At 31.2% G+C, this 144,179-nt stretch overlaps 2 protein-coding genes across 8 annotated transcripts; one reads left to right on the top strand and one right to left on the bottom strand.

Annotated features, from left to right (window-relative positions):
• The first annotated feature begins 23,865 nt into the window (after positions 1–23,865).
• LOC132757852 (putative nuclease HARBI1) lies at positions 23,866–24,906 on the top strand. The gene has a single exon (XM_060749299.1). The coding sequence runs from the start codon at positions 23,866–23,868 to the stop codon at positions 24,904–24,906; it is 1,041 nt and encodes a 346-aa protein (XP_060605282.1).
• Positions 24,907–28,410: 3,504 nt separating this feature from the next.
• On the bottom strand, positions 28,411–106,382 carry LOC132757782 (uncharacterized). Of its 7 annotated transcripts, none has more exons than XM_060749209.1 (32): positions 105,963–106,382; positions 75,656–75,974; positions 63,893–64,006; positions 60,218–60,379; positions 57,276–58,163; positions 55,738–56,889; positions 55,381–55,440; positions 54,563–54,632; positions 54,236–54,327; positions 53,625–53,876; positions 51,841–52,055; positions 51,336–51,531; positions 49,623–50,612; positions 49,107–49,296; positions 48,708–48,782; positions 46,409–46,571; positions 45,582–45,669; positions 44,899–44,988; positions 44,172–44,255; positions 43,771–43,875; positions 42,540–42,629; positions 41,979–42,061; positions 41,338–41,622; positions 40,862–40,994; positions 40,207–40,400; positions 37,572–37,680; positions 37,166–37,282; positions 36,464–36,736; positions 35,485–35,609; positions 33,627–33,791; positions 29,237–33,192; positions 28,411–29,195 (listed from the first exon to the last, which is right to left on the bottom strand). In XM_060749209.1, exons 2-31 carry the CDS (start codon positions 75,888–75,890, stop codon positions 32,995–32,997), a joined length of 6,993 nt encoding a protein of 2,330 aa, XP_060605192.1. In that variant the 5' UTR covers positions 75,891–75,974; positions 105,963–106,382; the 3' UTR covers positions 28,411–29,195; positions 29,237–32,994. The 7 variants fall into 7 exon arrangements, with proteins under 7 accessions (XP_060605192.1, XP_060605209.1, XP_060605200.1 ...); XM_060749226.1 differs by having other exon boundaries at positions 49,107–49,266; positions 54,563–54,635; XM_060749217.1 differs by having other exon boundaries at positions 49,107–49,290; positions 54,563–54,635.
• Between the last annotated feature and the right edge of the window lie 37,797 nt (positions 106,383–144,179).

Below are 144,179 nucleotides of genomic sequence, written 5' to 3' on the forward strand. Positions count from 1 at the left end.
TCCGTGAATAATTTAGGCAATTTTAAGCATTGATATCATTGTATACACACCGGTCTCAAATAACCTTTGCGTTTATCGACTTAATTATTTTACGCCCAAATGAGTAAAATTTTGCCGACATGAAAGAAGACCTTTAAACTCGTGATATAGCAATGCACTGATATATTAATAAGCTATTATCCGAGCTACAAAAATATATAGACACTCAAGTTATGTTTCTATCCTTACGGTCAACATTGCTAGACGCGGAAAAAGTAGATGCGGACCCTAGAACTTCTGACATTTGAAGACATGACATGCTGTTGTTGGATTTTACGTCACACCAACACTGTATCACTGTAGAAGTCATATTGCGACTTTCCAGCAGTATTGGTGGAGGAAGACCTCTGGTGCCCTCTCGTGCGGTATTTCAGGCACGAACGGGCGCCTGAGTTAAACAACCGACGTTCCTTATTTTTTTTCTCAAAAGACATGTTGTTTAAACATGTGTGTGTATCTAATTTACGAAAAAGTAGCTGCAAACAATTTCTGCAAAACTAGTTCATCGCGAGTGAATTTGTTCGGGTTTTAAAATTATTTGACGATTATCTATTCACTCACTTGGAAATAGTATGATACGTAAATTTAACTAACAAGCGTACATTTTGGTGAAAGTTGAGGATTGGGTAGCAAATACAAGAAACATCTCAGAAGAATGAAGTAAAGGCAACAGTACTCTTAACAAAATCAAAAATCCTGTGTGCAATTTTGCTGTTGCTTTTATAAAAGCACAGTAAGCCTCAGAAATCCCTTTTTTTAATTCTTATAAATGTCAAACATGTGTTTGATAATGTTTTGATGATGGATTGAGAACATGTTAGATATTCAACAACTGACAATAAATAGGCTGAACATACAGTGGTGTGTTGTTAAGGTAGCAAAATGTTAACAAAGTTGTATTTTGACCTCCATACAAATTACTAATTCACTTAATATACCATTTGCAAACATAGCAAAATAAGCAAAATATAGTTTACGGATATGACAAATGAGTTTTTTATTTAAACTGTAACAAAATACCAAAGATAGAAAGTTTTTGAGAAATAAAAATTATGGCATTTCAATTAGGCTTTTAAATGTTATCTACGACATAAATTTGGTATCCTTCAAACTGACTCAATCCCGAAATTTTTGAAGGCCTGGCATTTTGGATCAACATTAACAAAGACACGTTACCTTCTCTTGTGTTATTTTCCTGTAAGCGTTTGTTTGATGAATTTTACCTTATTATCAAGGTGGGCAATGTAAATGTGTACAGAAATATGTTTTTCTCAGTCCCAACTTGATTGTGAATGACCATAATATCAAGATATTTCAGCCATTAACTTAGCAAATTCCGTCATTTTCCGTATTATTTCGGTAACCTCGTCACTTTCCGTATTATTTCGGAAAACATCGCCACTTTCCGTATCAGTTAGGCAAAAAAGGAAAACACTCGTAAGTCTGCATGAAATATAACATAATTGTACTCCAAGTTACTTTTTAAAAGCAGCATGGGGACATCATTTATTTTACTTTATCAACATGCAAAATTCCAAAATAAATCATTCTGCAGTGCTGAAATGAACCAAATGAAATTGCTTTTTATGACGTTCGTTACGTATGTAATATTATGACGTCAAATAACTCAGTCATTCCTGGATACGACGTCAGAACACAAAGAACAACATACAAATGAAATAGAGCAAGCGTTATTCAAAGATTTTCAAAGATGTAAAAGGAGCAAAGCTAGATTTAGGTAAGTAATTTCTTCTATATATTGAAATGTAGGTAAACATTAAATTTATGCGCAGCATTGGGGACAGTATGGTGCAATAGAAGCAGATTTTGTAACATTTACATGATTCATGATTGGTGCTTAAACAATAGACCAGTGCATGTCTTTGGGTTGATGTTAGGTCTATTTTTCATTTTTTATTTTTATTCTTTCTTTTTTAGTTAACTTCATCTTTAGAATTTTCGCTTTACAACATAACAATAAGCTAAATCGCTTAAATTATCAAGTAGCAGAAATAAATTTTATCGACATGCCTATTCAAAATATTATTTGTATAATTTTATATTTTTAAACATTTTCAGATATACCAAACCTCATTTTACTTTGATATTTGCTCATTTTTTTAATGTCTACTCTATTTTTAGTCATGCCGTTTCTGATAGTGTTAGGAAAGAATCGATATCTCCACTGTACGCAGCTGTTTAATGTACTTAATTTGTTTTAATTATCCAGTAATAAAAGATGTCGGGAGAGGAAAAAAAAACAAGAAAAAAAAAAAGTTTATATTTAGGGTTTAAAGTGTATTTATATCGGACGCCGACAGAATCGCCCAGTAGTTTTAAAACAAGTTGTGTGGTGACATGTTCGTGAAGTTGGCAACCTAGCAGCCTGAATTTGGCAGCCTGAAGTTGGCAGCCTAGCAGCCTGGCAGCCTAACAGCCTCAAGAAAAGTAAGAATAGTACAAACATGAAAAACGTCGGAAATTCATTAGTAGCACTTCTTTAGATCATTCCACGCCTTTTTTTAAATATCGTGATCTTTATTTTTTAAGATGTTGAACTTAATCTTAACATAATGTTTTCATTCTGACGCTTCGCAATTTTTGGAATTTAGCAGCCTAGCAGGATAGTACAAACATGAAAACCGTCTGAAATGAATCGGTAGCACAGTTGTTATCACGATATTGAAAAAGGTGTGGAATGATCTAAAGAAATGCTTCTAATGTATTTCCGACGGTTTTCATGTTTGTACTATTCTTAGTTTTCTTTAGGCTGTTAGGCTGCTAGGCTGCCAACTTCAGGCTGCTAGGCTGCCAACTTCAGGCTGTTAGGTTGCTAGGCTGCCAACTTCACGAACATGTTGTATTGTGTGACTTGAACAAACCCTAGAAGATACAATAACAGATATTGTGGATATTGTATGATTGATACAAGTCTAAGACATTCATTTGACAGGTACTTTAACGTTTCCAAAGTTCATTGTGACAACTATTGTGAAATCTTAACGCTCTAACTATTTTATTCCTTATTAGGAAAAAAGATTTGTTCCTGTGACTGTCTTGTGTATTCATTTTGAGGACATTTACGGTTTAATGTTTCTTGAAAGCACAAATATACATTTGACCATATCACTCAAGTGTGCTCAAGAATTTGCTAGTTTTAATTTTCTATAGTGAGCATTGTCCTTGACCTTAAAGTTGAACAATGATCTTGACCTTGAACTGGGAATCTGGGCATGGGTTTTGCACTTTGTCTCGTTGAGCTAAAAAATGACCCAAACATCATCAATATCCCCCAAGGTTTCCAAATTAACAAAATAAAATCCCCGTTACACAATTTTCTCCAGCAGAAATTTAACATCAAATAAAGGTTCTTTTTTTCATATTCTGAATAACCTCAAATGTTGACGATTTTCTCTGTTTAGTTATATAGTTAATTTAAATCGTGGGAAAGAAAGTTAATATATTCAGTTTAAAAAACCACACAAAAAAAGCATTAAAGGCATTTTGCGGTGTAATTTTATTGCGGTAAAACATTCGCTGTATAGAGGATATTGAATGAGTGTAAGTTCAATACTGAATTTATTGCACGAGTTGAATAAGATTATACATGTATTATGCGAGCCTCTGGCGAGCATAATATTATTTTATTCAACGAGTGCAATAAATTCAGTAATGAACTTACACGAATTTAATATTCTATTTATCACAATCCCAAAATAAAGACCATTTAAAGTGAAATAAGAGTCATTTTTCATTGACGCGCCTATAGTATAACGCTAACATTTAGCGCGTCTTTACACTATGTTTGTATAACGCTAATGACGTCACGTCAAAATATATGCACGGCCGTGCAATACCATATTTACGGAGTCGCAAAATCGGCACGGGTGTGTGATAAATCAAATTATACATTTTTGCATCCTCGTTGTATACATATAGACATGTAAAATAACAATACGAATTTTGAAAAAGAAAGAAAAGAAAGAAAGAAAAAAAAAACAAGAAAGAAAAAGAACGTACAAAATAGATAAATACAGAATCCCTAAAGAAAGCCCAACACGGCAAAATTGAAAATGTTGCAGGCTCGGTTTGATTGAGCCTGTTCATGGACGGTACTGGAAAGTGCAAGTTACCGTCCACGCCCCCTAGCACCGGCTTAAGCAGAATTCAACATTTAAACATGCAATAGTAAAATTTTGAATTTAGAAACATCCGCAGATGTGTTCATACGGCGGTTATCATGGAACCTTCAATGTGACACTTCCGTGCCATTCCATGAAAAGCGGCGTATGGTCCCCAAGTAATAAAAAGCGTGTGCCCTAAACGAGAAAACAATGGGCGGAACTAAATAAAATGGAATTTTGAAAGGGGAATGTAATGGGCTTCATAATGGGTTTTTCTTTCTTGTTTTTTTTCTTTCTTTCTTTTCTTTCTTTTTCAAAATTCGTATTGTTATTTTACATGTCTATATGTATACAACGAGAATGCAAAAAATGTATAATTTGATTTATCACACACCCGTGCCGATTTTGCGACTCCGTAAATATGGTATTGCACGGCCGTGCATATATTTTGACGTGAGGTCATTAGCGTTATAGCGTTATAGTTCACAAAGTTATTTGAAAAGACCGAAAATTCAAACATGCTAAATCAAATTTTTCTTGTACACGATAAAGGAGTTATGTGATAAATACCACGAACTTGCAATTTATTTTATAGTTCAATGCAATATTACACGTATATAACACTCAACTATCATTACAAAACGCATATATAACATTTAATTATCATTTATGAAAACAATTTTATGCATGCATAACACCCAACTCTAATTATTTAAATATATGTATAGCATTTAAGTATCATAAATAAAATGCATAATTGTATGTAAATTCCAAGTATCATTATTTAAAAACACACATCCAAGTATTACAATCTGAAAGATATATGTGTGTGACATTCAAAGCATTCAAGCATCTTTGATTAAAATGCACGTCTAACATTCAAGAATTATTAATTGTAATGCAAATGTAACAATTCAAGCATCCTTGATTAAAACGCATGTAAAGGGTTTAAGTATCATAAATTGAAGTCCATATATGCATTCAATTATTACATAAATATTATAATAATTATCCAAATAACATTATTTAAAACGCACGTCTAACATTTGAGCCGCGACATGACAAAACCAACATAATGGGTTTGCGACCAGCATGGATCCAGACCAGCCTGCGCATCCGCGCAGTCTGATCAAGATCCATGTTGTTCGCTTACCAACTCTATTACAAGTGGAGAAACTGATAGCGAACAGCATGGATCCTGATCAGACTGGGCAGTGCGCGGATGCGCAGGCTGGTCTGGATCCATGCTGGTCGCAAATCCATTATGTTGGTTTTGTCATGACGCGGCTCATTTATGTATCATTGGTTAAAACGCATATTATGTCACATTCCAGTTTTATTGATATAATAAAACATATGCAATATCCAACTGTCATCATCTAAATCAACCAAATGTCTTTATCACACAACATGTATGACATATTAGTCTTAAACGAAATGAAATAAGAACACATATGCTTTTATTTTTTTATGGAAATTTGTTGGTAGATAAATATGGTATGGTCAAACTGCAATGGTTGACGAAAGATTTCTGACTTTCTTATGAGGCATCCTCAGAGTCATACACATCTTACTTGTACTCAACTAAATTGTATGTCTCCAGTAATAATAATAATAATAATAATAATAATAATAATAATAATAAACAAATTACATTTTTGTCGAAAAGCAACAAAGGGAGACAAGTCTGTATCGGGCGGTATCCGGAGGGCGCAGAGGACTTTCGTTGTGATTGCTCATGAAATCATTTCTACGGTCATTCGAACTTTACCTGTGCTCTGACTTGTATAGAAGTTATCAGTTCCTTGTGAAAGTCAAGGCAACTAGTAAACGGCTTGACAGCTTACCCATTAACGATGCAGCGGCTGAACTGTGCTCTGGTAAATCCACTGAGGTTCCCTATCGTAAGGGAGTAGTATACTACTAACACCAACACCTGAGTTATATATCTTCAAAATCAAAGTAAAAAGTTTGCCGTAGTTATCTTCATTAAATGAAGATTCGTTGTCAGAAAATATCACACCTGGAAATAAGATAAGACGAACTTGATTAACATTTTGACGTTACTTTGACGTCACTTCCGTATTTAACGTTGATACCGTAACGTCGTTCCAATGACACTAAGTCAGCTCACTGTTCCAGCAGCAAAAGCAAAAAAAGAGATATTCAGTTAATACGGAGAGAAATTTGAAAGGATATTCATTATTTAAATTTAAATCAGGTAAAAAATACCGATAGGATTCGAAATAGTTATATTTTTTGGGAAAAACTCAATTTTATTTATTTTGTAAACGGATTTTTATTATATTTGGGGCGGAGGTGGGGGAATCTTGTACGATTACAATCTTAATTAAACTGATATTAGACATTTGCCTAAGAAATCATTCAATATACACATTCCTTCAGGTTAGGCTATTATAAATAAAAATAAAAAAGGATGCAGATCTATATCTAAAATTATAAAAAAAGGAAGAACATCCAAAATTCCAAAAAAAAAACCAAACCAACCATTTTATCTATTAATGATTATATTTGCATATCAATAGTGTATCTATTTAGTTAAAGTGACATTATGCCCATCCAAAGGTAATTAGTGTGAAACCTGTGAAAGTCGAAATAACTTTGCATTTGCCATTATTCATTTCAGTTTTCAGTATATTCCGCAATAACAATAAACAACTCGTATGGCTCAAGAATTTTTTTTGTAAATATCCATCGGAAATAACCTTCAATTTAATAAAGTAATGGGACAGTCTTTATATTTTAGGCAGATATATTTTTCATCCAAATCTTTTTCTTTTATCAACTGTTGTCAAGCACCATTATTATTGTCAATCTTGAAATTTATAGTCAATAAAACTTAACTTGACATTGAAATTTTTTTATACATGATGATATATGCCATGGAATATAAATGTAAGGTACAATAGGGGATGGTTATCCGACCCCACTGCACCAATTACTGGGAAATAAATGGGCAACCTATGTTTATGATTTTAAAAAAATAATCTTAATTAAACTGATAATTATATTGAATATTTCACATATTTCTCATAAATTGCAGAAGCTAAAGTAAACTAAAATAATTAATAAAATAAATTAATAAAATAGCGCCCACCCATTTATGTTTGGTTCCCCGTCTGTATATTTTACTTAAAAAAAGGAAATGCGAGGGTTGGTCAATATGTAATGCAATATGGTCAGTAACTTTAACAAAAGAGCAAGTGAATATTTCACATTTTTTTAATATTTAACCCTTCGAAATAATCTTATACTAAGAAATGCAAAGTTTCAGACGTTAGATTCAATTTTTAAATGCATCATAACAATGTCTACATTAGGTATACCTTTCAATAACTCAAAAATGGCCGACTGAAGTCTATTCCTACTTTTGAAGCGATGACCTTCAAGGTGATTTTTTCAGTCTAGGAAAGAGGAAAAAAGTGTCACAGGGTACCAAGTCTGGAGAATACGGTGGATGTTTAAGGACAGTAACTGGTTTCATTGAAAAATAATCCATTACAGTTACCGTAGCTCCTTTGTGAGCAGGAGCGATACAGTCTTTTTATAGTTGGATTTTGAATGAGTATTGAAAAAACCCCAAAAAGACGACAAAACAACAACAACATCATCAACAAAAAAGCACACACGCTCGGCAATGCATGGTCGATGAATATTTCTGAAGGCCCAAGAAAAAACTGCCAATGTAATATTAATGAAACATTTTAAGCATTTTTTAACGCATTTTACTCGCTCCTTTTTCTGGTCACGTGAGGTATCAAACTGGCAGTTATTCATCAAACTTTCTTCTTAATCTTATGAGTTGATTATTTTGATAACCCTGCAATTTTGGCTATCTGGGTAAATGAAAGTCCAACAGAAAAGCATGACTTTATGAATGTTTTTGTCAGGAACTATGGAGCGTTTTCTACCAGACTTACATGCATCTTTAATTAACTGGTGCCCATTTCTTTATTTAGGCATCCATATCGAAACAGTTGCATAAGATACCTCCTATTTGTTATAGACATTACAAATATCATAATAAACATCTATTACAGTTTTCCCTAGTTTTGGTCGAGTTTTTATGTAAGCCCGTATTCCAGCACTTATAAACTGAACTTTTACTACCCATATTTTACATAAGGTATTTTCAAATGTAAATAAATTTATTAATCGGTTGATTAACTTCATTTTGCATTACATATTGACCCATCCTCGTTGTTACATTGTATCTATAAATATCTCTGCAAATAACACGCAGTAATTAATTGTTCAGAATAATACAGAAAATTATATTTTATTATGCGAATATAGAGTACATTAATTAATTCTCACAAAACCAAACAAACTAGTATGATTTATTTTGGTTCTTTGTCATTAGGTTGCTATGTTGTTAAACATGTTTGTACATGTGCTCTTCTTAAACCTCTTTAATATTAATACATAATACCTTTTTATCTGACTGTGAAACCACTGCGGTATACCGTACCCCGGATATTGCTCGATATTATGAGGACTTTCATCCCATTTCGCGACTTTGAACGAGGAAAGAAGGTATGTTTAGTGACGATATTTAGTTATTTTGAATTGGTTTGATATAAATTTTGTAGAAAAAACAAATACTACGATAATTTCTCTAGTTACTGAAACTCCAAAAATGTTGAGAAATAGCTTTGAAATATAATTCGTCTCTTTGCTCACGTGATAAATGAGCTCAGATCAGTCAAATTTGATGTTTTTGTGCATATACTTCCTTAAAAGAAAAACTTGAATCGAGTGAAATGTGATAATGATGATAATGTTTATGTTGTAAATGTTCAATCAACAATAGAACCTCAGATGACAGTGCATTTTGAGAATAAATACACATGTCAGTGTACCGAGTATTGCGTTGGAGTTGCCCGCCGGTGTCACGAGTATTGCTTTTAGTGTAACGAGTATTGGTTATCAATGAAGAGTAAATGCAAGTAGTAAACACAAAGTATTTACCACATTTAATTTTAAATATTTCTTACTGTGTATACTTATTTACACTATATGTGCAGAAAATGCAGAATTCGGAGGTACTTTACTGAAAACATCTGCGAATAATCCAGATTTACATTCCTGCTCGTGAAAAATCTCAGCCGAACGAACTCAGCAATTTTCTGTGTTTAAAATGTTCTCGTTGCTATCGAAGGATCAACCTTTCCAGAATTTGTTAATAATTATTGCATATCTTACTTTAAATAGTAAAAAAATGCATCCAAAGTGCATTAATACTGCCTCAATATTGTTAATATTAGACGGTATTGAGCAAGTGTGCCAATATCTAATATCAACCGACTTCCTTCTATGCCAAAAATACATATAAAGGTAACTTTCAGGCATTTTGTACCTGCACTCTAGCAACGGCAGACCGTCTGCACGTGAAATTTTGTAACGACATTAGCAATGAGTTACCGTATGACTGCCGAGCGGGTACAGCTAAAAAAAACGAATAATAGATTTTGATAAGATTATGATAAAGTGCAGCAGATGCAATAAAAAGGTTATGTTCCTTATAACCTTTTACCTCATAAAGTTTTGTTTTGAAGGCTTTACATACCCCCACCCCTTTTGAGGCCTCAAATAGTGTAAAACATGCGCTATTTAGGCCCCAAACACGTTTTTTCGTTTGAGAAATGTTGTTCAAAAGAGTGATCACTTTTTTGGCGCCACCCCATTAAAAAGGTACATCAAGGGGGTTACGCAGGGGGGATGTGCCCCCTTCTCTTTGGGGGTTGGAAGTGGGGCAGCAGCCCCTCTAATCGCCGAGAAGACTTGGGACTTGTGGGGGGCTAAATGGCCTCAGGTCTATTTAAAGGTACCGTGTAAGAAACGCCGAAAACCTAAGACTTTGTCTCAATCAATTGAGAAGTTGGTGCACCTTGAAATCAGTTTTGATGGGAAAAAACAACGCAAAATAGAGGTTTTTGGCAATTTTGAGACGCCCCCTACCCAGTTGCCATGATAATTGGAAATTTAAAATTGAGCATGCTATTCCACAGGCTATGGTCCAGCTAACATTTGTGCCCTGTTTGATCAGTATTGAAGCATTTTTTTTTATAGTTTCATAGCAGTTTGAACTTGTAACAAGAGGCTTAATTATAATTTAATGAAAACAGCCATTTTTCGCATTATGCTCATGCAGTAAAAGCTTAAGACGATACCGGCATGCTTGGACGGCATAAGCCCTCAGGCCAATATTTTATTAAGTGCGTCGATATGTTTCTTAAGGCAAACTTGCCCTGTAAAAACCTATTATCAATGTCATCTAAATATTTTTTTTATTCTTGTCCATTTCAGAGATGGGTCTCCTTGATCAAAGTGTCTTGAGACATGTATCTAAAGTTTTTTATCGTCAATTTTGATGGTTACCTGCACATACTTAATTTCATCCATACTGTGATTTTCAACCAAATTGGAAATTAAATCTCTGTATTTGCCCGTAGGAAAAGAACAGTAATAACACTGAAAATGCACTGTTGAATCTGAAATATTTGAATAAATATCATATAAACAGTACATTATCAGAAAAATGAAATTGAATCGATAAACAGACGTGAAAATTACACAAAAATATCGAGTTTCCATACTAATGTGCTCATTCTGTTTTGCAATACTCTGTACACTAAAGTTGGGCTATTTTGCAATACTCTGTACACTTAAAATCAATACTCGGTACACTGTCTTGTATCTTTTTTGGCCTGTATCTTTTTGTACTTTCACACTTTTTGCCTGAAATTTGGACAAGGCATACTTGGATTGTGAATAAAAAAATTGCTCGATTCAATTTTTTTTTATATTGGTAATATAATAATTTCTAACGATTCTACAGTATCGCGGTCAGTATTTTCTAGTGAGCAGCGGATCGTTTAGGGGTAGTTTAATCAATTTTACAAATACCTGTAATACTTTTACGTCTTTTAGAGCTACAAAAAAAACCTCTAGATATATAAAACCCGTTTAGATAAATGAAATAGCCATTAGTTTGGAAAATATCGTCGCTGAACTTACCTTCGTTCCCCGTTCAAAGTCGCGAAATGGGATGAAAGTCCTCATAATATCGAGCAATATCCGGGGTACGGTATACCGCAGTGGAAACGAACACTGGCAGCCAAGATAACGATAATCTGACATTTGCGTTATTTTGACAATAGACAAACAGCTTTGCAATGTTCTGACAATAAAATAAACAGGCAGCTTTGCATTATTCTGAAAATATGTGAGCAGCTTTGCATCATTCCTAAAATAGACAAGCAACTTTGCATCACTCTCAAAATTTCGAGCAGCTTTGATTATTTTGACAATATCTCGGATCTTTGCATTATTATTACATAATACGAGCAGGCATTGCAAGAATTCTGAAACGACGAGAGCTTTTGATTATTCTGAAAATATGCGAGCAGCTTTGCATTTATTTTAATAGAATCAAGGCTTTTGCACTATTCTGATTAGACGAGCAGTTTTTGCGCTATAAAAGTAAATTGTGCATCTAGAAAAAAATGGACTTTAAACTATATAAAATATTGCAAACATTTGCTTTTTTATTATCTTTGTGAAATTGTGAACCCATCTTTGATTTTTTTCCAGAGACATATTGATTTTTGGTTAGAACCTGGCATTTTGCGTTTGGGGCTAAATGTCATACCTGTACCTACTTACGTGAATTTTATTTTTTTATTCTAAACCCTCTAAATATTAAACTATTTTGACTTTAATAGCAGAAAAAAAATTTCTTATATGTTTAACTGTTTATCTCTTTTTAGATTAAATGTGAAGAACCTACATTGCAAAAGATATTGCGTGAGAAATACAACATTGACGACAGACTCCTTGCTGAGGGAAAGATTTGTTGGGTTGATCGTGAGATCACGGTTTACTAACTTACTCTGCCCTGGGCTCGAGGGATCAGGTTGCCTTGCAATAGCAACGAGTGGTTCTCAGTGGTGACGTCATAGATTACGAGTATTGTCTCTCCTACCTGGCTTATATACTCTCCTTATCTTACCAGAACTTAGCACAAAAAATAAAGGTAAGCAAATATGTACCGGTCCTTCAACATTGTTGGCATATAACGGTTTGACTTAAGATTCTTGTGCCTGAAGTTTTGGAATGGTAATAAATAGAAACAAGTAAGTATGACTAAAGCACTGTCAAGAATAAAGGCGATTGGCACAATAATATTTTTCCTATCTCGAAATTTCACGCACTCTTGGTTTTAAAAATTTAACCCCAAACATGTTCCTTTGTTTTCCTTTTTTATAGGTTGATTGATTTATTGATTTTTTTTTAGACCTGGCCCGGGCAAGGATAACATAGAAAGTGCCCAAACACTTTTTCCGTGGGTCCTTTTCCTAACAGACTTAAAAGACAGCTAATTTTATACAAATTTACCCGGGGAACCCTCCCTAGGGCTTATTTAAAGACCCCCTTTGGTTTTTTTCCATGCCCCGTGTAAAACATGGGTACATTTCGAGAATTAACCCGGGTTTTCTTTCCCTTTAAAAACTAGGTGGTGGGAAAAAAATTTTTAAAAAACCCCCAAAGGGGGTTTTGGGGCCCTTCACACAGTGGGGCCTTTTGGTCCCGTTTGAGTCAAAGCCCCTACGACCGAAAAAAGCGAAAAAAACGGGTTACTATCCTCAATGATATGGAATTCCATCATTGTTATGAACCGGTCGTATATGTTTTCGTAACAGAGTCCTATGATCGGGAAATGGGCCGGAGGTGGTCGCGCCCAGCACTGTCCCGACAGTTTAGAGTGCGTCCCTAACCCATTCGGAAACTCAAGCCGATTTTTTTCTAGTCGTTTACAATCGGTGACTATGTTCGTGACAGATTCTGCTTGTCCTTATCGGATCAAAACCGTAAACAATGTCCTGTGTTGTCTTGGTCAGTGTCTTTGGAACGGGTGGTTGATCTGGAGAAATTTTGCATTGCCGTTTCTTGCCGATTGGAGGGCCAGGGTTGCGGTCCAGATTCTTGCCGAATTGCAACCGTCTTTGCCGAATTCCGTTTTCCGGAAACAGTTCGTAATTAATACGAAATTTTGGCAAATAATACCCACGTTCAGAAGTCACGGCAAATTACAAAACACGATACGACTGTTCAAGGACAAAGGCGTAGTGCAATGCAGTACACAGACGTATAGGATTGGGTTCCGACAGTGTCGCCGAATTCAGCTTCCGATGTGGCGAGAAGTTGTAGGATTCCAGATGCGTGGATTTCCAGATTCGGCTGAGCTGGAGTAATAACTTGCGGCCTGTGTGTGTGTGTGTACATGCATTTGACAGTACTATGACCGGTCCACGCATGATGCTGCTCTAGACAGAGACTTCTGCAGGCAGGTTCTCTCATGGAAATGAAAGAAGAAGACCTTCTGTTTGGGCCAATTATTATTGAACAGAAGGGCTACTGCGACCTTGTAGAAATAGAAAAAGATACTGGGTCAAGCCCTGGATATACAAAGGGAGCAGCTTCGGCCAGTTATGACACATTGATGATGGGAGCTGAGAGAAGAAGATCCAGAAGCTTCCATCAAAAACATGAGGCTTGCCCATGGAACTTATTACGATGAAGTCCGGGCTCGGATTCCATCCCGCATCACCAAACAAAGAGCCTGGTGGTGGAGGCAAATACCCTTGATCCAGAACTGAAGTGGTGAATCCGCGCCGTCGACGATTCTTTATAGGACGGGACCTACGGGCTTACATGAAACGTTTTAAAGGTGTCTTCCGTCGAGTCGGGTTATTGTCTGGTCAACGGTCTGATGCTTCTGTGGATTCGCATTCGGGAGAATCGGGACCGCTTGCCGGGACAGATTCGGTCGTTTTTTCCATTTAACAAAAATACAAATCGGATTCAATCGGATTGAGAACGGGATAACGGGCAACCCGAATTCTGTAGAAAACGGTGGATCGGGACGCCTCCTGAACAAATATTCTGAATTTTTTCGTGATTAGATAAATGTTTTACAAAAATTTTGATGAAAATTTGAATTTCCAGCCACGAATACAGGACTTTGAATCAGACTTTTGACAAAAAATTTTATCGGGTGTCCTTATCAAGGAACGGCAGTAATTTCACTGAATGTTGGACTTAGCATTACCCAGGATTAACCCCGGAACCTAAGGATCGACATCAGGTCTTTACCAACTGAGCTATCGCGCCACCCACTAGGAAAATAAGAGTGCTGAATTACCTTGTCTTTAATTTACAACATGACAAACGAACCAGCTTTTTGCAATAATTTTTTTTAAAAATCTTTTTTAAAATTATTAAACCAAAAAATTTTAACGCAAAGGGAACTAGTTTTTATCAAGCATCATTTTAATTTTCTTAGTTTTGGGGGCTTTTTTGTTGACGAGGTATTATTTCTGGGTAGAAGGAGGGGGTTGTGGGAAGAGGTATTGGGGTGGGGGATTGGAAGGGTCAATTTAAAAAAATTTTTTAGGACAAACTGTTCATGTTTGCGCAACATAAAAAAAACCTATCGAAATTTGTTTTCCCTTTTTTTCGAAAAGCTTGCGCATTTCCCCCATTTCGAAAATTTTCCTTCCAAACCCGAAATATCATTAAATTTCTTTTTCCCGTAAATTTTTTTCCCGCTAAATTTTCACAAGGGTTTTAAAACTTTTTTTAATAAAAAGTCAAATTTAAAACCAATCAAGTTTCAATTTTTGTACAAGGGCGAACCCAAACCCAAAATTGGGGCAACTTTACCTCCCCATACGCCAATTTTTTAATGCCAGAACGAGGGGGAAACGGGTCAGGGCCCCTTTTCAAACCCCCACCTAAATTCAGATTTTTTAGAACCCTCCCATAATATTTCCGTTCAGCCCCAATTCAAAAAAATTTTATAAATTTTCCTTACTTCGGGTTTTACTCCCGGTTATTTAGAAAGAAACGTTCCTTTTCCTGCAAAAAAACCATGCGGAGCAGACGACCCAAAAATTTATGTTAAAGTGCTAGATTTAAAAGTCAAAGCATGATCCAAATTTTAAAAATTCAGTTTTAACGACGCAAGGCGCAGCTTCAAAGCGGAATAGTAAACTTTCTTTTACTTGTCCTTTCGCAACGCATTCACACTCTTAACGTATTTCGAACATTGTTGAAGTCCGGAATCTCGGAAATAAAGATATTGATTTTTATCGGGGTACAGGACAGAAACGAAGTCGGCCGAGCTGTGGTTTATTCAAAAGGGATTTTTTTTTTACGAATTCGAAGCGTTAAATTAATATTTTTGCTTCATGTCAACGTAGTACGTTTTTAATTACGCATCTTTTGTGAACACTATATTAGCGTTTGGTTTTTCATTTATTTTGATTCTTTTTGGTCTTTACTTGGGAGTGAAAGTGCTCCGTTTGAATCACAGGCCAACGAGTATCGGACCTGGGAAAAAAATCGCCCCATTTTATTTAAAAAACCTCTGTTTAATTTTAAAATGTCAAAAACCCAAAAAAAAAAAAAAAAATATACGTAATTAAGAAGGGCCGGGGAAATCTAGATGCGAGCCTGAAAGGGTTTTATTTCCCCGGGCCCTTGTGAAAAAATTGTCCAAATTTAAAACAAAATTTTTTATCACCCATTTTCCGTTTGATTAAAACTTCCAAATGAGACCGACCTCAAGGGCTCTTTGCCTTTCCCCTTCGTGAAAATTTTTCAGTAAAAGAGGGGCATTCGTGTAAACTCCCAAATAGAATAAAAAGGGGACAACGATTCGGGGTTTCATGAATATTAAAATGTTTGTCAAACCCAGGTTTCAGGTCAAAATCAATTTTTTTTTACAAATTTAAAAATTTTAAAACTTAAAAAGGGGCTATTTAAACCGTCAGTAGCATCTTACACGCGGGAATTTTGTAACCTGCACTATTATTCTGCAAACATTATAGTGGTATACACCTGAAACTGATGCGTGTCCCTTAAAATTGGATCTTGGTCACCTGAACTGCATAAATTGTGTCGGCTCTGAACGCATTTTAATCCACCTGAACCTGCTGTTGGTGTCACCTTATTGATGTTTTATCCCTGAAATTTCATGTTGTTCACACCGAACTATATGTATCACCCAAACTTACATACTGTATCACATGAATTCGAATGTTGTATTTCCCGAACTCATGTTTGTTCACCTGTTGAATGCATTTTGTGTCGCTGAAACTACATGATTGCAATAGCTTGAACCACATTTTTATCGTTTAATACAGGATGCATTGCTTGAAACCACATGTTTTATCCCGCTTTAAATAAATGATGCATAGTTGAACCCCACTTTTATTTGGGTTTTAAAATTTCATGATGCATAGCTTTTAAACCCCAAAGGGTTTTTTCACTTTAACTTTTCCCCTTTTTTGCATAAAAAATGCCCCAAAAGATTATCGATTTAACTTTCGTGTATCAATGACTGAACCACTGTTTTTTCGCCTTTTATACTACACTTCTACATGTTGTTTTAAACCCGAAACCCTATTATTTCGGGGAATATCGAGGCATTTTTTTCCACATAAATGAGCAGACTTTCCAATTTGGTATTAAATTTTTACAAATATTTCAAAATGAAAATGGGAAAAGTAAACAATTTTTCATTGAAAGAGTATGATCTATTTTTTGTATAGGGCCCGAGGGTTTAAAATTTAAGAGAGGTCATGGGAAATTTGGGCTTTTTTATAACACAGTTTAAAAAGAATTTAAAATTTTCAAGAGGACTGTTAAGTGCAGGATTCTGATCATGGGTGAAGTCAGTGTAAAACATTTTTGGGTTTTGAAGGATGATCATATATGTTTGTTTATTGATACTTACACCAAGGTAATCAGTTTATTATTTAATAATCACGAAATTGGCCGGTTTTATGTGTTTTACTATTACCCAGCGGTACATGTTCCTCCTTTTATTTTGTGTCATAACAGTAGAGTTAATACAACACAGAAATTCGATGATAAATGTCTGGGCAAGATCCAAGACGTCTTATTGTCTAAGAAATAGAAATTATGATATAATTCAAAAAGATTAACCCAGAATGCTTCAAATACCGCTTTATATAGAAAACAATTGTAGAAACGTCTTATAATTAGAATGACACAAAGTTGGACAAAAAACGGAATGATAAAATGTCTGGGAGAGCCAAACCATCTTTATTGATCTACAAAAAGATTATGATATAATCAAAAGATTAACCAGAATCTTCAAATACGCTTTCATATAGAAAAACAATTTAGCAAACGTTTTATAACAGATGACACAAAGTTGGACAACAAAAACCAGAAAATTTTAATAGATCGACACAAAGTTGACAAACAAAAACCAGCCTAAAAAATTAGATGAATAAAGGTTTGGACAACAAAAACCGCCCACACATAGAATAATAAATATATTGTATAATAAAATATAAAACTGTTCATAAAAATTTCTCAAATCGTGGTCGACTCGGCCCAGGAAAAAACGATTAGTAAAATGAAAACCTGTTGCCCTTTATCTTGTGTCTAGTACCACTTATTGGGCTCATCCCCTTTGAAAATATTTTACAACCTTTTTAACTTTCAATTTAGTTAGGGCTGTAATTTATGGCAAAAATTTTAAATAAAACAAAAACAAAAGGAAAATTTTAACAGGTAAAAGTCCCAATAGTGATTAAATAGGACACAAAAACTATTATTTTTAAAATACAAAATATCCAAGTTAATGGAAGTTTTTTTCTCACCCTTCTAGTTTCCGGTGGGTGGAGGGGGTAAGGGGAAGAAAAAAAGAATAAAATTATTATAAATTATTAGTGCAGATATTTAACTAACAAATGGTTATTTCCATTTCAAAGAAAAAATGGTTACGTATAGAATTGTCAATAGCGCGCATTTCAAAGAAGAAAGGGTTTTGCGGGTGATTATTACAACGTTAGTCTCCTTCCATTTGAAAGTTACAATTTCGCACCTCCTGCCTGTTATTGTGCGTCTAAGATCAAAGAATATACAGTTGAAATTCCAGACATTAAAATGGAACATATTAATTTAACAGACCAAGGTATAGGTTGAAATACAATTTCTTAAAGAAATTGGTGAATGGTTACTAAAAAACTAAACGAATTTATATGCAAATAAATTCGATTTTTATGTCTTTTAACTATTACCCCGGGTTTAATTATTCCCCTTGGGTTATTTTGTGTTCTAATCAGTAGATTAATACAAAACAACAGAAATTCGATTGATAATGTCTGGCAGAACCAGACGTCTTTTTGTCTAAAATTTTAATTATGATATAATTCAAAAGATTTAACCATAATCTTCAAATTACGTTTCATTTTCAGATTCAAAAATGCTGCTAAATAATAGCAGACTTATAATAAATGATAAACAAAAAATAAATATGTTTCATATAATATATATCAAAATATATAGAAGAAGGGAAACATTGTCTCTTAAAGTATATGCCCTTTGGGCCAAAAAAAAAAAAGTTAACAGAAGCTTAATTCCCGGAAAACTTTTAGCTCTTATTCAAACCCAATGCTAATTAAAATAATGCATTTTGTTGAATTGGTTACCTCTCATATATGATAATATATTAATAATACCGGGAATACGTACATCAACAACATTTAATAGGTAAGAGAATCAGCGTATGTCTTCCTATTCACAAAAAAAAAAAAAAAAACGCAAATACAATTTGCAAATAATGACCAATGCAAAATAATTTAGCTTAAAATCAATACCGGATGTTAATTAATGCCGGATTATGAGAAAATGACAAGTTGTTTAATGTATGCATTCAGTAATCATTAAAAGGAGGGATTATCTCCGAATATAAGCACAGATTATTTGCTTAATGGTCAAAATTCTAAATGAAAGATTTTAGTTGGCTTTTCAAAACTTCTGCTAAAATTATGTAGACTTACATTTAATTATATAAAAAAATTAGAAAAATTTATTGTAGGAGACATACCATCTGTTTCCTAAAGAATATGCAAACAATAGTCTTTTGCAAATATGACCAAAGCCAGCTTTTATTGAATGCTTTAATAATATTGTTGATTTGAAACTTTCTTTAATGATAAAGAGCGATAACATAATAGTAAGAGAATTAGTAGGTATCCTAATCCAAAATGTGTAAATATAATTTGTAATTATGACCAATTTGCTAAAATAGATATTTTAAAATTCGTAAGTCAATATATGTTGTTTTTTTTAGTATGCGTGTCCTGTTGCAATTTAAGGCTTAAATTAATTTCCTCTGAGAAATTTTGACACAGAGTTTAATTGGTTCAAATTTTCTAAATTTATTATAATACAAGTATACTCAATCAAATAGTAATTTATCTGTTTTCATTAACGGAAAAATTTACTTGCAAAATCAATGAAGTTAGATATATTGTTATAAGAACATTTTAATTCTAAACAGTGTTACCTCAACATAATTCTAATCGTGAATGTATGATCAAGTAATTTGGAAATTAAAGAAGTTCAGATCCGGGGGTTGTCTGGAGAATTCGCCATCATTTCAGCTATCATCGATGTTTGATTTGTCTGTATACATTGAACGATCATATCTATATATAAATCCAACCAGGAATAATCTTTCGGCATCTAGTAATCCATTTATCTTCTAATTTTGTTTTAAAGATTTATTCTGTTTTTTTTTTTTATACAGAGTAGATCCAAACGTTAATGTTGAACAATGTAAAATGAGTATTTAAAAGTTCGAAAGTTAATTGGATATTTCATAAATGATCAGTGATGGCTGCGTGTATGTGTTTATAATACTGCACGATAATCAAAATTCCTATAAAATGTCAGTAAAATTTACATAACGATATATATCCACTTTTGCACTTTCAGTTTAAAGAAAAAAAAATATAAAATTTTAAAATTTTTGCATATTTAAAATAAAAGTTTTTCCATTTCAAAGAAAAAAGGTACTGTTAGAATTTTCAATAGCGCCATTTCAAGAATGAAAAGGGTTTTTCGTGATTTTACAACTTAGTTTTCACTTCCCATGTGAAAGTGTACAATTTTCGCACCTCCCGCTGTTATTGTGCAGTCATAAGATCAAAGAAATATACAGTTGTAAATTCCAGACATATGGAACAGATTAATTAACGTTACAGTATAGGCTTGAAATACATATCTTAAAGAAATTGGTGATGGTTACTAATAAAACATAAACGAATTTATATGCGATATAAATTACGATTTTTTGAAAAATTAGAACATAACATTCGAAAGTATCAGGAGCATGGTAAAGTGTCAATTATTGGAGATACAAATGCTAGATGTGGTGAAAGCTCGGACATTTTACAAAATGTATGCGATTATAGCAAGTATATTCCATCATTAGAAACTGATGAACACGATAATTTTAATTATGATTTACCTGAACGGTTTAGCATGGATAAAACTGTTAATTCTTCTGGTAACAAATTGCTTGATTTATGCTTATGTTCGAATTTAAGCATTGTAAATGGGCGCATTGATGATGACGCTAGTGTCGGTAGCTTTACATATATGTCATCGAACGGAAATAGTCTTATTGATTATGTACTTATGCCATATGATTTTTTCAAATATATAACGGATTTTATTGTTCACGATTTATATACATGTTCTCATCATGCACCTATTTAAATTAATCTAAGTGTTAACAGTATGGTACCCGATACGACCGTGGATGATAAATTCATAGCTAAGCTCTTCTGGAGTAATGATAAAAGTTATGAATATAAAACACTAATTGACTCACAAATTATTAATTTAGAAAATATAGTCGATAATATTGTACTTTCCAATATTGATTTGAATACAGGTATAGATCAATTTGCTAATGTGTTATATACAAATGCTTATACTATTTTTGGCAGGTCAGTAAATGTGTCGAACCCCAAAAGTAAAGATCAAAAATGCATGGTTTAATCATGAATGTGCAGGGGCTTAACGTGAATTTCGTTCAGAGGAAAAATAAATCCAGTTATAACAGAAACATTTTATTAGAAAAGCGTCGAATGTACCGTTCAGTGAAGCGTAAAGCTCTCGCATGTTTTAAGGTCAAACAAAAAAAATCATTTACATAACCTAGCTTCGTCACAGCCCCAGCAGTTTTGGCAAGAGTTACGTAAGCTTAAATCTAAGAAGCCTCAAAATAGTAGCATAAGCTCGGAAGAATTTTTTAGTCATTTTAAACATGTTTTTTTCTGGTGATAATAATTTCTGTAATGCAAATGTTGAGAATGATTTGTCAAATAATAATAATATTAATAATGTAGAACAACTTAGTTTGACATTTTGTTTACTGTTGAAGAAGTTTTACAAGCTATTTCAGAGTTAAAACGAAGAAAAAACGCAGGTATTGACTGCCTTATTCCAGAAATGTTTATTGAATGCAACGATATACTTGCACCGTTATTGTGTAAACTTTTTAACCATATGTATATTAATTGTATTAACCTAGAAAGCTGGACTAAAGGTGTAATTATCCCAGTTCCTAAAAAGGGAGATCAAAATAATGTGAATAATTATAGAGGAATTACTCTTACTTACATTTTTTCTAAGATGTTTTCTACACTTTTAAATACACGTCTTCGTAAATGGGCCGAATCAAATGAATTGTTGTCCGATTTCCAATTTGGTTTTAGGAAGAACAAAAGCACGATCGACTGTATATTTCTTTTAACATCCATAATAGAAAAGAGTTATCTCCCATGAGAAGAAAAAACTTTATTGTGCTTTCGTAGATTTTCGTAAAGCGTTTGATATGGTTTACAGGAATGGTATATGGTTTAAATTGTTACAGTGTGGTGCTTCCTCTAGATTAGTCAAGATGTTACAAAAGATATATGAACAAGTAAAATGTTGTGTTCGTGTTAATGGTCATTATACTGAAAATTTTGATAGTATAAAGGGAGTTAAGCAAGGCGAACCTTTATCGCCCTTGCGTTTCTTATTTTTTATTAATGATATGCAACATTGTATATATGATAATACCAAAGATTCTTTTTGTATTGATGAAATTAGAATGTATTTATTGTTATTTGCAGATGACACTGTTTTAATGTCGTATTCTAGAGATGGTCTTCATAATATTTTAAATAACTTACATGCATATTATACAGATTGGGGGATAAGTGTTAATATAGATAAAACAGTTGTTATGGTTTTTAAAAAGGGCAACAGACCAGAAAATATAGATTTATTCTATGATAATTGTAAACTTAATATTGTCACAAAATTTACATATCTTGGAGTTACATTATCTTCCAATGGTTGTTTTTTACAGGCTCAAAAATCTTTATCGCAACAGGCAATGAAACTGAAAGCCATGTTTTCTCTTGCTTCATTATTTGATATTGTATCGGGTTGACTGTATCGGAAAGAATTAAGTTGTTGATTCCATGATTGCTTCTATTATATGAACTATGGGTGTGAAAATATGGGGTTTCATAAGGCCACGGATATAGAACGGCTGCATATGAAATTCATGAAACAAATATTGCAAGTAAGACAACAAACACCCCAATGCTACAATATACGGGAAATTAGGTAGATTCCCTATGATTATTATACGTAAGATAAGAATTATCCGATACTGGTATAAAATTAATCGAAAAATCAAAGATTCAATTATGTACAATTTATTTAATATGCGTGATAGACATGGCAATCATATATGTATGTGGTCGAAAAATGTTTAAAAAAAAAATTAGATGATACTGGATTTACATATCTATGGAATTATATTTCTTTGTCTAATGTGCAAAATATTCAAAATGTAATACAACGCATATATGACCAATATTTACAACAATGGTTTTTCTGATCTTAGAACTCAACCTAAACTTGAAAACGTATTGTTTACTGAAAACAGATTTTTGAACCAGAAAGATAATTTCTTGTGTTATGCGCGTTCAACACAGTGCCGATTACGACTCCGTTTGAGATCAGACAACGCTACGACACGAAAGTAAAAAAAGTCGGATTACTATCCTCAATGATCTGGAATGTCCTATCATTGTCTGAACGCGGTCGTATATATGTTTGTAACAGAGTCCTACGGATCGGGACTGCTCCGGAGAGGTCGCCAGCACTCCCGACAGTTAGGTGCGTCCCGTAACATTCGGGAAACTCAGCCGATTTTGTCTAGTCGGGATTACAATCGTGACTATGTCGTGACAGATTCTGCTGTATTGGATCAAAATCGTAACAATGTCATGTGGTTGTCTGGTCAGTGTCCTGTGGAACGGGCATGATCTTGAGAAAATTTTGGCATTCTCGTTTCTTGCGATTGAGTCCAGATTGCGTCCAGATCTTGCCGAATGCGAACCGTCTTTGCCCGAATCCGCTCCGGAACAGTTCAGTAATTAATACGAAATTCGGCAATAATACCCACGTCAGAGTCACGACAATTAAAGAACACGATAACGACTGAGTCCAGAAAAATGCGTGTGCAATGCGGTACAGCAGACTGTAATAGGACTGCGTTCGGCAGTGTTCCCGATCATCCGAAATATCGGCGAACAGTTGTAGGATATTCCAGATGCGTTGATTACCAGATTCGGCTGAGCTGCTCACGTTATGGAGTATATATATTATATCGTGTGTTTGTGTGTGTGTGTGTGTCATTTCATTGACAGTACTTTGACCGGTCCACCATGAATGCTGGCTCGTAAACGGGAGACTTCTGCAGTAGGTTGCTCTCATGGAAATGGAAGAAGAGAAAGAAGACCTTCTGTTTGCCAATTATTATTTGAACAGAAGGGCACTGCAACCCGGTAGAAATAGAAGATACTGGGTCAAGCCCTGGATGTACAGAAGGGAGCAGCTCGGCCAGTATGAAACATTGATGAGGGAGCTGAGAGAAGAAGATCCAGAAGCTTTCATCAACTACACGAGGCTGCCCATGGAACTATACGATGAAGTCCTGACTCGGATCACACCCCGCATCACCAAACAAGATACCTGGTGGAGGCAAGCCATTGATCCAGGTCTGAAGTTTGCCTGTACCATGAGGCATCTGGCATCCGGCGACAGTTACAGCAGCATAAAGTGGGAATTCAGGGTTCCCAGTAACACCATGTCGATGTTTGTCCCTGAAGTCTGCCAAGCTATCATTGATGAGTACGCTGCAGAGGTAATCGCCTGCCCCACTACCCCAGCGGAGTGGAAAGAAATCGCAAATGAATTTCTCCGCAGATGGAACTTCCCACATGTGTGCGGTGCATTAAACGGAAAGCACGCTGCGTGCAAGTGCCCACCAAATACCGGATCTACCTACCATAACTACGAGGGCTTCTTCTCCATAGTCTTGATGGCCCTCATAGATGCGGACTATAAATTTATTTGGCTTGATGTTGGGCCAGATGGAGCAGCTTCAGACGCACATATATATAACGATTGTGAGCTGAAAGAAGTCCAGCAGAACAAAACCATTGGCTTTCCTGATCCTGAGCCACTTCCTAGAGATGACAGAAATATGCCATACTTCTTTGTTGCTGACAATGCCTTTCAACTGAGAACTGATATGATGAAGCCTTTCCCTTTCCGTAACATGACAGTAGAAGAAAGGATCTTTAACTACAGGCTGTCAAGAGCACGCAGAGTTGTGTTTGGCATCTTGGCTCAGAGATTTCAAATACTGTTGTCAACCATGCAACACACTCCTTACAATGCGAGAATCATCGTACAGGCTTGTGTCTGTCTCCACAACTTAATGAGAATACGCTACCTAAACATGAACATCAAGTGAAGATGTCGAGGACACAAGGATCGTACCGAAGAATAGAGATTTGGCCGAGACATGCTTGACGTTGTCAATGTTCAGGGTGCTAACCGTGCAACAATACAGGGCAAGAAGCAGAGACAATATCTCAAACATTATCTTAACTCTGCCGCTGTATCTGTACCTTGGCAGATGAGGATTGTCAACCCTCGCCGTGAATGAAGACCATATGATAAAATGACAGAACACTTTGCTATTATGTGTCACATCTTGTATGTATCATTGTCTTTTAAATATAACAGCGGAGTTTAACTTGTGACATTACTTATTGTGTAGCAAAGTAAAATATTGTTTAATGTTTATGAAATATTTATTTTATTTATGAATGGGTTAACTCCTAGTTTGGACTACTTTATAATTAAAGGCCACTTGTTTGGCAAAAAGTTAAAGTTAAAATTTAATAGGTTTAATAAAGTTTTAAAGTTAAAATTTCATACAATAATAAACAAGAAAACACAATATATTTTTTATCTTGAACAATGTTCATGTCTGATCAATATGTTATCACATTCAATAATAAGAGGTAACATTTTTTCTGTAATATCAATTCAGATTATTTCAAATCTTACAAGTGTTCTGCAATAATTATACAGATTATAGAGATTACTTTTGAATTATACAAGTTTGCTGTAATATAAATAAAGCATATCAGCAAGCAGTTTAAAATTAAATTTATAATTAAAATGCGACAAGTTGAAATTCCTTATAGGACGGGACCCATCACGGGACTATCACGATGAAACGGTTTACTAACGATGTCTTCCGTCAGAGTCAGTTCATTGTCTCGTCACTGTCTGATCTCTGTCGGATCGCATTCGGGAGATTTGGACGCTGTCGGGACAGATTTGGTCGTTTTTTACCATTACAAAGATACAAATCGGATCAAAGAAATGGATTAAGAACGGGTAAATCGGGCGAAACTCTGCTGGAAACGTCCTGCTGGATCGGGACGCCCTTCTGAACAATATCTGATTGTTGTCTTGATTAAATAAAGTTTTTACAAATTTTGATAAAAGTTTGAATTCCAGTCACGAATCACAGGATCTTGATCAGACTTTTGACAATTTTAATCGGGAATGGTCCTATCAAGGACGGCAGTAAAAATCCTGAATTGTGACTTTAAGGCATTAAGAACGAAAAATCAAAAATTATTTGACCCGATTTGATGCTCTGCCATTTAACTTACTTATGAAAAAGGAAAACATAGAAAATAAAAAAAACCTTTAAATGTGTCCAAAAAGTAAATGAAGTCATTGAAAACGATATCACTTCCTGTTAGTTTGTCCGTTTTAAAGAGAATTACGTATCAAATGTTTGCCAAATTATTATTTTCATTGGCCTAATTTATTCAAGTTTAAAAATCTTCTTAACAGTTCTCAAAGCAGTCCTATTATTAAGCTAGCTAAATATATATACCAATCATTTTCTTTAAGAGGATGATTATAAATAATTTATGTATTGTGCAACCTGTGTTATAATGTCGTAAATAATTTATATGTTTTTATGTTCAAAGTATATAATTGTTATTACCATGCTTTTCTCATGTTCAAAATATGTATTGTTTTGTATTGTGCCCCAGAATACTATATGTATTGGCGATAAACATTGTATATATGTTAAAGCCAAATAAACATTGAATTGAATTGAATTACCATTACACAAATCTATTCATGAAACTTAATGTGACAAGGCGAAGAGACAAAATTGCACACATTAAGAGTGACTTACTTATGCCAGTGACTGTGCGAAAAGGACAAACTAACATCATTTTATAGTGCAGGGACAGGGGACATATTCGAATTCAAATTTTATTAAAAGCACAGACATAGTGTTTTGAAGGTACTGAAGACTTTTGATATGTTTCTGTCATTGTAATTCTTTCTTGTTTGTGTGTAGGAAATTAGCAGTATTTTTGGGTTTTTACTCGAAACTTATTATTTTGGTAGCTTTGTATGTAATTGTGACTCTCCGAATGGAGGTGAAAAAGTTAAAAATCAAACAGTTGGCACCAAACAAGTAAGAAACATTGGATAAATTTTGTGAAAACTCTAAATGTATGACAGACAGTTAATTGGACACTTTTGAAAATTCCATTAATTGCACTGTGTGTTAGTGATATTTTTAAGGAATCGGGCTCATACTGGAGTATCCATGAAGATGGCCTGTATACGTATATTTCAGGTATGACTATTGTTGGGTGTGGGTAAATATAAATTGCTGTCAGACATAATCTTTAGGAGCAATGCATGCAAACTATTATTTTCTTCAATGTATGTCATATATCCTTGAACAATGCTGTGCAACTGGTTATCTGCCTGTGTAACAGAATTTGAAATATTTGCAATTGTGTTTCTGGCCACTACCCCCTTATCTTGTTCTTGTTTGTGTGTAGGAAATTAGCAGTATTTTTGGGTTTTTACTCGAAACTTATTATTTTGGTAGCTTTGTATGTAATTGTGACTCTCCGAATGGAGGTGAAAAAGTTAAAAATCAAACAGTTGGCACCAAACAAGTAAGAAACATTGGATAAATTTTGTGAAAACTCTAAATGTATGACAGACAGTTAATTGGACACTTTTGAAAATTCCATTAATTGCACTGTGTGTTAGTGATATTTTTAAGGAATCGGGCTCATACTGGAGTATCCATGAAGATGGCCTGTATACGTATATTTCAGGTATGACTATTGTTGGGTGTGGGTAAATATAAATTGCTGTCAGACATAATCTTTAGGAGCAATGCATGCAAACTATTATTTTCTTCAATGTATGTCATATATCCTTGAACAATGCTGTGCAACTGGTTATCTGCCTGTGTAACAGAATTTGAAATATTTGCAATTGTGTTTCTGGCCACTACCCCCTTAATTATGCAATGAAGTTTTACATATGACGGGCAAAAAATAGCTCACTGATGCCATAAAGTTTAACTAATGTCTTGATATACTTTGTAGTTTATAACAGTTATAACATGCAGTTTTACATTTGACTGGCCGAAAAGAAAAAAATAACACAACTTTAGAGTGGTTCGCTATTAAAGCGAAAAAACAAAGTATTATAATTCTATTGTGACTCATTTATGTCGTGTTGATTTACATGCTGGCTGAGTGAAAAAGTTTACACGAATCAGCTAATGATTTGGTAGACACTCATTAAAAGATGTTTCATGCCAAATATCTAATCTCAAGCTCTTTTGGCTTTTTAAAAGAAGATATTTTAAGTTTTTTCTTTTGGTTGCCACTTGTGACAGGTGAGCTAAAAATAGAACAAAAGCGGAATTCAAAACGGTAAAATTGAAAATGTTTCAGTTTCGGTTTGATAAGCAAGTTACCAGCCAAGCCCCCCCCCCCCTTAGCACCGGCTAAAGCGAATTCAACATTAAACACGAAACTGGTGCAATTTCGAATATTAAATCGAGGCATTTGAAGGACTAAATACATTCACACCAAAAAAATAAAGACTATTTAAAAGCTATTTTAGAAACTTTATTCAAAAGTTTCGTTATTATTCATCACATAACAATCTTTAAAATCACGTAACAATATTATCATAAATGTATGAACACTATCAACAAATGCTATTTTTTCTTCTTCAAAAAGTATGAGAAATAAAAAGATGAGAAAAAAATGTAAAAATGATAGTTTGCTAATCAAATTTGATAACATATAAGCACTTATAGCGATACTAAAACATATAGTGCATGGTAAGTAAAATTTGTATAGCATTAAAGCCGTAAAATAAACATAAAAGAAATAACAAACATAAAATATACAGAAAAAAAATAAAAGAAAACAATCAAACCAACAATAAAGCACATAATCATTTATATCACATTCATATCAATGTAGTAAATAATACATGTGCATGCAAACAAAAAAATTAAAACATAAATACTGACAAAACGTTCGATTAAACAAATTAAACTATACTACTAAAGACGTTTCTATTTCATTTTCAGATAAAATAAAAATATTTATTTTCATGACAAAGGAGATACTACTAATAACGTTTCAGATGAAAAAAATATATTGACATGACAAAAAAGCAACATAAAATGTCCATCTTTAATGTTAACAGTTAAAGTAATGAGTTATAATGACCTAGCACTTTTAAGTAAATGGAAAGAAAGAACGCTAAGAGTACAAATATCCTTTTCGCTTTTAACAGTTTTATTTCACTCCTTTATTAAAAGTGACATTATGCCCATCCAAGGGTAAATAGTGAGTGAACAGGTAAAAGTCAAAATAAGTTTACATTCTGTCATAATTCCTTTCAATTAAAAATTTTTCTTCGCAGACGTGTCATAATTCCTTTCAATTAAAAATTTTTCTTCGCAGAAACAATAAATTACTCACGTGGCACAAGAAAATTCTGTAAATATCCATGGGAAGTTACATGTAGGTTCAATTTATAAATAGAATAGGTCAGTCTTTTTTATATATGAGCCGCGTCATGACAAAACCAACATAATGGGTTTGCGACCAGCATGGATCCAGACCAGCCTGCGCATCCGCGCAGTCTGATCAGGATCCATGCTGTTCGCTATCAGTTTCTCGTCTTGTTATATGGTTCGTAAGCGAACAGCGTGGATCCTGATCAGACTGCGCGGATGCGCAGGCTGGTCTGGATTCATGCTGGTCGCAAACCCATTATGTTGGTTTTGTCGTGACGCTGCATTTTGGCAGCTTTATATTCTTTCCTGATCACTTCCCAGTATCAAGTGTTGGTCCATCACCATTATAACAGTTAATCTTTTGAAATATATAGTCAATACAGCTTATCTTGCCTATGAAAAAATGAGAAATAATGACACTTTAAACGAACAGAATGTGAACAAATATAAACCAGTATCAATCACTCTCATGTATCTAGTACAAGAATAAAAACAATGTCACCTCGAATTATCATAATTTTTTAATATGGTTTCATTCATATATGTAACGGAAAACATAGAAGACATTGTAGATCTATCATCTCGCAGTCTCATACATTCCATACCTATATTTTTTCAATAAAAAAGATAAGAGAAAAATCCTTATATTTCTTTTTTTTTCAATAAAACTTGATTCAAAATGGTATTGTTTTTTTTATTGTTGAAAAAAAGTGATAAAAACATTCAAAAAACACATACACAGAAAACCCACAATGAAAGATTAAATTTTTTTTTTACTTTCAGTAATAGTTTCTAAAATTTTAAACGTGTTAAATTGGTAAACATGCATTCTTTTAAATGATGTGGTAACAGATTTATTAAAGTTTTCTTTACAAAATCTGAAATCATACATCTTGAAAATGATTATTTTTCTTTCTACGTAATACAGATCCCAAACAATCACCCAAACAAACGGTCATACACCTAGCACACAAAGTAAGGCACATGTTTTTGTTTTACATACAAACAGCATATTTTCCTTTTCAACATTCATGTACATGAAATACCTATGTATAAAACTCGCGAAATATGATTACATTTCAGAGTTTATAATCAAGAGAAAGATTTGTACATTTTACGAATATTGTCGATTTCGAAAACGCTTTTTAACATTAATTTCTTAAATGTAACAAGTTTATTTATAAATATTTTTTGTAAAAAGAATAGAAGATTTTCTTTAAAGGCACATTACGCCTCAGAAACAAATAAGTATTTCCGCATAAAAGGCAGACATGAGTTTTATAATGTTCAAATAATGGTTTAAGGGTATGTCACATGCTTATCACTTGAAGAAAGACGTGCTGAATATAAAACTATTTGTTATAAAAGTAACATAATGTTAACAAAGAAGTATTTAGACTTCTAAACAAATTAATAAATCGATATTACTTAAATTGCTAAAAAGCCACAGAAGGATTAAATGGCTCAGGTAATTGGCCAATATAGTTACTTTTTGGAGACTGTAACAGGACACGTTAAATTAAAAGCTTTTGAGAACATAAAATAAAAGTATTTCTGAGGCATAATTGGCCTTTAAGCAATAATGTTATTCATAAAACTAAAAAGTTTATATTAGATTGCTTTCTTGCAAAATAAATTGTAGACTTAAAATGAGACATAAACTATTAAAAAGGACATTTTTAAAAAAGCAACACCGCCTTTTTATATACTGAATGGCATATAAATGAAAATGAACACATACTAACTGTGTGTTTTTTAAAACTACCCATGGGAGTGTAAATGTGAGTGGGAAGGTCTTCGACTACAAATAAATGTTAATGGGTTATTATGCAGAGTGGCCTCCCTTGCTTCAAAACTTTACAAAATGAAATATTCGTAACGTTTATGGAACATATTTTCTACTGTGATAAAAATAAATACAAGTGATATATATACATGTTTAACATAACATTATGCATGACTGATTAATAAATGTAATGATTATGAAGATATGAAGCGAAAAGAAACTATATTAAAGACCACCCTTGCAAAAGCAAAACCTTTGCGTCTGTGAAAAAGAATTTTGAATTCACATGTGGAAATTCAACATTTGCGTTTAACATACAAATACAAATGACCTCAAAGGACAGATGATTTCAATGTACAAGTGGTCGTAAATAACTGGTTCTATGCTGACATATACAAATTGCTAGCTTAAAATGAAACAATTTAACATATATTTTGTATTCTTTAAAGAAATACTTGCAAAAACATATTGAGACGTATAAAGTAACACAAACACAAATATTGGAATGAACACAGTCAAGAAAAGAACTTTATGACAACGAGAGAAAACATTTAGAATAAATCCAATACAAATGTGAAAACATGAAAAAGTCACGTGACAGAAAATACTTTTTATAATATAATTCAAACAACGAAAAATACAAGTTATTGTCATTGACTTTTACTAAATTGTCATTACTGTAAATTAAACGTTTAAGTCAAAATAATACCTAAATGATATAGAATATCCATTAAAAGGGATCATGTTAATGTAAATATAATACAACATGCACATCACGTGACATCACTACAGTGCCTGCAGTCTAACCAGACATTACTGTTGACTTCTCAATTTGGTGTTAACATCCTAAATATATTAAATGGACTTGTCAATCTTTAAATCTGGACAAACCATTCATCATAAACAGGGAGATTTTCTATAAAATACATACTGACAGAATAGCGAACATTGCAGACCATAATCAGACGATACTGCGCATGCGTAAAATCAGTTGCCGCAAGTGGGCTATAGCTTAATTAAAATTCTATTAAAATTTGGTCTGTAATGTCATACAAAATAAAAATTTCTTAAATACCTTTATTTAATCATCAAATAATTAAATTATCAAAATTAATCTTTCATTAATCAGCTGTATTTTCACAATGTTAAATCACGTTTTAATATTGCAATAAGTTTAACAAGTTTGGAAATCGCACTGGATTTCTTTTATAATGTTGAAAACATTTGCCTTTTACAAATCTATAAACACAGAAAATATAAAACTGCTAGGGAAGAGAAAGGATGAAAGACTTGGAATTCACAGAATATGAATTTGACCTTTGAGATCTACTATTTACACTTATTTACATTTTACAAACTCTATATAATCATGATATTCATCCTCAACTTTCTATTTACATTTATTACACAAAAACAATTACCATTGAAACAAAACAATTGGAAAATATCAAATTAGCCTTGAAACATATCTATTTATAAATTTCTATATTTAGAAGAGCAATTTATGGCAAACATGTAAAAATAATCATCAAAGATCAAAGACCGGTTAACAACAAACTTATTAGCCGGTTTCTAAAATCATGTAATACAAATTTTAGCACTGTACAAACAGGTCAAGATATTCACCCAAATATTAAGCATGTAAGCATATATTACACATGTACATGTATGTGTTTATACAATCTTTTTTAATTGCAGATGCTCATGTACTGGCTCTGCCACTTGGTCTGGCCATACCCTTAAGTTCTCGTGTTTTTTTTTTCATATCACTTGCTAGATTCTGAACACACTTTTACACTAGCGTTCCATGCCGTCTGCAATTTGCGCGCAGTCATTGCGTGTAATTAAGTAACTGTGTCACCCAAATCATTTGTATCTCAAACAACCCCAGGTTCAAACTTAATATGACCTATCGTTGGCTCGTATGAACCTGCGAGATAATATACGTCATCGGTGTCCTCGTGAGAAATGACGTCAATTCGGCGTCTGTATTCCGCATAGGAAATGACTTCACATTTATGAGAAATGGTTTGTACATCATTTTCGTCTTCGTGGTCAGACCGGAAGAGTGCTCCCTGTAAGAACAGAACAGGTCAGCATAAGTAAACACGGACTGCTTAGACTAAGATAAATTTTGTTTTAAATAAATATGTTATTGTTGGATGATATATAGAACTACTGTAGAGAACAAAAAGTGTTTACTAGGCCTATTTAGGTTAGCATTTACTAGAAGATCTATTAATAGTTCTATATACAATGGCATGCCCCGTTGGCGCAAGGGTTCCGCTTGTTTCATTAAAGAATTCATCAAATTATTCTGCTCTATGACTTCAAGCTGTTTTGTGATAAAAAACAAAAAAAATTAAGAATCAAGTAACTCTTAAAATAGACATTCAGTATAACTCGCTTAGTTTAGAAATAGGAGTTTTAACAAGTCTAATGTATATTCAACTTGGTGGTTTTGTCATTTCTTTTCTCTCTCACGCAAAAACATTAGAATATAAATTACCTTCATATTTTGCAGTCGTTTACCTCCCTTGGTCTCTTCTGGGTGATAGAACCATTTGACCTTAACCACCATCTGACCGCCCCATCCTTCCCAGAAACTTTCAATACGTCCAACGTACGGCAAATTTGGCCGCCCTGTAGAGAGAAACACGGCGCACTCCCCCACCTACAAAACAAGGTAGATAACTTTTCTCATAACATGTAACATTAGCTCCCTTCAAATGAAGATACGTTATCAACCAAATCGTTTGATAGCCAAATTAAAAACACGCAAAACCTTAAAACGTGTTTTCGGGAACTTCATCTGACTTCTAAAATAACCTCGGGAACTTCATCTGAATTCTAAACTCTGATAATATGATCCTTATCATTTGCTGCAGACATTATTTTAATACAAGAATTTCACTAATACAAGTTGCCTAGATGTAAAATTACCATATTCACGTAACATAACTATATGTCGCAGTTTTTAATTATAATGGTTTTAGCTGGATTAACGTGAAATGGATTAATGACTGATGGTGCATGATAAATGAATGGTAACAAAATTGATAACAAGAACATTCGTAACGAAAAACATTGTCAGACGAGCACAGATTTGTAGAGAAAATATCTTTATCAAATAATTTATTAGTCTAACTTCGTATTGCCACCTTTTTTCTCTTGGTTAAAAACTTTACTCATGTACGTAAAGGAGTATTTTTGCCTATCATTTTCAGAAAAAAATGACCCTGTATCCAAGTCTTGCTTGTATCATAAAGCAGAGAGCCGGGCCAAAGAAATGACGTAAAGCAAAGGCGTAGTTCTTTACAATAAACAAATTGCAAAACAACAACTTAAGAAAAAGAAAACTGGCATGAAAAATGAAAACATGATAGCAGATGAAAATGAATGACAACATGAAACAATGAGATGCATATCATGGAAAAAAACGAAAATGTGGCGTAATGAGATTTAAATGAACGGCACATTTCAGTTCAGTCCATGATTAATGAAATAAATGACAATGAATAAAGCAGAAATGAAGTATATTTGCCATCATGTTGGCATTTCAATAGGCTTAATAAAAGACTGTGATGAAAAAGTGAGAGGATTTTCGGAAATGATTTTTTTTGAAAAACCTTTCTGAAAATACAGTATAGTTTACCATCACAATTCAGTTCTTGCTCCTCTTGGTTTTGTACCTGTTTTTGTATACTTTTATAATTATTTTAACAAATGTACGTGAATTTATACAAACAACAATTCAAATGAAAACATAGATCCAATAAAATAAGTAAGTTGTATATTTTGGCATTTTTATGACGAGTATCTAAACAAACGCTTTTAAAATACGTTTACAATAAGGTCCGTGTAAAAAGTTGTCAAGACATTTTACCGTCAGCTGCTCAATTTTATTTGAATGTTAAAATACCTTAAAACTTCTATCGACGTATACCAAATATTGATATTGCTGTTGGGTTTAAAGTGATACTGACACTCTGGTGGGCATATGACGATTTCCAGCTTTACTCACGGAGGAAGACCTCAAGTGCCACTGCACGAGCGGGCACCCGAGTAGACTATAACAATTTCAAAGCATAAAAAGTACATTTTTGGTACAAAAAATTTAGAATTAAATGTAGAGTATTGGTCAATTAGTAAAATTATACACCATTACAGAATGTCGTTATGGGCATGCTGCATGTATATTAAATGAGGAGCATGATTCCGGTTTTTGACAGTATGGTATATGAATCATAGGTTAATTATGGTATATGAATGTTAGAGTATGGTATATGAATGAAAGAGTATGGTAAATGAATGTTAAAATGATATGATAAGTCACCTTTTATTGACTTTATGACTCTTATACATACCGATAAACTTTCTCTAGCACGTACAACTGTTTTATAATATTCTTTCTTTGCCTTTCCTTTCATACCGGGACGTTTTGTGCAACTTCCGGACCACTCCCATAGACCACGTGGTCGGAAAAGTGTAACTAAAAATAACACCTATGATTAGCTTCTAAATCTATCGCCTTATTTTCGACTATTCAATTCATTGCAAAAGTATTCAAAGTATACGCCTATACAAGAAATATGTACATAGAACAAATGCAGTTATTTTCATTTACAGTCAATGCTAGTTCAGCGAATCAACAGGAAAAATACGTGTTTTTGGAAAAGACATAATTTGAAATGGTCTTAGTTTTTATTAATTATCAATGTTATCATTTACTACTTCATAGCAATGGTAAGAAATTATTGGGTATATATTTATATTGATTTCATCCATAATTCAATAATTAATCAGCAAATTGTATATAGGGAAAAAATAACAAAAAAGTAAATTAAAGAATAGTAGCTAAAATATAAATACAAACGCGGGCCAAATTCATCAATGCCAGGCATTATAACGATTCTGTCCGATTATGATTATTAATACAAACAGAATTCTGTGACTGACAATCACAATAAAATATGTGCAGACATTTAATACACTTGATGAATATGGCCCGGGTAGCTTTAAACATACATTGTACACGTGCAACTGTTACTAAACTGTTGCATGCATTTGCTCAAAACTGAAAAAAAGCTTTGATGACTAACTATAAAAAGACAGGTGAAACTTGTAAAGAATATTACAAAAATTATTTCAGGAAGAACACAATATCAACATGGCTTCATTATCATAGAACAAAACAACATAGCTTTCAATGAAAATAAATTATTTCTTTCTACAAATGAACACAGCAAGCATTCAGTTTCTTCATAAGCAAACAAAAATATTTGGTTTTCAAATAAAAAAAGAAGCTTATTATAACATTTCATAATTACTAAATACCATTCTTACCTTGGCCTTTCTTTTCATCTGAACCATTCTTATTTCCTGATTTGTTCTTTTTGTCATGATCTTTTTGTGTATCGCTAATGAATACATCTTCGTCACCCATAGATTCATTGGACATCAAACGTTCAGCCTTAGGCGGTCTTCCCGGTCCGCGTTTTATCTTTGGGTCTTTACTTGACTCAGATACTGATTTCTTCGGTTCGGTGCTAACACTTTCTGATGTCGACATGGTTCTCCGCCGTGCCGTGAGCAACAAGAGTGGGTTTGGGTCATATTCTTTTAAAACAGTTAATGGAATATTAGTACAAGGTCTTTTCAATAAGGATGATTTTTATTGTTTGAATATTTAAATATACAATAATATCAAAGCCATCGGCGTTCAATAAAATTTTATTGAACTAAGAGATTAATATTTTATCATTTTCAGGACAGCTTTTAAACGATTGTGAATAATCAGCTCTTAGCTCTTTTTAAGGGATAAATTGTCTTTTTATACATTGATACGATCGGAAAACCAAACAAATCGTTGACGATTTCCTAATGGAACATTTATACAAAAATGTGTTGAGAAATAAATGACTGAAGTGAAAAAAAACAACAACAGTAAAAAACATAATTTCTTTTACAAAAAGACATGGACTGACTTTATATATCGTGTGCAAACAAATTATGTCCATATAAAAATATATTGCCTGTGAAACTTACCAACATGGGGAAAATCTTGCGGAATGATTCGGATGTGGTCTAGCGGAATTTTCCCTGTATCACCGTCGTCAAACTCAACATTATATAAACTTCTGTCTGTAATTGGATTTGGGGTCCCTAGCAACGCAGAACAAAAGTGATATGTAAATCTATTGTTACAGTAATGAACGAAAATATTCTAATGACATTGTGATGTATTGTACTAATAAAGTGCGACAACGAATTATTTTTACTTAACTACATGCACATTTAAATCTATTGCATAGACAAGTAAAACATAACGACGGCATATGGAAAATTTCGTCCTGATATTCACTATGTATAAACATAAACTACTGACAAATTAAGAATAAATCGAAAAATGAAAAATTAAGAATAAATCGAAAGAAATCACTTATACGTGTACCTCTTGAAATAGTTCCAGGGTACAGGCAACTAAATTGCTGGCTCCAGTAAGCACATATCCTGGTTCCTTCTTTCAGCTGGTCCCCACTTAACGGTTTCGTGTCTTTTATCTGTAAAAAAAATGAATATTTTCATTTCCAAGTTTTATTTAACTTCAGTACTTCAGTATTAACTAATAAATGTATCATTTCTCCATTTTTCATAATCAACAGTAATCTTTTCCTTGTTAAACAGTAAAACGTATTTTACAGTAAAACGTATCTTTTATGGCTCATTTATGAAGAATGTTATGTCCGAACTCATATCTGTTTATATCATAGCTTAATAGTATGATACATGTATATACTGTCCTAGGATGATAACTTGAGCCTTTGTTTACATAACAAAAACCAATAACAATGCGAAAAATAGGTTAGGCAGATCAATGCCACAACCTATAAAATGAAAATAAAATTTCATAGTACCATATGACTTGTTAGGGCAGTAGGTAGAGCAACCGTGTCAGTAATGTGTTTTACCCGTACAGGCAGAAGTTCGACTACTGGTAACACACATTTATTTTTACCTCAGAACAGCCAATTGTTCAGAAAACAAGTTTGACCGGTTTTTTCATATACATACATAAATATGATATCGAATATTTTATTACACTGCGATCAAAAATACAAAAAGAAAACAGAATGGAAATAAAAAAAAATATATATACTTTAAAATATATATTATAAGAAGAAAACAAAAAGGAAAACGAAAAATAAATAAAGAATAATGATAAAAAACAGAGTTGGAGAAAAAAGTGTGGTTATGACACTTAATGGGGTTCGAACCTATGAGTACAAAGCACTAATAGTTACAATTACTCCGACTTACCGACAGAGCCATAACGTTAATACACAAACGATTCTGTAAGAATAATGCTATATAGTATATTTTACGATATCGGATAATAATCCAGATAACCCCGTTTTTCGACTTTCCCATGTACCGTTAAGACCAAATTATCATCTTAGGACAGATACGTTATATCCTTGCAGGAAATGATATTAAATCTTGTGTAAAACGAAGTATATCAACATGTTAATGTCAACACTCGTACATTTGAGCGACAAAACCAACATAATGGGTTTGCGACCAGCATGGATCCAGACCAGCATGCGCATCCGCGCAGTCTGATCAGGATCCATGCTGTTCGCTTACAAATCCTATTACAAGTCGAGAAACTGATAGCGAACAGCATGGATCCTGATCAGACTGCGCGGATGCGCAGGCTGGTCTGGGTCCATGCTGGTCGCAAACGCACTATGTTGGTTTTGTCGTGACACGGCTCATTTAAATAAACACGATGTCTGAAAGGCGAATTTTTTTACATGGTATGGTGAAGCAATACAGACATGAGCGAAAGCTTTTTAATGTATATTATGTCACGAGACTGACTTCGCCGTAAACTTTGCTTTATAATATGAAACTCTCCAAAACGAATTTATGCTTCCGTGTTGAAGAGCCCCTGCACTACATGATTTTTTTCTCAAAAGCATAACATGATTTCTGTATCGTATATGAATAAGTACACACACGCAAGCTCTCAAAGACACATGCTATATCATTTTCATTGTAGCATTAGTTTTCGCTCCATTACTTTCCCTATGACAATTTTATCCTGCAGTGTACCTTTAATAGGTGACTTTAATTTAATATATTTACAATAAACTTGTATTTCTATAATAAACAGGATATATATTGGCTTGATGTAACTTTATAAGACAGACATGCCATTCTAGAAATCATACACACATGGATTTCTAGACAAGTTTATGATTCCATTATGTTTCTTATTCATAATAAGTTGGTCATCATAAGTACCATATCACGGTTATAATGTATGTCTAAGTGCATTAAACATTTCGAAATGCGAGTATTTGAAACAAGAAAAAAGTAATTATCCGAAGAATATGTAAGTAATTAAATTTGTGGTTATTTTATCTAGTTTAATTATTACACTTAAATATCATGGGTAAAGACCGCATATGTGTGCGGAGGTAAGTCAGTATATCCTACAGATTGAGGACATTCTTTGTTTAGGAAGGTCTTCTGTAATTACGTAAGACATATTTGCCACTGCCAGTTACATAAGCTTAATCGAACGTATCACGAAAAAAGACTACTTATGTCAATGTGTGATATGACATATCTCATTTAAAACACGGAAAGTCAGTAGAACAAGTGTGCATTGAACGTGTTAAAACTTACCAAATCTTAAAGTGTAAATCAACAACAACTCCTTTAAAGTAGAACTTAATTACTTCTTTAAATCTTAAGTATAATTATACCGTTTGTAATTGACAACTTCTGTTAGTAGAAGTTACTACTTTTTTAAACTGAAAGTCTACTTTTACCGTTTAAAATTATTGATTTTTTAGTCTAAAAATTAAAACTTCAAGATGTTTTAATTCAAGTCTATTCTTAACGCTTCTTTAAGGATACACTTATCACTTCCTTTTTCAACACTTAACCCTCCCAGAGGTCTCTTACCGCTTCCTTACTTTTTAAGTTACTGCTTCTCAAAATTAATTTAACACGTCTTCCTATATTTACCGCTTCATTTGCTTCTAAAATAAATGCTTCTCCAAGTTTAAACTTACCGCTTCTTTAAGTATTTCTTCTTGTGAGTAATAATGTGGGCGTGTCTTTCTCTCATTGTCTAGTATAGCTCCATATATATCAGGTGGGCGAATAGCCTTTAGTTCCCCCTCGTGAAACAGACCGTCCATAAACACGAGTATTCTGATACCGTCACACAAGTCGTCTGCTGTTAACGTGCAAAGTGGCAGTTCAACTGAAAATTACGAATAACTCATGAACAAGTTTTATTTTGATAAGACACGTTTGTAACGACACATTTCATTGGATAATCATAACCTTGATATAATGTACACGGTTGCAGCCAATATATGGCCATATACCACGTGAGAGATCTTTATAACTAATAATATATAATGTTATGAATAGAAACCGCATAGCAATTAAATTTCACACTTTGTAAAATAAATGGCATGAACAATTTGCCCAAGTAATTCGATACTTTCGAATTTTAAAAGGACCTGTAGAAAACTATCTTGCAAAATCAGCTTATATAAAATCTAAAACTCAATAAACACAGATAAAGACGATTGAAAAGTTACGTTTTATATCAAAGGTCACGTCTTCTAAGAATTCTTGGAAAATAATTTCAGAAATTCATTTAGAATTGTAACAACTAGAAAGCACGGAACTGTGCAGTATGTTTCATTTTTGTACCTTTAACTTTGGGCTTAGGTTTGAATAAACTGAGTGGAATATCGTCACTGTCGCTGTCGTCATCATTACATACTGATGTCTTCAGCATCATCTTCTTCTCTTGACGTTTCTGGGTCAAACGATCACGTGTTGCCTAGCAACAAAAATGCATAATGATGTGTTCAGTACATTTAAGTATCGACTAGCCACAACGTTAAACGCAATTATTTTTTTTTTAAATATTATGCAAATTAAATAAATTGATATTCTTAAGGAAGTAAAAACATATATTGAAAAAGTATTTATCAATTGTGGCTAAGACTATCATATCAGTATCAATAAATCGAATCCAAACATTACACAAATTTAGTCGAAAAATACATGTATGTATTCGCATGAATTATCCTTTTTTTAGTAAAAAAATCTTTTTTTTTAAAAACCTTTTACACACAACTTTCAACTAAGTAATTACACAATTTAGTAAAAACTTGTGGTACCTTAAGTAATTCTGTAGTTTTCTCCCTTGCTCTATGTTGACTAAATCCTGTCGAGTATTTCTTTTTCACTTTTTGCGACATACTAAGTGACTGGGATTTCTTTTGCTTCTCTTGTTTTGGTTTCCTGTCTTTTTCTTGTTTCTTCACTTCCGGTTTGGCTTTAACGCCAGGTGAAATGGCGTTTGGACTAGTTTGTGGACTAGGGTCGCTCAGGAATATTCGCTCGCTCCTCCTAACGTTCCATTCATCAAGGTAAAGGGGTTTGAGGGGAGTTTTACCTTCCAGCTGAAAAATTTAGTTTAAGAAATTATCATTATTATCCAGTACACTTCAGGTTCAGGGTTGTTATCTTTTGATAACAAAAATAAAATTTTGCACTTCATAAAATTTGATTTTAACAACTGTCCGAAATCAACCAACTAACAGGAGACGTTTTGACAAAACAAAATTACAAAACAAGTAAGTGACAAAACATCCGGTTGACTCTTGGCATAAAAGATTGTTTAAATATCAGCAGCGTCAACAAATCAACAACTACTAGTGTTAAACATAAAAAAGGTTAAAATATTCAACTTATATCTGCATAATTATGTAATAAAAAGACAGGACATCATCATACAACTGAGGCTCACAATACTTACGCTTATTTTTCTTTCTTGTTTTGTGTCGTCTGCTTGCCATCGGAAGAAATCCATGTGTTTAGACTGCTTCGCAACAATCGTCTCTGAAGATAAAAATATTAATATCATATATTGTATGGAATAGAATTTGTTTTTCTGAGTTCATAGCATTTTTGCAGAGAACGTCACAAAATATGTGCGTGTCTCAGATGTCCGTGGCAAACTACTACTTTCTTTTTTTGGGAGACTTTCATTAAAATGCCTACGTAATGATGATGTGAAACCATGGAAAAAATATAAGTTGCTATATAAAGAATCTGTTCATATGTATATCAAAGTTAAAGGCAGTTGCAGAAAGCTTAAATGTTAAAAGTAAATGTCAAAAATACTTAGAGTGACATTCTTTTTCAAATGAGAAACTAAAACATTTAGAGAGGTTTTAATTGAGTTTGATACTAGTGGTATATAAGTGTATCAAATTGTTAAATTAAATGTCAAAGAAAATCAGAAGTCACATGACCTAGACACTATTATATCTGGGTATATTTGTGATTTGATTTGTGTATATCAAAATTGTGTTACCTGTAACGCCCGGTCGTACTACGTCGCATTTCTTTGGCCTTCCCGGCTTCCTCTTTTTGTTTGGTGATTCCGGCGACAAATTGGTGGACCCTTAAAATATGACACAATTCATGTAAATACATCTCCATTTAAATAACTAAACAGTTTTTGGGTAATTAAGAAGAGCTTTTTTAAAGATACATCTACACTGGTAAAATCTTTTTTGTGACTGTCCAGCTTTACAAGTGAAAGATATCCCTGAAGTGTCCCTTTGTTAATGATCGTGGACTTCTGTAAGTTAGCTGAATAGTTTCCTTAGATGACAAAAATCAGAAGTGATAAGTCGTGAATTTTGTACAAACATTATGAGCCGCGTCACGACAAAACCAACATAGTGCGTTTGCGACCAGCATGGATCCAGACCAGCCTGCGCATCCGCGCAGTCTGATCAGGATCCATGTTGTTTGCTATCATTTCTCTACTTGTAATAGGGTTGGTAAGCGAACAGCATGGATCATGATCAGACTGCGCGGATGCGCAGGCTGGTCTGGATCCTTGCTGGTCGCAAACCCATTATGTTGGTTTTGTCATGATGCGGCTCATATATTCAGAGCATCGATTCTACATTTATAACGAAAATGGTAGTTTTCTGTAAATGGAAGTACAATGAATATGGCCATATACCTAATAGTCATTAGTGATATATTATAGTTACTCCATGTTTGACCATCAAATATGTATCATTTAATTAAAATCGAATGGCGCACAAATTAGCTAATCGTTAAACATAGAAACAAACAAAAACGCGTCTTCAATTAAAAGTTCTTTCATATGATTTTACTTTTAAAGCTGCATGCATCCAGATGAGCCAAAATATTTCAAGAAAATGACATCAAACGCGAGAATAAAGACCTAAGGTTTTAAGAAAAGTGAAAAGATTTAACATTCAAGTAATAATTTACATATTATGTGCGATAAATGACCGATTTTGCAGTATTTATCTTCGTATTTTACTGCGTGACTATCGTAGTAAGGGTTATTGTTTGCATATTTTGAACTCTTTTTGGTAATTAAAGTAGATAGAAAGTGCCGCTTACAATGTGTAAACTACTTTTTTTGTTCACTCCACAATATTTTACTTTAAAATTCATTTTCAAACTATTCATGAAATTTTGCTTGAATCTGAAGGTGTGCTGCTTTAATCCTAAACAACGGAATGACGCTATGTGACGGGACATGGAAAGTTTCTTACCATTAGTTTCCTCGACTTTTCGCTTCTTTTTCTGTAAATCTGTCGATGATTTAGCTGCATATTCTGCCAACAAGTTAAGACCGCTTTTAGCAGAATATTCTTTCGCTAAAATATAATCATTTGAGATTTGATTTTATTTGGTTTTATTTGAAAATGTGGACAACAACTATGCCATAATGGCCCATCTTCAGCTGTATTGATATATTAAATGTTGGTATTAATTAAATAAATGTACACAGAAGTAGATTTGCATGACATGAATAATTTTGAACAAGAAATGTGCTCACCGTTATTGCTTCCTTTCGTTAGTTAAAAAGTAACTTTTTTCGAAATGAAATAATTATTTCGAATAATAAAGCCGGACGGAAACATTAAATGAATAAAAATGTCAAAATAATTACCGTGCTCTTTCTTTCGTTTTTTCAACTTTATCTCTTTATGTAAAGAATGTTTCCGGTCGCTACCATATTTTCTATGCCACAAACCTAAATCAAAAGCGTATAATATTTTAAAAAGTAATTTGAAAACAGTTCGGAAAATAACAAATCAATTAAACTAATTGATAAATATATACATGTTAAACAAGTGTTTATACTCGATTCATCGTGATAAAAAATTAGATGTTAAACCATTAATAAAAATATGTGATTGTAAAAACAATACTGATACTCATTTGCAAATGAGTGATATCTAAATTGAGGACAATAATGTCTATGCAAGTTTTTTTCCTTTTTTTTTGCATTTTGTGCGATTTGTTTTGTTCCGTTGTTTATAGGGGTCATGCCTCGTAAATAAATGATAATTAAATTAAGTATTTTTATAAAAAAAGTATATTTTATTACCCATTTATATGACATTAATGACGACAAACTTAAGCCTTAATCGCAAAAAATCATTGGATGTTATGAATCATGAAAATACTATCATGACTACGAAAATCCTTATTTGAAACATTCTTACAAAAATGATTTCCACTAAGTTCGATTAATATTTTATTCTTGAATTCTATTTTTTTTCTCTAACCAAGAAACAAACGCATCCGCTCAATCTACAATATATGTGAGCTATCTCTGTTTTTACGTAACATCCAGAGTGGTACTTGATTATGTAAATAAAGCTGCGACTTACCTCCAACGAAGCCCGTTTCTTTGCCATTGATTTGTGAAAGACGCGAGCGTTTTATCAGTTTTCCAAAGTCCATTGACTTGTTATGACGAGCTGAAAAATATTGATAAACAAAGGTAAAAAATAAAACTCACAGGCATCCGGATGGTAAATATTGAATGAGGCACGTTTCGTTTTCATTTCTACAATTTCATTGTCAAGCTGTTGTTTTGAGTAGTCCATGTCAAAGCCTGATTCTGTAGACATGATTATATTTGCAATACATTCTAAAATCATTTCCATTTTTTTACATATTCGTATACTAATAATGACATAGTTCAAATAAATCTAAAAGACGGTTGAATTTTTGGCGTGATAAATTAATAATCAAAATGCTTTCAATAATTTCTCGGTGAATTTTGTAATAGTACTCACTTTCAAAAACGTTAATCTAAAACTATCCAAAATAAATAGCATAAACTCTGAATACTGCTGAACATTTCTCCACATTGAAATTCAAAGCATGTTTGTAAAAGAATTAGTTTATGACTTAAGATATCTTGCAGAAAACTGTGAATACTTTCATATTGTCGATGGCTCCTATAATTTGTTAGTCCGATTATGCTTATTGACATAGCATCTAGCCAATTGCGTATTCAAAATGGCGGAGTTACGTGACAATTTGTTTAGAAATGATGTGCACATACCATGTTCAGTTCTATCCATTGCCTGTGAACCGCCGGGGAACTCGATCCTGGCTGGCGCTATCAGGTTCATCTTTTTACTTAATGGTATCTAAACAGGCAAGATGGGTGATATAATATATCTTCATTACCTCACTAACTCGTCACAAGAGAACAAAATAATGTAACCGATATATATTATTATGAAAGTATATTCTGAAAAAAGAGCATTTTTTTCTGCCTTGCCTTGAAATATTTTTGTTAAGTTAAGACAAGAATTTTCTTTAAGGGAATACGGAGCCATAAAATTCTTGGTTGAATATGAAAAATATAAAACGTTTGGGCTTTCTGCTATTTATTTGCTCTTTTCGCATTAAAGAATAGATGTTTCCGTTATTCAAAAGTCTTTTCGCACTAAAGAAAACATAAATTTGACAAAACACACTGTAATGGTTTTAAATGAAAAGTTGTTAGCAACACATAAAAGTTATACAAAAAACCTTTATAATTTGTCATTTGTTGTTATTTGTTATTTCTCATACATTGAGGTCTAACTGATGCGTGCCTTCTTGCAATTTTTATAAATAATAAGAAACAAAGAAACTTTATCAACCATAAAATGAAATTGCAACATTTATTTAATTGAATAAACAATTAATTACATATGCGTCTATAATCACACGAGTTACAGTGTTTAAAATGTAAACCAAATGCAATTAACATTCACAAATATGTTTTCGTTGACATTTAAATACTATAGTACGAGCTTACTAGTATTTTAATTAAACGACATATTATAGCATTATAAATGCAGTTAACCATATATCACAATTTATAAACATTATGCACACCTTGAAGGAACTTCCTGTCTTTCGGAACACTCGGTCAACGAGCATTTCTGCGAGTTTCTTCTTCTTTGCCGGTCCATGTTGTCCCGCCGAACCGCCGCTGGTAGAAGATGGAGGGGACGATTTGCTGCCGTGCTCACCGGTTTTCGATTTTGAAAGTTTGTCGCTACAAAAATGAAAGAATCAATTTAATGTCACTTAGAGTTTAATTTGGAGCTAGAGTATTGTTTATAAAGACTGTACTCTTTGTACAAAAATGGACGTTCACTTAAAAGAAATGCTAGCAAGTATTTACAAGTATTTAAGAATAATGTTATATGATAATTAGAATTTTCTAGATATTATTTTACGGCCATTAATACTGAAAATCTATCCGGAGACAATGCAAAAAATAACAACAAAAAAAACTAATGAATATGCAAATGAGACATGGTGTAATGGGCTGTGAGAATAGAAATTTACATATATTATTCCACATATTGTATGCTGAATATGTCATAAATAATATATGTGGTTAACCAGATCACGTGATAATTAATCACATTACATATAATGGTTTATAAGTCAATAATTCATATAGAACATTGTATAATGGAAGTGGATTTGTTAAAATAGGTAATTGGGAAAAACATTAAATGGGTCACATTTTCATTCGGGCTCATTGAATTTTGATAAATGCATTAAAATACAGCTAAGAGAAGGTTTTGAAAAAAAATGTGTATTTTAAGAAATCCTTATAGATTTATAATTAGTTTTATTTGAATTGCGTGTCTTTATGTATACTGAAAAAAAATGATTATTAAAACTAATAATATCGCTTCATTTCGTTTTATTGTGCAACTTAATCATTTCGTTTATGTCGCCATGATAAAAACTTATTCATTCTTTTAATTTTTCAAGCTAGCTAAAGCATTATTCATACTTGCTTGAACAAAATAATTGACTATATATTGTTTTTATTTGTTGGGGGCACCAGTCATTCAGGTATTCAAATATTCAAACTAACACAAAAACCCCAAAACAACATTTGTATAGGTACATGGATATAATTTCTTGTATACGTATTACATTTTTATATCAAACTTTTTAAACAGAGCCATCAATAATAATAATCGGTAGGTTTACATCTGAAATATATACAATATTGAACCATATCAATGAACACGAACAAGTCGATTATTTCGTGTGTTAAACAATTTAGCCATGTATCTAGTAAGAACATCGCTATAACTGTATATAAAAGCAACGACAGCACACAGGTCCATGCAGTTTTGGAGGGATTCTACCGGTTACTTAGTTTCTTCACATCACAATTTTGCACTATGCAAATTCAGTAGGATAAATATTAAAATAATCTCTTGATTACGTTATATTCAATAGATCAGAAGGGGGGCAATTTTCTACTTTCTGTAACGAAATATTCGTTTTTAGACGACATGCCGTCAAACCTAAACCTAACTATATGTGTAGCATCTATTTATAGAATGACACCGATTTGTTGCGTACGTCGCATATACCCCTCCTCCCTTACATTGTAATTTGAATAATACATGCAAAGAACAAGATAAAATTAAGCTTTGCAACTTATTCGTAAAACAAGTCGATTTCCAATGCATAACAAATTGGAAGCCGTCCAATTCCGTCCCACATCTGGTTTACGTGACGGTCTATCGTACAATAGACGGATTATTTACGGTCACCGATCAACGCCTCAGACGAAAATCGACCTAAATTCGAAACCGGCACACTACCCTAATATTGTTATTTAACATTTGCCATACTAATCAATTGCTTTTCGGCTGCGTGAACGTTTCAGTTTGTTTAACGTAGTGTATATCTACAGTTTTCTGTATGACACTACCTTGATATGTATCGTCTGTTACGACAGAACACGAAACATTACGCGGTGATTTTAAGCGTAAGGTAAAGCATTACAAATGTTTTTTGGCAGTCAGAATAGCTTGTCAAAATAATTTTAAACCGATAAGTATAGTGAAAGTCTGACATTTCAACGATTACGGAAAAATGTAATATTTTAAAATAAAAATGTTTTGTCCAAACTGCTTAAAATAATCATATTTCACTTACTAGCTATAAGAAACACATTAATAAATTTAGGGTACACACGTGTAACTGGATTGTGTGGACACATATCATTTATTTTCTTTTTAAAGGTAAATGACAATCGACACCAAAACAATATTGTTATTTCACTGTCTTCTATAAACATGTTATTTTAATGCTTTTGTTTTGTTGTGTGTTTTTATTTAAATCAAATGCTATGTAAATTCTTGCAGCTTACCTTATACTATCTGAGCTTCCACTGGAATCTTTCATCTTTTTCTTTGGCCTTCCGGGGCCTCTTAATGTGTCACTTCTGAAATTTATTTTATAGTTTTTATTTGTGTGTTTTATAAGAAGGTAATACAATAACTGTTTATGTAAACAATCTTTTTTCTTTAAGATTATTATGCAAGTCTGCGAGTTTCAAAGGTAAGAATCTCATTTTAATTTATTGTGGCTAACGTCAAGATCGGGTTTATGCTTAAAATGTCTTAGAATATGTGAAGGTACAGTAAGATTGGCCTTCCTAAATTTCATATTTCTATTTTAGTGCATTTCTTTTTGTGTAAAACATATTTGTGTAAACAAGCAAAATATTAAGTAAACAAATAATAAAAATACTTTTATTGATAGTTACCCGGTCTTTTGTTTCGTTTCGTCTTTTGTCTTGTTTTCTGTGTCTTTTAACTTCTTTGGTGTCAATTTTGCAAGCTGCTTCTGTTTTTCCCTGTATCTTTTCTGGAGCTCTGCCAGTCTCATTTTCATCTGCATCTCAATGGAGTCTATCACATCGTCATCTATTTCGAGAAAAGAATCAAGGTCTGTTTCTTTGAGTTGAGATGCCCGAAAGAGAGAGCATATACAAGTTACACAACAAATACTTAAAGAGATGCTAAATAGAAAAAAATAAACGTCTCTAGTCTACAAAATTATACACTGGATGGAAATTTAAATGTACATCTTTATATTATCACAAGGAACTACTATGTAAATATTATCTAACATACAAAAGGAATATAAATATAAAAAAGAAAGGGTTCACACTTACTACAAGAGGTTAAAGAAATACACTAAAGATTTACCTTTCTATTTTTATTTCAAAAAGAGGGAGGAAACATATGTAAAATTACAACATCATAAATATAAGACTCACCTTCTGGAATTGATATGCCACAAAATGTTGTCATCTTTTTGGAATCATCCAATACTGACTTTTTCTTTTCCTTTTTAGGCTTAAAAGCAAATCCACATTTTATCCGTGGTTTAATTGGTACATCCTTAGCTATTCCATCAATTATATCTTTCTGTTTTCTTTTTTCGGTATCGTCCTTTACGCTTTTGTTATTACTTTTAATATCAACCTTCCTTACTTCTTTTATATCACTTTCGACTTTTACTACGTCGTCAATATGTTCAATCTTTCTTATCGAAGTTTCTTCTTTTGCGTTTTCTTTCGGTATAGATTCTTCATTCAAACGCATTGCACTTTTCTCAGCTAGAGCACTTAAAAGTTCAAGTCCGTCTGCTGCCTGTAAAACCTGGGGATCCATGAATGGATTATACTCAGTTAGGTCAGTGAATATATTCCTGCTTGACCTTGGGGATTTAGCGCGGTCTTTCAATTCCAATTCAGCTTTATTTTCACTTGTCCCTGAGTCCTTTTCACGTTTCAATTTGTCGATTTTATTTGTATTTTGAGTTTTGTCAATGTTTGTTTGTACTTGTAACGAGTCAAAAGTTGACTTATTTGAACAAAGCCCCATTCTTAAATCATCTTTTATACTATTTTTATCTTCCTTAATGTTTGAAGTTTGTGTTACTTCACAACGATGTATCTCCACTGAGTCGCTATTTAAATTAACAGTTTCATTTTTATTGTCTTCAATATCACATACTTCTAAAATTTCATCAGCGTTATCATCAGATTTATTTTCCTCTGTATCCTCGGCGCAAGAATCAGATGCCGGTAACATTGGAGACGTTCCGCGTGATTGAACGGAAGTATGATCGTGTTTAAGCTGCGTCACTTCCGGACAATTATCCGGAACATTTTGTGTAGTTAACAGTGCCTGATTAAGAACAATCGGTACAGTTGGCGATGGAAATGTATATGTACATGGTTGTCCGGACACAACAGCAAGTTCTAAAAAGATGATTGGTTTGCAGTTAGTGACCTGATACATTTGTTAACTTCATGAAACAATAGATGCTACACAAACATTATGATTAAATGCTCATTAAATTTACTTCCTTCTAGTGACCTACTGCATAGAACATAGGGAAGTAATACACCGATAAGGGCAATAAAACATAGTGAACGCAACCTTAAGTATTTGTAAATGAATGCCTAACTTCATGTAAAATTCGGTACATTTGAAAATTTTGAATTTAGCTTTTCACTCTTGCTATGATTTGTGTGATCTCCTTATACATATATCCTTATATATTTTGCTTTATCTAAAATGTTGTGTTTTTTGGTCTGTGTTGAGTATTTTCAGAAAATTAAAAGAAACATGAAAGAATTAACAGTAATTTATCTTTCGACATAAATGTTGCGCAGCAGTCAAAGCAAATGAAAATAAAAAATCGTCGATTTTCATACTAAAACTTGAAGATGACAAGCAGCTTAATAAATCTTATATCAGACCATTTAATTAACCATTACAATGTGTTATTTATGTCGATGAAAATGTTTTAATAAAAGTAGAAAACAATATACATAAGGTGTGTCTTCTAGAAAAAAGAAAACAAATATAAAATAGCATATTAATGGTATGGATAGACAATTTGGGGAGAATATCATTTCAGTGAAAGAAAAATGTTATTACCCAATAATATTAAACTAAGTTAATGTTTAATATTGTACCTGAAACAGTTGCAGTCTGTGATAGATTAATAATCTCGGACTTAGTTGAATTAGTGGCATCACGGTTCCCTGGACCAGGTGTGCTTTCGTGACCGGCAGTCAATATAATTGACGGGGTAATTGCATTGGTCGTGTTGGACTGAGTTGTGGATAATAGTTTGTCGTCCTTAGCTGCTACTTCTGGAGTGTTGAGCACCTGCAGAAGTTAATTAATCAATATCTGAATTGGTCATAAAGTGTCTAGAGGTTCATTTAATACATTTTTTCCCGATAACTCTTATGACACTAATCTCGTAGTTGTATCAATAATAATACGACAGGTACGTAACTCTGGTAAATTTGACTGCCTTTTCCTAAAACCTTTTATTAGATCTGTTTCTCTTTCTACAAGACGGTTTGTCATTTGTAATACATCATTAACTTCAATACAAATTTTTCAGTTGTAAAATATTGTCAACACTTTAACTTGTACATAATAGGATTAAACCATTTTAAAGTGACTTACGTTTCCTGTAAACATCGGAGCAAATGTTGGTAAACCTATTTCAAGAGTTGAAGGTTTATCAGACGAGTGTCCTGGAAATATGGATGGTGTAGCGGACAATGTGACTGGAGTACTCTGACTCGGTAGGACGGGGTTTCCAAACCCTGGTCCACCGGTGATTTGACTGCCAACAGGCAAACCGCTAAATAACCGACTACTGTCAAAGACATCGGAACCTATTTGGTGAAACAAATGTAAAAGAAATCATTCATTATAATGACATTTTGGACAGATAATAATATGATAAATTTTATGATTCTTTTTATCAGTAAAGAAACTTTGATTTGCCAAAAGTCCTCCAAATACATCCTATTATAAACATTTTTTCCCTCTTCTGATGTATAACAAATAGTGATATTTATTTAAGGAAGAGCAATATTTTTCCTGTTTAGATAGAATCTTTTGTTTAATGAATAAATTGTCACGTGACAAATATCATTAAGTCGTTTCTTTCTTGTAAACGTAATTGAAATATTGATCCTCCATTTTATTTAAAACACCTACATTTTTCTGTGAATAACAACTTCATCAGATTGCACGTTTAAATTGTGTAGATTAAAAAATAAAGAAACCTCAAATCAAATGTTTTAAGAAATAGTCAATCTATCGATATATAAAATAATTAATTATAATTTGTTGCATTTATTTTGAAAAAAAAGATGGCGATGTTCACGGAATACAGGCAACAAATTTGTTTCATTCGGCACTTCCATTTATGAATCTGGCTGGAACACACTTTATAACAATGTCTTTTAGGATACTTGACAACGCTGTTTTAACATAAACATAACTCGTTTATCTTATGGTTGACATTTGAATTGATATTGCACAAATTTGTGAAATTAAGGACGGACCTAATTTAAAACAAAAACGCAATCCTTTTAGAAGAAGATAAACAAAAATAATACTATTTTCATTATATATCGAGACAGAGCGAGCGTGAAATGCCTCTTGCTTTTAAATGCTTATTAAAGCATGTTCTTTTAGCCTGCAGATGTAAGGTAATCAACACAGATGTCATTATGCCCGTGCCTCTGTCTCTATATCAATTAAACATTAGACTAAAGTATTCCAAAAGTATGATACTGAAATTAAATTATCCGTGAATTCATTGGGAGGTTGGGTCGGCACCACGTAGTGGCAATATAAATAAACATAAAGTATTGTTAATTGCTGAAATTACGTGCCTTTTGGGATTTCCATTTTGGATTCAACGATGCTATACATAGATAACTGCAGTCATAATAAATTATGTATGAATCTATATAAAAACGGAGATATGCCGATAACAAAAGTAAATGCTTTCTCTAAAGATTTTTTTTATTTCATTATTGTAAATAACAAGTGGATTTGGTTCCAAAGTATTTTCTCTGCTTCATTTTAATGGTACATGTGGGACGTGTCATATTTTTAGAACTTTATATAATCAAACACGATTTTTGAAGGCTGTAGCAGTTTATTTGATGTTACCTTAAATATGAACCTGAATTCGTTTAAAACAGATATAAAATAGTATATAGGTAACGATTTTGTTTAATGACATAGTATTATATTGCAGCATCTGTAATTAAAATAGTATATGTTCCAATGTAGTAAATTATAAATGGAAATAAATGCGGCCTCATTAGTCCATTAATTGAGCAAAAAATAACAGAGACAACGCCGTATGTAACAGATGGAGTTAAATAATTGATACAATTGTTTTCTCTTAGAATTGAATGACTTTATGAGGGCCAAAGTCATACCTGTAGGTAATAGTAGAATCTGTCCCGTTACAGAATCTTGCGCTAGTTTGTATCCCGCTGGAACTGTAAATGGCATTTGATTTGCTTGTGTTACCCCGGAGCTTGTCGTGGTGACATTTTGTGGAAATGGAAATGCTCCCGCTCCGTACCAGCTTGTAGGTGGCAGAGGATGACCCGCTTGTAAAAACTGGGCAGCCAGCTGTCGGGACGCCGGATCATCGGGCCAGAATACTCCTGGTGGCGTCGCCCCTCCTGAGGTATTATATTGACAGTGTTTTATACTACACCGGTATGTGCAAATATGTAAAATAATATCGGGTCTTTTAAAATTTTCTAATTTGTTTTTCTCTATTCTTCGTCTCTATTATTAGAGTTATTATCTGTCAGAATTATACTGTTTTAACACAAACTAAAGCATATATATCAAATAAGACTCCATTATCTTATCATTGATATAAAATAAAAACACTGTAAAAGCAAACTTTTGACAGAGAAGTATATACGTATATGTAAACTCTATACTAATGTATTACTTATGATTTATTTCTGATTCGAAATTACAACAGATTTTAAATACACCGCTTAATGTTGATTTACAAACAATAATATACCTGTTACTATCAAATTTGCTGGCAATTCATTTCGTTTGTCAGAGACAGTCGGACCACAACCCTTGGTTGAAGGTCGGATAACCTTCAGCGGTCTACAAACAAAGTAACTTTATATTATTTTCTTTATATAAACATAAATAGCATAAAAGATTCAAAGTAGTAAAAAAAAGATGACAAAAAAAATCGAGTATTAAGAATGCTTTTCAGTAAAATAGCATTTGTTTCGATCTACTTAAAATTTATGAAAAGAAATGTAATAGTCAAACAAAGGATATCAATAAAACGAGCTAAAGAAATTAGTAATAAAAAACTTGGAGATACACAGACCTAATAGGTTTCACATCCGCCACAGGATGTTGTTTCTTCGTGTCTTCTGATGTCTTTTTAGTGTCGTTTTCTACTGAAACCAAAATTGAAAATTAGCATCAAACCTAACTGACAAAATAATAAGAATGCTATGATGAAGATTCGCTTTCAAGGATTTTTATCGTTCTTTCATCAAATGGATCGCATAGCCTTATTTTAAATCAATAGTGACATGTACGTAACAAGTCTAGATACAGTTTGATGCTACAGATAAAGAAGTTGGGAAGTTGGAAGGGGCACTTCGCCTCGCATAACGTATTTGTGTGGCATTAAAATTGGAGAATGCCTCTTAAAGAAAGTTATCTTAATTTATAAAACGCACTATAGAAAACAAGGGCATCAGATTTCCTGTTCAATTGTAGCATTTTTTTTAATTAAATCGAAAATACAGATGTTATAAACTAGTTTGATGTATACGCTGAAAAAAATGGATTGGTCACTTTTAAATTAATATTTTATACCATGAAATGTTTTGGACGTTATTTAACAATTTTTCAAGGCTTTAGATATGAAAGGAAATATTAACGAAAGAGAACAACGCAGTAAGTACCAATTCCCACTGGACCACTGTTACGGCACCCAGCAGGGAAACCTAAAAACATCCCTAATTAAAACAATATAGACACATGTAAGACAACGATTTAGAAAAACAAACAATCGGAAAATATACTGAAAAACATCAAAGGGAACTTATTCAAATGTATATTAAAACACCCAGATCGTTTATAACGTTAAACGATAAAATGACGATATTGATCAAGATAAATAGGGCAACTAACCTGAACTAACTTTTGGTGCAATATTCCGTTGCCTGGCAACAGCTATGCCAACAGGAATTCCTTTAAGAAAAAAGGTACAGATATAATTTATTTTTAATATATACAGATAAAATATGGGATGTTTTGCAAGAGAAATATTTAAATTATTGCAAAATAAGAAATCTAAACCCTTTCTTCTCTTCTTAAATTAACATGTGGCCAGATAAACAATCATTTTTTTGGCAAAAAAAAAAACTACATTAAGAAAACAAAAATTTAAAAATACAAAAGATATTTGTTTTCTCATATTTTGCTGGTAATAAAGCAATACACTCAGATGGATTCTTTACAAAATGTAACACAATGTAGCACATGTACCTGTTGGCTGACTATTCCCATCAGTTTGTTTCAAAGTTGAACTTTTCGGTTTTGGAGAATCAACAGCTGTATGTTGAGTCTGCTTTGTATTCTTTTTGTCAATATCAGGTAAATCCTTTGTACCGTTTAATGGCTTAACCGAATTCTTATGTTTGTTTGTCATTCCATTTGCACTTTGTCTATTATCTTTTACAACTTGTATTGTCGTTTTGTCTGTTTTATTCTTATTCAAATCACTTTCGGAATCCTTTGACTTTTCCTTTAAATCATCACTGTCTGTCAATGATATCACATTATCAAGAGCATTTACACATTTGGAAGGCACATACTTCTTAAGTTTCTTTGAAACTTCCATTTCATTCGGATCTTTAGAATTGTGATTCAAATCACACGCTTTGCGTTTCTCGGCACTTTTCTTAACATTATCACTTACATTTTCTTTTGGCTTGTCATGATTTTTCCTCAAGTCATGCGCCCTGTCAGAGAATTTTCTCAGATCCTGCGCAACCAGTTTTTCAGTTTCGATTCCTTTTGGTGAATTAAGCACTTCTCGCTTACGCATTACAGGTGACCTTGAAGAATCCTTATTTCCTCCTTGACTGTGACTTCGTGAGCTATAGTTTTTCTTCATGGAAAGGTCAATTGATTTTTCTGTATCTGTACATTTTGAGTCTGAACCGGTTGGAGACACAAGTCCTTCATTTGACGATTTTAAGTTTGATTGAACACAACTCCGGTTATTGCAATAAAAGGGACTTTTTTCGTCTCTGCTTAGATCAAATATACTTTGCTCACTCGTTTCAATAAATAAAGTTTGACTAAAATCCTTAATCTTTTGTTTGGAATTATCTGTTTTCGTTGGAATCACCAAAATCGGTGACTTTCTATCACCACTACATGGTTGAATATCTTCTGACTGGAGTTTTTCTCTGAGTTTATGTTTAGTGTCAACAACATTTATGACAGATGGCGCACCAGCGACAGGACTAGATATGGTACCTATTTCTGGGACATATGTTGTGGCGTGAACACGCTTTCCATCCTGCGGTTGGGAACGAGCATACAGATTATGATAGTATGGAAGAGAGTACGTGGTGACTGTTGTCTGTTTTGATAAAGAAGGGCTTGTTTGTGACGGGGACAAACTTGATGCTGTAAGAGAAATGGTGATTAAAGCAGGAAAACTTGTAAAATCGATTGTAATACCTGAATTTGCAGATTCTACTTTTATTGCGAAGGGATGTATTAAACAATTGTAATACGTAATTGTATAGTTTTTTTTCTCAGCTAATCATTACGTAAAAAAAAGAGTTTGTCCAAAATGACAGAATATATTAAACAATGAATTTGAAATGACCCACTTGAACTAAACAGTGCATAGCATTATGAGTGACTTACATTTCAAATCAATTTATTGGACAAATCTAGTGTTTGACAAAAGAACAATTGATTTCTTTTTATTTGCTGTCACATACATTACGGTTGTATAATGGTTAAAAATGCTGTACAAGACAATGTTTATATAGGTGTATATTTACCTTTGCCTTGATATTTGCTATTGACATCCGTAGTGTTTATGTCCAATTTTGAGTTAACATCAACAGTCGATGTAGTGTTTATAGTATGAGTCTTCAGTAATTCTGTTTGGGACACGCTCTTTGCCTCTTTTGACTTGTCTCTATCTTTGATACACAGATTTTCTGGCATGTCTTGGTCTTCAACACATATCTCTTTTCTCTTACCCACAGGACTTACTACTCGTCGCTTGCGTTCAGAACTTTCAGAAATTTTAGGACAATTTTCCGGACTAGTTACAAGGCTATGCCTCGTAGGGCTTAGTGATAATATTTCTACTGGACTATGTATAGGCAGACCTGTGCCATTTTCTCGATTCATTATGTTTCCGTTAGAATTAGATTTGATTGACTCATGATTATCAATGTCAGAATGTTCATTACTTACATATGATTTTGGAGAATCAAGTATAATTATGTCAGAGTTATCAACAGGCTTTCTCTTTTTGGAAAGATTTTCCGGTACACATGTATCGTTTGATTTCTTATTGTCTGACTCAAAAGTTTGAGTTCTTGTTAATTTCGCACTACTTTTAATTTTGTCTCGGTCTTCAGTTTTTAATAACCTTCCACGTGTTCTTTCACTACCATCAATAGGTTTACTTTTATCAGGAACCTGATCATTGGAAAGTCTCAGGCTGTCTACTTCTGTTTTTTCTTTGTCAATTTTCTTGTCAGACTCTTTCTTTATATCATGTCTTCCGGATTCGATTTCTTTAGGTCGGTCACTAGGTCGATCCCGGCTTGAACTTGGCAATGATAGGTTTGTAGCCTCTAATTGACTGTTCGGTGAATATAGATGAGAGTGAGGGTACAAACTATGTGTATATGCACTTTGACCAAAAAGTGCCTCTGAAAGGTTAATGGAAACAGCATTAGAAATAACTGACTGTTAGTAATGTTTGCTACAGGTAAAAAGAAACCGTCCAATTAGACATGCTGTAAGATATTCATGTTTAGGTGTCTACATTTTAAGTTGCCTTAGTGACAAGAACCTTTAAAGTCATGGTGATCGTTTCAAAGAACAGTTACGTAAAAAATGCTTTTGTAAGGATACAATTCTTTCAAATATCTTAAAGACTGAAAACGCTGCATACAACTTTGTTGCCCACCAAGACATTAAAAGTCCTTGTAACCAGAATTGAAGCAAGGCTTTTAATCGCACTTGAAAGAGGTTTATAAAACATTTTCATCTATTTTTGATTGCGTCGCTACAGGTGTTTACATTTAGGTAGAGAGAAAATGTGAAATGTAAAAAGCAGATGTGGTTCAAGCACAGAAATCGGTTTTTGTTTTCTTCATCGGAGTTAGAAAGAATTCAGCAGGGGTTGAAACTTACGAAATACCATTTGTTCATAGATGAATTATAAACGAATTTTCTTCTCACATAAAAATATTCGTAATACTAGGTACATTGTCTACATTATGTAACAACAAGGCATTATTGGCAATGCAATAACTTTGTCAGCAAGTTAATTTCTGAACACAATAATTACCATAAATATTTTTGCAACAGACATTTGACGATCAAGCACGTGCAATTAAATAATAGCTTCATAAATAGATAAATGAATAAAAAAGAAAGATGTAGACTAACATGTAGTACTAATTGAATATGAACACATTTGGTATCCGAAAATAAAATTCTAAAATTATAAATTTTAAATAATTGCATTTACATACGCATATGCCGTTTGATATCGGAAATGATAGTCGTATATGATCGGCTTTTATGCATAATAACCGATTATTGAAACAGAATGAAAAAATCACCTAAAATGAGTGATCTTTGTTATCTTCAATTGTAGATTAAAATTTTCTTACATGAATGGAAAAAAAGAAAATATCAAAATTGCGACGTTTCCTATTGGTGTTGTTTATTTCCTGTTATTGTTATTTGTCAATGAAATTTCGTATTTCATTGTCTATGGCAGGATTTATTATTGTTTTAGATAAGGTGATTATATTCTTCCCCGCTAATTATCGGTTTAACAGTCACAAATCTATCTTCCCTGCTGAATCTTTGACTGCAAACAAACGTAATCCCCTTGTAAATAAACGTAACATCTGCTTCTTTCACAACACACAAAAACACAAATATAAGGAAGATAGAATGTTGCTTTTTTATGTTTTACAACATTGATTTCAAGTTAAGGGAGTAATGTAAACCTTACGTACGGTGTACATTTTCAAACTACGCATATCTTCATCGAACAAATAGAATTAAATAAAAATTAGAAGAAAACCCAATTCGCATCCTTTATTAAATCGTATGGACTTGTTTCTTGGGGTAAAAAAGAAAGTATCCAGAAAGAATACACTGTAAGATAAAATATGTATGGAGTAAGATATTAAAAAAAGCTAGCGCATTTTTATTTCTAAATTGTTATTTTATGCTCTTTCGTTGGATTGTAAATATAAATATTAATATTAATATTATTTTAGTCTATATACACAATCTCATTAATTCTGAAAAATGTTTATTTCAATATAAGAAACTAGATGATATGTACATTATACCGTGGCAAAATATACGTGTATAAGTTACATTGTTCTCTGTGAATTAAATTACCAATGTGCAAAGTTGCTATTATACATGTATATCAATTATGTTATTTAATGTTTAAGAAGTCACATTATATATAAGAAAAAAATCTGAAAAGACACAAAGTTTCGAAAACAAAACATCAGTGATTTAAAACGACAGTGTTAGATTTAACCTGTTAATAAACGGAAACGGCATATTCATATTCAGTTTAAGCATCCTCCACACACACCCTGACACCCCCAGGCAAGAACTTATGCATCTATAAACTCCAAAATTCAGAATGATTAGATTTATTTAATAAATAAATGTAGATTTGCTGTGGGTCCAGCCATTAACTGTCATTGTATTTGTTTTTTACCTTTCTGTAGGTCATATATCCGGTGTTGCACCGCCTGTGCCTGCAATGCGGCCTCCATCTGAGCAACGTTTGAGTTTTGAGCAAATAATGCCAGCGACTCAGTTGCCGGTAGGTATGGCAAATAGGGGTAATACATGTTGCCCAAAAGATATCGTGCGTAGCCTGTAATATAAGAAAAAGGGAAACTAAATAATGGTGAACAAGACACGGAAAAAATTCAAAGCTCCGCTGGTTTACAAATAGTATGATTCACGCATGTTAACGTGTAATATTTTGATTTGAAAAAAAGCTCTTGCAGAGAAAGCAACATTCCACATTTTTAATGATTTGAAATCAAATAAAATTAATTTACATATTTTCGACATTGACAATTTTTTGTTTTATTAATCATAATGCGCATATTTATATAAATTAGGCATTTTCTTACAACATTTTATCTACGCGGGGCGAATAGGGTGTAAGGTTTCTGGAGTTGAATGAGTTGAGAGCTGAATATTGCCATATATTTATATTTATTTCTGAATCAAATAATTGATCAACTAATGTATGGTTTAACGAACTCATAAATATTCAATTGTATTTATTAAGTTCTAAAATGAAATATGGTGAAAAGCAATAATGGGTATTAAAAACATTATATCTAAATAGAACAGTTTGTCAGCATTAATTTTTAACATAATTATGATGGTATTGTAACAAATCAACATAATGCTCATAGATTTTTTTTTAAATCTGACGCAATAATGTTTTTTTCTACTCTTCTTCCAACAACAATAAACTACTTCTGAACTCTATAAACATGTATGTATTATATACATTTTGTACATATTTTTGTCATGCGTAATAAGCATGACATTCAATAGGTTTATAAATTATTGCTAGAAATATGTTTTTGAAAGCGCAATAAACTGTGCTTGTAAATAATGGAATTTCCGTTCAGTATTTTTTTTTGTCAACTCGTGTATGAAACAACATTAAATATGATGAATATTTAAAACAAAAACACAGAAATAAATCAACTTTAACAATATATATAGACATTTAATACATTGAAAGAAATATATTAACGCAACATAGTAATTCAATTAATTTAAAATAGGAAACGAACTCAAAAAAAATATTATAACATTTTTAAATGTCAGTAAATTACTTCAAAAATAATTTACAATTTTTTTGGGGGAAAAACTGACGCTAAATAATATTGTTAACACAATTAAAATGCATTAAGCAAGAAAAAAATTAATGAATAAATAAATTGAAGAATAAAAGAGAATTTAAATTATGGCAACAATGCTCCATCTTCGGATACATATATGTATATTCTCCGGTTCATTTTATTTTTTCATTTGTTTAACAAATAAAACTATCACTTGAGCTTAGCTTAATCCGATATGTTTCATTAATATTAACAATGATTTTGTGTTATTTTAAAGCAATTATTTTTCAGTACCGAATACCAAGAGCAATAATTTGCTATCTCAAATGCATCTGAAACTGAAACTGTAACCGCTAAAACCTACTCAAATACCCACAAAAAACCCCAACACATTACATGTGTCTCAATTTCCCATCAGTGCAAAATTTATAAACGAAATCATCAGTTTTTAAAGATTGCGATATAACAAAAAATAGTTTTCATAACGCGTGTATCGGCGATTCTATTGGCCCTAAAAAGTACCAAGGATCGTGTCCCGTTACCCATATTAGACCTCGATATGACACCGAAATAATTCCAAAATTGTCATTTGTTATAGTGGTCTAGTCACGTGACAGATTAAATCAATTTTATGTCTTCCCAAACTGTCAATAGCGTCACTTCAGGAAAATTAATATCCTAAACTGGATAAATAATAAAACCCCGCTGGCTTACACGGATCCGAGTGTTATCGCTTTTATCAGTATTTTGGTATGATATTATCCGATGTACATGTATAATACATTTAGAAAACGATTTTCTAGGTCAGAGGAACAACTTCTACTGAATATATATCAACAAACATGTGTAAACGTTTAAAAGATCTTAAACATCTTTTTTCTTTCTAAAAACAAGCGTTTCATATGTAGAGATCTATGTAATTTTAAATTTAACAAGTATTCGTGTACATGTATATGTATATGTCATATAAATTATTCATGGCGGAAGATTGAAGTTGCGGGTTAACATATCTTGTTACAACATAAAATGTAAATTATTATTCTTGTTCATTTGCATAATTTAGCCCATATTTCATTTGCATTTTATGGTATTTTATTCATAACTATAGTAATTTTCTTTGCAATATATTCTTAACAATATGCCTGTGTCATAAAGAAGATAAAAACCAGTTTAAACAGAGGCACGTTAAAAAATACGACCTTCACACAAACTTTTAAACAATCGTAATCAAATACTTGATTTTTAACTAATAGCATAAAATAACACAAAATTATTTTTAAAATTAATGAAACATACCGGATTAAGAGTGATAGTTTGACTTTTATAAACAATTGAGAAAAAAAGAAAAGGAATATACATGTTTAAATGGATCATTGTTGACATTAATTTAATCATTTTCTTGTGTTTTAGCATTTTAATTGTGTTAACAATATTAGAAAATGTTCACAGCGGAATTAAAAAAAAAATGAAATTATAAAATTGTTATATCATTGCTATAAAAACGATTTATATTCCATTGAATTTGATAAAAAATATCAATAACTCTTTAATAAAGTCATGTCATGAAAAGTCTTATTAAAATAACACTAATTGTCTCATAGATTTTCATATAACAGAATTGTCTAAAATAAAAATTAATCAATAACGCACTCTGTAACGTTTTCAACAATCCATTTCAACTATCTTTATAAGCGCAAATATAAAATATTAAAATTACACGAACTGTTATGTGTTTTTCAGTTTTACATTTTGATCTATAAAGTAGACAATAAATTTAATTAATTATCTACTTTCTTCTCTTTTATTATTGTGTTTCTATTTTCAAATAAAACAAAAATAAAAACTTCATAAAAGTAGCATATAAGTTCAACGGTTTCAATTTTGACCTAAGCAAGCTCATAATGTTTAAAATAAACGCAAAAATAAAATCGATAAAATCTAAAAACAGGCATTCGTTTTAAATATCAAATGTTAGAAAATTAAGCGAAGGTATATAAAATTTTAATAATACCTCCAAAAAGAGGAATATACTTGAGAATTTAAAATTACCTAATCCTATTGAAGGTAATCTTTACTCTTAATCAATTATATATAACACTTACAATCGGTGCAACAATTCGAAATATATAAATATGTCTCTGACTTGTGTATACAAAATTGTAGTAAAAAGCGGCCTTTCATATTACTAAACAGAAGAAAAGAAAACAAACGAAAACTTAATATTTTTCTTTTTCAACCAAATATCTGTTCAATATATTGCTGTCGTACTTTAAATGATTCCTTAAAAATTGGATTCATACATTTCTTTTGGTACAATGCAATACATAACAATGCATTTATAAAGTCCCTTCTAAACAACTAAGATTGTTAAATATAGAAATTCATCAAGAGAAAATACAAAAAACCTTTTGTTGTAGTGAGCAATGGCAGAAAAAACAGGACAATTTCCTAATTCAGGTTTCAATATTTACCGTACTACAAAATCAGTACATTTGTGAATAAATATTAGGAAAACTTACTATCTTGTTGTGCTGCCGACCAATATTGCTGCATTTCCGGTATCAGATGTTTGAGTGCTTCCGGAACATGACCCGCATTGCTGAGGTAGCTTGCCATCATTGCGTAATTGGTACCTGTAATAACAGAACAATAACAATTATTACAGCGGGACATAGGAAAGCATTTTCTGTAATGAGTTCATTTTCATATGTTCCAAGAATAACAAGTGCCGTTACATAGCTAGAACATTCCACTAGAACTTCTTTTTTATACAATTATGCACGTAGATTTGTTTATATTTATGCCACTTTTGCATTGTTTTAGTAATGATTCAAGTATCAGAAAAAATAAATGTGAAATTGGATTATTGCCAAATATAATTGTTCTCTTACAAAAACTTAAACAATTACTTTTAACACAAGTAAAAACAAAATTGCTAGTATAACTATTACTTTCATCATTATCATTTTCATTATAATCATCATTGTCCCTGGTGCCTTGCCATATAATTTTATGGCCTTGGCATACAGTTTTCAGAACAACTTGTACACGAACTACTCTTTCATCTTTAATACAACATATATCTTTACCATTGTTTCGCACATCAACAAATTGCATACATTTTTCCTCTTACTTTTCATCTAGCTTAACATTTAATTCAACCCTAACTCCCGATGCTACAACATAATGACACCTGATCTACTGAATATCAACCTTTTATCGAAACAGAAGTAAAAAAGCGTGTATTCTTTTTTCAGATTGTGGAAAAGTGAGTTGTGTTTGCTTTTTCACATATAATGTAAGTGCCATCCTTACGATCAAGATGAAATATAAATTAATTAAGCAATTCACAGGCTAGTAAAGGATGCTGGAAAAAAACACTCTGCAATCTCGTGTCAGTCACTGGCATCTTTATTTGTCTCTTTTTCTAATTTCCTTAATTCATTAACTTTTATGTCAATGTAATAAAAATATTTTCATCATTAGTTAAAATATGCCGTTTGTTTTTGTTGTTATTTTCAATAGCTTTCTTCGCTTTTTTCTATTTTTTAAAGAACCCAGTGTTAAGATATTGTTGATTGTACTTTCAACTAAGCCGAAACAAATTATATGACACTTTTTCGAGCAATCATATTGAAATATAGAAATGAAATGTATTTATTTAAGCTTAACTGGATTTTTTTTGGGTTTTGCAAAATGAAAACATAGATACACCAAAAATGCTGTAAACTGGTGAAATTCAATCAATTCACATTATTATAATTTTTTACCTTATGACATTTCAGGTAGAAGAAAAAAGCAAAGTCACGTGAAAAGAATATTTTATGCGTTTATCTTCCATAATCAAAAGCAAACAAAAACGCCACCCACATAAGCAAGTACTTGGAAGGAAACTGAGTATTATTCGGGTTTTCTTGTGCTTAACGGTGAAACCCCTGAACGTTTAAAATACCATTCAAACAATGAAACGTTTATATTTTATTCTAATTATATTATCACATCTTCATAACATTATAAATAAAAACAGCAGAAACAGAAACTCAGTAATACTGGGAAATATAAATTTGCTCTGAGAAATGTATTGGTACAGCATACTGATCATTTATTTAGAAAATAAGTCTGAATAAGTTTGACAATTATTTTAGAAAAAAAGAAGCAAAGACTTTGATAATCCTTTTATTCGCCTTTAAAATGTGTAAACCCACCGAATTCCCGTATGTTCAAAACTTTTGACATTTACAGTTAGTTAGATATTCACTTTGAGATGGCCCCCAGTGAGCGAATCAGCATAGCTATGTAGCTGACGTAGTTAATAAATAGTACATAGGGCATAATGGTTGACCTCGTTATGTTGTAGATTACACACTTGTGCTATAAAACATCTATAGATTTTGTGTACATGAATGGATTATTGGTGTAGCAAATAAATTTTTGCTAAAGTGATAAAAATAGTTTCATTTTACGCATATATTCCGATGCGTTACATGGATTTTGGATGTAAAAGGAAAATTAGGGCAGGCGAACGTTCAAAATGGCCGAAGAATGCGTCTTTTGTTGTACAAGCCTGAACAACACAACTATTTTTGTATATCGTTAGGTAGATTTTCTTCACTTCACAAATAAATGTAGACATTTAAAAATATTGATGCTTTTAAAGATTCCGTTAATAACAATGTTTTTTTTAAATATATAAATGCTTCACGCATAGCTTTAAATAAATGTGAAATATCTGTAAGGTGATGCCCGTTCTTGATGTCGAGTTCCGCTTAATTGGCAATAAAATGGAGATAATAAACGTATTTTTGGAGTTTGTTTTGGATACTTTTATGTTTTTTTATATTTTCTATGATTTGTGGATTAGTATGTCTACAGGTGAGTAGAATAATACATTCACATATTCATAGAATAATGTTTTCGATAATTTGAACGTGGAAACAACCAATGTACTCAATTTAAAACCGTCTTTTTGAGAACAATATAATACATACTACATATAAAATGGACGGCAATACAATGCGCCTCACAATTCTATAAAAAAAATCAAATAAATAATCATAAAAATATGATTGTTATGCACTTTTTACTCTGTAGTACAAAAATAAAAATTCTTCAATGTTGATACATTTAAATATAAAAAAAACTCAATTGCTGGCCAGTGTTTCAAAAAGTTTTAATCCTTCGATTTTCCTAAATAGCGGGTTATCTTTGGTTTCTACTTATAGATTTAATTCTTAGCAACAATTAAAAAATAATATTCTGAGGTAAGGGGAATGTTCCAACTAAATTGTGCATTAAATAGCTAATAAGTATTACAAGCAAATTCTTTAAGTTTCTTCCCTCATGTTATTTCAAACAACTCGGGAATAAATAGTTCCATTATAACTATAAGTATATACATTTTTTTAGAACTTAACCATAATAATAGACTGTCTAAAATAAAATAATTACAAATATTAAAGGACAGGGCAGAAACATGTTTTACATAGAAAATGCACAAATATTTTCACAATATTCAACCGTCTTAAAATTGTTTTGTTAGAATATTTCCTCCTGCTCAATCAACGCAAAGTAGTTCTAATGTAAAAACAATTATTTTTGTCACTTTGAAATTAATTATATCACGAATGAAAAATCTTCTTTGAGACTTCATTAAAATGACGCGTTTTGATAAGTACATATATATATATATACTTATACATTCTCACATTTCCATCATCAATTTTTTAAATTTTACCTAAATAATTGATTATTTAGTCAGCTAAATATTTATATGTTAAAACTGAAATCATATTTTGTATTATATTTTATCAAAACTGTATGCCAATATAAGGAAATAAAATGATATTCTGTTTCGAAACAAAACAAAAAAGCTCCTGTAATACTTACTTCATGAAGTTGTCGCATTATTACGATTAATTATAATATTATAAAAATCAAAAAGCCTTAACTTAATATTTCTGTTCATACTAAACACATGTTCTTCTCTTAATAGAGATTTTGAGAAAAACATATAAAATATTGGAAAACATATACATTCACAATAAAAATTATTTAATTATATAAATGACAAATAGCTAGAGCCTAACGGTCGACACATATAAAAAATATTCACCTTTACATTTGCGGACCTTCTCAAGTTTTCTTAAGGCTATGCTGTCAGATGTGTGTTAAGAATGTAAAGATTACATTAGAGATTTGAATCGAATGTCTAAATTTCCCATAGAGAATTATTCAATAAAAACTCGTCTCAGTTTATGACGGCCCAGACGTTTTTGTCAATCAAAAACGGATTTATAACTTTCAGAAAAAAATACACACTCATAAAGAACAACGAGTTAACACATATTTTTTTCTGAACAGGTAAAAGCACCGCATATATATCTAAATCATAAGCGGTTTGCCAAAATTATACGTAAGCAAGAATGAATTCCTAGGAATAAAAATACACATTTTATGGCATTCACATGTGCAAAATTATACTATCAGCCGAAGAAGGGGCGTCGGATATCTAAGACAAAAATGCTTTACAGATAAAAAATGACAAATGTATATCGTGCATGCGAATTACTTGATATTTATGATCTGGCCGAAGGTCGATAGAAAAACTATATCGGCCAAAGTACGTGTTGAAATGAAGAGTAATGTACATGTATATGCGACGTTGATTGTTAAGTACGGAATTATTCTCAATTAAAAACAATACACTTTTGATAAATCAACACTCACTAAGTTTTTCTTATTCCTATATTATTTTTACTTTCCTGCTTAATTGAAAATATGTCAAAACTATTATTTTTAATGACACTGTTGATATTTGGACATGAATTGTGAAAACTATGATTGTCGCAGTATGCATTTAATTCACCTTCTGTCCAAAAAATCAAAAATACAGACTCGTGTAAAAATTAAAAAGATTGTACACCCGTAAAAACCATTTGCATGTTGTAGCGTCAGTCTATTTCAAATTATACGAACGGCAACATTGCTTTGAACTCTTTTGGAGTTTATTCTTCATACTTTCAATAATTCCTTTCAACAATTAATTTTCTTATGAGGTCAATTCACTTTAATACTTAATTTGATTCATAATGCCCTTCATATCGAAAGGCCTAGTACCTTTCTTTAACACTCCTATAAATTCAAACCGAGATACCTCAAAACTTAATTTAAAAAAAAACATTTTTTTATGAAATGTTATTTTCACATGAATTATAATTATAATTTTGACTCAGAGAGACAAAATATGTAACGTTGTTCATATTGTAAAATAGTTAAATTTTGTCTGCCAAAAATAGTAATTTAAATGCATGTATTTTCTTTTGTTAACATTAATATGAAAAGTTTTATAAGTACTTTACTTAATATTCAAAATTAATTATTGTTCTTATAATTGATTCTAAATATATCTTAATATTAAACTTTTAAAAGCTGGCATAATCATATGCATGTAACATAGAAATATAAATAATATGATTATATAAAAAACAATCTTAAACGCTTCTCATTGCAATGAATGTCTCTTTTGACTTAGATTTTATAGTTTAATATAAGGGCGACAAAAGGACCAAAATTCAATTATTTATCACATCTCTTCTTGGAAATAAAACTTTTATACTCCCCAGAATTAAGAAGTTATTAGTTCGCTTGAATTTTAAACCCATTTAAAGTATTCCCTGTAGGAAAAGACAGAATACAATCAGAAAAAATCAATTTTGCTTTTTCCAGTATAACAGTTAGTAGAAAATAGTGTTGTATTTTTTTTCACATTTTCTATGTTACCGTATAAATTATTACAAGTGTGATAGAAACTAAAGAAACATGCGTTAGCAGTAAGTATTATCGAGAATAGAGTGTATCTACGTGCAAATTTTCCAAAGATATGATTCATTTTAAATAGCACACGATGCATTATGTTGAACCAACGTTTATTTTACATGTAATATGTATGCATAACAAACAAAACTGGTTTATTTTAACGGCAAGAGAACGCTGGCTTGTGCAGTAATTATACATGTCAGTGTGTGGCATGTGGTGGTAGGAATATCAGAAGCTCTTCAAATGAATGAAAACTGCTTATTTTCCTTCAGTTTTTATCAAACAAATATATTCATATTTTAAAATTAAAATAGCTAGATATTAAAAGGACGTAAATGCACTTATAGTTTCAAGTAATACATAAGAGGCATAATATCAACATACATGTTTGATGGGAAAAAAAATTGTATAAAATAGTAAAATAACTCATCGTCTGCGTTCGGGGAACATAGACCTCCTTTGTTGATCTCTTTGTTCATATGTATTTAATTTTGACGGGGAAAAATCTTAATTTACTTCCTTTTAAGAACAATTGTTCATGTTAAAAAATTTACACTTACTTAATAATGAAACCTCATTTTATAACAATCTTACAATCCGATATGTAATAGTATGAAAAAGTTAACAATTTTAACTCTTATTTTTACTTAAAGAAAAAGAGCATATGCATCTTTAGCATTAAGCATACCGAAAGTTAAACGACACTTCAATCTCCTTTAAATGTAGATAAGAAATTTGGTGGAAAGTTTCGTTTCGGAATTTCAACAAGATCATTATCAGCTAGAACTTAAATATATATATATTGTTTTTTTAGACCAAGTGCTCTAACTAAACAGAAAATATATGTCTACTCAGAAGTACTGCTGTTATCACTTGCGCTATATCGTAGAGTAAATAATATGAGTTATATAATCATATAGAATTTGTAAAAAATAAGTATACAATCATTATTTTATAGAGTACATAATTTATATGTATATATAAGACAAAATAAGATAAAAATTCAACCGCAAATTGTTGCCATGTAAAATCTTTGAACAGGGGAATCTCTTTAGAGCACTGAAAACACAAGTAAGTTGGTAGGCAAAGCATTCTTGGTTCGACAGAGTCTGTAGAAAGTGTAACATCATTTAAGCCCTCTAGCACCGGCTTAATCTATATCTTATATTTAACATTTAAGTATTGGAATCAACAGAAAAATATAAACAGGGCTTTTTTGTTAAAGCCGTCACATTTTAAGTGTGTATTTCAATAAATAAATTGATATCTACTTCGTTAAACAAGAAACGTAGGACATGTACACTCGCCGTAAAATCAAGTTCACTCATTTATGCTTTCGAAATTTAAAACTAGAAATAAATATTAATATAGGTAATATAGGTAAGTTGGCACGACACAGAAACACGAATTTTGAAGTATGTATATCTTGTTACACATATTATAACATATAATTAAACAGTTATTGAATATATCGATTATATATGAGGTTTGTAGTGTTAGCTGAGCTGAATAAGAAAAGAAATACGGTGTTCGTGTATTAAACACGCAAACTCGGCAGCTTAATTTATCATAAGACTGGAGGAATATATATAATTCTAAATGGCAAATGTCATACAATAATTGAACTAAAACTGAGTATATTAATTTGTTTATTCTTTATATAATATAAAACATTCAGAAATGATTAAAAGGCTACACAGAAAACCGTTTCTTATAGAAAAGTAAACATTTTTTTATCAGATTTGGTTTCAAATGTTATGTGAAGTTACATTGATCTAGTATGATTTGAAATTACAACGCTTTAACTATGCCTTTTAGTCAAATTCACATAACATTAAAAAAAAGATACATTTAGAATAAGTTTGTCTTATGAATTATCTAAAAATATTGATTATTAAAAACACTATGCAGTTCAAAATCATATAAACTGGAGTATAGTTTTTATATAAAAGTTTATATTGCAATTAAATAACAGCTTATAAAACTCTTGAAATAAAAAACAATTACATATGAAAGGTTTGGAAAGAGGAAACTCTTTTTTTCCTTGTGGTTAATAGTGATATATGTGTTAAAATGCGGTTGACTTGCACAACAAAACCCCCCAAATATCGTTAAAAATGTAAGATGTCAATATTGATCAGAGCATAGCAGACGCCTTGACAAAAATATGAAAAAGGTGCAAAAAAAAACAGTCATTGCTGCTTGCCCATGAACAGCAAAAAGAAATTCAAGTAATATTTGCAAATAAATTTATATAAATCATTTGTTATATTACTTTTGTCCATCTTTTACAAAATTGTTCGAACGACAAAATATAGATCATTCTAGAAATGAATTGAAATGTGGCTAAAATGACTACAAAATATACAAGTTATCGAATATTTTATAGATATAGAGTTAATTGTTGCTTTTTCTATGACAAGTGACTTTTTACGTCGCGGGTGGGCCATATTCTTCAGAATTGATGTCTTATCGATTTATATTTTCCAGCTTTACGGTGCCTTGTGCGAAAGTATTAATTCGTACTTGACAACAGAAGTCCTTGGGGAAAAACTAAACTCTACGGTAGGTTATGTTTCTCTTTTTATGAAAAGAGAAATGCCAAAGTATTTTTTCTAGAACGAAATTATATATTCATAATATGTAAAATGAAGTAAAAGTGTTACGGAAAAGAATTGATTTCGTTTAGTATTCGATTGCTCAGCTGAGGTCATAATGAGTACGTTTTTAGTTTATGTAATTACTTCTTCTGCTAATGGGTTTATTACCTTAAAAAAAACAATCAGAAAGAAGAATAAAATGAATTGCTCATATTCATATGTCAAAGATAAATTACGTGTTGCACATGCTTAAGCTATTCAATTACCAGTTATTTTTTATTGATTAACTAGTATTGCAAATTAGTTTGCTTCAAAACGAATTAAATTACTTAATCTAATCGTAAATTAATTCCAATAAGATTAAAATTATCAAATAATGATCGTCTAGTACATATTCAACATTTATTTGTAAGTAGAATTATTTCAATAAATAAAATACTTAAAACAGTTTTATTATAAATTAAATTAATGAACTTAATGATTGTTAGTATAAAAATGCATACACGTTCTTTAAACTTCATTTCACGCTAAACTTCTCAAAGTCTCAGTAATTGCTTGCTAAGATATAGTCAAACAATGTGTTGAAGAATCTATATGATTTCACTGTCAATCTATTGAGTGTCAGCTTTTGTCAAGTACCGGAAGTTCATATCACAAATATTCAATTCTCATTCGGTCTCAATATTACTACTTAGATTATTTGAATATTTTTTCATCATATGTTAGTTAAGAAGTGTTATACGAGTGTTATTTCCTCAAAGATAAGCTAATTTTATCAAAGTTACCAGAAGAGAAAGCTCCAAAAAGAAGCAATAACAATTAAACATGGGTAATTAGATTATATCCTTTAACATGTCAAAGATTGCCGCCTTAAACCCGGACGCAACTATGGATTAAAAACCAATGTATGTTTGCAGATGAGAAATAACTTATCTGAATGACCACGGTAGCATCTGTCGCCATATTGATTTTTTATTTCAGTTTTAATTTAGCATAAAAATGACCGACAGAAAGAGTGTCGCCTTCGTATCCGTTTAATTTTTCTGAAAGACCAGCCGCCATCACTTTATCAATATTTCACAAGTTCACCATTTTTTCTTCTTGGATCTGACATTTTATATCAAAAACTGTCATATTAATGAAGGAAATAATCCGTTAAGAAACTACATATGTATCTTAATTAGCATTTAAGACCTCACTAACTTTTTAACATTCGTTTCATCATTTTGTTATAAACAATAAAGATCTGAAAAAGCTTATGTTATATAAGTTTATATATTTTCTTCTCTATTACACAGGCTTTTCTTTGCAGAACAATGTAATTAAAAAACAAACTTTTAATTATAAAACTAAAGTTCAGGAAAAATCCAGATAAGAGTACATCCAGAACGCATAAACTTAAAGTAGATTGGTCTACAATGGTCACATTTTCCATATAGATTAAACAAAAAAAAAGTTATCATTTGGATAATCCTTCAATTAATTGCTTGAAAAACAATGTTGATAGAGTTTTAAGTGATTACGTATGAAAATTTACATAATGAATAATAATATTTTGTTCTAGAACATTTTATAATCTGCTGTAGCATCAATATATATTATATCAGATCATGTATCTCACATTTACAAACATCATACATATATAATTATTTCGTGGCTTGATGTCAAGGAACTAAATACCATCAACATAAGTATCGCATACCTTCCACATTTTAGACAAATTCACTTAAATAGCTTTTAAAAATGTATCTAAACTAAACAGGACATTTCAAAGCGTTTACAATTATCGAAAAAATTAATACAAACACAATATACGAATGTTTAAATAGAAAAAGTTAGATCTATTAAATGATTGTATGAAACTTAAAAACAATTCTGCTTAGGCCAGAAGAGTAAGAATATATAAAAACAGTAAAAACTAACATTTTTCTGAGCTCAAAAGTTGAACCTTTATTATGTAAATAGAATAAACATTAAAACAGTTTTACTTTACTTAATCGTAATTTTATAACACATTAAAGTCTAAATTATCGAAAGGAAAATTCTTTTAAAGAAGTACATACATTCTGAAGATCTGTGAAATCTTTCGAACACCAAATTTAATACCGTTAAAACATCATTCTTTAGTTTCAATATTCGAACACAATGCATATGTACTTCAAAAATAAAAAAAATATGTAACAAATTTAAACCCAAGTCTTAACTTTGGCATAACAAGATATATGTCTTTTCTATGTCCGTTTCGTTCTTTCGTTATTGAGTTTAAATGAGATAAGTAATGCGGTAAAATATATACAATACGTCTCCGAAAGACTAACATAAAAGCTACAAAGGCACATAAAAGATGATATCATCGACGCCAGTTAAGTTTTTACCGTTTCCTGAGTTCTATTATTTTATCACCAATGCGTTCTTGGTTCTTAAGATTGGTTGTTGTGCTCTTATTTTTCTTGGAATAGTCTCTTCGTTTAATAAATAAATTGTTCTTAAGTATCAATTATTTTACGAAAGTGAAAAAGCGGATATTTTAAGAACCTATGCTTCAATTGCTAAAATTACAATGAGAATGCTATTTTGTTTCGACATAAAAATATAAGAAACTTTCCCTGCTCGTTCTAACGGGGGTATTCTTTAAACAAGGTACTTATTCAAAATACAGATAAGTTTTAGTTCTTTTGTGGTGCCATACTTAAAACATGCGTGCTTGTTGCCGATTGTCCGTAAATTGGCACATATCTGTTTTAAATTATTTGAGCTATAATGAAACGGTTTTAGGTCATTGTCTCTTTTGAACCCTTCAGAGATAAGATCATCCAGTAAAATTCGTGAACACGTCTAGTCAGACAGAAATACAGTCTAAAAACGTCATTTATCAAATTTTCTACTTGGGTTTTTTATGTAAGAGTGACGAATCAAATAAGTTATATGTTACTTTTTTTAAATGATTCAAAGTTATATTGGCTTTGTATCTGTAACATTTTCGAAAAGAGAAAAATAACAGAAGTATAATAAGTGATTATAAACATTGAAATACACTCGAAATTTATGTGAATTCAGATTAAACTTTCATTTGTGAAATAAGGACGCTTTAGCGACGTTGTTTTTCCCGACTTTCTGTCAGAATATTTAAATTTTTGCATAATTTACAATATGCATTGTCAGTGATTGAAAACAATCACGTTTGTTTCTTTATAAATTGTACCATTTGTGGTACTCTTAATACTTCATCTGTTTCCGTTCTATTTATGACATATTGTACAAGAATGATACATACTAATTATGGCTTTCAAATTGAATGTTATAATTCTAATATGATGCTGATTGCATTTTGTGACGACCTCTGGTGCCATGGAAATTTTAGTATAGATTCATAATAAAAATAATGACAACAGAGTGAATGGGTGCCTTATAATGTTGTATGTAAAATAGTATATCACAAGAAATATGTTTGAGAAAAATTTAATCGCTATCACGTCATTTGGACAAACCGTTAATATTGGCTTTGTTGCTACATTGTAAGTATATCAAATCAATTTTTTATTCCTTATTGATAAGCATATTTCCATGTATATTTTTAAGAAAAAAATCGAAAGTTTCACTTCAATGAAGTTTGAAGAGAGCAAAATAATAGATAAATCTGAACTTATAACTGCATTGATGTTTAATAAAAAGGAATATTTAAAAATGGTGTCAAGAGTTAAATTACCAGAGATCTTATATTCTGTTTTAGTGTTGTTTTATGATGAAAATTAGACATATCACTCCAACGAGAATCAATAAATTAGACAATAGGTATGTCCATAAAAATAGCCATGAAAAAACCACATAACTCTGTCATCATGTTGCTATAGACTTTAAAAATATTACCTGTAGGTGGTAGACCAGATGATGGTAGAAATCTGCTAGCATACTGCTGGAGGGTAGTAGGTGATGCCGACCTTGACAGTTCAGATCCCGAAGCTGAAAGTTGGCTCAAACTCGAGTCCGCTGCTGAAAATGTGACTGACCCAAGCTGTCCGAGAGACCCTGCCGATAAAGATCCAAGCAGTCTCGACCTTTCAATAGCTGTCAAATCCACTCTGCCTTCAAGGTGATGAGCCATTGTAACTTAGCAACCTTTAATTCTATTTCGTCTGCACCAGTTCTTCCCCATGTTTACTCTCGATAAGTTATTTGAAATATCCCTCTGGAATTTAGAAAAGACAATCTTAAAAAGAATTATACCTTGCGAAATGTTTTTTCCCTATCACAAATATAGCTATAATATTCATTCAATTGTTCATTTTGTGTTTCGATTTTTTGAATCCCGTACATTGTAATATTCTCTCATACAAAGACTGTGATGCGGGAATGTTTGTAATTCTATATTCCGATCAAGTAATGTATCATACATTTTCTACAATCATTTTTAAAACTTCTTCTTTTTTCAAACTCATTAATTTTTATGTACATTAGTCCCCTTCTGTTAACAACGTCTATTGAGAGTCCTTAAGAGACAGATAACTTGGGAATATGAATACAGCAATATTCATAAGTTTCACTATCACTTGCAAAGGCTTACGAAATCCATGAAAGAGAAACAACACATTCTTGTTTAACTTTTGATGCACAAATACTTGGACGGGTAGCGCCCAAAACAACGCTTATAATGTTCAGCCTTATGCCTAAATGAACATTAAACCATGCACCACTTCTCTAAACCAATGTTTAGCTATTTGATAAACATACACTTTGTACAATAAAGGTATAATTTTCCCCGTAAAAGAAACCAAAAAGCAATAAAGTATCCCTGACGTTACAAATTGTATTCTTACTTCAGATAAAAATCTTTAAACTTATTGCCTATACCCCTTTCATATAATTTATCTTTTTTAAACATACATGTGGCCAATAGCTGGCATTTGCTTTCTAATCTCTAAATTTCCGCGTGTTTTCATTTTATTTCCCGCACATTTCAAAAGCGTTGCTAGAAAATAAAAGCTTTATGACCAGCTAGTTGCTTAATGCGTTGGCAAAAAATCCACCGAGTTTAATCCCTGCTTTTCGCTCGATACTTTTTCTAAATTATGCACCGTTTTAACAAAAATCCTTTTTGATACATGTAAGGTGTTTTTATGTTTTATATTAGTAAACTTTCAGAAGGTATTGTGCTTCATATATTTGCCATATTTCTGATTCGATAAATGTTTATTTGAGGAACTATACTTTTCTAAAAAAAACATATCTAACAAATATAAGGAATTTAACTTTGCTTTTCTTAAGACGAAAACAGAAATAGTGCAGTTAGTTAAACCTTAACGTATTTGATGAAGACAAGTTTACATATGCAAACAATTATGTTATCCATTAATTTTATTTTACGTGCAATTATTAAATATACGTTTTTCATTCTGCCGACAATATGATTAGTTATATACTGCCGAAAAATATGTTTAGTTGATTTGCCGCTGCTACATATATTTGATTTGAAAATACTACCATATTACTAACTGATAAAACACTAGACTAATCTTTTATTCATTGACGAACATTACTGATAGGAATTAAAATTACTTTGTTCATAAAAAAAAAAAGAAAAAAAAACACAAAAAACACGAGGATTTTTATATGATGACATTGTGCATGTATAATTGCCTTCTTGATGTATTTGAGTCTGAGATGACAACTAACATGATATTAATTTTCTGAAGCTTAGATAAATACACGCATCATTTGAAATGATAAAAGGTACATTTTCTCTGAAGATTAAACGTAATATTGGAGCTGAGAAGGGTTTGTGATCAATTTTAGGCAATTAATATCAGGGTTTGTGATAAATTTTAGGCAATTAATATCAGTTCAATTACTATGTTTACTTAACATACATGCTATTTAAGTTTACTTCAATTGATTTGTATACCGTGATTTAGATTTAAGAAGAAAATATACATTAAATGACATAAGGCACACTTTATATGAACAATTTGTAAAATATCATAATGAAAATGATCGTTACTATCCAAATAAAGATGTGAACTTTCTAATGATTCGTGTCTTGCAATGATGACTTTTTAAAAAAAAATACACAACTACATAACTCTAAAGGTCCAGTTTAAACGAATACACTAAGTAAGAAACGAAAAAAAACTAAGTATATATAACACTTTTTAATTTCTAGTTTTATTGATATACATAGATTTGACGAATACAATTTGATTCTATTTTCAGACGCTTGGCTCTCTAAAACATATAAACCTATAAATAAACAACTTCATTATATCAAAATAACTATAAATTTAAAACATAATTGTGTGCTAGCATTGCTTCCATTGTTTTTAATTACACAATCAAAAGAGAGCTACATTATCGAACTTTGTAATTCAAGTACAACAATTTGAAATGTACGATTTCTTATACATAAAAAAATAAAATCGTCTTGCGCAACGCATCCCATTTAATTTGAATTTATGCATCAATGAAAAAAATGGCACTTTTGAAACGGCAGGAAAACTCTTTTTGAGGAAAGAAATCGGCTTAATTTGATGGTTTCAATTCATGATTCTATGACATTAATGTGTCAAAATGTATTATTAATGTTCTTTTTAAAATGCAAGTTGTATTTCACCTGTGAGTTTTGAATTTGAAAGGGAATCTTCAATAGTGTATTAGAAAACGACTTAATTGTAAAACTTTGTTAAATTGAAGAGATTTGTTATTTGTCTGTTTCTGTCAACTGTAGATAGTCAAATCATTTATTGTTTCATATTTCTTCAAATAGATAAATTATATCAAAGCAGAGACCAGACGCATTGAAGAAAAGCAAACATTTTCATTAAAATATTCCTCATAATGTAATATTAAAACTGAAAAAAAAAGGAAATTAAAGGCGATTTGCTGGTTACTTGTCCTTCACTATACTTCTTAACATGCAATACAATTTATTGGAGTAATTTCTCTTGATTAAAGCTGTGTTTAAGAATACAAGTTTCATGGAACAAAAGCACAAATTTGATATTAAAGTGTACATCAAACGGAACGGATATCCATATAACTATGCCATAATCGTAAATGATTTCATATAAATAGCGTGTTTATGTATTCGAACGAGATACAATATAACGATTATCAATAGCTTGTCTAAAATTCTTTTATTGCTAATGTTACAAAAGTGGTGACATAGAAAATTATGATGACACTAGCATGACTACGGCCTAAAATATCAGCAGTATGCCCATAGGACCCAAATCCTGGCGACAGAATGTCCAGTTGTTTCTTCATGTAACGGCATTTACAAATGTAAAAACATTTTCTAAACATGGGAACAGCTATGCGGGTTATATTCATAAAAACACTTAAAAGACAACATGCTTTGAAATAATGTATAAAAGCAAATCGTGCGTATGCAAAGCCTGTTTAACTGTAAATATAAGCTATTTCTCATCTGCAAATACAAGTTTGAATTGCTTTTCTTTATTTAAGAATGAGTACAAGTAGATGTTTAATAATTCAACATTTAACATATCTCGTAAATTATTACTGAGTTATATACATCACTAAACAAACACTTGAACATATTGTGCGATACTTCTTTTATGCATATCGCTTGTACTTACATTTCTGCAGCGAGTTTGGCGAATATGATTTGTTCAATAAATACTAGTTTGTGATATATCAATATAAATTTAAGAAAATTACATTGGGCTTAGTCAAATGTTACTATGGTCAGGTTTCAACTAACTAACTTATACCCGACAACGAATTTGTAATGGTTATGATACTGCTATTGATTTCGGCTAAAGTTTTGTGTGCTTTTTGTTGTTGCTGATTTTTTATATTTTACAAAAAAAATACATATTAACATGGAATTAATACAGAAAATAATTCAAAATAATCCACAAAAAAATGTAATCATATTTCATATTGTCTTTTAATGTTATTATACATGTACTCGTATTTTTAAACAAAACATTTAATAAAAAAAATATGATGATGATTCATTTATAATTTTATTTGTATCTTTATTTTTTCTTATTTTTGGTGGCTTTTTTTCATATTTTTTTTATCTTTTTAATTTTATTTTATTACCAATATTTTCTTGTCTTAACCCATAACAAAAAAAAATGAATTTTCAACAAGATTCATTAACATCACCCTGCGTCCATGGTTTTGTATAAATTTTGGCAAAAAGTAATATTTCTTACTTAAAAATATCTCAATTTCATATAACGCTAAAATACAAATGTAATACATGATCTTGAGACGTAAATACAAAATACGAGTACTTTACATTGAATGAGTCCAAAGGTTTCTTTTCTTAACGCGTACAATCTTTTTTGTAATAATTAAACATTTAGTTTTGCAGGCTATAAGAATAATTCTTTCAAAAACCACCGTTACATGTAACCCAACACAAGCATAAATATACAAAAACTTACTCCGTCCTTTTCACAATTTCGTTTTCTACCCAGACCAAACTAACCTAAAGAACAAACTCCAAAATATCAAAATTAAGATTAATGTAATGTAAGGGAAGAAAAGTAAAAAACATCTTTGATGTAAAAACTCAGATCCACATGAAATGCCATTCATCGCATCTGCTAGAATATAAAATACACATGCAATAACAGCATGGTGTTCTCGCGTGCTTCAAAAGCTTCCAATGAAATTTATTCCGGTCCTTATTTCTGGGCAGCTTTCGCAGTAATCACTATTTTATTAATAATGAATATTTAGTGATGGGGATCTGCTCGTGGCATAAATGTTTTATATTCACGTGCAGAAGTTTTGAGACATTGGATGTTTAAATTAGCAATCTTTATATCAAATTGAATTAGTACCTACTAAGACTCAAAGAGAAACAATGATTAAACGTATATTGTGAATATTAAGACAAAGTGTTATTTTTTTTTAAACTTGAGTAAACTCCTTATTTTATATATTTACCGAAATAAATGCATCCTTAATAAATGTAGAAAATTACATATGTATATACATTTTTATATTATTAAGGATGTAATTCCTTCGATATCAAAGACTAATACATTTATATATTATTATGTACTTTTGTAATTATTATATCATTAATTAATATTTTTAGAACCAGAGCCATTATCAATTTACTATCTTTCGAAACAAGCACGTTCTTATTATACCTCCAACTCCTTGGTTCCCACTCTTGACAGAATAAATGCACGCAGTAAAGCTGGAAGTTCGCCATATGACCTTTACTATGTCGATGTGACATAGAAGCCAGCTAATCAAATCCTTGTTACATAACCAATATATGAATTATTTGTCAAACTTTATAATTATATTAGCTTCAATATTTAAAATAATTTATTGACAAATAATTGAAAGTTTCTTAGAATTCTCACAATCAATATTAACTAAACTAAACTCAAATGTTTTGAATGTTTATATGTTTATTTAAAAAGATGAATTTGTTTATAATTTAACAAAAACCTTTGCATTTGAAGGTTCATTAACGCTGACTTTGCAAGTGAGAAGTATTTGTTATCACATAAAAATGAATAGCTTTAATCTACTATATAATGGACGTCACTTCACAACAAAACTATAAGCATGTTCTACATAATTAAATGTACAAGAATTGCTTCTCCTCGCAACTCAAAAACCTTCAAAAAATGTTAAAAAAGTCCAAATCTAGATACAGCTGAAACGGTGTACTCTGAACTAAAGTTACATTTTGTACGCACACGTACTTCTATCCGGACTTAATAAAGCTCCCAAACGCTCCGGAAAATTTGCGAATTTTAGATTACAAAATCAATTACTTGATAAGCAGGCTAATGTGTGTGAACATCATTTCTCCACCCACTTCAAGTCAAATATCTCTAAGAATTACTCCGATAGCGAAACAGTCGCAGAAAAGCCTTCTGTTACCAAAGATAAAATTGCGTGAAAAAAAAGTATTTCTATTTAGACATGTTTGTAAATGCATTACAAAATATAATGTTTTAAGGCAAACAAAAATGTTCTCACTTAATGATTTTTTAGATTCTTATTAAAACATTAAAACATTAACCTCTTTGTTAAGACTTCTATCACATTTTGTACGTTTTAAATTTACGTTATTTTAGTTTCCGAATGACATGATGAAAAACAATGTATTACAAAAAAGGGCAAACTTATATATGTGAAATGCTAAGGCATGCGTTACATGTTTCAGTCCAGTAACCTTGTATTACACCGATTGATAAAAATAAAATCCAATAACCAATGTACTCTTAAGCACACACGCGAACTTTGGCAACTCACATATTTTTTTTAAACATAAATAAGATATGCTTCTCTTGACTTCATGAATTCAACTGAAAAAAGTATAGATATGTAAATTTTCCTCCGCGTCAATTGAGAACCGTGTAGATATGCAAATTTTCCTCCGCATCAAATAACATTTCAATTGCGAGAATAGTTAATTCACGTATTAACATTTCGTTTTCTTCTAATTACACATATACGTTTTCTACCTTCATTTAGAAACCGTTTAATAACCATTTCCCCTATTTTTAATCGGTTTACCATTGATTTTTCCCGAGAGTATTGCGCTATTACGTATGTAGGTTAGCTTACATAGACTTATTATAAGACGTAAATAAAAACCTTAGCAAAAAATAGAAACGGATTCCTGAAGCGGATTTAGTGCTGTTTTCCAAACAAAAAGCCTCTATTAAGCGTGCAGAACGAAGTTTCTTTTCTTTGTAAGAATTTCATACTTGCCTATAGCAAAATGTTCATATTTTTGCTTTAAAATAAATATATCACATATAACTATAAAAACGATGACAATTTGTCGCCAGTTAATTGAAAATAATATACATGTATTGCTATCATTCCGGCGAAATATTACAAATCATATAAATGCATAAATACACCTAAAATGCCATGTATGTTTATGTCTATCACACATTCTTACTATTTCAACTAGTTTCTTACTATTGAAGAAAACAATGTCTTTGAATTCCGCAAGTAGTAACAGAACTGATAATATATTTTTATTTTAACGTTAGTTTACATGTAAATCTTTTCTCCAAAATTCACTAAAACTACCCTAAGTTAGCTTGTTCCCATTAATCTAAATATATCCAGTGTCCTTTTTTGTAAAATAGAAATTCGAATATTGATAAAATTTATCATTGCAAAAACTAATATGCACAAGATAGCATGTCCTTTTTTATTTTATGTTTGTTCAATTGATAACCTCCTTTTAAAATCATATTTACATTATCTAGACGTAAAGGATGAAGTTAATGTAAATGAACGTGTTATCTTAATATCACGGTCCAATCCAAACACAGAAATGAGCACAAAAAGACCATACGATGGAAATGCCTATGGCTTGATTTTTTTTTCACAGAGGAACGTACATTTAATTTAGTACGCGCTGGAACAGAGAATGGATAAACATTATTATTCTGATGATTTAGGAAACGAGTGTCTACAATTTGTATCATATATAAAACATACTATTTTTACAGGTTTTCTCTTTCCATAGATTAAAAGTGCATAAAGCTTTGTCTGATGAAATATTTTTTATAAAATTTCATAAAAATAAAAATTGTGTTGTTTTCATGAGCTATTTCCAGTAGGTTTGACGACGATTTCACGCATTTCCCACACGCTTTCGATAAAGTATACTGACAAATTTCTTTCAGTCTTGATTTTATTGTGTAATTATTTTAATCACAACCTACACAATAATTTTACAATCAACAGAAAGGAAATATACAGCTTTTTTCTCCTTAATTTGTTTGTGTGGTTTATATTCTTCTAACAAACAGGTTGGTTATTTTTGAGTAATGTTCGCTTATTATAGTAAAATAGCTGATGACAATGTGTAAATTTTTTTTGTATGATCTTTTTTATACAATAATCAAATTAAGATCCAAATTAATTCTAGTCCTATAAAGAATGTATATGTTTCATTTTCGATCTTTCTTCATTGACCAAACGATAAATAAATATTTCAAACACGCGCTCAAATAAACATTTAAATTAAATTGTTCAGTATTCAGATTAGAAATTAAAAGAACAACTAATTATCACGATTTTGACATTATTATTCTTCATCAATCTCTTTGTCTTGATAAAATCCACATTGCTTATAGACGTTTTTAGAATGTTTGCCTCTGTTTATAGAAACAAGAACAACAAATTCAGCTGGTCGATAATAATTTCGTCGTTTATTTGTTTTCAGGCGAATAGTTAAATACCGAGTAAGCATATTGCCTCATTAAGTTAAAGTGGCTTTGACAATAAATTAAAAATTAAATTGAATTGTAAATTATATTAGTTTCGCGGTTTTATTGTTGAATAATAGTTTTATTTACATTAATTCGGCAGCCGACTGTAGAATGATAACGGATTTCGTTTAGTCATTATATTGGAAGGTGGAATACAGAATATTATGTACCAGCAAACACTTTCCAAGTGTCTGTTTGGCAAACAAACTGCAACTGCTATAGTTCTGTTCAGTATTTAGAAACGGAGAAGTCTGCAGTTCTACTTGGAATTATCTGTAAATAATGCACGGTTTTTAAGTAGTTTATATAAATAATCTTAAACAGAATGCAACATCGCAAAAACCAACACTTTCCTCATTAAATACAAAATGTGTCTATTGTAGATAATTTGTACAAGCAAAGCAGTGTTTAATCATAACTAAAAGTTTTTAGCATTGTCTATTCGCGGTGGCAAATCCAATGAGTAGAATATTCTTGAAACCTGTTTTGTCAGGTAAATGTTAGGAACTATATACCCGATTTAGCATTAATTTATTATCTCTATAGATTGAGTCGCTTATTATGCACGAAGTCAACTGACTTAAAAACATTAATTTGCTATTGATTAGTAGGCTGAGTTGGGTAAAAGATATGGTGAAACATTGTAATGAAAAATCTATATAAACAGAATATATAATCACAAATATGATAATTTTCCGGGGATCTTTAATAGAAAAACCATGTATCTTTTGTTACAAGCTGTATAAGCTAATGTTCTAAAACATTATTCAACTTACATTTCGCTCCGAGTACTAACACATGCGACGCGTACAACATAGCCATGGAGATCTAAACGAAAAGGTACACACCGTGGATAGATTCTCGAGATGCCCTGTATTAGTTTCCTCTTAATACTCCTAGAACCATTAATCACTGTCAGGAAATTATCATTTCGACATTTAATGTATTATCCAACACTACACGAACCTAAATATCCAAGCTGAGTTAATTTATGAAACTATGCATAACATGGGAGGTCTTTCAAACCAGTGATTTTATCTCAGTTTATTTCGAACGTTGTAATTAAAGGCATAAATCGTATTCATCGGAAGGTTTTCATTCTCGACGCCAGCTCTCCAAAACTAAAAAGCAGATTTTATATTTATGCAGAAATGCATGTTATGAAGGGTAGAAGCTTTTGATAGTAAATTCGTTCCTGCTTTTTTGTGTTACTAAGTTCAAACTATACGCGTTTTCTTTTTGCAAATCAATATAATTATGCATTGACCTAACTTTGGCAATATTCATACATTTGGCACTTTCCATGAATTACAAAAAAAACCCCTGAACAATTTATATAAACTAACAAACATAATACGGTGGAAATATGAACATGTACTAGAAGAAAAAAAAAAAGAAATTTAAGTTCGTTTTAAACAAATTGCTGTACAAAAAACAAACATTACATGAAACAAATGAATAGTTTATCAAAAGGTCAGAATGTAGAATGTTAATAATACATTTTCATTTCATATTGTGAACACATGTTCAGAAATAATGATAAACGAGTATAATTTGATCATATCTCATTTTATAGTTGGTTATTATTGCTTGATAGGAGTACACATTTTAAACTACATGTATTTTCTAATCTAACTTTTGTCATACGAAATAAAAAGGGCCTTCATCTATGAATCTATCAAAAAGTGTTGTCCCTAGTGAATTTATGTCACCCTATCAAAAAGAGTTAGATAATATTTTCATAAAAACACGTAATTATTTTCCGGCTTTAGAGATTTTTTTATAATACGTATGATATGGCTGTAGTGAGCGTCTAAAAAGGTCTGTTTTTCCATTTTTGCAGGCATTCTGCTAGGCGTAATTGACAGATTAACTGCTAAAGTTATTACTTTACCATTGACATGATGCGCTGGGAAGAGAATCGAAAGCAGCGTACAATTCTGTAAATTACTTCTCGCAAGCATTCGTATAACATTGGAAGGGAATAAATTCTGTAACGGTAAATCCGGCTTCAATCAATTAAGATTGTCAATATATGGAAATTTTCCTTTGAATTATTGTTGACCCAATATTTCTAAAATGAATTTATACGAATGTTTGATTACTCATGTTGTTTTAGCAATATTTTGTAATGATTCTAAGCGGCGGTTGTTACCGATTTGTATCACTTGCAAAACATGTAATTACAAGATTTGTGCACTTGTTCACAAAGTGCACATTAGCGGAACTGTGTAAACGATTTATTTAATATAGGAACTAATAGTATAATTCGATTGAGATGTCCTCGTAATGAATTAAAATTCAACTTGTATAATTGCTGACAAGACATGCATCAATAAAACATAATTGAAAGTCTATTTTAAAAAAGGACATAATAATGAAAAGCAGGCATTGCAGAGCATTTACAATTTTATGATATGGTAAAACTTTTAAAAAGTGCATACACAATAATTACGCGTCTTTCATTTCTATGCTCTGAGAATAAAATATAAATAACAATCTAAGCCAAATTGTTCTCTCGTCCATAAGGATTGGTTTTATGAATTAGAAAGCCATCGAGACTTCAATTAGAGTAACTTTCATAAGCAAATTCAGCTTATCAAATTGTTTGTGTGACCTTCTTGGCATCTATGTTTAAATATAATTCGTAATAACATAACATATAAATAGCGTTGAAAAATGACTTCTTTGTATGTCCTTTTATGTGATTTTTGCAAAAATCAGCAGCATCATAGCCTTTGCGTCGTATGAGTTTGCTTGTATGAATGGTGGGGAACATTTACATGAACGACCGATCAAAAAGACAGATTATTTTTATGGAACAAAAATATATTTCATTATTTTTTTTCCTGTCTCAACTGCTCAATTTTATTACGTGTGGGTGATATAGTGCTAGCAAAAAATGGGGTATTATCTTGAGTTATGTATATTTAATGTTTACCATAGACTAATATCTTCTTTTTGTATTTCAGCATCAGTATTTAAAAGGCCGTTCAAGCAAATAAAGAACTTTGATTGGTGGAAACAGAGAGATAATTTTTCCATTAGCTTTATAGATTGCAAGGGAAAAAAAGACTACAGGTCGTAATTACAACGAGCATATGCAGTTGCGTACATGAACGCGAGCCTTTTGCACATGCATTATCTGTGAAAAATCTTGAAGTACTACTCGCCATTTTGTGAAACATCGGTTTCATTAAAGCGACATTTAATCAAAATTTTAAATTAGCTGCAGTTAAAGTGATCTGAAGAAATAAAAATGATACACTTATGCAAAACACTACGTTGAAAATATTGAAAATGCTACGTCATATTGATATGGTTGCATATATGTTTTACAAAATATGTAATAAAAATATAAGCTTTAAAAATATCATAATTCCTTTTTTCATTGTTTTCTTTTCTCTTTCCTTTCTTTTCCTGATTATAAGGTATAAATGATATCAATAGTGTTTTATGTTGTAAAAAATACATAATATTATTTCTTACAGACATTTCTTTATATGAGCCGCGTCACTACAAAACCAACATAATGGGTTTGCGACCAGCATGGATCCAGACCAGCATGCGCATACGCGCAGTCTGATCAGGATCCATGCTGTTCGCTTACAAACCCTATAACAAGTAGAGAAACTGATAGCGAACAGCATGGATCCTGATCAGACTGCGCGGATGCGCAGGCTGGTCTGGATCCATGCTGGTCGCAAACGCACTATGTTGGTTTTGTCGTCACGCGGCTCATATATATTATTTTCCCAATCATATCTTTCCTTGACCGACCGGAATTTTTGTCAATACATGAAACTAATACTATAAATCGCAATATCAACGTGAATTTTTCCGAAAATTTACAAAGATGGCATAGAAAGCTTTCTTATAGAAAACGGGAACTATTGGAGATCTTCATAAGAAGTAACTAGCAACAATGTAATATGAAAATTGCAGACCGGGTCTGATTGAGTCTGTTCATGAGAGATAAAGTGTTAGGGTAGTACATCTCTAAAGCTGCCTAGCACCGGCTTAAGTGGTATTCAAACTTTAACACTAACGCAATGGAATCAATGGATGACGAAGGGTTTAGAAAAATATAAAAACACTGAAGTAAAGTACAGGACAACTTTTCACAGCTGACACACGGCTCTTGACACCTGCTGTTGTAACGTATAAAAATCTTGAAAATGGGGGAGATCCTTTACAAAACTTATATAATATATAACGTATAATTCCTATATATATGACACATGCTATAGATTGACAGGGGAAAAAACTGAAGTAGGAATTCGTTTCCAGTGAGTCATAAACAAAATACAGTTATGCTGTACTCAAAGAAAGGTGAAAATATACAAAAACCTGAGGAGGAAGCTAGATTTAATTGGTGAAATTTGTCATTGTCAAGCGCAATGATATATGCACTAGGTGACGAATGTTTTTACAATATAAACAATCTGCATAAAATCGAGAGTAAAACAGTTTAACAAACATACATTTATGTAAAGCAAACATCTGCCTTTAGAAATAAAAGACATTAGTAAATGTTTACAATACAAAACATACATTTATGCGTATTAGGGAATGGAAACAAATGATTGAATCAAAATATTGATAACATATTGATATATTTTCATCGTAAAATATTCATAACAAACACAAATAAATACTTTGTAAACCAGTAAAACAAAAATGTTTTTAACCTATATATTGCCCAAAATGCCTAATCTCCGATCACGAAATAGAATATGGAATATCTAGCAGACCACCATGAATAGCATAAATATAGTATATTCATTATTCATTTGTATAATTGGATCGGACGAATATTCGCTAATATAAGCTGATATTAATCATAGGCAAGGCTCCGCATGAAACAATGCATTAAAAGAAGGACTGGATCTATATAAAGTGACGTGAGAACACGATACGTGCTGGGTTTCCTGGTAAAAATAAATCATTTCACGAGGTATATACATGTGACGAACGAACATGAATCTCCCAGCTGACTGAAATATAATCCACTGTCAACATAATTCCTAAACATTTCTGGTTCAATACAAAATGTCAATCTTTTGCAATCTCACATGGCTAATTGTTTTGATTGTTCTGTACAAAATCGGAGCTTTAAGTGATAAAATAGAAATAAACGTATGTAAATTAGGCAGAGTATATCCAAGTTGTTGAACAATAAACAATATTTCATGTATCACAAACATAAAAAGAATCCCACATCTTTTTCTCAAGAAAAGTACAATGTATATAGAATGAAGTAAATAACAATTTGACGAGAAATCATAAAATATCCGATGAAATTTTTCAATAATCTTCCAAATTAAAAAAAAATACATTGATAAGTAAACGTTTAAAGAGGCACCACTTCAAGATTTTGAAAAAATGCATCAACATTTCATAGATACACAAGAACCAGCAAAGAAAGAGATAGGTCAAACACTCGGAGGATTGATCCAACATTACAAAACGATCACTCTCAGGATAAGCAATAAAGAATTCATACAGCCATTGATCACAAAGTATGCAAAGTCAATCGATGAAATGGTTTTGCTGTGATCAAAGGTCGACGAAGCCGTATAATATACTTATCTCACAAAAGATCAAACAGCTATAGAAAAGATAGTATCTTTCTTTTAAAGCAGCATGTAGAAAAATCAATCACTATTTAGACTTTCTTTACATGTACGTATAAATTAAGAAATTGATATTTACATGGCAAAAGCATGTTCATCCGTTTGTCAGCTGTGATGTCTGCTGTCATTTGATGTTTATTGAGACTTTATTTCTAAATATGACGTCATATAAGATGATTATAGCGTTCTTTGAAATTAATTAGGTGAAGTTAAGCATGGCATGATTTTTTTTAAATTCACCACATTGAATATGTTGTGAATATTTTTATAGTATTTTTTCTAATTGTTCTCGCTACCTCATGAAATAACTTTTATTTATCAAATTATTTAATGTCTGGAATTCACATGTTAAGTTTGTTGCCGAAAAGAAAGGTGCCTACTCGTTCATTTAATAAGTCCATACCCTATTGTATGAAAGTACTTGATATGATAAAAGTTAATCTTTGAATATATTTCTCGTATTGTGAAGAAATAATTATCAGAGTAAGACTACGTATACAGGATAAAACATAATTAACAAAGATATTTTCAGCAAAATATTTTAATGCAGGCAAACATGTTTTTTGTTTTTTTCCACAGTTTCTATAGAATGTTTTAATTGATGTTTCCATTTCATTTGAAGTTAGTTATTAAGAAAATTATCTATATATAAACACAACTAATCCCCATATTGCATAAAACACACATATTCATTGATAGTTTCGCGTATACGTTTCATTTTGTAAATCAAATAGTAACAATCAGTGTTATATTTAAACATATCAGCTTTGACGTTTTCAAAAGTTTTACTTATACAATGAAAAACTCTTTTGAACAAACGTTGGATCAAAGACGGCATGCAGCAGAATGTTTTTATGCAAGGAGAATGTCAACATTGACGTACATACAAAACCTATTAAGTAACTTTAATTAGCATCACAGCTGGCTTTTATGGTTTCAACCGGGACAACTACAGAATTACATCTGAGATCCGTGGTGAAAAAGACAATTCACAGGTTTGCAAGGCTTAAATCCAAAACATCTTTTTTAAATTTCTGAAATTGTTCTTTTTATAATTTATTATTATTATTATTATTTGAACAAAATTGCGGTTTCTATTGAAAGTTGATTGAAAGACTAAATTTTTTAAACTCATTTTACTCTGAGTTGGTATGTGTTGATATATACCATTCAATAACAAGTGCATTGGGAGAGGTTATGTAATAGCAAGTTGTTGTAAAATTTGTTGTAACTTTTTCATTTGTAACAAATTACAGTTTGCGTTAAATAAGACCCGATATTTTTATATATAGACAGTTTGGCTTCAGCGTTTTAATGGTTTATCATCGTACAGAAAATACTTTAAATTAAATTGAGTTTTATTTCTGTGATTAAACATAATACTTGAAGCTACATATAAACGAAAGGACCTGAAGTCGGCCACTTGTATATGGCTAGATAATATTTAATCATTAAGTAGGTATTATATATGTGTTCATTCTTGGAATATTGATGATATAAATCATATTTACAAATGGATATATCAGTTCCATGTATTTAACATATTGGGTTTCCAATCTCATTGGCAAAATATTTGTCAGATATCGAATAAAATAAATTTACAACTAAAAGATGTGTGTGTGTGAGAACTTGTCACCACGTTCTTCGGTAAGCACAACAAGCATCACAAGTACCTCGCTAGAATCTGAAAATAGCGGAAAATGTCGACCCTTTGTCAAACATAGATCTTTGAAAAAAGCATCTACTCCTTATTAGGCGTTGCAGCCTTGAACAGATACACCTTAATGCTGCAATAGGATTCTCTAAGACAAGTGGGTATCATTTAGATGAATCTGATTATATCTTCCTCTTGAAACAAAGCAAACCTAACGTTAATAAAATGTAATGTTTAAAACAAAATCCCTAATTTGTCTTTATTAATGCCAGAGGACAATTAGATGACAGCAAGTCTTGAATAACAGTGGGTAGATGGGTTTTTTTAACCCGAATTTACAAATTATTGTTGAGTCATACGTAAACATTATGTTTCAATCAATAGCACAATATATTTAGAAAACTTTAACGTATGAATATATACCTTTTTGATATTTAAATAATATTTTTACAAATTTAATATTCAAATATAACATCATGTTAAGTGATAATGTCTTTCCGATTTATCACTATAGAAAATTCAATTGGAACATATTAATAGCCTCTGACTGACATATATATGTTTCAAAATGAGACCAGAGTCTCGTAATCTGGGCACAGGTGTGACTTAACACAGTGTACAACTTATTATAAAAGTACATTATATGACATATATATTTAGACATAAATTTTCTATAAACGAAGACAAGTCATTCTCACTGCATAACTTCGCCTGGAAGTAGGTTTTGAAAAGCAAGTTTTTCAAATGGTCCCTTCAAAAACTGTACAATTTTTTTATGGAGTTGCAATAAAGCTGTGTCAATATCTTGTTTTATGATTCAAGTTTTTTGCAACAGGTTGGAATTAAAAAATAAATATCTTACAGTAGAATATAAAAAATAGATCATCAAGGAAGGACGGCGTTCAATGAGCGCAATCCCCACACGACCTGGCAACACAGGACAACCGACAAGGAGCCCAGCTGGACACCAAACAAAAGCAGGACAATAGGTCATTAATAGACAATCTAACGACTTGCTATCTAAGGACATAGTTTCCTTTTGAATTATTGGAAGGTTGTATATGTCTAAGTAATCTGTTTAAATCAATTGAGAGAGTATATCATCTTTCTTGTTAATAGTGGATCAACATGAACAAACTCGCAAACTTTTACTTAAAATCTAACATAAGTTTGTATGTTAATCATTTTATGTGTCACATGCCATACGACATATTTGGTAAATTTCCTTATGTTTCAATTGATAATTTCATAAAGTCATAATTTCTGAGCAACAACCGAACAAGAAACATGGAATTCACAACATATTTTGAACTACCTCCTGTATCGCCAACGCATTTCACTTTGTTTCAAAGATAAAACAATTCCTTACGCATGACACCGCTCTTTAATGTAATCTATATTCGTGATGCATAAAAAACGTATATATTTAAAATAAACGGAAAATAAATTTAAGTTACTAAACGCAACAGCTATAAATAGTTGTATAACATACAGAGACATTATATTAAAGCAAAAAGTCCTCTCCCTTAGAAATGTCTACAAAGGGCCGTCTGAAACTTACGGTGACTTTAGGGTTACTAAAGAACTTAAAGATATCTGCGGTTCTGATTCTTTAACCTACCAATTTATGTACAAACAAACTATGTTCTTTTGGTATACAAATGCATTTTGATCTTTTTCTTTTAAAGTCGTATCTTTTTTTAACCCATTATTCTTTCATTTATACATCATAGCGTATATTGCAAAGTTTTATTTGATGTAGTCTAATTAATATTAATCATGTAATCTACTCAACCGTTCCTCATTTATGTTTATTTTCCTGTCGCCCGGTAATGACCGTACTTTTCAAGATACATTAAGTGTTGGTCATTAAATCCAGTTTATTTCAATCGGTCACGACGCCTGTTTGAAATAAATGTGTAACAGTATACCGTCCTCAATTTAAGAAGACGTGATATCAGGTTAGTATCAAACCACTTTTAAATACACTTTGAATAACGGAACAAACGTTAAACTATATGGGAAAGAAATGTTGAAACGGTCATTTTCCACATAATTATAAAATATACGCTTGAATACGAATAGTATTTATGTTGTTAGAAGAATTGAATCAAATGTTTTGAGTGCTGCCGTAAATTGTCAGATTGTCCGATTATTCGATTATTGATAATATAAGTATTTTTTTCTATTTATAATGAAACTGATTGAGACAATTTGAAGTAAGGAACTTATATTGAGCTTTATTTTTCGAAAGTGAACAACAAAACTAATATTACAAAGTAACAAGAATCAAATTTCTAAATCGATGAAACATTTTTTTTCCTAATACCAAGTTACGATATCGAATTTATAAATAAACTGTCAAGTGTTTGAATTAACCCCTTCACCTGCTGAATGTGTGTTGAGTTTGGAACCGTTTATTCAAAAGGATTTCAGTAAGAAAATAGAAACAATATAGAGCGTGGTTATATTGCACGGAAAGGCAGACTGACCTGGTCCTATACGTCTGACTAATTACATTTGGCTTCTGCAAGTTAAGGGTAATTTTACAAATGTGTATAGAAATCTTAATATTTTCTTAAATTCAGACTTACTTACATCCGGCAAAATCCCTTAAAAATCAAGTTCGAATATCCGACATTTTTATAGTTTGGATAAAAATCATAAAAGTGAATTTACCGAAATCATTTTAAATGAAAACTGTTCCATACGATTCATATATACATGAGTCTAATACCAAAATGTCATCAGAAAATTCACAATGATAATTTGTATGACGATCAGGTGGTTTAACCTTTCAAAATAGTTTTGAGTTATTTTGAAATACTCACTGTAAACAAGAGAAGGAACTGAATGTAAATAATTTAACATGATAAGCTCTTCAATATGCAAATAAATAAGCCACGACGTCCGGTTGGTTTAGGATATTGCTTAAAATGTTGTGTAATAATTGAGCGTGTTATGCGTGTTAAAGCCCCATGAATTCGTGCTTTTTTTTCGTTTTTTTTTAAATTAATTTGTTGCTGTTTGGTGTTGTTAAATAACAAATTAAATTAATTACTATGTAAGTATTGTGAAGAAATATCGGGTTTGTTTGAACATGCTGACGATGTATTTTATCAAAGAATTAAGACATATCAATTAAAAAGGTTGCTGAATCGTATTCGTTGGGGTTGAGGCATATGCTTTCATAATGTATTTTTGGTTCACAAAATGTGTATTCTAATATCGCCATATGACCGGTACAATATCTTTTTGACATAAAGCTCCGATGAAAGGAAAAATATGTCGATTGAAAGTCAATTCTGCCTAACAAAATGTTCCATATGTTAAAGAAGGCACGAAACATTATGGGTCATGGACTGATAAAAACAAGCATGTAAAATTGATATAAATGGGACATAATAATTTATAGTTTCAAAGAAACATCCGCCGGCTCATAACATTCGGACTGATTAATTTTCAAATCAACGGATACTTTTTTTCAAAACACCTGAAATGAATCTCCCAATATCGCCTCCCAATTTACTTTTTTAATTTACGGTGAGCGAGAGAATCGCCCACTCTCATGCTTGACAACAGAAAAAAATACCTCTTGGCCAACGTCGGTCAATATCAATTTGACCACGTGATCACATCTCACCATGGTCCTAAGAGCAGGTGACGTTGACAAGATATCAGAAAACTGATTATTCTTGCGACTGGCGTCTTTTGAGCATATGTCGGGTTTTCTAAGTGCAAGTCTAAATAATTACAAATTCTATGTGGTGTCGATTTACCGAGCAAGTAAATTAGTGTTTTCTGTCGGGTTTTGATGGGGGTAATGTTTTATCTAAATTTCTTTTAGGAAATATATGTAGAGAAGATTGTATGGAACCTCGCAGGCAGCAACGAAACACATTTGTATTTTATTACATGCGCTTAAATAACTCGAATACTAAGAAGAAAATGTATGCACCAAGAGAAGAGGGATATGATAAATGTACATATATGTAATGCTTTCAAACGTATGTAAAATAACTGCATTATGAATTATCACGTACTTTTTCCAAATTATCGAACTCTCCTTGTGGCTACTACAGGAGCAGACGTTTTTAAATGTATCTCATCGTTAATATTCTACAATGTAACAATAACGATGTTTTCCTGAACATTTTGATAATGTACATGCTATGCATGACTTATTTCTTAGCCTGTTGTATTATTAAACCGAGCCTGAAAGTTTCGATTTTATTTTTTGTTTCATTGCTTTGAAGGATCTTCTCTTTCTGAAATTCATTTTATAAATATGTATTCATATTAGATCAGATTAGATTAGATTAGATTAGATTAGATTATTCATATCAATATGAACCATTGATACACTTTTAAAGAACGAATAAACCTACTTACGTACTGTCCAAAATCTTCATAAAGAACGAATACACCTGTATACATTTTGTCCAATATATCCCAACGGAACGACTAAACCTACTCACGTACTGTCCAATATCTCCATAAAGAATGAATAAACCTACTTACGTACTGTCCAATATCTCCATAAAGAAAAAATACACCTTCATACACTCCGTCCAATATGTCCAAGCGGAACAACTAAATCTACTTACGTACTGTCCAATATCTATATAAAGAACGAATACACCTACGTACACTTTGTCCAATATGTCCAAGCGGAACGACTAAACCTACTTACGCACTGTCCAATATCTCAATACAAAACGAATGCTCCTAAATAAATTTTGTCAAATATCTCCAAGTGAACGAATAAACCTGCACACTTGCTGTCCAATATGCCCTTAAAATGAATACAAACCAGTCCAATATCTTCAAGAGAAGAAATAAACATGTGCGCTGTCCAATACAATGTAACTATACCCAGAATTAATACTGTTAAATATTTTCTATAGTGAATGAATGAAATACATACACTTTTTCTAACACCTCCATATGAGGTAAACTTACCTACAATATGTCAAAAATATTCACAGGGACATACAAAGTGTGTCCAACATCTGCACGGTATGTTACGTTTTCTGATTTCTTAAGTCTCGCAGCATATGGATAACGTTACGGAAAGAAAATCATATTCACAAGTATTTGTTGAATTCACCTTTTGCCGCTGAATATCAAATTTACTCCAGATATTTACATAAAAAAATAACATTTGTATGTGAAATCTATCTGTCTTATATCGAACTCTTCAGGATAATGTCATACAATAATAGCGTGTTCTTTATTATAACAATGTAATGCATATCTAACTAATCATAATCTATAAGCGTTTAATTTTACATGTACATGTATATTTTTTTTATGTGAAAACACACCTGCAAACAGATCGGACCAAAACAAATGCTGTACATTCCATATATTTGTATTAAATATCATTTCAAAAACACACGATTAAAAATAAAATGTGTTCATTTAAAAAAAATATTGTTTTACGCTAAGCAATGATGTTAGAACTGGTACTTTATCCCTTATTGTGGTGTTTTTGAATCTTCATTGTTGTTCAATGTTCAAAGCAAACGTATCTTCAAACGATTACTTATACATTGGTCCTTAACATAAACAAGGACAATATTTAAAGCAAAAAAGCATTTGAAAATAATAACGCATTCATTTTAATTTCATCTATTATAAATGTTAAACGTTTATACTCTGGCAGACGATGTATTGCTTGAAATGTCAGTTCAAGCTTGTAACGGTTTTCTATTATCCAGGAAACATCGAGTTCATAAGTTCATATGTTAGTTCAAAAGGTTATGCAATTCATTCACACAAATAACTCACAATAAAACTAACCAATGTGTTTTTCTCTCTTAGCAAGTTTGTTTTTTTCCTCTCGTTGATTAAGAAAAAGCGTCGAGGTTTTGGAGAAAACAATTGGATTTTTGTTGGGTATATGTCACACTGACAGCGTTAAGGTCATTTTGCAACTTTTCAGTTTTGGAAAAGAGGAAGACCTAAGATACCCATCTGTCTATTATTTAAGGCAGCTTCCTCATATGAAAGAATACAAGATTCTTGGCGGATCCAAGATTCTCTCATATTATGCGGCTATGGAAATGTGGTTGTAAGTCTGCGACTTTTCCATGACAACCGCCCCATGAACAAATCTGCGGATGTTTCAAAATTCAGAATTTCACCATTTTCAGCTGTAAATGTAGAATTCTGCTTAAGCAGGTGCTAGAGGCGTGGACGGTATCTTGCATATTCCAGTACCGTCCTTGAACAGGCTGGACCAAACCGAGCGTAGAACATTTTCAATTTTGTCCTTTTGGGCGTTCTTCAGGAATTTCGTTTTTCTCTATTTTATCTTTTTGGCCTAGTGGTTAAAAAATACTTTTAAAAAAGTATTCGTCATCAAATTATACGGTAATTAATGTACTTTAACAGTTGCATCATTTTTTTCAAATACAACATCTGTGTATCGATGTGTAACTGAATTATAAGTTATTATTTTAGAAATATTTCTTGTCGTGCATCACTGTGACTTTGTGTGTTTTGAATACCGATTACCGGTGCTAAGGGGCGTGAGGGACGTTGCACATCTAAATTATGCCTCATGAACAGTCTTAATCAAACAGGGTCGTCTGCAATTTTTATGTAATTCTGTAGTTTTCATTGCTTCCAACGGATCACACCTTTTCCAGTTTTTTTTTATAATTATCTATTTCTGTTGCTCAAACATTTATACAGTTGCAAAACACAATGAGGTAAGCCAAAGGTTAAAGACCGAAACAAAAGTACAACGTTTTGTATAAAATATTCAACTGTGACATAGTAGACTTCCGCAAAAAAAGGGCAATGTGAAAATAAATAAAAATGTGTAAATAGATCTATTAGCACTCTTTTCTAGCAACTCGATAATTATGATAGGTTTTAAAACATGGTCATGGAATTAATGGAATTAAAGGAATATAATGCAAATTGATCTTACAGAGATTTTAAACTTTACTTTTACTGAATATAAACTTTATTCAGTTATTGTTAATGACTATAATGTTAGCCTGCTTCTAAATAAACATTGTTTGTCAACAAATATCACTAATAGAATCCGTTATATATGGCTTTCTCTCAAACTAAATACTGAATAGTTTACTAACTTTATATTTATATATTTTCATAAATATGGCAGTATTTTAAGGAATACTTTACCAACTCTATTTGTGTATATTTCCTAAATATGACAGTATTTTAATGCATACTTTACTAACTTCATCTTTAAATGTTTTCCTAACTTAAAACAGAGCAAAATGTTATCGTCATTTTTACAAAGACAATGTTGTTATGATGCTACAATTTCACGTAAATCAAAATTAACTTGTTAAATGAATCAATCATTCAAAAGTATCTTCATTTAATAGCATATTACTCTTATTCAATTAGTTTATCAAATCAATTTGTATACGTCATTTAGCAGTGATATTCTTGTTCTAAAATTGTAATGGGTTAAGTAATAGCTCGCTATCGTCATTGCAAATACCATTGCATTGATTATTGCATGACCTGTCGTAAAGGCTTTTACTAAAATATTGATTTCCCTTGACCAGTAAAGGCCAACGTTTAATACAATACAAACAATTTCTGTGTGAATACCTCCAATACAAGAGAAATATATGCTAAACAACGACTTTCGCTATAAAAACTTGGTTTATATCACTGTAGAACCGAAATTACAATATTATTACCGGTGATTTAAAATACAAACGCAGAAGGAAATAAATAGCGAAACAATCAGGGTTACAGTGACAAACCAAACAGTGTTAGTAATGTAACCTTTGCTTCAATCTATCCAGTTTTTCCAAACCTTTTATGAAAGTATAGCAAAGTCATCCGTTATTTCTTATTGTTTAAGTTGTAGATAAGGAAAAAAAGATTTATTTTAAGTTCAACAGTCATGGTGCTTGAACCCGGCATTTAATGGTAAAAAGTTATGCGCTTTTCAGATAAATGAAATTTACTTCGGTAACAAGTATAAACTTCGGTTGACCTCAGTTTCAGGCATTTATAGCCCTTACGTGGAAGACTTGTTAATCTGTCATAAACAACGCGATTTCTTCCTGGTGTTAACCTTTATTGTAACACAGATCTGACGACCTATATAATACTAAATATTCGTAAAATATAAGTACATCAGATAATTTTAATAAGATAACCGAAAAAAATTAATATGAAATTTCTGTAAGTTTGATTTATTTTATAAAAACGCTTACAGTTACCGCAAGAATGGTATATTGTTGATTACTTTGCATGGTATATTTGGATTTCTGTAAACGGTATTTTGATATTCTATGTCGAGATATATTGTAAATAGAGTATTAATTCCTTCGTAACCGATAAAGAAAACGGATTATTGATATTTTATAATGACTAGCAATAATAAATATATATGCAAACATGTTTTGTGTTATTAATTCTGTAATGATCAAGATGTGATAAATGTATTACATAACTGTATTTTTACTTTAGAAGACAGTTTACAGGCTCAATCTGATATAGATACAGCATATGTTGAGTTATGTCAATTCATTAAAAAAGAAATGTTTGTTAAGCTGCCTAGGATGAAACAAAAGACTCTCAATTCAAATAACAATAAAGGTAGAAAATGCTATTAATTAGAACTATTTTAAACCCTTTACTCTAACTGCGTTCTAAACCACTAACAAAATGCATGAAATACACGGCTCTTTATTGTATAACTTATTTCCTGCTAAAACAATCATACAGACAAAAATATAAATAATACATCCGTTTTCTAGAATGTTCGGAGGGAACGATTAGGTCAGGATCATCGCGACAGATGGATGAAATACAATAATTCTCTAACCATGTGATCATACAAGGTTCAAATCTAGGACAAGGTTCATTAGTAGGACATATGTCAAAATGTACGAATTTTATACATATTGAATATACCATTCTATATATAGAATAAGTAATTTCTTTTAGCTCTATAGTATGTATTAGTAACGATCCTTGTGATATACAAAGAAGTGATGTGAATGTAAACTCAAATTTACAGAGAAAAAACATTTAAATGTATGAAATCAAATAGAATTAAATTTGATATTGCCTGCGCATACTTAATTTATGACGGTATGCCTTTCTAAAATCTAAACGAACGTGTTGAAGTATGTGTGTCAAGGAAACATTTTTTTCTTAAATTGATAAAATATAAAATCATAAAAAGTGTGCATTATACATATATGTAAACATGGATTGCATGAATTCAATGTTTAAATATTTTTAAATGAAGTTAAAAAGTCTAATTTAATCTTACGGATTAAATGAAATCATATAAAATAACGATATGAACTTACAGATTTGTTGAAATGGATTTTTAATGATTAAAAAAGTTAATTACCTTCACAACTTGTTCCAGTTTTTTTCCTTTATCGCATTTATTTTGTCGTTATAAAAATATGATGAAATTAATCATTTGTCGAATATACATTTTTCTATAGAACGATCTAAATACTTATGTACATGTATAAAGTATATACGTATGTACTCAGATGGTGTAACAGTGTCATATCTAAAAATAAACAACGAATCGCAGGAATATCGACGTCACATGATTTAGGTTCTTTCAATACACCGTATATTCAGTAAGCTAAAGTACTTCCTTAAGTTTTTGTCGGAATGGTAAAATGCAACAAACTAATTTATACTTTAAACTGACAAAACATTGACATGGGTTACAAGAACGCTTTAATTCTTTAACGAAAGCGCTAGGACGCACACATGCGCAGTTGATTCATAAGTGATTATAGCCAGAGATACATGTATGTTATTTCCAAATTGAAGTAAACTACAATATCATCGCATCTTAAAATTAACTTGGTGTATAAAAATTGATTAATTATGTCAAACTTTCCAAATCTATATATGAGTGTATAAGTAGTTAAATACCACGCTCAGTCTTTAATGCTGGTATACAAAGTCGTATTGTTTCACGTTAAATAATGTCACAATAAAATGTAAATTATTCCATTTTTATACGATTGTTCCGTTTTTATAGGATAATTCCATTTTTAAGCTCAAATCATCTTTGAGAAAATAAGCATATTTTGACGACGATAGCCCTGTTATCAGTCTGTTATGAATTCCAAATATACATGATGTGATAAAGTGATTTCGGGGGGAAAATGTATTGTACCTTGTATAATTGTTGGTAAACAAAACAACATTTAGCTATTAAAATCAATTAGCTTAAAACATTAAATTTGAGAGTAAATTCATGGCTTTTGCGATATCATATTTAGATTTGATGTTTCTTCATAGTCAATATGTAAATTACAAATAAGTTGCTTAAAATATTAGTTTTTGTCGTGTTGTACTGAATATAACTATGACATAAATCAAATAATATATTGTTGTTGTAGTTGTTGTCTTTACGTTGTCATGAGCCTAAAGAAAAATGCAATTTATGTTATTTATCTATCTAGTCCTTACAGGTTTACATGTATATCTATTTTTAGTAATGTCGGTCACATCATTTTGTACACATTTAATCGAGATCGTATATATACATGCATACAGTAATGCAATGATGAATGAAAGTCACATGTATAAACTAATACGCTTGACCTGCAGTTAAAGGTTAACTGATACTTTCAAATGTAAATAACAATCTGTTTGCCTGTCTAGGCAGGGACATAGATAATTTATTGATTATAGGCGAGGGTTAATTTGTCATCAACTTTCATGTAGGCAAATTTGAACTGTATCTATATAAGCCGGTCTAACATTTTTAGAGATTTTATACCTTTAATTTTATTTTCAATTCTTTGTATATAAAACATATTGATATTAGAAAATATTGATAATTGCTACACAGTTTCCTTGTAAATATGACATAGACATGTTTTGACTTCACACAAAGTAGATATGATTAAAATTCTACTCACTATAGGTGGTACAAATATGAATATATAGTGTCCTTAAAAACCTGGCAGTTATTTTTTTTTTAAAAAAGACCAACTTTACATGAGCTGTAATAGGGAACGGCAGTTTCCTATTTTTGTCATTCTTTTATTCAAGTAAAACATCTTCAGTAAGAATTTCAAGGATTTCAAAAGATTTCTGCGATTAATATATATTGCTTGACAGGAAAATGTATGCACAATATGTCTATCAGATATATGGCTTTCATACGAACTTTCTTGCAATAACAACTGCAAAACATGTTTAAATACACAACACGTTTATTTCTAATGGTGTTAATTTAAGAATTATTTATGGCTCAAACTGACAAACGCGAGTTTTCTCTTAACATTTCTTTTTCACAAAAACCCATCTACATGGAGGAAATAATTGTATAAAAATAATTAAGTGATTCGTAATGCAGTTTTCAAAAATAAGATGCTTGCCACTATATGCTCAAGATACGGGTATACAAAATAATACAATTTATAGCTGCAGAGTATTCTGTTCACTTAAACTGATTAAATCCAAAAGATTGACATTTATATTTGACATCAGAATCTCGGATGTAAGTCTTGTGCTATGTGCTTTCTCTTACTAATGATGACTTTGAAATTTTAATTTATATATAAGTGAGCTTTACAGAACTATATATACAAATAGGACCTACATCGCTAAAGCCGGTAATCGGGGTGCGTGAGAAACTTGCCAGCTTTTATTCACCCATGAACGGACTTAATTTAACCGAGTCTTCAATATACAACTTTTAGCTTTTTATTTGCTCTCAAAGAACCTTCTACATTGTTATAAGGATGACATATGGATTGACTTGCTTCGGTTTGTATCAAAGAGCACATAGTATATTATAATAATTATATTAAAGTTGGTGGTTAAAAAATCTTTATTTCTCAAGGCGGCTAACTTATACGTTTTATAACAGCTACAGATAATGTATGTTTAAAACAGTTGCAACAGATTACGATAATGAATTATCCATGAAGATTCACCAAAACAGTCATATATACATGTACATTTATAAATCTAATATGATAATGTAAGACTAAATATAGAGATTCATAGTGTGCAGAATGCCGATTGTTTAGAAAAAAACACAAGATATATATAGGAAGGGTCAAATATTAGTCCTTAAAATCAAAAATCAAATCAAATTCGAAAGAGCAAAATTTTGCTAAAATGCAAGTTTAATCAGTAACATATATTAATTGATTTGTAACAGTAACTGTAAGATTAATACTATCTCGATAAAATGATAACGTAATAAATGCGATTGCACCAACACATGTTACGTCAAAACATAGAAGGGTTCATTGTAGCAGCTTACTAATTTTATAAAATCATTAATCTTCCTCGAGATACATTCGAAACATCAGGACAATTTTCGTAACTCAATTTTACACTAATTCATTAATTGAATGCACGATTTTGCAAAACCTGCACGTCGACGTCATGGAATATTGCTTGTGGTATTTGACAATGACGTATTATTATAAAAAAGCTAATAAATACCAAAATATGTTCCTTCCATCAAGTGCAAAGAAAAACTTAATGTTCTACGTTAATTATAAAATAAACTGCAGGGCTGTGTTAATATAAAAATCATGATCTTGAAATAAATGTTCAATGTATATATTTAAAGTATTTTACAATATCATATTTAATAACCTCATGCGCTGGAGATAAATATATATATTTAAGACTAAATTACAATATTTCCTTCTTTCGTTCGGCGGATGTGTCACGTTACGTTAAAAAACTCTTTTCTGTAATGGACTTTATATATAGAGACACTAACCGGAGAAAGTAGCTTTGTCGGCTTATTGTACTGGGAAAGTTTTAACGGGTTCATTACAACAGAATCAAAGAAAGACTTATTTGACCATAAAAAAACATACTAGGTGTCACATTCTTATTTCTCATTATTTCGCTTAAAATACTTTATATATATGAATCAGCGTTTCCTCTAATAACGTTAAATTCAATATCATTTGAATTCACCCTCGCCAGTATTTAGCGGAAATTTCGCCGTTGCAAGAAAATGACAAACTTAAAGTAATAAAGTTATTGTGCCAGTCGAAACAAACACGAAGTACAGTATTTTAAGCAAAATGCTCTGTCAGTATAAACAGTTAAAATTACATCAATATTATGTAAAATGTTACCATATAGATATAATTAATTCAAATTAACAAACGACGATATACTTTGAATATATCTTTGAATACTAAGACTAATTATTTGAAATGCATTCTAATAAAAAATGACAAGTTCGTGTCTTATTTGTTCATGTTTATTTCCTGTTCGAAATGTCGGAAATTAAAAGCACCACAGTCTGTATTAACGTATTTCTGCAAATATGTAGATTTGTATTATGTCATAATGAATACTCCGTATAAGTAAAAGATTGGGTCATATTCGCACATTACTTGTTCTATCATATACATGTATATGTAATAGCTATTTTTAGACATCGAATAAATTTGAAAATTTTGTTTCCGCATAAGGTGTTCAAGTATGCTAAAAAGGCAATTAAAATCAGTTCTTATAACGTAATTAAGTTACACTTTTTCGCTTTGATTCTTCCTTAAAAACAGAATTGGATATACTTGTTGTCTCTCCGTTATAAAAAGTCCTTGCGTCTTTTCCGGTTCGTCACTTTCATTTTTTATCATTAACATACATTTTCATATCATTCCGCAAAACGACTTCTTTAAATTGTATCTGTGAATAAATTTATTTATAAAAGTACTAATTCTAATTCGATTTCAGATATTTTAACTTTTTACGTGATTTTCATTTTGAATTGAATTTAGGCATACTATTTATGGGACAGCGGATACCAGAAAAAAACACATCGATTTCAGAAGTAGTCATTTTTTTTTAATTTATTTAATATGTATGTAATACATGTAATTTATGTCTTCGAAAAAATTTTTTTTTAGATATTTAAAAATAAAGAAAATAATACTTAAAGAGGCGAGATGAATTTTACTCAATTTTACATTTCTAAATTTAGACCGACCTTTTGACGTATGTATAAGATCCTAAAAATTGTATGAGAAAAATGATATTTTTATTTTATTTTTTTTATATAAAGTAAAAAACAAAAATAAGTATCGCATCCCATTGAAATAAAAACTGTGTAAGGCTTATTTTGCTATTTTGAAATGCTATTTCACCGCTTATTCAACTGAACTAGCGTTCATTTTAATCAAAATACGAGAAGCTGATGTTTGTTATCTCCAATAAAGTAAAATTAAAATTAAAAATTTGAAATATTATTATTTTACAACATATCATTTACTATAACGGACATAACATTTTCTTCTAATTAATCATTTCTATTTATTCAAGTGTCTGAGTCACAACTTTGCTTATTATATTTCCTTCTTTTTTTAAAAAAAAAGTTGTGTTTTTTATATAAATCAAAGTTACAAGGGATAAAAAGTGTTTCAATAAATTATCAATGTTTATCAAATTTAGGGCCTGCGTTCGGGAACATGAAATTGCTTTTCATAAGGCATTTATCAATTTACGGAGAATTTGTGATAAATTTGAATTGATTTACATTACTTAGTTAATACACTCTTTGAAAAAAAATTCGACTGATATAAATATAAAATATTACTCTTAAATAAATGGTATAAAATTTCAAGTAATTATATGTACAGAAATAATAAAAGTCCACATACCGGCTTAAAATCCAGTACAATATATTCCAACTTTAAATTATTACAAAATCAATATCCAACATTATTTTTACAAATATCCTATTTTTCCATAAACGTTATATATTGAACAAAAGCATATGACAGTTGTCACTTTCGAATTATCATCCGTAACTGCATATATTTTAAACACAAAAAGGTAAAATATTAAAATTCACATAACATCCGTTCTCCCGTAATAATAAATATATCAACTATTTTCTACACTGCGTTTTAGAAAAGATATATTTGTCATACATTGTATATTTTACTAAGTATTTAACAATTTCGCTTAAAATATGCCTATATTATTTTCGTGTAAGTGTATATTCCGCGGCGTTATGCAGGACTCTGAATCTTTACACAGTTTTATCATGATTTTCTCTGAAGTCATACCGCAATACACATGAAATATTGTTATTACAATGCCGTCTATCAGAACGACCGAATAGCGCCGTTTGATTGGCTCGCTATTTAAACCCCCTAGGACATGTTTATCTAAACCAGTTTCTAGATTCCCAAAGTAAACAAAACGTGAAAAGCAATAGAAGTAGGGAGTGTTTCGCTAACGCAGTGAAGCGAACGCTGTTGAACTCAGCTTTATGTTGAAGTTATTAAGCCATTGAATGGTGGAGGATTTATGTGTACAACAGTGTAATTATTCTTCTTTGGGAATTTTGTGAGAAATGTGCCCATTACGCGAGATGGAGGTTTTTTTGGAGTATCTAGGCAGATATTTGTAAATCGTGATTGTGTTTAATCTAGGTCACAAGCTATGTACGCAATGGATAAATCGCATAACTAGCGTATTGACCTATTTATTTGCAAGTTTTTACGGCGTGTGTGTGTCCGCCGATAAGTGAAGAAGATAAACCGTGAAAGGCAAAACACTGAATGTTAAGGATATTGCTCATTCATTTCGACTTTCTGTTAAAATTTCTTGTGTTTTCTTTTGTTATTTTGTCAATGTAAATATTAATAAAGCAATAGTCAATAGGTATAGTAGAATAACGCAAATGAACATAAGCATATCACACTTAACGTCACACATATTGGTGTAATATAGGGGAATAAATGAACGCTTGCCCGCCTCGTTTTGCGAGGTAAGCAGATGTGTTCGACCGATGTGTTTACTGTTATTTGACGCTAGGCTGTTATCGGTTTTATCGATTTTACATTACACCGATATCTGGGGGACTTTCTCAAGGTTATTACGGTAAGCTGTTTATCAAGGATTCGATCAATACGTGTGCGGTAGAGTATGGTACAACGTCAAGACTAGAAGGGGAATAATAATGCAAGTTCGCAATATAATACTTTAAGATATTCATGAAATTATAGCAGGCTCTTTGTTACTCCCGAAATTTGCATATACATAATTTTTCAAATTTTTGCCATTGAAATCATCTCGTTTTAGATTCCTAAAGTCTACATTTTTGATAATTAATCAAGATTATTTTGACACGGGTTTAAAAGTTATAAAAAGCTTTTTTGATTTTTCATATATTTTGAATTAAAGAATGGAGATTGCGATAACAATAACGTTATATAGCTAACTACTTTTAATCGCTGTCATAAGAGTAAAGACTACTTATGAAAAGAAGTAACTTCAAAGTAAAGTTTTATATTTATTTCAACTTGAAGATGAAATTTTACTTCACAAGTCGTTTTCGTTCGAATTTATTCTGTAACACAGAATATATACTAAATATTTATTTTTAAGGTACGTTGTTAAAAAACTCTTTTTCCCAATCATGAATGTTCGGATTATTATTGTTCCTGTTTGATATCGAATATAATTAATTATACAACTACTTATAAAAGGATTGAATAATTATTCAAAATGATAACATTATATATAACTAAAGACTCAAAAACGCTAGCGATTTTTTTAAATTAAAATCTGTGATTAAAAAGTGATGTTTTGTTACAGAAATATTAAATACACTTGAAAAGGAAGCCGGCGATATAAAATTAAGACGGAACAAACTAATTAACAAACAAAAAAAAGGAATTTATAAAGGGTCAGAAGTAGATTGTGTGACCAAAATAAATTGTATTCTACCGAAATAAAGGTAGATATTATTTATTTATTGATATATATATTCTTTCCTTTTTTCTTAAAGGTAAAACAGCGTATTTTTGTGTAAAATTTAAGATACCACCAAATTTTTACTAAAGTTAAAAATCACCTCTGCCAGTTGAAAAAGATGGATTAATTGACTGAATAATTTATGTAGTTATAGAACTTTCTCTTCTTTTTTCTGTTTCTGATATGTGAATACTGTCTAAAACTAAGACAAAAACAACATTAAATTGGTACGCAACGTTTCGTACATTTTTAATCTATTTTCATTCTTAATAAAAAGGTATTTTGAACAATAATATATTCCGAAATAATGTTTTAATCACATATAATGTACTTTTTTCAACAAATTAATAGCGTTTGCTCCTTAAAATATTATATAAGGTCCTATTGCTAAAATATTTTTAAATAAAAAATCTTATTCACTTACCGTATAACATATTGCAAAATATGCTCACACAAAAAAATGATGTCAAAAGTAATGAAGAAAAAATCTAGTAGTGTGTAGTTGTAATTGAGTTTTGTAAAATTATTTTTCAGTAAGCTCTATCAGCAGAAATCACAGTCATGACGGAGTTAAGTTCTCGATTGTATTAAATACATTGACATGATAAATAAAATGAGAATCAGATATATTGCGATAATTTTTATTTCACAAAAATCTAAAAACAAATATATTGCGGTATTTATACTATGTCATAATGTTACAAATAATTGTTTAAATAGACAAGAAAACTTGATGCAATGTTTAATTTATTAAAAGAGATATTTAGTTAAAAGGCTATTTTGTCACGGTTAACCTCGAGATTTATAAACTTTGAAACAAAATTCCTTTTTGGAATATTCGTTCAAATATATGAATTATTACACTTTTACAATGTATAATTTTTATCATCTTTTAGTTTACTCAGATAGGTAAATGACTAAAATCAGAAAGGAATGTATATAATATTATATGAACATGTAATTTTGTTATTTGATGAATAGGTCTGGCTGTGAAAATCATGTATTTAAAAGGAAATGTACATTATTTCACTCTGGAATACTTGATTTATATCCTCAAATAATGAGTAAGACATCGTCTTAAAAAGAAATATGTTATTATGTTGTTGTTGAAACAAAATTTACACAACCATCATAGCATGTTGAACAAAAAAATACATTTCAACCTCTGTGCTAAATTTCTACATATTTTGGTAATGGATATATAATGACCATCGGCATTGTTTGTCCGTTCGATTTCGTTTAATGCGAAAATGATCATTCAGCGTCACAGCTGCCTTGATTCCATTAGAAATAGCAACTGAAAATATTTTATTAACGCACAGAAAAATGAACGGCATTAACCGGTCCTGTCCGTTAAGAATCGATTAATTTTTATCATTGCACAACTTTAGATATTATCAAATAAAATCCTAAAAGGACATTGTACTTACAGTTATATGAGTTTTCAAAAAAAAATAAGAACACAGCATTTTTATCAATGTGTAAATTTAATGTAAGTATTATAAATCTCCACTGGAAACTGTCACTTACCCATTCTAACAGTATCTAAATATATATGTATACAGTAATGTTTGAATCTTGAAACTTCCTAAGTTATTAGGAAAAAAAATATATCATTTTGTCAATTACATGGTAATAGTTTTCGAAAGAAACTGTCATACAGCGGTTTACCTAATTTAATGCAATTGACCTTTATTCTGGTTTGACCGTTACAATAAACACATATCTCCGTTTTAATTTATTTGAGTAAAAAAGAAAGAAATATTTTGATTTATCCACTTCAATGTACTTATATGCCATGTTTGGAACAGTTGTGATAATGATAACAATATCGGTATATATAGGGCTCTCAAAATTTCTTCAATTATCTACTTTGGACTAAAATATTAATGATTTTCATTTGCCAAGGATTTTGCAGATTTTGTATATTGCAGACAATTGTTTTTAATGTATATTTCAACGCTTCTATGCATAAATGTTTGTAAGACAAAATTTGCATCAAGTCAGGTTAGTGATTTACATATATGCAATTATATACATCCTTACAATATAAAACTTTAACGAAAAGGTCAGAAGAAATAAGCAGAAAGAATATTTTGACTTAACATTTTGAAAAAACCTCACTGAGACCATTCTTGTTTTTGTCATGTTTGTGTGATTTAAATGTAGCAACATTGTGCAATTTAAGAACATTCAATGATAGCTGGAGATCGATTTATATACAGAATAAAATTAATTTTAATACTGACTTTCATTATCAGCTCATATTGATCAATTTATATTTACATATGTATCATGTTGAAAATTATTTTATGTAAAAGTAGAGGTAAAAACTATTCGAAGTTTAAAAATAATCATTTACACTTACATTCAATTTGATATTTTTTCCTTAAATTTATAATGTAATTATGCCAGTAATGCTATCATAAGCTAATAGCTCAATGGAATAAAAAAATAAAGTATTTGAAATATTTGACAGAAAGTTTAGTGGATGTATTGTATAAATTTTTATCTTTTTGGCCTTATATGTCAATTAATCATACATCTTCGTAATGTTTACCTGCAAAATGTACTTTGTTAAAATTACAGGTTCATATTTAGCTGAAAAACAATGTTTACTATTTAGTTTTTTAAGAAATCAATATAACTGATTAAATAAGCTTACATTTATTACATTACATATCTTTACAATCAGGCAATATATTTATTACCTTCTAATGCTATATGACCGTAAAAAACAATTCAGGCATGCACTAGCATTTGACAGAATTGTTTTAGCAAATATGAAAAAGACACTTTTCATTGGAAACGCATTTAATAAAATATTTAATTAATTAATGGGTAGTTTCCAATTAATATTGATTCAAATTTTATGGTTAAATGTTGAAAATAAATATTCAACATGTGTGTAACTTTTCAAATATATCCCATTTGCAATTCTGACAAAAATCATGTAAAAATGTTGATCATGTCGTATAAAGTATGTTTTTGAACTTTCAATTCAGTAAGACTCATCTTAAGCAAAAAGAAAAAGTACAATAAAATGAAAATGCGCCCTATATATTCATACTTAAATTTCAAGTGTACAGTATGTCTGTCAACCTAAGTCCCGCGCCTTACGTTAATTTCCTAAACTATAATTAATTATAATGGATTTTATTTTATATAACAAAATATATAAAATGTCTGCCAGTTTTTTACTGGTCACGAAGTATGACACGTTTGACGTATATAAAAATCTTACATTGAAATATGACCAGTGTTAATTAAAGTTTGACATGTGTATGAATATGAAATAAATTAACCTGACATTTAAACTATACGTCCAGTATTACAATGTGTAAGGAAATATATTTTTTTCATTCTGTAAGCCAATATACTACTCAATCAACCATTACCCTTCTAAATAGAAATCTGAAATGGACTTGTTCGACAAAACTATTCATCATTTTAGAAACATAAATCGAAATAAATACGTACGGACTGAAAAACGAACAGTGCAGATTTTTAGCAGACGGCACGGAGTTTGGCAATCGTATCTTCTTGGGCCTTTCTGTCCAAACTTGAATAAAGATAGCCAATGTGTTCCGATTGGGATCTTAGTCTGTTTTAGTGGCATGAATAAATTTAGTTGCTGTCGGCAAGGTAAAGGTTAAAGCCATTTTGAGTTTAGAAAAAACCAAATAAAATGATTAATAGAAATACTATAAGGATATAAACTAGTAAATCAAAATGAAGATTATATATTAAGTATTTGAATGAAAGAAATGCGACATCGTTTCTAAATTAGAATTACATATATAAAAAAGATACCTTATAAGGTCAACCAGTCAACGACACATCTCTATAAATAATGTTACAAATATAAAATTAGAAGACGTTTTAATGTATTCGATGTGTTTTTGTCATATGATTATACCGTTTTATTGTTGTTTTTTTTGCATGTATAATCGATAGCAAGTAATGAATAAAAAAATATTGTTTTGATTTTTTTTCTATTTACGGTTCTTGATATTATAATAATATTTCACATCGTCATGGTAACGTTGTAATTGAATAGGTTAGCATATTGTATTTTTTGTCTCAAAGTCCGTAAAGGCTGCATTAGAGAATTTTAGGTTATTCCTCCGTCTGTTTGTTGTCTGTCCGTATTGTATGTTCGGTCAGTCATATTTCAGGCGTTCATCAAATTTGATGGATGTGGTAGTTAAACAAGATTCAAGAGAAATAAAATACATACAATATGAGGCAAAAAAAGGAAATACACAAACTGCAAACCATGTTAGAAAACAAAATGAGAAAAAAAAGAAACATACGAGTATAACCGGGATTTATTAAATGTTTGACCACGATACAGTATAATGTATACAATTTTTTTATGTCTACATGTTAAATTGCCAAGGCAGACTAAGGAAAGAAATATATCTCGATAATTTACCTGGTCTGTCTCAGAATACTTTTCCAAACATTTTCATATACCAATATTTATTCTGACCTATTCAAGTTTGTAGCCTTAGGATAAACAAAATACTAGACCAATAATGCCGGCTAGATACACGATGAAAAGACATTAGATACTTTACACTGTGTTTTACAATCTTGTCAATGTATATCAATGTAGATGTGTAAAATGACAGCCTTCACTTTAAAATGATTTATAACATTAAAGACTTATCTTGAACTAGAAATATATGTGAGTGTTCACAAAAAATTCAACACTTGTCAAGTAAACAAAAAAAAACAACAACAGATTACTAAAGATATACTTCTGTTTTCGTGCGCACTGTTCAAATAATTCTTTATACATATTCTTTTGATTTATGGTATTATATGAGTTTTGTGCTTTGATCACTAAGGAAACGTTAAATTAAAAAATATCAATTTATAATTTTAAATTCTAAATTTGCTATACATATTTTTATTCATTATCTTTTTCCTTAATATTATAACGAATTAATGCATGAAAAAAGTGTGTATCTTATTGCAAAACTGGAAATGATTGTTATATTTTTTCTTTCTTTAACGACTGTATTGTTATCCTTGTTTTTCCTTTTATCCTTTGTTTTTGATTCAGATTGCTATCATATGTACACTTTTGTACACTATACTCTTTTTGTTTGTTATAGAAAGATCAGCTAGTTAAAAGGTATTGTATATTTTTAAGCTGCTATTAATTTATTACGCAAATCGCAGCATATTTATACTTTTATATACATGTATTGATGTTATCTTTGTTTGGTAGTTGTCCTTTTAGAAAGTAATTTATTTTAGAATAATCATAAAATAATCTAGTGTTGGCATTTCCCTTGCTATTTATTGTTTGGCATTTGTCTATTATAGTCATTCAAGTTATTGTTTTTATATTGTATGCAGCCAAATTTGTCTTCAATTAATATATTTACAAAGCTAAATGTTTATACCAATGTAATAACAATTTTAGAAAGCTGTATTTATAAATGCTGCAACTGTATCAGGTTATTAACAAACAGAAGAAATACAGTTGTTTGACTTTGTAACTATTTGATTTTAAAAAAAATACTTGATAATTTAAGGCATATATACACAAAGATACATATTTCTTTTTGAATATTTTGTATTTCGCCGCCTTTGTGTTAAAAACCATGTTCGATGTTAGCTTTTCCAGTTATCTATTGAAGAAAGCAAGTCAGCTGTGATAGATAAATGCAATAATATTAACATTTATATACTTTATGACGCATGATTTGTTTTTATTACTTTTGATTTCTTAAATATTTTATTTATCAGTCACACTGTGTAAATTTTTTACTTAAGTTTTCATTCGAAAGGTTATTTCATTGTTTAATTTACATACATACATGTATTTATTTCTTTGTTGGTTGATATAAAATAAAATACTTTGAATAAAGATAATAATGTGTTCTTTGTATTTCATGCCATTTAGAAATTGCAATTATTTTTCACTGTAATATTGACGCTACTGTAACTAATAGCTTGTAAAGTTGCCGAAAGTCCGTTCTGTAAGAAAATTCCTGAAAGTGGCAGGTCCATCGAAAATAGGATAAAGAATTGAAAGTTGCGGACACTGTATGATTAAACGTTTTCATGATAGAAAATGAAAAGTAAAAAATCTCCTACGCTCCCATTCACCGTCTTGAAGGGACTCCACCAAGGTTTTATTTTAAATGACAGGACAAGAGATTTGTACAAAATATTATGTAGGTCTGGACCAATAACTTGTTTGAAAAATTTCAGAGCATTACCTCCTCCCATTTGTCCAGAATCATAAGTTTAATTGTCAAAAGTGACCTTAAATGAATAGCGTTGTCACGCTTGCCAATCAATCGGGATAAAGGTCGCACAAAAAATGATTTTCAATTTAATTTTGAGCAATTTCAGTTTTATTCTTTGCAGTCTTTTGAATTTTAAGTGTTTCATTTCATCAATAAAAAATTTCAAATTTAATGTGTCTAGGCTTTTTAACCTAAGTGAAGCTTCTTTAAACAACTGTTAAATATAAAAATCAATGAATCTGAAGGACCGAAAATGTTTTACCAGTTGATTTAATTTATTTGCTATAATAAGTTGATTCGATTACCTTCAGGTCGTTCTTGCCATATATTGTAAAACGACTACTATGTAAAACAGTGTGATATAATGGAAAGTTCAAATTTACATGATTTACCAAAACTATCTGGACAAACAGCAATGATAAGAACCCATACAAATCAAATAAAAATAATACCTGTATATCTCTGATCCAGTTAGTTGTTTATGAAATTCCATTCAAATAATTGGATGGCAAAATTATCATCATATTGTTCCGCAGCACCGATACTTTAGGATATATTGTTCTCAAATTTGTTATTTGAAAAAAGCCATTTCTGACTCACGATATTTTTCGTACACACAGAGAAGATATGCTACACACTATAGGTAAACACAGTATGAATACATAGTGTAATTAAAAACTGACATTTTTAAAAGAAAGGACCACTGGACCAATAATAGGGAATGCAGCTTTCCCAAACATGTGTAATCTATTATTCAAATTAGATATAGTCAGTGAGAATTTCATAGATTTTAAGTCATTTCTACAACTGAAGTATTTTACCCAAAGATGAGCATAGCTATTGTATATCTTTAATCTAAATCTACTAGTTTGTTAATAAAGTATTTGAACTGTCACTGTAACAAGCAGTCAACGGAATAGAATGAGGTCAGCCTGCCCATTGTAAAGGCACCGAGCGTTCAAAGGGTTTAATAATTATAGCAAGCAAAGAAGATAACAAATCATCACACTTTTTCCCTATATCTACATCTTATGTGAACCTATGTATACGTCTATTGATTGGTGGACATGATACACCTTTTTTTTAAAAAACTGTTTGATTTGACATTTAGTTTGATGTCTTTGTAAATATGATATATACATATGCATAATACACATGTATCTGTATAACTACATTTCTTGTTTCTTGATCTCTTGCATCAACAGAAAAAACAAGGATTGATCGAATTTCTAAAGTTAAACATTTAAAACCGTGTAATTTAATGATACAAGCACCAACAGAAAGATGGATATGAGAAAAAAGAACCATATTTGTCTCAGCACAAGGTGTTTGTTTCAGATACATGTATATAAAGGATCTTTCGGTTGGTTTAACGAATATCATTTCATCAGTCGTCCATGTAATGCAAATATGGTCGTGTTTAGAAACAAAAACAACAACAATGTTTTGGTACAAAAGTCCGTTAAAGAACTGGTGAAAATGACAAAAGGTTGCTCTAACAAGTGAAGCAAGTTATCCATTCGAGTCTTGTCAATAAGTTTAATGTATATGATCTTGTTAATAATTGTAATTATTTATATAATTAAGCTAGGCTTACCTGTAAGTTGAAGACTAATCATGATTTTACCCACGACAACTTTGACAATGTACAAATGTGGCTTTAATATAACGACATAGCCTACAATTTTGTGTTTTGAATTGTTTAATTAATACAGTTCGAAGACCCATTCTGCAAACTTTATAAAATAGTTATTTTCAGTAATTGGTGATTAAATAACTTGCAATGTCGTCTTTCCAGTTCATAATCTTATTAATAGAACTGAACAGATACAGTACAATCATCCTTTTATCAGATTGATACAGCGCCGTTTTTGTTAACAAACATTATATATAGAGCAAATTCACGTTTTGCAACATACGGAGTCTACAAAATATCATTAAAACAAAATCTATTCAGTAAAAGGGAAAAGTTGTGATCAGTCAGGAAAAAAAGCAGTGCATTATTAAAATAATTGCTTGTTGGCAAACAAATTCTGAATTTTTAACCAACATTTACAAAACCTTGCAGTTGACAAAGAAAGAAACACTCAATTGGAAAGATGATCATCTAATTTTTGCCCATAAGGATTTAGACTCAAATATACCCACAAATGCTTTTTTGCAACGGTAAAGTGAAAATAATACATCGGCAATAGTCAGAAATACAAATACATATCGAATTTGTTTCAATCAGAAAATTTGTAATGATCACTTTTGTTTCAAAGTTTGGGCAACAATAAATCAAAGTATTTGGGGAAAAATCGACCTCAATACTAAAGACGTAGATCAGGTCATTTGTAGATAATTTTCCATTTTGTTTTTAATACCAGAAATGTGTCCAAGATATTGATTCATAAAAATAAATTGTTTCGAGGGATATTATAGTAGCTATAATAATGTTAGCTATAAATGCATACTATTCATCATATGAAAAGAATCGGCTTAAGGATAACGAAGAGTAATGGACATTTGTGCAAGTTGGTAAATTGATACTTTCTCAAATAGCGACGTTAGAGTGGGTAACACCTTCTCGCGCTAAAATTAGATATACGAAAACTGTCGAAAGAAGGCGAGAACGGCTCCGGGTTATTACGTTATCTCTTACATTAGCCGATAGTTATGGATTCATAAGGGTCCGTAATCCCTGAATCCTAAATAATCAAATTCTAGAGTAAAAATAAAAATATTCTTCTTTGAAGAATTTTAAAAAAATATATGTTAAGATGTGAACAAAAATAAAGAGACAACTATGATATACAGATCAACAGTTATCCACTTTGGTGGCGAATAAAGTTATCCAGTTTTATAATAATCAAGGAAACTCCGATGAGATCAGGCCGTGCTTTGATCTATACAGTGTTTGCTTGATAGAAGTTGGAAATATCGTATTATTGCTCCACAATAGGATTTAATTAAAACATTTGTGTAGATTAGCTAAAATGCATTTACACTTGATAATTGGTTAAATATAGCTTCAATATTTGTGATTGCGTTTAAGTAAAAAAACAACTTAGTTTAGGAAAGAGGAAATATCTCGGGGGTGCCAAGTCTGGAGAGTACGCTGGCTGTTTTAGAGAAGCACTCTTTTTTTTCTCGAAACAAATCAATCACAGAAGATCCTTTGTGAGCAGGAGCGTTGTCATGCAGAAAATACAGGCCTTTCATACCAGTCAAAGAAAGAATTTTATTAGAGTTTATTTTATTTTTTCTTAAGACGACATCTCTATAATATTTGGATGTGCTAAAATGGCCTCTCGAACAGGAATTTGAACAACAGTTCCACGATTATTGAAAAATAATAACATATATAACTTTCTTGACATTTGTAATTCGCTTGGCAATGCATAGGCGACGAACATTTTGGTGGCCTAATCTAATTGTTACACTTACGAATTGGCGTAAAACAGTTTCAGCTTTCATCATCAGTCACAATATGGAAAAATGCCGAGTGTTATATTTAGGAAACATTTTTAGTAATTTTCAAGATATTCAAGTTGTTCCTTCTTCTGGTAAGATGATGATATCCATCTGGCAGTTATTCGCCTAGTTTCCAAGGGATTATTCAAATCGTATGAATTTACGCAATAACTGTAAAATTGAAAATGCTGAAGGCTCAGTTTGATTGAACCTGTTCATGGACAGTAGTGGTAACTGTAAACTATCGTTCATGCCCCTATGACCGTCTTTTGCAGAATTCAACATTGATGAACGTTGGAATAAAAACAAAACATTTCGGAATAATTGAACTTGTATGTCAATACATTTATGAAGTATTTAATGATTACATAAGGCCTTTCAAAAACTGCATATTTGAACGTTCACAATTTCCACCTTTTAACATAAACTACAGCTTAATATCCTTTTCAAATATGTCAGCTCAGAAAAAAAAACATGATACGCTCTGACACAGTCATCTCAGTTTCAAAAGTAGTATATGTCACATATTTCTATGTCTGTTATATAATTGAAACGGTTGGTGTTTTGGCCTATTTGCTACCTTAATAAAAGGTTGGTTTTTACTTGTTTGTTCAATAATTAAACGGATAGTGTTTGGCCTATTTGTTCACTAATAAACAGCTGTTTTACCTTATTTGCTACAATCATTAAACGGTTGGTTTTTTACCTATTTGCTAGAAAGGTTAACGGATGGTTTTAATATATTTACTACAATAATTTAACTGTCTGTTTTAACCTATATCCTACAATAAAATGCTATTTGCTTTAATTATAAAACGGGTTTAAATGGTTTTAACCTACTTGCTACACCTAAACGGATGGTTTTAACTTTTTTAACTTATTTTTATTATTGAAAAAAGTCTGATTTGCAACTATTTGCTACAATTATAAACGAATAAACGATTGGTTTTTAACCTATTAGAAAACGGCTCATGTCTAACATACATGTATTAGGTACAATAATAAACGGCGTTTTTTATTCTTTTTATACAATAATTAAGCAGCTTTCATCAAATGCTTATATTGTTTCTTTTGTATACACTTTGATTCCTGCCAGCGTATTTAATTTCATAATGACACAAAATTGAAAATTTCATACAATGTTATACAAATGAAACTGGAAACCTTTTCATTGTGCGACAAACAGTTTTCATTTCTCGAATGAAGAATTTACAATAACGAATCTATGAAAGACACTCTTGCTTTCTGGGATCTTAAGTCCAATCCCATAAATTGCATCGAGTCTCCAAAAGTGCAAGTTCTTGTAAAATGAAATCAGTGATATTAGAGGTACGAAACATTATATTTTGTTTTACAAATGTGAGGTCAATCGTCATGGTCAAATGTTGACCACTACCATCAGTTTATAGAATATTATGGTGAATAAATCTGGATTTGGAGCAGACGACACTGTGAGACTCATCTTTAAGAATGGTATGTTTTATTTTGTAAAACATACCAAATGGCACCCGCTCCTGTGACCAAAAAAACGTGTTTATCTTAAATATGAACAACTTTCAGACAATTACATATTGGCCTGCCTATAGTAACTTTAACAGCTTAAGTATTTTATATGCTTTATACATTGTCGTAACATATGTTACATATAATATACATTTTAATAACACACTATTCGTTAAATGCAAACAATATCTTGATCTTTGCTGAATTTATTTTATGTTAATGCATTTTTTTCGAACCTTACATCATGTTTTTTGTCCATCCTATTCAATCGGCATAGTTAACACATGCATTGTATTGTAAAACGTACGATTGTTTCATTCTTGTGGCTATATTGTTTTAAAAAATACCATTCCGTTCAAGTAGCATTGGTTCTACCGATGTTGTGCATTATAACATTCAAAACGTTTTAAGCTCAGTTGCACATATCAATAAGAAAAAAATGTTATATTCGATGCCATGCTGGTTATCACAGACATAAGTGTACACCATTGTAAATTACGGACAACGTGTTATAATTTGAACAGTAAATGACGGCAATAAATATCATTTAATTAAATGACAAATGGAGAAAGTTTACAAGTAATGCTATGGGAGACATGTGTTGAGAATAGATAAGAAAGCTCACTGTGAACAATATCCTATAGTAAATGATTTCAGATAAAACAATTCCTTAACTGTTTACATCTGCTGAATTTGCGTGATAGGTTTATGTTATTGTGTTATTGTGCTGTTTTAAATGCTTCCAATGGATCACTTTTATCTAAATATTTACCTGATATTAAAAGTTTAAAGTACTTTGACACACAAAAAAAAACACATACACACAATGAACTACCAAAATATTTTAAGAACCTGGTCGGACTTCACGGAAGTGAAGCCTTGCTGGGTTCTTTTAATGGCAAAGGCTATCCCTCGGTTCCTGAAGGTATAGTGAAAAACTAAATCAACAAGAAAGCATTCAATGAACGCATCACTAACACAGGACCACTGGCAAAAAGCCCAGGAGGACACCAAACAGGACGGGGCACATGGGCAAAAGAAGACGGACAAGAAGGCATTGCAAAGCAGGAAACCATAGCAACCTACAACATAATTAAAGATTAAAAATATTTAAAAGACCTACAGAAAGGCTTATATACAAATGATGACTTAAAGACTAAAATAGAAAGTCATTCTTAATAAAAGGAGTGTGATCTTCTTGGACTGATGTTCCCAGTTATTGCACCAATGTGTTTACCGATAGAAATACATGAATCATGATATAAATTATTAGTAATTATGAGTGACTGGTTGTCATGAAATTTGTATTCCGTAAGAATATGTCATTTTAAAGAAGGATTTTCAATAGCAATATAAAATTATACCTTTTGTACTATTTCCTGTCGAATTATTGTGTGAATGTATCATAATAATCTTTTGTAAAAAATATAACACGCAAATTAATTCGTATATAACTGTTTACAAAACATCTGGTTTTATCCGTTTGCAAATAGATTTGTAATTTATTCACCAGCAGAGGCATAAGGGCTTTATATAATCATTTTATTTCCAAGAAAATAATCCATCTCATCTGTGACTTTGCATATTTTAATATCGTTTTAATATAGCAACAGTCGTATTTCTTAAATTCTTGCCATTAATTTGTTTGCAAAAATATATTCAAATCGAAAGGTCGTGCTTGCATTATTTATGTTAATGCGTTAAAGCACATATTGAATTTCCAAAATTGCAAAGCGTGTTTTATATTGTATTATTAAAATTATTTGACCTTAGTGATAATAAAATTAAAAACAGCAATCTTTACTGAATAATTACAGGTGCATGTATTTTGATGGCCAATGCATTTATCACAATGACTGCACAGTCCTGTTTGTTTTGGACAGTTCATCTTAATAAATGTTAAAAGAGTCCCTTATATCCCAAAGACATTTTGCTGAATTCTAAATGTGTCTTTTAAAATTTATATTTTCTATCGGTCTAAATAATCTTTGCACACAATATTCTGTGCAGCTTTTATTTCATCATAATTCTCAGATTAGAAATGAATAACAAAAGTTTACTTTCGAGACAGGAATTTGCATCAAAACTGATCATTGATCTAAGGGAGTATTGTCTTGTAGAAATGTCCTTCTTGTTCTGAATATTACGATGCAATTGAAAATTCAATACCATTGCCATGATAAAAAAGTTTAATATACACATTAGAAATAATTCTGTGGTGTCACCATGTTAGATACAAAATTAATAAAGTTAAGCTAAAAAGTTCATACACGAACCGGAATTACAACATCTCTTTATGACTTATTAATAAACAAATAACTTGCATGTTTTATACTCAACCGATCTTTGTTTTATAGTCAACCTATCTTTTGCAAGTTTATTTTATGTATGAATAAATAGTGTACGTAAAGTGGTCATTATAGAATGTCATATTAAAATTTATTCGTCCTTATTTTATGAGCAGTTAAATTTCTAAATTTTACAAAATTTATAAGGACAGCTCCACAGAATTTGAAGCGACAATAATGTTACGTTAGATATGACTGAATCTTATCATAGTTTACACTTGTAAGAAATTGTTACAGCGGATAATATATTTTATCAAACATTTTCGTCATTTCAGTTGTACTTTCCTGTACAATTCTTTTATCAGGTTGCTATTACTTAAATCAATTTTATAAATTTAAATTTATGTAGACTTATAATGCAGTAATCAGCGAATATTTTCTTTTTTTCTGAAATAAAAAACATTACAAAACTTTGTTTCATAATATTTATTATTTGAAGTGGTATTGTGTCGAACTGAGACTTACATTACTTTTCTGTATAATAAAATATTTTGTGGCCTATATGCTTCGTTTGTTTTGATTTCAAAAACAATGTTGTTTCATTTGAAATTGGACAAAAGCGGTCGATGATTACTCTTAGTCATGTTTTACTGTACATTAAATTTCGTTAGAAAATAAAGGCATTATAAATAAACTCAAATGAGCAGTTTCCATTACCGTTATTGCCTTTTTTCATTCGGCTATTTCATTTTCTTTCTTCTTGGTGATACAGTACGGAAACAATTTGACAGCCTGGTTTTAAATATGGCGTTAAATACGATAAGCCAATCCTTAAGTAAAATACATATATACGTACGAACAATAATGGAGCATTTCTTCTGTTGTTCTTTTAACACTAACAATTTAAAACCATTGATACCACAACTATTATCGTGTCACAGAACAGGAAAAGAATAGTTTTTTACCAAATGGACTCACAATGTGTGTTTGTCTTATAGATATCAATGCTTCGTGAAGTAACTTTGATAATAAAAAAGATGTCCTAGTTAACTTTCCTTTTTGAAATTTGAATGGATATTCAATTTATCCAAAGGCGCTAGGGAGCGAGGACGGTAACGTGCACTTTCGATTACTGTCCATCGAACCGAGCCTGCAACATTTTCAATTTTGTCGTTTTGTGCGTTCTTTAAGGATTCTATATTTCTCTCTATTTTAATATACCAGTTATTGATAATATGAGATGAAACACACGCTGTTAAGCAATACTTAATCATTCAAATCGTACCATTTAAAATATTTTGTTTGCAAAAACATATTTATGCTCATCGCCAGGTAATTTTTTGGCTGTACAATACAAAATGAATGAAAAATATGATACATTTTAAACACATATTTCTATGTGAATATACAATGTTTAAACAAATGCATAATTCTATTTTTAAGTGCATCGTTGAATATACAAATTTTAACAACTATTGGTGGTGTTTTCATTTATATTCTAGAACATTTGGCGTTGTTGATGTTGATTACAATGAACTGTTTTCCGATTACTCCTGAAGACTATGACACGTTTCTGTATCAGACATATTTAAGGTTAATTCGATTGTTTAGAGAATTAGACGTTTATGGTCATTGCTTCATAAGAAAGCACCAGTTGTTTCTGCTATTGGAGAATATATGTTTTTTTCTTCAAAAGGTTGTATTTCCTTCCTGCAACCTGTAAAGCCTTATGCAATGTTCATGTAAGTTTGCTGTTTTAATGCTTCATAGAGATAACTTTTTTCCTGATATTTCTTCATCAAAACAGCAGGTGTCAAGTGCTGTGTGGCAGCCGTATAAGTTGCCCCGTACTTCACTTCAGTGTTGTTATACTTTTCTGGTCCTTCGGGATCATTTAGTCCAGCACTTTTAAGTGTTGAGAACTGAGTACAGCTCAAGCCGGTGCTAGGGGGCATGAGGGATGTTGCACTTTTTTATTATTCCTTATGTACAGACTCAGTAACCGAGTCTGCAATTTTCATGTAATTTTGCTGTTTTTAATGCTTCCGAGGATCACTTGTTTTCAGATATTAACAAGGTAAGATGTAGTTGTTTATGGTATATTCTGATGAAACGATTCGGACAATCCTCGAACGTTACAAATCATCTAAATCAGGTGTTTACAATTGCTTTAATGTGTAATATGTTATTTTTAAATGATTAACGACAGAACGATCAACAACCAAGTCGTTCTTTCCTTGAGCAAGAAACTTTACACTTATTGCTCAGCACTGGTTGGTTCCAGGAACGGATTCGAAAGTGTGTCTATAAGTTCATAGCTTCCTACACAATCGATGTAAAATAAATTCCTAATCGTATATACGAGCAGTTGGTGCAACCATTTAAAGATTATCTATGAAATGATTTTATAGATGCAAAACAACTAAATTATTTGCTTTTCTCATTCTAATGTTGCACAGAAATTGTTTGCTCGTAATGAGATATGAAGTATAATTATCTCCTGACAAAAACAAAATTCCTATTAAAGCGCATACAGTTAATTTGATTTTCCAACTTGTTTTATTATTCGTTTCGAAGAATCTGAATTTCATACTGGAATCATTAAGTTGATAAGTAAACCACTTGTCAATGCTTCTCTTGCATAATGGTTTTCTTACGCAAAGAACACAATTGAAGATGAGTAATGAACAACAAAAGAATTAATAATATATGTGTCCTTTACAAGCTCAGTGTCATACATTTCCACAGATATATCATATTACCCTTTATACAGCAGATATCAGGATAGAGCATTCATTCCCTTCATTGGTTTGGGCAACATAAAATAATGAACAACTGTTGAGTCGAATAAAAATAAAAGAGAAACGATAACGTACTATCTAATTTCATCTTTTAAGCAGAAAGATATCACATTCAGTGAAAATGAACAAATGAGACCAGCGATTATAATGAGGCGATTTCATTTTAAAGCAATGCTTTTCAAACACTAAATTAAACACATTTCATTACGTTAATATATGAATCTGGAATAAATTTTCTAGAGAAACTAAGATTGGTTACACCACTAGAAACCTGAAGCATTGATTATGTACCTTAATCCAATCGACGCTATTGAGAACCAAACTTCTCTTTTTCAGACAGTCAAATCTATCAATATTTTCTTCTTGTCTTACCTATACGTGAAACGTGCTTGCAATTCCAGGAATTCCTACCTCCGGGACTTCACTTCAAATTAGGCTGACTGGACGAAGAAAAAAATCTTCCTTCGCCTGCGAAACTATTTTCAAATCAGGTACTTAAGTACTTGCATACCCTTTAAAATTAATCTTTTATAGAGTAAACTGAAATGCAATTTTATAGAGAGTATTTCCTACAACTACCTTAAGGATAGACACTTTTATTTGTGTAAAAAACATTAACAAGTTTACGGATTAAAATGAATATATATTTGTTTGAACATATCAATTAATAATAAGTAATTGTGTTGTTAAAGTTACACAAATTTAATACGGTACCCGTTGATTGAGGAATGTAATGTAAACTTTCTGTCCTAGGAGAATGCATATACAGAGTGAATCAATTGTGTTCTAAATTACGACAAATCGAGATATATACCAAAAACGCTTCCTCAATCTGTGTATTTTTTAATTGTGTGCAAAGGTACCTTCATAATAAGAAAGTTATTTGCAAACATTTTGGGAATGATTCTGTACGTCGTGTATCTAAATGGACACACACACATGCCTTTGTAATATCAATTTGTTTTCTTATGCAAAACACCTTTAATATTCCCTTTGTTTCTTACGTAATAATTAAGTTTATATATGAACTACTGATTCAATAAATTTGTTTTGGTAAAAAATTCCACCTGAAAATCTATCAGAGTACTAAAGTACTGATCGAAGGTGATGTTTTGTAAAATTATTTAGTAACCAATTTAATTTTTATTTGATGGACTCGATTTTTCATTTTGGCTACAATATGTCACTTAACGGTACTGTTCTGATCACCGGAAATAATTTCTGTGGATAATTTATAATAAGGCTGGACACGTTTGAAAAGAAATATAACTATTAAACGAGTATTTAAGTATTTTTCTATGAAACGCGCAATGATCTTTACTAATATTTCTTTGAGACATCAAATTTGATAATTTTTAAGGATTGTATTACCTTGTACAAATACCTGGATAATTTTGTTCTGCCGGGAACTATATTATCACGCGTATGAATTGATATTAATGCTTTTGGGCATATGAAAAAAGGCGATAAATCGCATTCCAAAATAAAGCACCTTAGCATTCTTCCAGCTACAAATGTAAAAATAAGTAAGGCGATTTGCAAGTCTCAACATTTTCTTTTCGACATTACTGTTATATGTCACTGAAAATTCGTGATTATCGATGTCCGGTTCATTAATGTGAGCTTGTATCGATGCTTAAAGCGATCAAGAGTTAAATATCAACCTTCCATCTATTTTTATTGCATTCAATATTAAAATACATTATTATGTAATGTCAATACTCACATTTACGAGTATATTTCTTTTTGTGATTAAAACAATGGCAAATGCTATCATGCGGGTTGAAAATTCAAACGGTTTATTTAAAAAGTTAAATATTTTATTTGTCTTCACGAAACTCTTTTAAATATTGCCTTGTAATAAAAGACGAAATAAATTAAACATATTTTAGTGAATAAATTTGACTCTCTTAAAATGTTTTTTTTTTCAAAAAAACTCTATTTTTATTTCATTAAATTCCGATATGTTGACCGAAATTGGTGCACTCCATTGATACGGTATATCCTAAAATCAATACTTTGAATTAAACATGTATTCATTATATAAAATAAATCAATTATATCTTTATCTCATATAGATAAAATGGTTTGAAGACCAAATAAAACACAATTTATTCAGCGGAAAATACTAAACTCACCATGAAGTGTATGTAACAACTTTTCTATGCGATGTATTAGAGTCGAGAGCAAACAGAAAAGCCAAACTTAAGGTTCAACACACAGACAAAATCTAATTGAACCAGAAAAAAGCTTGATCTTGTTACTAGCTATGTAAGCTAATTCAAAGGTTTTATCTTCTACCTTTTTAGTTATTGGCATATGTCCATGAAACAGCGACTTGCGTCAACATTCTAGAATCACAATTGAAATTTCATCAAAGTTTGTTAGAATGTTTATATTAATTATATCTTTGACGTGTTTGATATAGACTATTTTGTTTCAATGCTAAGTCACCAGATCAAATCAAAGTAGTACTTATTTAGCACCACTGAAGTCACATATTTAACTTGTTCTTGCTCACACTTTGTAAAGAATGATATTTTGATGCTACATCTTATGAATTGGATAACAAAAACTAAGCCACCAGGTCAAATCAAAGAACAACATTGTAAACACAATTGAGGTCACTATTTTTTATTTAACTTCATCAAACATTACCAGAATATTTGTCTAAATGATGTACAGGTTTTGTTTTCATATTTGGTTAAAAAATAGTTCAATTCAAATAATTATATTAATTTATTAAAATTAAGTAAGTAACGACTTTATTTAATGAGGCTAGCACATTCGGTTTCCCGATCTTCCATGTGGGCCTCAAAATTCAACTGTAATCGAACTTTTCATAATGTTTATCTCCATGATATACATATCAAATTTGAATGAGGGTTGTCTTGGGTTAAAAAAATAGATGAATAAGTAAAATCAAAACACCCATGTATTTGATCTTCATCTCCTTTTGTCAGAATGGTAATTTAAATGATCAAAAAGGTCAAGCTAGAATATGAGTCATCACTCATCTTAAATGGAAAAAAATGTCATCAGGTCAAATCATATGAATTTTTTAAGATTTTAAAGCAGCACCTTTCATTTGATCTTCATCAGCTTATATCTATGATACACATATTTAGTTTGAATTAGGGTCATATTTAGTCAAAAACTAGGTGTCCAAAACAAAGCAAAACCATGTTAACGTTCTACTTTTCACTGTTATTAATTGGTCTTAATCAAACTTTGTCTAAAGGTTTATCGGAATGTAATACAGGTTAGATATGAAATTTAAAAACAAATCCTAAGCCACCATGTCAAATTAAAGTTAAAGCATGTTCATACTATACTGTAGAGCTCCTAGTATTGCATTGTTTTTTCTAATTCTTTATCAAATTAAGATATGCGTCATATCTTGGTTAAAAACTAGGTCACCAGGTCAAATTAAAGAAAAATATAAACCTTTGCCAGGATAACCGTATCATAATTTATAGGTCAGTTTGAATATGGATTCTACCGGATAACAAGGTCGTTCATAAGGTCAAATGAAATAAAGAGTAGGTCACTGTTTTCTTTCATTTTTAGTTAGACTTTTTCTAAAGATTATAGTTCTGACAAAATTAAGTGTTGGTTACCTTGCGTCAAAACAAGGCCACTATACAAGGCCACTATGTCAAATCCATTAAAGTCATGCAACCACTCTTTAAGTCACCACTGTTTTGTTATAAAGAATGTATATTTGTTACTAAATTTAAAGTCGTTGAGATTTTTAGGGTCACCGTTGCCTTCTTGGTTCCTAATTTTCCTTAGATAGCATGCAAATTAGTTCATCATTCTTCCAAGATGTTTCTGCATATGTCTCTCTGTAACTGTTTTTGGACAATTTGAAATATAAGAAAAAACATACGACTGAATTACGGTGATAATTTACCAACCATAGTTTATATTCACTCTCTTACTGGGAAATAAATATTACAATTAATGATTTCTTTCCTTTCATATACAAAGGGCCAAAATGTTTTACTAATTATTAAAATTGTAGCCTGGCCTAAATATTTTATTTTTAGTGGATTAATTTGGCATTCGTGATGAACAAATAGAAAAATGGAGAATATAAAAACGCCCAAAACAACAAAATCGAAAAGGTTACTGGCACAGTTTGATTGTGCCTGCTCATGGATGGTACGTTCAGGTAGCAGAGCAATTTTGATGGTTTCAGACGTATAGTTTCCTTTACAATAATGCTCAAAGTTTTAATTCTTTTAAGATTAATACAACAAAATATGTTTCCATATGATGTAAGATAATTACAAACAGCGCTTTAGGTTCATTTTAGTTTTTTTTTCGTTTGGTTTTTTTAAATATACGGCTATTGATATCTACAACATAAATTATCGTTAACAGATCTGACTTAATATATTTTTCCTTTACATTATTGCATGCTAAGTATGTAGATATGACAAAGTTTACAGTCGAATGAAAACAATTATTCTAAAACAAATGAACTAGAAGACTTTATGAATATTTATGACAGGATCATTTCATTTTACGTTGCCGACATACATAATTCTTGCATGAGAGTTTTTGCAAATACAGGTCTTTGTGCCACCAGACTTCTGCATGATATCCGACAGGTTATCCATATAGAGTACACTGCTTAAGCATCTTTACAGAAGGCAAAAGACAAGCAGTATCTTAATATTCATAGTTCATGCAAATAAATATTATTAACATATATTGACAGGATAGTAGAATAACAAGTGCTGAATGTAATAGTGACCAAATATCGTTAAACAGTAACAGGACATTAATTGAAAATGTTTTAGTAAAGTAAGCTTTTATTGCTTGCAATTATGCTTGGCAGTGACACTATTTGAGAAACCATAAATTTAAAAAAAAAATGATTTTTTAACACGCTAATACAATTTTAACAAATATATAATGAAATAATTACTCAATATTAAAAATATATCAATGATGTATAGAAAGTTAAAAAGAATATCATTGTTTGCTTGAATTTGACTTCATTGGTTAATGCTCTTGAATGATTATACAGTTCAAAAAGTTAAGCCATAAGACGCAAGATACCTACAAAGATTTTGATTTTTGTTAGTTAAACCGTAAACCGTACACTCCAGATAAATAGAATAAGAAGATCATCAATGAAGGGGGGCGTTCAATGAACGCAGCCCCAACATACCACCCAGCAACACAGGACCACCGGCAAGGAGCCCAGCAGGACACAAAAAAAAACAGGGCACAAGGCAAAGCAGGAACGGGAATAATAGAAACCGACAAGGAAATTAAAAAGACGACTTATTAATAAGCCTACAAAAGTTAAGGGGTGTAGGGGAAGGGGACTTGGGGGTCGGGGAAGAGGGGGCTAAATTAAATAAAACAAAACTACGGACAAAGGGAAGATACCTACCTCAAAGAATATTAAAAAGTCAAAATGGAAAATGTTGCAGGACAGCTTTGACAGAGCCTGTTCATCAAGTCCAGCGCCTAAGCAACCACACATGGACCTGTAAACATTGATTTAAGGTATTTTAAATTATGTGCAAACAACATAGTTTTCTTATTCAAGCTCAATATCCTGGAGTCAAATACACATAATCAAATATTCAACAAAAAATGTCTCTTTCCATGTTTAAAAGATCAAGCTAACTACGTGACCAGGTAGACGACGAATTGTCAACTAAATGATTTTGATATGAAGAAGAAAATGATGATATTGACCGACTATTACTGGCTGTTAAAAGCCCATTATACCCCAGAAATGATTTTTATTTCTATTTCTCAAAAGCTTTTTATTTTTGAGCCCTTTGTGTTTTCCAAAAGATACTTATTGGCAAATTAGCTTCACCATCTCTTGCCTCTGTTGACTTTTGGTATCTGGTAACAGTTATAATGGTTTAATATTTTGTATGGAAGTCAAATTACTACTTTCTTTACATTTTGATACTTATATGACAAATAATTTCACATTTGGCGCTACTTTCATTGTGTGATGAGCATGTAACTTGCTCCAAAACTCTCAATGTTATAAACTCATGTTTGCTCTTTCAAAAGAAAGAAAAAATTATAAATTTCTTCTGAGGCATAATATGCCTTTAATGGCTGTTGTACCTTACGTTATCACGTAGGTATCCATATTGGTAACAATACTAGATGTAGCTTTGATTCTTATCACGATATAAACAACACGCTTTATAGTGATCTTATAGATATCAAAGGCTTAAATCAGCCAATAGCATGATGTCTTTAATTTTACAATAACTGTTGTTGACAGTTAAGAAATGCATTAAACATTAAGACAACTGAATCATGAATATCATAATCATAGCTGCATTACGTAAACAAGCACACATCTGTGTTAGTGAATCTTATTTGCATTATTTATACATAAAACGTTCCCCTTATTTGCTGAAATAATGCAAGTTATTTCAACTGTTCAAAGGTCAGATTATATGGTCATTCATGCGCAATAATTCCAAATGTACCGTTATTTGTTTCAAAATTATTATTTGACTTTGGTTTTCTATTTTATTTCATTTTAATAATACTTTTTTTAATTATCGTGTGTCAATTTGAAGCGTTAACAAACAGTTTCTAAAGCTGTTTACTTTTAAGAGGGTTTCAAATAATATGATTTTTTTTTTGGTCTAACCTGTTCCTCTTTTTCAAAAGCAATGTAGATGTGATTTTAAATATCTGTGCAGTTATCCGTTTAAAAAAAGAATTGTCGGACAACATGTTTTGTTATTGTAAAAAATGGGGGGGGGGAGAAAATCGTTAGATGAAGTTTCAAAAGAATGATTTGTAAATCGCAATTGTGATGCTTTCACTGATGTAAGATTTGAGGTGCTATGGTACAATCTTCAAAGCATGACTATAGAGCTTTTAGAATGTCATAATAGACCTTATCACATTTTGATATTTCTGTACGTTTCCATTTTTATAGAGATCTATCATATATCGAATATCTAAAATCATTATGTTATTGATTAAAACGTGCCATGAATGTCTTTTTTGAGTAATATCATACCTTTTCTTCGGTGATTGCTGAAACACTTTTCTGTTACCAGTGAATGTTAGGTTTATTTTACATAACTATACCATTATTTCTAGAATTTCGGAGGGATTGATATTCATTACAGTGACAGCGTCTTTTACATATATGCCTAAAATATGAAAAAGGTTAACTGAACTAACAAAACATAATATAAGCCTTTTATCTACCCAAATTATATCGAGCTAATTGCCAATAGGCTAAGAAAAGCTATAGGATAATTGTGAATGTATAATTTGATATTACAGAGTTTTATATTCAATTAACATTGTAAGACATTGTTGTTCAAGGCAAATATAAGTGACATAGATTTACTGGACATATGTGTTTGAACACATTGACGTAAATAGATTACTAAACCGGAATTACAGACTCGTGAATGTTATTGAATTATTTCAATGTATAAGGCAATACTCGGGATTTACGAGAATTCCTGCGGGACAAGTTCCTTGCCGCGCGAAATATTATCTTTCTGAATAGTTTTAGTGATTTTTCTGCCGGTGTTCCATTATTTGATGCCACGTCTCCTCAACTAATCGATTCACCATTGTTCTGTCCGAGGTAATCCCTCCCTTCGACAGTTTGACTGATGGTTTGACTCTTCTTCTCCGCGAATGGCTAATTATAGTCTTGATAGGGGCTCTTTATTAGGGTTTACGGGTTGTTCCCCTAGAGGAAACGTGTATCAAACACTAGCGTGCTATTCCCACGTCCTGTGTCCAATTAATTTGCTTCTAGGTTTTTGACTGACGGGGCTTTGCATGCGTCATTTGATAACTCTGATTAATGAACGACCTAAGGTCATTTGCATTGATTTTTTCCAGCAACAAATGGGAGTCGTTAAATTTACGATGGCACTGTCTGCATTTATGTTTATATTCATTACAAGGCTGTGTTGCCATTAGTTCCCAGTGATCAAAAATGGATTAATTCAATAAAACGTTATGAAACGTAATGGTTGAAGCATTATCTTTTGATTAGTTTTTCATTTGAAGAGTGAACACTTCTATAAATGAAACTTCTATCCATATTTATAGTGAATAATTACCTTAAGTAGTTAAACAATAGTACATTTTAAAAGGAAATGATTACGTTTATCAATTCCTATCATATATCTTAGAATAGTTTCATTCTTGGCTATGTTCCTACATTCTGTCAGTAGTAACTCCCCTTGTCTGTTATCTTTCAGATGCTCATGGAAGCGTGTCGAGTGTTTTACGCATTATATATCAATTAATGACTTGTTCTTTGACAGCTGTTTATATAACGCGTGTTATGATTGGCTGAATTCGCCAAAATGTCTCACGGGGCGGAGCAAGTGTCAATTGCGGAAACATGGTATCATCTTTTTAAGAGAAAAATAACTAGGTCGGCAGTAAATATGTATATCTCGGTGTGGATTAATTCCATTCAAATGCTTGACGTGACCGTAACAAAGTCTCGCCATTAGGCACGCATGCATTGTATGGACTACCATTTCGTGGATTTAATGAACCATGTGTACTGGAATATACTTGGTACTTGGTAAGCCTTTGTGAAATCCCTGTATCATTTGATTTATCTTCTACTGAACAAAATTAAATATCGGATTTCATTTGTGCGTCTTTCAGCTAGATTGTTTATTATTCAAGGCTTTTAAATGCACTCGGTTGTTATTCAACTTGATATAGCACTTAGTGTGTAGGGCAAATTTACTTTTCGATAACAGCAATGTTATGGCAGGCTTGACGGTTTCCCTAAGATGTTTATATATGCCTTCTAAAACAAAATTGGCACGTATGACCTAGATTCACCAAACAAATTGTGACATTAATGATACTAAAATTTACTTTATGTATACGGTTGTTATGGCATGTTAAATTAAACATACAACCAAATCGTGGCACGGAATAAAACGAATATGCCTTAGGGCTGGGATACGTGTATTAATCGGGAAAATGGCGCCAAGCCAAAAACGAACACAGCTGGCGTGTAAAATGGAAGATTGTTAACTAGATTTACATACAAACGTGAACAAATCATCAAATATCTTTACATGGTGTAGTTAAAATGACATTTGCGACGGTTTTAATGTTGATAAGACGAGAAAATGCAAACCTGAATTTTAATGCTAAGAGATGCAGTACGGAAATAACTGATATGGTGATGTTTGCATCTATTTTTTTGTAAAAAAATATATGTTAGATTTATTGAACAGAAAAGAGGAAAAACGTGTTTTCTTCTGAAACATATTGAAGTAAATATTTTAATCAAAAGAACTTCTATGCATTGACTAGCAGAAAAATATGATTGATTTCATGAATAGCTGAATTCTTAGAATCAAATGAGATTGTCCGGTGAAATTTTGATTGATCTTAATACATCATTTGCATTCTTTCTTTTTTCTTTAAGGAATAAGGTTTGACACAATAAAGTCAAACAGTAACGAAAATATATATGTATTCATTGATTCCATATTTTCCGTCTACTAATTGAAAAGTTAAAAAACAACTTGAGCCCTTACAAAAGCTTTATGTTTGGAAAATGAAAAAAGTATACAGTCCTGGACATTTTATTCGTTGCGGTTACGACGAGACTGTTTTTAACTTCATTTCACATATTTATAAACTGCTTTTAAATCTGTAAAAACATTTACTAAATACACATTTAAAACAGGCATTGTTTGATAAATTGAATTAAAACGTGCTTTACACCGGTACAACGGACTTTTGTTGTGTGTTTTTTTTTTGATAATATTGAACGATAAAATATTCTCATGCAAGAGACAAAATGATTATTTACATTTTAATCCCTATTGCAGAATACTTCCGAATTTGCAACATGTGAATATTGTTTCTGTTTACTTCGAGAGTGTTTCAATAAGCTTACAGCTTCCAACACAATCGAACTAAAGCTAAGCATGTAATGCTTTGGCCAATCTACCGATCATAACACAATTTTATTAAAAATGCTATTATAAATTGATAGTTCTAGTATAAAATGTCATGAATGTATTATACATATATGTTATCATAAGTTCTACATAGGCGCTATCATAACAGAACTGTTTTAATTCCTTCGGCATCCATATGTAATAATGATATGATTTTAAGCAGAATAATTCAATTTGAATTGCAATTACTTCAAATATTCAAAATTGTTTAGTGACAAATTCAAAAGTTAAGGGTGACATCTTAACAAAAATAACTATATGTGCAGTGATTTTGAGTGTATTCAGTTCAAACATAGAAATCAGATTAAAATTTTCAAGAAACCTGTGCATGTTACTTAACAATTTACTAAAGAAAATCTATAAGCTTTTTGTTTCCTTGCTTGCTCTGTGCTTGTATTAAATTTTAACAACTTCCTCACTTGAAAGCCCGCCATCTGAAGATTTTATTAATTTTATATAAGTCGCATCAGTTTTATCAAAAGACACTTTTTAGATAGAATTTACGGTTCTCCATTATTATTGGTTTTTGATAAACATTATTCAAGTTCTTACAATTGATAAGATGCACATTTGCCATTAAATCTAACTAGTATTAGAAATACACAGCACGTGGTTAAAAATAGTACATGTATATATTTTTTGTGATGATAAGAAAGAATAAACTGAAATACAAACATCAGACCAGAGTAACATTGTATTTTAACATGATAGTATTTTAAAAGTTTCTAAAGTTTTGTTGAAATCTAAATAATATTTTTATTATACAAAGTATATATATATTTGTTTATCACACACCCGTGCCGATAATTTTATTCAACTCGTGCAATAAATTCAGTATTGAACTTACATTCATTCAATATCCTCTATATATTAATTACTGAGTGAAAGGAAATATAGCAAATTGTTTTAATTCTTAGAGCATACATTTCTATGTCACAAGTATTTATCAATGGCGTACTTCCTGTTTTTAACAATTGCCAGCGTCAAGTTTTCAAAAAATTATGTTTACACATTTAATCCAGAAAATTTTCATTTCTATGTAACTCGTCTAAAAATAGATATCAATCATTTTGAAAAGACGAAAAATAAAAAGTAAAATATGGCTTAAAATCACATAGTATATTTTTTCTAATCTTTTCTTCACTGAAATGATTATTTTTCTAAGACGATTTTTAGTTATTTCTGTTACAAAAAGACTGAGCTGAAGAAAACGTTACAAAAAGACTGTTTTACGAAAAAACACAAACAATCAAATAACCGAAATAGCACCATTTAATAATGCGTAAATGTTCACTGTTTAAATTATTATAATGTCATATATAGTCGGTTTGTCGTCATTATTTAAAGTTTATGTAATCATCATCGTTGGTTAAAATTGATTTTTGATAAACTTTACATCTATATAAATACGTTAACGATAAACAAATGTACATTAAATATTTTCCTGGACTGATCATAAGACTATCTAAGGAATATAATTATATAAAAATGGTCAAAATGGACACGGCTACATCGGCAATGTTGCATGTTCTATTCAATTATGGACGGCAGTGGTAAACGCCGCACACCGTCCATTTTCTGAAGCAAAAATCTGTATAGAAATAATTATTTAGTAAAAAATTTCAAGACGTAATCGTGATAACACTTCTAAACTCCTTTCAAATTAATAAATCCTTCTACCTGAATAAGTTTCCATTTGTCTATTGAAACTGATTTATTTTCATCAACAAATACTCAAATTAAGATAAAAACATATTTCTACGTCAACGTTTATCTGTTACAATATGCTTTTGATCTACAAAGTTACAAAAACATTTAAGACACTGCTCAATAAAATATGGTCTGCTGTTTATTTATTTTGTGAATCATTGTAGGATATGAGTAAAATCTGTTTTGTTTGGGTTTTTCGCTCTTGTGAAGCATTTTCTAAATTATAAAGGTGACCGGATACGGTCAGCGGGGTATCTGTGTTTTATCACTTTAACAAGGTCGTCAAAGGTTATTTATTCAAAAGTTGATGTTAACTTCAGCAGATGTTTTGCAAAACAGTCACAGGCCTTGACCTTAATTGTATTTAAAGTGTAGGAAATACGTTTCATTACAAATGAATGTTTCATAAAGAATAAGTAAGTTGGGCCATAAATGAAGTTGTTAAAATCTTAAAAGAACTTCATAGAACTGAAATAACTTACAAATAAATGTCATCAATCATGGTTATAATGTTTTGAAATGAATTCTTTCAAAGCTTTCAATCCGTGTATGCGTCACGTGTAGATATCACGTTGTTTGCATAATTATTTATAAGTTCTCTGTTATACTTCTAACAAATAGAAGAAAAAATACTTTTAATATATATCAGGGGAATCAGTATTTTTACATAACGTAATAAAAGGTAATTGTTATTATATGTTATATGACTTAACAATTATGTTTTTAACAATATAAATATTGTAGCATTTCATCCAGCGCCTTCACACGAAACATATATTGTATTTTCTTCTTTTAAATTAGGAATTGAAATAGTGGCCTAAATGTTCATAATCTATGTTCTGAATGTGATTAATTTCATTTCAGATTTTTGGCGGCAAATCTAGAACAGATATTGGTTGTATCAGATGGCCAACCAACCAATGGTTCGGAACAGTCAATGCATGGAGAACCTGTGCTCCTCATGACACATCTAGCAATGCTCAAATTCTTCCATAGAAATAAAAGTTTTCATAAAGATGTATTCAGAGCCTGTTTAATCAACCACTAAATAGTTCAGAATAACATATGCGTCCTGAAAACATTAACGGTCAAATGAATTGAAAGTATACATGTAGATAATTACGTGGAAGACACTTCGTTTAGTACGACGATTTTATCCTTTGAGAGAGTAAAGTCGGTATAATACAAGCGGCGAAATTCTTAAATCCGAATGACATTAAATAAATAATAAAAAATCAAATAATAAAATGTATCTATTTCTTTTGTAATACGTTTCATTGTTACAAAGCTATATTGATAATGAAAATTTCAGAAAGAAATACAGGAACAGGTTAAGGAAAACTGAATTTACGTTAGATATAATAATGTCATTTTTCAAGCGTAACTTTAACAAAAAATAAGCTCACTTGTTAAAAATAATTTCGAAGTGCTCGCTGCTGTAGTCAAAGGTGTTACGACTGAAACCAACATGTTAGCACATGCCGGAAATAAAATAGAATTTAATTCTATTCTTTACCTTAATAGTATATATATTTACTGGAAGCAGACGAGAAAATGCAAACCTGAAACCCAGGTATGTGCGTCTACTTGCTGATATAAGTTAATTATCTGATAAAGTCAGAAATGTTAGCACAAATTTGATATGCTACCAATGCAAATTTTTTATATGTGGCATTCACATTAAGATGAAAGAAGTCTTATTTTTAGTTTATTTAATTATTCATACAAATTAACTATCAAATGGGCTACCTTTATTAGAAAAAAAGGATAAAATGCGATCTGATTTTGTTGCAACATTTACGAAATTACTTAGTAAACAAGGATCGAAATATGATATCGTAAAATAAAAACAAAAAATTATTTATATATATCAACTACTACTAAACAATTCTTTTTATCAACAAATTTCATATACCGATCGCACTAATTCATTTTATTGTAGTATAGTTTGCACAGAAAATGTAACAAACGTACCACAAGCTAAAATGGTCCTTAAGAAGAACTTCACACTTTTAAGGTATACAGTTAAACCTCTGTATAGCAACACCCTTTAGGACTAAAAAAATGGTTGTTGCTAAAAGGTGATGTTCAAGATAGGTAACTGTAACGTTTTGTGAAATCATACTTCGGGACAAATATTAGTGTTCTCTTAAAGGGGTTTATGTCTTACAGAAGGTCGCTATGCAGAGGTTGAACTGTACTTACATCCTTTTTGCAAGATGTTTTGTCCTTAACTATTTTTATGACGTAAACAAACAAGATGCATGACTGTGTAAATTATCAAGCAGAGACTTTCTGCCGTCATCATGTAAAAACTGGAAAGACAAAATGACTCTTTTGTTTCTTTGGGACACGAATCTGTCGTGAATCTGAATATTCAAAGTTACTTGTGAACCTCTCTAAGATGAAGGAAGTTGCATGTCACAAGAATTATATTTGATACTAAATGGCTTTGTCCGTGTGCGAAAAAAAGCAAAGGACAAAACGGAACTGGAGGTATTTAAATGTTCGTGACAACTTTCGTTCAGTATAATATCAAACTTTTATGGCCAAATGTTCTGTTGCATTCAAAGTACTACACGATGTTTTTAGCACCTATTTTTTTTTATTACACATGAAAAAAAAGATTCTGATGTAAAGAAAAAAAACATTGCTGATATTAAGGAAATGCTATTATTTTTCCTACATTGAATTATTTCAGAATTACATTTTGATAATCCAACGATCGCAACAAGGACACGTTTATTTACATTTACAATCCGAATAAATGAATATTATGGTTCTTATATTGATTCGGTTAATTACATAGTGTATGACAACTTAGCTTAAAATTTACGTGTTTGTTTGTTGTTTGAGTAAACTATGGTTATTAAGGAGTATCTCGACCCGGACTTGTATTTGACTCGAGATAATAGAATTTTAATAAGATCTTACAAGGTTTGAAAAAGCGCAGAGTGCGATCCGTTCCAGTAAAATCCGTGGTTATATATCAGTATACATTATTATAGAGCTTGTCGAAATTAAAAGGTATAAAGCTATATCTTATGAAATATTTCTATCAAAAGTAACCAGTTCTATATAACCACATCGTGAATTCTCGAAAGCGTTGTAACATAGAATATCTCTGTTACTTTACACACATGAATAGTGTACGTAATTAGAATAATATGTTTTGGAACAAAATATTCTTCAGCTATTTTCAGAAGGATTTTTACCGCTGAGCAATGATTTAGTGCATGCGACATTCGCTTATAAGGCAATATTACCATATTCAGTTTCCTTTTGGAAATATTCTTTTTAAAAAATTCAAAAAATCATTTACTAGTATTGTAGAAAATTGGTATAACGCCCGCGATCACACTCGAGTGTGATACAGATTCTTTTCAATCAGGTCGTATTTCTGCAGGTGATATATGCATTTCATTAGAAAAAATGGAAAAAGTATACAAATGTATAATTAATAACATAATTGCAAGATTATGGTTACTTTCTAATGTAATTTTGTAAAGAAAAACCTTTATAAATTTAGGAATTAAATCAAATTTGTATAAAAGAAATATTTTTAAAAATATATATATAAAATGAAACCACTACAAAGTTGAAAATGGTGTAAGCTTTGGTAAATTAAGCCATTTTTTAACGGTAGTGGTTAATACAAGCAAAATTAAATATAAACTTCCGCAACCCCCTCCCTGTCACCGGCTTAAGAATAACCCAACATTTAACTATGAAATGGTATTTTATTCAGGTACTATTAACATTGCAGATACGTTCTCATGGCGACTACATTAAAACTTCTAGAGCAAACCATTAAAGAAATAGTGGGTAATATACCTTATTTAAACGTTTTATTTTTTTAATTTTATGTCAGTGTCAATGCAAAAAGTTACAAATATTATTCATATTTATTCATACACCACTAAGGAAAGACTCTAATTAAATAAAAACATTTTCAAAAATAGAATAAACCATGAACTAAGGTGTGACTGTTATTAATACATGATACTGTTTCAAATTCTATTGTAATTATTATTAACATTTTAGAGAAAATATAAACATTATTCTTACAACCTTTTTTAAAAGATAATCAAGAAACTAACAGCATTTCAAAATACTTACTGACATTTCGATAATAATTATAATAAGAATTATAATACATGCTTAATAGCCAATCGATTTATCTATGGAGATATTTGAAATTTCTTTGCTAAATATATTTGTGTTGCCGAAGCTATTTTGCGGGAATGTTTTTAAACTAAAAAGGACAAATAATATTCCGACCAATTTATTTACACCGTCATAAATTATAATACATGTAAGTTGTATAATGTCAAATAAAGATTTTTTGATACCGCGTGTACAAATAAAAAATATGAAGAACAGATGAATTTCTTTGCAAATAAATATAAAATGTACCAGTCATTTCAAACTCTAGATTAATAAAACAAATAAATAGTCTAAGGGCGATAAAACGTTATATTTAGGATAGCAAAAATCAAACATATTAGAAATTGTTAAAAAGATTAGATGGTTTAATAAAACAATATTAACGATCATTGTTTACTGTGAACTTAAATTATTGTAAGTAATCTACGATTTCACGATTGTAATGAAAATAATTATGACTTGTTGATATCCTATAGATAAGCGTTGCATTAAGTGCAAGTTTATCTTCATAAAAAGAACATATATCTAGTCCAAAAAGGTATTTGAAAAAAAAAAAAAAAAAAAAAAAAAAAAAAAAAAAAAAAAAAACAATCACTTGCTTCAAAATAATACTATTAATAAATATTTAAAAAATCTGGCATAGAAAAAACTTTTAAAAATTAATAAAGTGTCTATAAATTTTTGAAAAAGGAACATCTCCTATGGTAACCTTTGCTCATTGAGTTTATGTTTTACATTATGTATATTAGATAACACGTAACACTAACTACTGTTGTAAATGAAAAATGGTGTCATAAATAAGAAGCTCGTCTAATTAATTGATGACATTGAAGACGCATGTTAGAGGTATCCATTGAATATATTGTCTCTATTTTACTGAGCAGATTTATAGCTTAAAGGCGACTCTCATTTTTCTCTTGCAGGTCAAATAAATGCGTATTAAGTCGGACAAATGATAAAACTGTTCTGAGAGTTGCCAGCGCTTGAAATTGTACATATAACCATGCGATATATTTGCAGACGATTTATTAAATTATTGTTTACACAAGAAATATTCAAAATATGTTCTGATTCTATAAATAACATTGAAGCAAATCATCCTTACAGTATTATATTTCTCTACAGCGAAAGTTGTAAGAGGTTGTAAATAAAGATACCAAAAATAGGGACACCGACGTCAAAGAGGCATTTGACGTGTTTCTACTGGAGATAACTAATTATATAATATACAATATAACAATGACACTTATATACTGATATACTGACCTAGTGATTAAGGTGTCTATATCTTAACCGACAGAGACCATGGAATCGAGTCCCACTGTGATCACGATAAAGTTTCTTCATAATTATATTACTAGTACAAGAAAGTTCATGGAGGAAGAATTCGAAGACTTGGGAGTAGTTCAAAATCAAGCTAAAATGAATATGTTTAAATGCAATTCTACAATCGTAACTTGTTAAGCTGCGGTCTCACTTACTCCCGGCAGAGCCCAGGACCATCCCGGTAAGTTACCGAGATGATCCGGGACGATCCGGGGTGAAATTATTGTTGCAGTCACACTTACCCCGGCAGCACTACGGTAGTTCCCATCTAATCACCCAGGATGCGCTCCGAAACATCCAGGCAGAGCCCAGGTGAAACTACGGTTCATGCCGGTGCTTCCCCGGTCGTTCCCGGATGACGCATGAAGAGCCCCGGTTGACCCAGGCAGATCCCCGGTCGATCCAGGCAGAGCCCCGGCAGAGCCCAAGACGATCCAGGCAGAGCCCCGGTAGAACCCCGGTGGATTGAAAACGCGCGAAAATGATTACATTGATACATAATTTTTATTTAATATAATATCCATTGTTCCAGAATAGTGATTTTCTTAATAGATATTATGCAAGACTGGATAGAAGGGAAATGGGAAGGAAGGGTTTTAATACAAACAAGAGCAATCATCGCAAATTGTCGTGATTCTTTTGAAATGAACCGGTTTTTGCCGCGGCTCTACCGGGATCAACCGTAGCTCTACCTTTATCCTTCGGGGCTCTGCCTGTAGTTACCGGGGCTCTACCGGCATCTACCGGGGCTCTACCGTAGCTCAACCGGCTATATCATACCCCGGATCATCGCCGGTTTGTGCCGGCAGAGCTACGGTGCTTCCCCGGTATAACCGCGGTCGTTCCCGGCAGTGCTAAGGATGAAGCCGGCAAAGCTATACCTTCCCCCACCCCGGTGATATTAAATATTTTATTCCATCCGAGGTCGAATGCCGGATGTTCCCGGATCATCCCGGATCATCCAGAACGTTGCCGGCAGAGTTACGGATGTACTCCGGTTGTTCCCGGTCGTACCCCGGTCGTTCCCGGATCACCCCGGACGTCTACCGGGGCTCTGCCGGGATGTAAGTGAGACTGTAGCTTTAGGGGACTAAACGGAAGCCCTCAAGAATGAACAGGAGTTTTTTTTAAAAAGCATCGAACTTTCGACTTGCTAGACATTAAAAGATGTAAGGGAATATTATCTAAAGTGAATTTGCACAAAATCAGGACCTGGTCCCAGAAAAAAAGATAAAACTTCAAATAGGTTAGTATACTTTTTGGAATATATAGCTTCTTTCTTCTTCTTCTTCTATTACATAAGTATGAACGTATTAATAATCATCTTTCGACCAGTTCTTTCAAAATAATTGATATTTAGGAATGCTTACTTCATGACAAATTATATAGTTTTACAATAATATACAATTATAAATGTATATCATATTTCAAGTCAACAGATTATCAACGTCAACATATTTATAAGGAATACAAGGACTTTTTTTCTAAATAATAAAAATGCCCTTTTATAACATATTTGTGAAACAGACTGACTTAAGTTCAGATCTTCTTATTTCTTACATAATGAAGCATCAATTAAAAGCTAATATTAATCAGATTGATAATCAGTTAAAGTTTCAATACACAAAGTAAGGGAAGTAATAAGTATTGCATTTAGAAGAAAATATGTCTTGAATACAAAGGAGTAGCCTCCCTTTAATGCAAGCCCGCCAACAAAAAAGAAAGAAATAATGATTTCAAAGACGTCATATTTTACACTAATGCAAAGACAGGGTGGTCTTCACATGTAATAATTGTAAAATTTAGATGGAGTGTGTTTACTTTGATCTTGCCGCTCTACAGCATAATGTGTAGATTTTTTTCTCGATAACAATTTATCACTTTTAATGAAACTGCAAATACATGACGCGAGTTATTTAAATATTTATGAATTAATTTTCCATGACATTGATCATTTTTTATAAAAAGGCGCACTTCACCTAATTCTGCATTGTGGTTAGTGTGTGGAGAGCGTTTCTATAGTATAAAGAAGTTCAAGTTTGACGCGATCTACAAATGATTGACAGTCAAACATGCTAGGGTGCCTACGTGACCCATTGGATAAGCTTTTGTTTGTTTTTGCTTGGCTGTATGGCGCACTAACACATTTTATGGCATATGGCGCCGAAACAGGAAATATTATTTTGACTGGCCCCGGGTGTTACAAACTAAGCTACACCAGTAGTCAACCTCCCTGCTGGAGCTAACAGTAGCATACACTCCTGTAATTCTAACCAATTAAGTCCGCTCTTACCATCACGCAGGTATAAACAGTGGCTGCAATTCGGATGCCTCAACTCTTAAAGACAACCCCTCATCTACATAGGAACTGGATAAGTCACTGACTTCAAATAAATTACCCTAAAGAATCATATGACTGGCAACAGCTAGGCCCTAGTGTACTGAATGTCGGTGGTTCTATGTAGGTATCCACTCAATAAGGAAAGTCTGCAGAAAGAGCGATAAAAGTCGATCACATTATTTGTAGAAATGAATTAACATATATCTCAATGGTTGGCGTTTTTTATAAATGAAACCCATTTTTGATGCATTTTCAGT

This window comes from Ruditapes philippinarum, unplaced genomic scaffold (genome assembly GCF_026571515.1).
Source record: "Ruditapes philippinarum isolate M1 unplaced genomic scaffold, ASM2657151v2 ctg244_1_1_1_1, whole genome shotgun sequence".
Lineage (NCBI taxonomy): Eukaryota > Metazoa > Mollusca > Bivalvia > Venerida > Veneridae > Ruditapes > Ruditapes philippinarum.

Excerpts from the sequence above, each read along its gene's own strand:
- LOC132757852 (XM_060749299.1), top strand. The coding sequence starts at position 23,866 with ATGGAAGAAGAGAAAGAAGACCTTCTGTTTGCCAATTATTATTTGAAC.
- LOC132757782 (XM_060749172.1), bottom strand. The coding sequence starts at position 75,890 with ATGGCTCATCACCTTGAAGGCAGAGTGGATTTGACAGCTATTGAAAGG. Across the intron at positions 44,989-45,581 it reads AATGGATAGAACTGAACATG|CTCGTCATAACAAGTCAATG; the intron begins GTATGTGCACAT and ends AATATTTTTCAG. Across the intron at positions 33,792-35,484 it reads GTGCTAGAGAAAGTTTATCG|GTGGGGGAGTGCGCCGTGTT; the intron begins GTATGTATAAGA and ends CTTGTTTTGTAG.